Genomic DNA, 114,128 nt, shown 5'->3' with positions numbered 1-114,128 from the left:
ATCTAGGATTTATATTTATATATAACCTTTAAAGTGCTCCCAACTTTTCACCCTAGAGAAAAGAAAAACATGACAGTAATCTTACTTAGGGCTGGAAGTCTAGAGAGACATCAGCTCTAACTGATGGGAACTCACAGCCAGGGACATGGCTCTGGGTCTCACTTATTAAATGGAGTGCTTCTGTGGTCCCAGCTCAATTGCAAATCACGTTTAAAAACATTTCTTCATGGATTTTTAAGAGTACTATTTGTTTTTAAACATTGCTCTTTCACAGCCCAAAGCTACTTCCTCATGTTGTTATCGCTCGTGGCAAACCCATTTCAGTTCTCCGAAAACCACTTTTCGGTGTTTTTCTATTTGCACGGTTTCCACTCGGGGGCTGGCATGTGGCTTGCTCATCCTGTTCGCCCTCCACCCCCACCCACCCTCTGCCCCAAGGAGACAAATGTGGAAATGAATCGGAAGCACACAATGTCAGCACCGGAAGGCTTCCTGGGTTTCATCTAAATGAATTTCAACCTTTGCCCTCTCTTACTAGGGATGCTGAAACTGAGGTGTGAGGATGGGGAGGGTGCCATGAAGCAAGTCACAGCAAATTAAGCTGGGACCCAAGCGCCTTCAAGTCATAACTGACTCTCTGATTTGGCTTCCCCAGAAGCAGTACATGCAACCAGGTGCAAGTTCAGTGGTTTATTTGGGAGGCAATCCTAGGTAACCCCAGCAGGAGATGGGGTGGTGGGCATGAGACAGGGAAGGGAAGGCAGCTGGTTGGGATGTGGTGAGAAACAGGCTAACTGGGCAACTGAGGCTCAATCCCCCAAGAACCTCTGGAGATGGTTTAGAACAAGCCTCTGAGTTGTCCCCCAAGATGGATATGGGACCAGCGGTGCGCATCCACCAGCTCTTTGTCACCGGTTGAGGGCTGCTCCCAGGCACTGAATTCCCCGCACTTCCAGACTGTTCCATGGCAGGAATGCTTCTACAGCCAGAGGAAGCCCCCAGGGGAGCGTGGCAGGGGCTTTCAGAATTGGTGAGTGTGTAGTGGGCACGGGTAGGGCGGCGAGACCTCTGCTGCAGGGGCGGAATGCTGCTCCTCCTCTATCCCTGCTCAGTGCGCATCACTGCCTTAGAGATGCAGGGCTAATGAAACTCAGTTTATGAGGGGAAAGTAAGGCATCTGCAAATGAGTAAATATCCCTCTTTTGTGGGGCCCCTGAGTGCACTTTTGCCCCTTAGCACACCCTGTCCCTCTACCTTGTATGACTCCTGGAAAACTCCCGTTCATCCTCCAATATGAACTTTCTGATGCCTCAAGAAAAACCAGTCGCTCCCCCATCCCCTTTGCTCTGACAGCACGTGTGCTGGCCGTGCCTCCTTGGGTGCTGGTCTTGCCTGCTGTGCACGGTCGTAACACAGCTCATGTCTACTGAGTGCTTTAAAACAGGTACTGTGTTAATTAAATATGTTGTGTGAATAACTCATTCAATCCTCTCAACTCTATGACGTAGCTTCAGTTGCCAGCTCCACTGTGCAGGATGGAAACAGAGAGGTTAAGCTGCAGTTAGCAAGTGGCAGAGCTAAGACCGGGTTCTGGAGGTTCAGGTTTCCAAGTCCCTGCTCTTAACCGCCTCACAGAACAGCCTGTCTTTGGCTGCAGTACAGAAGCGGGCCCATTTCTCACAGGGCCTCATGCCAGGCTGGGAAACAGCCTCTGCAGGGAACCTTAAACGGGTAGATGACCCAAGGTGTGCATTTACAAAGATCACTCTTGCCGTAGGGCATGGGGTGAACTGGAAGAGGAGAACTGAGAACGGAGATAACAGCCAAGAGACTGGAGCACCAATCCAGGTACAAGATGAGGATGTCCCAAGTTTAGCATGGAGCCTCGTCCCTGAGCTATAACCCCTGCTGACCTCCCAGCCCCGGTGGCAGCCACTCCCCAACACAGCCGGGCTGCAGCTCCCAGCATGCCGGTGGTTCCCTGCAAAAACGCACCTGAGCTCTGGCTGCCAGCTGTGTGCCCTGCTGAGGAGTGCCACGCACCAAGAAGGAAGGGCGCCTTTTGCTCGCTCCCACAAAGAAGACAGAGGGACCGGCCACGGCCCTCCCCACATGTCCTCTAATCCAGATGTTTTAAACTACTCGCTTCCTGATGGCGTTATGATTTTCCCTCCGGGTTTTCTCTCCACTAAGAACTCCCTCGCACTCATTCACTTACTCATTCTTTTGCTTATTCGTACATACTTCTTAGCACCCACTGTGTGTCAGGTACTGTTCTAGGTGATGGGGACTCGGTAGGGGAGCTTCCGACCTAGGAGACAAGCTGAGTATTAATGAAATAAGTATACAGCTACACTATTCTGACACTGAAGGTAGGTTCAGGGGACCACGAGGTTACATGTTGGGTGCTGGGACTTACCTGCTCTGGGGGCAGGTGGCCGTGGTAAGGTCGTCACAGAAACGATAAAGATGCACGTGACTTTTGTGCTAAGGCATGAGGAATAAGCAGGAATTAACCAGGCAAAGAGGGGAGAGAAGAGGAGCGGCCACCCTTGCGACAGTCCGTCCAGCTGTGGTTCGCAGCGTGCTCCTGCGTTTTTGGGTTGGAGGAAGTAAGTATGGAGCCCAGAGCAGAACACGACAAGGGGAGTGGGAAATGGGGGAGGGGGCCCCCAAATGGGGGACTGGGGAGCAGTGAGAGGCTCTGCAGGGGGAAGGGACTCAGAACCACGGCAGGAGGTTGGAGGCAGAGAAGACCTGTGGGAATTCTCCTAGCAGCTACTGAAGAGCTTTTGAAAACAGGGATATTCAATATTTAATTCTAAATTGGGCTTCTGTGGTTTAGAATTCTCCCTCCCCAAACCTTCAGTATAATCACAAAAACCTGTGGTTTGGGGGATGTGGGGGGAGAGAGTGAGTTCCCAGGCAGGTCAGGAGGGCAAGCGCAGCTACATGAAGTGACGCAGGTGAGGTCGGAGGGTCCGTGGACACGAGTTTGGAGGCAGCAGCGACAGCAGGTAGTCATAGAATCAATCAGCTGTATTGAAGCCTCGAAGAACTAGAATTTTATTTGTATTCAGTTATGATGATTGATTAGTATAAATGGTGATCAGAGGCAGCATTATAGTGGATCTGGCGAGAGCAGGGGCGGCCCAGACAGGGAGCTAATAAAGGAAGGGACACCTCATCTGCATCAGGCCAGAGGGCGGGGCAGTGGTCCCCTCTAGCCACCTGAGATTCAGTGTGTAAACTCCCGCTGAAGGAGAGTCCTCCCTGCCAGCAGGCTCCCCAGGTCGCAACCCAGCCTGCCACAGAGCACAGCCTACATGACCTTGGAGAATTGCTAATTCAACATTTATCAAGCACCTGCTACTCTCTGGGTACAAAGTCACTTGGGACTTGGTCCTTGATTCCTGCCCCTTGGAGGACTCAGTCTAGCCAGGAGATAAACATCACAGTACAGTGATCAGCACTGCCACAGAAGCAAGAACAGAGGGCGTGGGAGCAGGAGTGGGACCTTGACCCAGTTTGGGGCATCAGGCAGCTTCTTGGAGGAGGGATGGCTAAGCAGGGGCGTGGTGTTTTCCAGGGTAGCAGCTCCCTGCAGGTGAAGGGAGAGGGCGGGGCACAGGCCCAGCTGCAGCGGCTCCTCGGCTGCCTGCCCGTGCGGACCTTCTGCAGGGCTTACCAAGAAGCACAAAGCAGCCTGTCTCAGTCCCTCCTGTTTTCAACAAGTCTTGTCTGTCCAGCTGGACTCCCAGCTCCTCAAGGCTATGGAGACCAGCCCGTGTTTGGATGTGAGAGAAGAAAGAGACAGATTTAAGTAGTGCCAAGGAGAGTCCCTTATCCCTGTGCTCCCGGCCCCAAACAAATCTGTCACCATGCCAACATTCCTCCCTGGTCCCTTCTTTGGGTGTGACGGTCACCATGAGGTCCTTTGGGTAGATGCCTGCTAAAAATAGTTGACTGGGGATTGGAAATGAGGGCTATAGAGGGAGGAGAAAAAGGGGAGAAGGGAGGGATATGGGTGAGCAAAGATGCACGTGGATTTCTGCAACTTGCTATTCCCTTGTTTGTATCATCCACTTTTTAATCTCAAGACACACGTTGAGTAAATGCTCCTGAGCAGACTCACCAAGAAGGTGAAAACGGCACTTTTGAGGTAGGACTTTACGGCAATGTAATGGGAGGAGAGCTGGAGTCAGGAGGCCAGTGTGAATCCTGCTGTGTGGCCCTGGGCAGGCTCAGCGCACTCTCTGGGCCCCCACTTCACCACCAGTCAAGAGCGCAGGCTGGATGAGGGGCTCTGCTGGCACTCTCGCAGCCTCAGCCTCTGTGGTCTCCAGTTTGGACAGCAAGGTGGGAGGAAAGCCAGTGTCTGTGACTGGCCAGACTGGGGCTGCATTTTGTCTGCCTCAGCTGCAGCCAGGTCCGCGGAGTCATGCGAAATAGCCCCAGAGGAAGACATTGATGGCCAGCAGGAGGACGGCATTGACGTTGCAGACGCTTCTCCAGAGCGGCTCCTCCTCGATGCTGGTCAGCTTCTGCTCTCGCGCGGCCTCCTCTGCTGGGCTCAGGGCTTGCTGTGGGGCCCCGGAGAGCCCGCACAGCCAGCCCCACAGCAGCTTTCCCCAGGATCTTCGTGGGGCTGGGAATAAAAAGCCAGAAGGAGGAGGGAAGCAGGAGGGGAGTGGCAAGGCAAGGTCCGAAAGGAGAGTGATGAGGGAGCAGGGGAGGGAGAGAGATGGTGAGAAGTCAAAGAAAGGGGGGAGGTGCACGGAGAGAGGGGGGATGTGGGACAGTCAGCTTAGCCCTTTCTCTCAGCCACGGACTGGGTGGGGAGCTGGGCCTCTACCCTGAACTCTGACCCCGGCCACAGCATCCAAACAGTCATGGAGCAGACACTTCTGCATCGTGCAGGTGAGCAGGTGTGTATAATGCAGCTCAACTCAATTCAGATCACACGGCCCCATGAGGACACAGTGAGCTGCATTATCCCCCTCAGGAGGGCGGCAGCAGCCGGGACAGGCAGACTGATGCGATCTCTGCTGTGGGAAGGGCATTGGGCCGGAAGCTGCATGCCAGGGCCAGCTCTGCCATCTGGCCAAGCCAGCGCCTGAGGAGGCCATATGCAAATCATGCAACCTCTCTGAGCTGCAGGGTCTTTTTCCCTCCCAAATAAATTAATGGAGTATGTCCTGTCTGCGGGTTGTTTGTTCATCAAATGAGGATGCAGATTTGACAGCACTTTGCAAAGAAAGGGACAGCACTGGAGCGGTGGGGAGAGGTGCATGGGACTGCAGTGGGGACACAGGTCCCCAGAGTGGAGAAGGGGCTGCTCACCCTGAGGTTAAAAAGGAGCACGATTCACTAAAAACTAAGTTTAAAAGAACTAATAAAGAAAGTAAATATTCTTAAAGTTTTTTTGGATTACCAGTTACTATGTTAAAATAAAATTCCCATAAAAATCCTTTCACTGAGGTTGAATACAGCCCGTTGGAAATGCTTCATTATCTCAATGGCTTTGGGACTTGGCACTTGGTGAGTTCAGTGTGACTGTCGAGTCTCAGGGATGCAGACACCCCGGGTGCCCCTGGTCTGGCTCCCTCACTGTGCAGAGGAGGGAAAAGGCTCAGAGCGGAAGCGACTTGCTTAAGGTCACAGAGCCGCAGACCTGCCTGGAGAGCAGGAAGATGACTTCAGGTCTTCGATTGCGTGAGCTTTATCTTTCCACAAGCAGTCCCAGCTCTCTCTTTTGAGTCACTTCGGCAGTTATTGGTGAGCGATGACTCAATAAACCTAAACCGATCTACAGCCCGGGATGTATACACTTCTTCCAGAGCTGCTCTGTGGCCCTTCAATTCGTTGTTAACTTCCTGTTTCTGGGACTCGAAAACACACTGCCAGTTTGCTTTTTAACAGTACAGCACAAATGAGGCTTCGTCTGCCTGCAGCCTTTTGAGAGCTGGGTGCTTCTACCCAATTCCCCATGTTCCCCTTGGCAGAGGAGGGGCTCTCCCATATTATAGCACTTGCCTCTCCCTGCCCTTTCCGTGTCCTAGTGGTTGGGAGGGATTTCTCTCATTGAATTTTGCTGACTTAGTCCCTTTTAGTCCTCCCATGTCCCTTTTGGGTGCAAGCCACCCATAGGAAGCAGTTGCTTCTCAGATTCTCCAGAGACAGGCTCTGCCCTTGACATAGGGGCCACCAGGAAGGGCTGCCTGTGACCCTGTAAGTCTGCCTGGTCCTGAGGCTTCGCTGTGGAGAGTACAGGCCGTGCCCTCCCTGCTGCAGTTTGGGAGCTGTCTTTGCTGCTTCATCCCTTGCTCTTTCCTCTCTCTTGGTAGCTGCCTCGCCTGCAAAGACCTGTGCTCTCAGATTGCTTCTTCCACCCCATAAGTTTTTACAGGGACCAGGCCCAGGTCCTTGCTGTCATTGGGTAAGAAGCAGTTTTGAGACCCAGAGTCTGGTGTATGGACCACAAAGTTCAAACAAGAGGTAAGGAGTTACATTTTGCAAAGCAAAATTGGGACAACCGAGTAGACTAAGGCTGGTGACTTTGAGATTTGTTGGTGCTTTCTTTTCTTAAAAAATATATTTTATTCATTATGCTATTATAGTTGTTCCATTTTTTTCTCCACTTTATTCCCCTCTGCCCTGTACCTACCCTCCCACCATCATTCCCCTACCTTAGTTCATGTTCATGGGTCATATATATAAGTTCTTTGGCTTCTCCACTTCCCATACTATTCTTAACTTCCCCCTGTCTATTTTGTACCTACCATTTATGCTACTTATTCCCTGTACCTTTCCCCCTATTCTCCCTCTCCCCCTCTCTGCTGATAACCCTCCATGTGATCTCCATTTCTGTGATTCTGTTCCTGGTCTAGTTGTTTGCTTATCTGGGAAGCACTTTATCTGCCCTTCCATTCTAAATGATAGCTTTGCTGGATAGAGTAATATTGGATGTAGGTCCTTGCCTTTCATGACTTTGAGTACTTCTTTCCAATCCCTTCTTGCCTGCAAGGTTTCTTTTGAGAAATCAGCTGATAGTCTTATGGGAACTCCTTTGTAGGTAACTGTCTCCTTTTCTCTTTCTGTTTTTAAGATTCTCTCCTCATTTGCAATCTTGGGTAATGTAATTAGGATGTGCCTTACTGTGAGCTTCCTTGGGTCCAACTTCTTTGGGACTCTCTGAGCTTCCTGGACTTCCTGCAAATCTATTTCCTTTGCCAGTTTAGGGAAGTTCTCCTTCATTATGTTTTCAAATAAGTTTTAAATTTCTTGCTCTTCCTCTTCTCCTTCTGGCATCCCTGTGATTTGGAAGTTGGAACGTTTAAAGTTGTCCCGGAGGTTCCTAAGCCTCTCCTCATTTTTCTGAATTCTTGTTTCTTCATTCTGTTCTGGTTGAATGTTTCTTTCTTCCTTCTGCTCCAAACCAGTGATTTGAGTCCCGGTTTCCTTCCTTTCATTGTTGGTTCCCTGTACATTTTCATTTATTTCACCTTTCATAGCCTTTACTTTTTCTTCTATTTTGTGACCATATTCAACCATTTCTGCGAGCATCCTGATTACCAGTGTTTTGAACTGTGCATCTGATAGGTAGGCTATCTCTTCATCATTTAGTTGTGTTTTTTTCTAGAGCTTTGATCTGTTCTTTCATTTGGGCCATATTTCTTTGTCTTGGCACACCTGTTATGTAGTAAGGGGTGGAGCCTTAGGTATTTGCCAGGGTGGAGCAACCCAGGTCACTGTGCTCTGGCACCGTATGTGGGGGAGGGGTCCTGGAGGGAACACTGCCTCTTGCTCAGCTCTCTGTTGGCTTTCAGTCACTTCTTCCACTACCCACAAGCAAATTGGTCCCTTCTTGGTGCTAATTCTCAGGTGGGTGGTTTTATGTACGTTCTAGGAGGTCTCTCCAATGAACTCTCCTGTGAGGCTGGGAGTTTCTCCTGCCGACTCAAACCCCACAGGTTTTTTCAGTCAGAGATTTTGAGGCTTTATTTCCCCGAGCTGGAGCTGGAACTCTGGGTTGCAGCACAGTCTGTCTTTCTCCCCAGTTGTTCCTCCCAGCTTACCTGCACACAAATGTGGGACCGCCTGCTCTGCCAGCTGCTGCCTTGCCATGAGTCCTCTCCACCCTAGTTGCCCATCCCTGCCCCTCCTACTGGTCTGGATGAATGTTTCTTCTTTAACTCCTTGACTGTTGGACTTCCATACAGTTCAATTTTCTGGCAGCTCTGGTTATTTCTTGTTTTCAAATTTGTTGTTGTCCTTCTTTTGGTTGTGAGAGGAGGCAAAGTGTACCTACACCTCCATCTTGGCCAGAAGTCCTGTTGGTGCTTTCTGAAGTGAGTCTTGGAACTTTATAAAAGATTATATTCCCCATTATGGATTTGTGTGTGTGTGTGTGTGTGTGTGTGTGTAGTAGACTACTGGCTTCTCCCTGTGCAAACAGGCCAAGAAGCTTGGAGTCTTAAATATTGGTAGAGCTCATATTCTGGAGTTTATGGTGTCATTACCTCTAGGCAAGTGGTTGTTTCTCTGGAGTCAGGGCCCTAAGCAAAGGTGAAAGGCTCAAGAAAGGTGGGAAGCATCTCAGCCTCGGGGAAGCACTGGGCTGCCTGCACCTGGCAAAGACGTGGAGCTGAGTGGTGTAGCTGCCAGCCATACAGGTCCAATAACCGGTGCTTGGTAACCTCATCTAAGGTTTACACTTGCTGGAGTTATTAGAGGTTTGGCCCACAGATGATGGAGATGGAACTAAGATACTTTCTGAGGCCCCGATGGAGCTCTGTCCAACCCAATGGGAGGAGGCAATGTCCGAAGGCACCCCAACTCCACCTGGGCACTGGGGCTCCTTCTACCAGAGCCAGGAAGTAAACTTAGGACTTAGATTTCATTAAATTTTTAACTCACAAGGGCAAGAGAAATGGATTTGGGGCATTAAATTGCAAACTGATTTACTATTTTTAACATCAATCTTTCCTTGAGAATTTCATACTTTGGGAAGTCTCTATGATGTTAAGAAAGCAGAATATCTTAACATTATTTAATCACATACAGGAAGGTTATAACTGCATTACATCTAAAACAGCTACATTATGTCTGTGTCAACTTTAGATACCATGTGGTCTTGGAGTACATTTAACTCACACACTACTCTTAACGCATTTAGGAACCTCCAGGAGGCAACATTCATATGGCCCCTGAGCAGCAGCCCCCGGGGGTTCTCCTGGGAAGGGTGGTGGCTCCGGAGGAACCTCATGAACACAGACAGCACTGTATGGACACACCTGCTCTCTTCCTGGGAAGGATGGCCTGGCAGATTATTAAACCCAGTGGAGAATAAATGATAAAATGTGTGTGTGGGTGTGGGGCTGTTTCTTTGCCATAGCCGATGTTTCCTGACATGTGGATAGAGCTCAATTAGTGTAACACCCTTTGATGTTCTGCCCTTAGGTTCATCCAACCCAGGAGAGGTGAGGGGACTTCCCAGTTGTGGATCTGAGGAGGATGAAGAGAGCATGCTTGGCTCAGTCCCTCCCTCCTCCTCGGCAGTGCAGTGCTCACAGGGGGAGGTGACTGATGGGTCAGGATTAACCCAACTAACGCTGGGGTTCAGGATTAGGAAGTGTACCTCCCCATGGATCTAAACCACATCTTTCCACCTACACTTTACTGGTAATGAGGGCAATATTTTGGCCCCCCTCTGCCTTATTGTCTTATTCCTCAAACAGTTCATAGATACGTGGGAAGGGAGGAAGGATATTTTCTGGACTTGTATAGAGACTCCATTCCCAATGATCCCCAAAAGGGGTCTTTGGGGACCTACGACCCAGTGTCTGTCCCCATCAGTCCCCAATGATACACACCCCGAGAACACCCTCAGCCTACCTCCATGCTGCTGCTGCTGGCCCTGGCTGCAGTTGCCTGCCCCTCCGTCTCCTGCAGGGGGCTCCCCAGGTGGCATCTCGGCTCTCCCTGTTGAGTCCTCACTGGCTTCCTTCTCCAGCTCAGCGGGGGGACGGTTCCGTGTCCACCACGTCAGGCGAGCGAGCTAGAGGGAAAGAAAAGCAACACTGTCTTGTTCAGTTACCTCTGGAGGGAAGTCATGCTGTAGAGGCAAGCAGGCCAATCGTGGGAGGCCTTGAGGGCGGTGAGGATCCGGGGATGGGAGGCAGGGTGCCTGCCTATTAGCCTGCGCGCACTCCCTGAGCTGAGCGCAACGCAGGGGCTGGAAAACACCGGGAGGCAGGACAGCCCCTGACCTCATGAGCTCACAGACGGGGAGAAAAGAAGCCATCAGGGCGGCAGGCACCCATGAGAAAGGGCTGCCATGGTCAGGCTGAGGCGTCGATATCTCTTACAGAAACAATGCAGTGGAGAGTCACTGCAGACTTTGGAAACTGGGAAGAAGGGCTAAGTCATGGGATTTAGAAAGACCCCTCAGAGTGAATCGAAGGGATCCAGCTGGGAGGCTGTTGCAAAAGTGAAGCGAGAAGTAAAGTGTGCCTGAGGCCGCAGAGGGAGCAGTCGTGTGGAATGTTCAGGAGTCAGGTCTCCAGGCCATGGTGACCGACCGAGTGAGCTGGGCGAGGGAGACAGAAATGATAACGTGGTCTCAGGCTCCTGCCTTGGACCATCAGGTGGGTAGTGGTGCCCCCCCAGACACAGAGTGGGCAGGAGCAGGATTGAATTTGTGTGTGTGCACAAGTGTGTGCGTGTGTGTGAGAGAGAGATGAGCTCATACACACACGATGATGAGCTTGAAGAGTCTGTAGGGCCTCCAAGTGCAGACTTGCAGGTGAGGAGGAGCACACCTGTGTATCTGGGCGGCCCTCTCCAGCTTTCCTGCTACTCCCTTCGTGGTGACTCAGGAGAGAAGAAGTGGCAGGTTCTCTGGCTGACATCAGCTGGGCCTGACCTCAACTACCTGAGCTCCTTCCCAACGAGGCTCTCCTCCTGGCCAGGCAGTTCTCTGTTACATATTGAACCGGGAACCGCTGCCCTGACGCCGACCTCCTACAAACGTGCACAGCAGGGCAGGGCTGGCCCCTCTCCTGAGACACTGTCCGGGGGGCACCCAGCTGTGCTGGCCCCACTGAGCCCCTTGTGGGAACAGCAGAGCCCAGGCTGTTCCTGGGCTTGGATCCCGCAGGCACCTTCACTTTGTACTTACGTGTGGATCGCTAGCAGCATATGGATGGCGCCTCTTTAATTCTTGAAGAGACAGCTGGATTTGGGGTTTGAATCTTGGAAGAGGGGCATTGGCTGGAGATAAAGAATTGAGTTTCCTCTATATCTAGAAGGTTGTTGAATTAACGGCCATGAACAGGATAGCTCGAGGACAGTATGGGGTGAGAAAGGGCACAGGCCACCGGTGGGTGTCTGAGAAGCTATGATATGTAAGGGGCCTGAAGAAAGCCCCGTGAAGAAGGAGGAAGAGTGATCAGAAGGGTAGGAAAAATACTGGAGGGAAACATGTCGCGGAAGTGAGTAGGTGAGAGGGCTTCGGGAAGCAGGAGCTGGTCAGCAGTATCTGCCTCTCAGATTTCACTTCACATAAAGAAGTGGAAGGGGCCATTGATTTTAGCAACACGAAGGTTATTGGGGATCTTGGGGAGAGCGGTTTCTGTGGGAGGTGGGACACCAGCCAGGCTGCAGCGCGTTAAGAAGTAGAGGAGAGGTGGGAGATGGGGGCTGGGAACGGAGACCATTCTTTGCAAAAGTTTGTTTTTGAGGCAGGGAGGGAGGAAGCATTCCCTGGAGGAGAACAGGACCCAGGGAGGGATATTTAACCGGGAAACACTTCGGCATGGGAGTGAGACAGCAGACAGACAGTGGAGAAGGTGGAAGCTTCCAGAAGTGAGCACAGTGAGCCCTGGAGACGTCCACCTCTCCTGGCTCACCTGTGAGTGGCCTGCTTATGTGGAGGACTCGGTGTCACTCTGGAGTGCTGTGAACTCCGATGCTCCATAGGGGTGAGGGGTGTTACCACTGATTTCCACTCGGTGTTTCAGGGACCAGCTTCTGGCAGGGGCTCTGTTATGCCCTCCCCCCCCCCCCCCCCCCCCCCCCGCCCCGTAAGTCCTACCCCCAGGACTCCGGAAAATGACAGGGTGTGGAGACAGGGCTTCAAAGCGGCAGTGCGGGTTGAGCGAGGCGTTTAGAGTGGCCCTCACCCGATAGTCAGGGGTGTTGTTGTAAGAAGAGGAGGTGAGGGGAAGACTGTTGAAGACAGAGCGGGGAAGGAGGCCTACAAGCCCAGGTGAGAGGCCGCACAGGAAACTGTCCAGAACACCTGGATCTCCGACTTCCAGCCTCCAGATTGTGAGAAAGTAACTTCCTGTTGTTTAAGTCTCTTTCTGTGCTAGCTCATTACCACAGCTGGAGCAAGTGAGTGCTCTTTTCCTCTACAGAAAGAACGATTTCAAAACACAGGGCCCCATTTCCAAAGACTGGCAAATCGTCGGCATGGGAGAGGTGAGCACTCCTGGTTAACGTCCTACTCTTGTTGCTAAAAGTCAACACTCCCGGCCCCTAGGGGGGACTGCCTGCCCTCTGTGCCCAGCCTGCCCTTTGAGGCTGGCCCTCCTGCACCTTCTCTTGGTAGAACAACTGTTTGTGCAGGTGTCTGTTCCCCCTCCACACCCCCTGTGGGCAGTTGCTGGCAGAGACCTCATCTCTGTAACCCCAGCACAGGGCCTGGCACATAGTAGGTGCTCACTGAGTGATTTTCCAATGGAATGAATTACTCTTCAGTTGGGAATTAATAACCCAGTGAGGTCCCCTCCCTGGGACATCTGTGTGGCCACAGGCGGGACCATAACTCAGTGGAGCGGAACTCAGTGGTGGGATTCCAGGCCTGGGAGGAGGGGCATCCTGGGGTCCCCTTGGCCTGAGCAGTCCACTTGCCTTTTCCTCAGGGATGGGGGTTGTACAGAGGCTGACAGCGACGATGACGATGGCAGTGAGCCCGCAGAGGACGAGGGCAAAGTAGAGGTAGTGGAAGTCCTTGAGCACTGCTGGCCTCCGGTCCACCTCCCCACAGGCTGGGGCGGGGTAGGAGAACTCCAGGATCATGCGCACGAGCCCCACCACCAGGCCAGACATGAGCCCCCAGAAGGCCCCCTGTGGAGAGAGAACAGACCAGGCAGGGGTGAAATCCAGGTGGGAGACCTCGGAAGCTAAAAGCCACTCTGCCTTCAAATCTCTCTTCCCCTGGCTGGTTACAGTGTTTGCAAGTCCATCGGAGTGAATTCCCCATTGCTGCTCAGGCTTTGTCTTAACGTAAAGGCAGGCAGAGCAGGGTACTGGAAAGAACACAGGCTCCAGAGTCAGACAGACCAGGGTTTGGACCCTGGCTCCACTCCAGAGTAACTGACGCAGTGACCCGACCTCGCTGACTCACACTTTTCTCGTGTGCCCTGATGGGAGAAATTCAGAAGTAGAGGAGTTTAATATTCAACTTGAATGGAATATGATCTTGTATAAGCACCAGGATCCCCATTCCCAACTTCCTGTTATGATAAATCAGAAGTCAGTGTAGACATCTCCCTTTTGCTACTTCTATTTTTCCCATCTTTTGTCTTTTTTAACAAAACACAAGCCCTGGCACCTTTTGTATCTTCTTTATAGCACTGTTCAACCCGAACGATGCCTGCTTCCTATCTGTAAGTCAGATGACTTGTATTTTTTTTAATTGAGATGCTAATCCCAATTTCAAAAATTCTGCAATGAGCAGAAACATCCAGAGTTCAATGGAGTTTTGCTGTGACCGTGATTACCAGCAGGGAGAGCAGACCTCTGCAAACAGCAGGCAACAGTGGGCACCTGGCTTCGAAGTCCACTGGGAGAGGGGTTCCTATAATCTCCTTTGCGGTTACTTTAAGCTCTCCGTGGCCCCTCTGGAGTACAGTCCATGACGTCCCTTACCTCCTGAAAGTACAGCTAACAGATATGAGCCTTTTCTAGCCTGTTCTGGGGAGTTACCATGGTAACAATGGTCCTGCCTTGACTCCTCCCAGGCTCCTGTTAGATTTCAGTGCAGTTTCACAAATGACACATGCAAGTGCCTCTGTGAGTTCACACTTCATTTCAGCATCATCCTTGCTATTGTTTTTTGCTTTCATATAAAATCTTACATTGTTAGATATTAAACAAACCCTAGAGATCTCCTAGTCTGTCTTGAGTTTTCACATACTCTTCCTCATGTCTGAAATACTCTTCCCTTCCCATTAATCCTTTGTGTCTCAGCTCAGATGCTGCTTCCTCCAGGAAGCCTTCCCTGACCCCCTCCCAGGTATCCCATAAGTTTAGCCTGTTCTTTACTCTCCTAGCAGCCATTCTTCTTTCTTTTTATCGCTTATTGAATTATCATTCCTGCCAGCTGGCCCCGTGATGGCAGACCTGTGGGCACCTTGTAAACCACACATCCCAGCACCTTCCTAATAAGATGGATGGATGTCTGTTGAGCAGGTGAATGACTCTAGACCTGAGGCTATGGATGGGGAGAGGGGTAGTCAGCTTGCCAAGGTCACGGAGAGAGACCAGGTTATGCCAGACCAGCTCTCCCGACCCTGTGGTGACCTGCTGTACTCACAGGCTCTGTGACCCTCTTGCAGAAGATGGCCAGCAGGAACAGTGCAGTGATAGGCGGGGCGAGGTAGCTGGTGACGGACTGGATGTAGTCGAAGAGCTGGCCGCTGTTGGAGCTTTGGATGATGGGGATCCAGAGGATGCTGACGACGACCAGGAGCACCACAAACACTCTGCCAGGAGGGCACAGGGTGCCGTGAGGTGCACTCGGGGTGGCGGGGCACGGGGTGGGGTGCAGGGGATGCTTGGGAACCGGGGAGAGGGAGTGGATGCATGGTTGCTGCACCAGAGAATGTCAGGACCAGAATCCCAAATGCTAAAATCCAGAATTTTGAACTCTTAAAATCCCAGAATACTGAACTCCAGAATCTAAGAGACCAAGGATTTTTTGATCAGATGCCTTTGAGGTCATAGAGCCCACCTGCTCTTCAGAAGAGAATCCATACCTCCCACCCCACCACCCACCCAGGTAGATGGCCTCTGGTCTCTGTTTGGGATGCCTTTCTTTCTCTTTTTCACCCAAACCCGGTGCTGGGCAGCCCCCTTCTCCACCATGGCTCCAGGCTCCAGGGACTCTCCCTTCTCTAGGCTTCTCCAGCTGTAAGCCTCTTTCCCTTACGTTGTCATTTAGCTCAGAGAAGAGACTGTATCTTCATATCCTGACTCCCCCTCAATGGATCCTGGCTCAGGCCCAGGTCCCCAAAACTGCTTTCTATGTATATAATTTTGCAGGTGTGCGATCAGGATGATCAAAAAGTTTTTTGGGATGTGCTGGATGCAATAATGCCTTTGGCCAGCAGATGGCACCAAAACTCCACTGGTATAGGGGTGTTCAACCTGCAGCCCAACACAAAATGGTAAATTTACTTAAAACATTAAGAGACTTTTTTTTGTGCGTGATTACGTGTTGCAATGTATTTAATGTGTGGCCCAAGACAACCTTTCTTCTTCCAATGTGGCCTAGAGATGCCAAAAGGTTGGACACCCCTGGTCGGCAGTTCAGTATGCAAATGTCGAAGGACACTCTTAGAAATGTCTCTGCACACCTGGCCTCTCCTCTCCTTTCCCTCCCACTTTCTCTCAGGCCCCACTAAAGCAGCAGCTACCCAAGTGGCCTCCCTCCCGCTTATCCTCGCCTCTTTGCACACTCGGTCCCTGTGCACAGGGCTGGGTGCCCCTGTGAGCAGGCAGTGGGAGGGAGTCTCCTGGGCAGCAGGCTCTGTGGTGGAAGGAACAGTGCATGCAAAGGCAGGGAGATGGGAAAAAGCAAGTCATCTAAACTCAAGTACCATCTACCCAAAGGGGAGAATGAACACGTTAGTCCAGAAACCTGAGTTACAGAGCCTTAAATTATGAAGCAAAGATTTCAGAAAGGGCCCCGTAAGCCTATGAAAACTACAAACCCCCCAGCCTCAGGGAGAAAAAGAATGATTAGCCACCCACTTATACTCTGAAAAGCATAAAACTGGCACCTACAAGGTAAAGTTCAAATTCTTCAGCCTGGTGTTCCTTTGGAGACAAACTCCCTAAAACACCTTTTCAGGCCCCTCACTGTGTCACCTGTGCTTCCGCCTCTCTCATTAAACCCTGCACACCCTCAAGGCAGGGCCTGTAAGTCGACCCTGTGTCCCCAGCACAAACATGTGATGCCAGGAGGACCTCAGAGTAAGAGTGATGGAGTCAGTTAATAGCTTCTGCTATCCTGGGGTGACAGCTGGTCTGAAAGACAATGGGGTGCGCAGGTTGCTAACTCCTGCCCACTGACACGGTTCTCGTTCCATTGCTTAAATGCTTTGTCAGCTGCTCTCATTAACCCCGCTGATCAATTTCAAGAGAAAGCAGAACAGGTGGGGAAGGGTTTTTTTTCTCCTTTTGTGGAGCAGGAGGAGTGGTGCGGAGCTGCGGAGGGGTGGCGTGGGATACTTACCTGAGGTCGAGTCGGAAGGTGGCGCCAGAACCAGGAGCTCTGCGGGCCAGGCGGGGCCCAGTCCCAGCCACATCTCCCCAGGGCAACCCAGGCAGGGAGGAGGGGGAGAAGGGTCTGCCTACAGGAAGGTGGCCCCGAGGAGGGCAGGCTAACACACCTGCCCACCACCATCAGCTCCTGCTCCGTCGCCTTCCTGCGGAAGCGCAGCCACACGTCAATGGCGAACAGGGTGCTGCTGCTGTTGAAGATGGAGGTCAGCGAGCTCATGAGGGCGGCCATGATCACAGCGATCATCAGGCCCCGCAGACCTGGGGAGAGACGAGGTCTCCGTAGACAACCAGCTGGCCATTCAGGCTCTGCCAGGAGCCACGGAGGCTGCAGTGCCCAGCAGGGTAGTGAGTGTGGGGTGGAACTGGGATGGGGAAGGTGCTGCATGAGGTTCCCGACCCGCTAAGGAACCCAGGGCCTGCCGCTCTGTTCTGACCACACTTTGCCTTCCTTGCACGGTGGCCCTGGGGAGTCTTCTGCCCTCCCTGAGCCTAAGCTACACCATTAAGGGCTGTCAGACTAGCTGATCTTTAAGATTCTCCGCGGCCCTGACATCTCAGTCTGGGTCTCAGAGCTTGTAGACACTTAGCTAGCGGGTCACTGGTGTGGGGGAGGATGGTTGGTAATAATTGTTTCCACTGTGTTCCTTTTTCACTGACATTCGTGCCAGGCAAAGCCCCGGCCTGGGGAGCAGAAAGCCCAGATTTGTTTCCTGGTTCTGCAAGTACGTAACTAGCTGTGTGGTCTGTTAACTGAGCCCTTCCTTTGGGGGACAGTTTTTCCTCCTGTAGCAAGAAAGGACGGGCCCCACTGACCCCTGAAGTCTCTGACTCCAATGACTGAGCCCCTAGAAGAGCGACTCCTCGCCCTGGTGGTGGGGGGTGGGGTGGGGGGGACTCTCTACCAGCCCCACCTCCATCGTTTGCCTCCTCTAGTCCAAATCTTTTTGTAATTTAAAAAAGTTACTTACTGACTTGAGAGAGAGACAGAGAGAGAGACAGAGAGAGACAGAGAGAGAGAGGAAGGAAGGGAGAGAGAAACACTGATTTGTTGTTCCACTGTTTGCGCGTTCACTGGTTGATTCTTGCCTGTGCCCTGACTGGAGATCGACCCTCATCCTTGGTGTGTGGGGACAACCCTCTAACCATTGTGCCACCTGGCCAGGGCCCCAGTCCACTCTCTAACCACCCCCTGCATGTCTCCCTGGAATACTCTAGGGGTTCCCAACCCAGGCCGGCATCTTCCCCCAGGGCCTTCTCTGTCCTTTTTTGGTTAATAATGTCTTTCTAGTCTCCGTACCAGTGTTCTCAGAGGTGCCCTAGACCTCCCCTCAGCTGCCCTCCCCCCACCTCCCTCTGTGGCTGCTCTGTCATAGCTGGACCTCCCCTCCCCCACCTGTTTCTTCTATTCATTTCCTATTCTACTGGGGTGGGGGGTGGGTGGGGGGACAACTCAAGGCATCAACTTCCCTTCATAAACCTGCCTTTCTTTCTTTGTTCAAATTCAGTAGCATTGTAAACCCAAGACCCAGAGTTCTCTTTGGATACCTCGGTCTTTCTCGTCCCTCAAATATAATGTCATCAAGTCCTGTCGATCTACCTCATTAATACCTTTTAAACTGCTTTTCTCCATCTCTAAAGCCACTGACCTGGTCTGAGCCACCATCACCACCCTCTGACCACTGCCCGTCCCTTGTCACTCACCTGCCTGCCTGCCCCTGAGCTGAGCCCTCCAGGCAGATGGGTCCTTCAGAAGCTCAAGCCCACTCATGCACCCTGGCCTCAAACCCCCAGCGCCCCTCCATGGCCCTCAGGGTAAAGGTGACCCTCCCTCCGGGACAAGGTGTGGCTACCACCCCTTCTCCACAGTGGCTGTCCTCAGGCCTGCTGCATAGGAGCCCTCATGGGGCCCACTTCAGCTCAGACTTCATGGTCTCCCAGCCCTGGGCCTCTGCACCAGCAGCCCCTCCTGCCTGGGTGACATTTCCCACACCCTCCAGCTTTGTCTGCTTAAGATGCTCCTCAGGGCTCAGCTCCATTCCCTGTCCCCTGAGGAACCGTCCCCAACATTCCCCCAGAGTGGGTCAGGTACCTCCTCAGGGCTCCCTCAGCCCCACTGTGTTCCCACACTGGTCACCTTGTATGGTGGCCTCTGCCAGCCTGAGTACCTGGAGTCCGCCCGGAGCCGGGGCACGGGGGTCTGTCCTCTATCCTGTGTCTGCAGAGCCAGGGCACAAAGTGGCACTTTATACACGCCTGTGAATGTGTGTGTGTGTGTGTGTGCGTGCGTGCACTGGGAGGGGAACGGAGGTGAATGTTTTTATTCCCTCCTCCCCCCCATGTCTGTCTTTAACGCAGCCCTTCCTGGACAGTGGGATTGGAGGCAGCTGGGAGGTAGGAGGGGCAGGGGGGTGAGGGACACAGGACTCACCAACGGGCATGAGCGCTATGACCAGCTTGGGGTAGGCAATGTTGGAACATCCCACGCGGGCCCCACAGATTCTTTGGCAGATGTCGGGGTCCACGCAGCCCACCTCATCTGCAGAAGAAGTGGTGGCAGTTAGAGCAGAACCGTCCTCTGCCTTCTCAGGTTGGCCCGGTATTTGCTTTCTGACCTGCAGGAGCGTGCTCACTGCTGTCTCTGTCAGGGCCGGCCGTCGGGGCCAGGCGCTGTCTGGGCACATGGTGTAGCTCTGGCTGGGACATTTCTCTACCGTATACTACCCGGCCCAGGTGAGAGCCTGGTTTGAGCCGGGCGTTATATCCTGAGAAAGGCAGATATCCTTGGAAGGCACCAAGAATGCCTTAACTGCTCCTTCCCTTGTAGAGGGAAAGTCAGGTTTTTTTAAATTTTTATTTTTATTTATTAACTTTAGAAAGAGAAGAAGAAGAAGGGAGAGAACAAGAAACATCAATCCACTTCCTGATGCATTCATTGGTTGATTTTAGTATGTGCCCTGACCTGGATTGAACCCACAAGTTTGGCGTATGGGGACAATACTCGAACCAAATGAGCTACCTGGTCAGGGCCAAAGCAGGATTTTAAAACGTCGCTCAGATACATTTGTGTGGCCCACAAAGGTTAACATACCACAGTATGTTCTTATGAAAAGCTGTGCCACCCCTGCCTGCTCTAGTCCAACATTGCCAGGAGGGAGCCCAGCTCTCACCTGGGTACAGGGCGCGGCTGATCATGCCGGGCATGACGATGAAGAACATGGGCAGGATCTTCAGGTAGCCCCCCAGCACCGAGCCTCCCTTGGCATGGGACAGACTCTTGGCAGAGAGCGACCTCTGCACAATGACCTGAAAAGGCACCAGTGGAGGCAAGATGCTGGGGCCGGGCCAGGCTCGGCTCAGCCACAGGTGAGCTCTGACGGGGTCGCTGCCTGCGCCCCTGCAGTGGTCCCTGAGCAGGCCCCGCCCTCTGTGCATGCAGATGCCCAGTTTTCCCACAGGGAGCCCCCCGCACCGCCTCCCAACCCCAGTTCATGGTGGGTGGGGCCAAGCCTGGGGGTCTCACCTGGTCCGTGCACCAGCACCAGGTGGCCAGCACCGTGAGTCCGAAAATGAGGCCTGGCCAAGGGATGTCCCCGCTCACAGGGTCCCGAAGCATGTGGAAGGCGTCAGGCCGGGGGAGGTGGCAGGTGGTGTTGGGGACTGTGGCGTTAGGGATGGCCTGCCTGTACCGCTGCTCCAGCCCTGTGTACCAGCCCACCTCCTCGAAGCCTGTGGGGAGAGACCGTAGGGAGTGAGACAGCCCTCAGACCCCAGTGGGCCTGCCACGTGCCCCACCAGCTCCCAGTTCTGTGTGGGGTCCCTGGGCTCCAGACTGGTATGGGACACAGAAATGCGGGGGTGGGGGGTAGGTGGGGCTCCCCTGGTTTGGCATAGAGAGAAGCGGCCCCTGGCCTGGAGTGGGGTGTGGTTCTGTGCTCTGGGAAGTTCCGACCAAACCACAGAGGTGACAGGCAAAGGCAGATGGATTTTGGGGCAAAGCTGGGGTGTGTGCAGCTCCCCTCCTTACCCAGAAACATGAGGACCAGGGCTCCCCCCACCATGATGACCGTCTGCAGAGCATCTGTGTAGATCACGGCCGTGAGGCCCCCTGGGGACCCAAGGAGAGGGCCCATCAGTCAGCTCTAACAGGGCTTCCTCTCTGGGTGCCCGCCCTGTGCGTGGCCACCCTGGGGAGACCAGAGAAGACACAGAGCCCTCTTAACAGGTGGACTGTGCTTGCCTGCCTTTTCCTGCACTGTGTGCTCACCTGCAAGATAGAGGCTGGTCCCAGTTAGGTGCTCAGGCCCAGCCCTTTCCACCTGGCAGCCTCTGCCCTAACTTGCTGTTTCATTCCCCAAGTCTGTTCCTTTGTGAGCTGTTAGCTCCACCAGGAGCACCCACTGCCCCTACCTGAACACCCACTTAAATCCCTGGTCCTCCCAGGCCAACCGAGCCACCAGTAAGCCTGCCCTGGCCCCGCGTCCCAGGATGCGCAGGCCTGTGTGGGCTGCTCTGGAGCAGGCAGAGGAAGGCAGGTTGGTGGCCTTTGTCTGAAGAGGCCCACAGTGACCCTGGTCCAGATGACGGTCCCCAATCACCACCCTGCTTCCTGTTACAATAGGCCTTTCTCAGGATCTCTCCTTCCCTGTCTTTCTCTGGCTGGCTCTGTTTCCCCTGTTTCTGCCCTTTATGTCTCCCCTTTCTCTGCTACATTGTGTCTCTCAGTCTTTTCCTCTGTGTTTTCCTTTGATCCTCTATCTCCACCTTCAGCTCCTCCTTTTTCTCATCCTCTCTGAAGGGCAGTTTTCTCCCTGCCCCTCCCTCTGGACGTCCCTCTCCTCCAGCCCTTCCCTCTGTGTCTCTACAGGCAGAAGCTCCCCTCTCCCCCTCTCCCTGTCACTGGTCTCCATTCCTGGCACCTGCACCCCAACCTGGCCTGCCCTCGACCCTACCTGCAATGGTGTAGATAGCCGTCACCACCAGCAAGATCACTGTGGAGAGGTAAAGGTTCCAGCCCAAGGCCATCTGGATGAAGAGGGCTCCAGAGAAGATGTCAGTCTACAGAGACCAGACCAGGGAGTCACCTGGTGTGGCCACCAGGGTGTGTCCCCTCCCTGCTCCGCAGTGCCAGCTGCTGTCAGCCCTCGTCACATGACAAGGACCAGCCTTAAGTGCTGTGCTGAGGAGGATGGGTTTGATCTTGCTGAGCCGCCATGAGACTTTAAAGCAGAAGAGGACCCCATGCAACTCAGAGACTGAGAGCAATGAGACCTAGTGCACTGACAGGGCAGCCTGTTGGCCGAGAAGGGTGTGGTGAGGGGTGAAGTGGACAACTGAGGAAGTGAAGCAGGGGGCTGGGGTCAGAGAAGAAGAGGCCACTGAGAGGAGATGAGGGCCCCGGCAGCTCCCTGACAGAGCAGAGCCCACTCAGCTGCTGGACAGGCCTGGGGCTGCCCTGGCAGGTGGAGATGACTGCAAGGCCTGCGCATCCCACATGTTTGGGTTTATTAGAGGAGGTGGGGTTGTATCCTTTGCCTAAGCTGACTTCGGTTGCTTACAGGCACCGGTGGAACAAGATGCAGTATCATTGTACCCAGCCCTGGGCCTGGCAACTGAATGAGCCAGTTCCCCTCAGTACCTGCTTGCCAGTCCCATCCTGCACTGTTTTATGGACCTGCTACAGGGCTGCAATGTGGCAAAGGGCAGGGGGCCTGGACTGGTCATAGGACCCCAGCTTTAGTTTTGGTCCCTGAGCTGGCCCTCTGGGCACATCATGTGACACAGGCTTATTTTCTAAGGTTAGGTCATAGAGAAAGAATAAGGACCTTTTTAACTGTTACATTCTAGGCATTTAATGCATGGCACAGAATGAAGGATCAGTTGATGGAAAGAGGAATGAATGAATGAGTGAATGAATGAACTCTAGATTATTTGGTCTTTGGGTAAAGGGACTGTCATTCACTGTACAAACATTTCTCGTTCATCTCTGATTACCCTCTGCTGAGGGAAAGCATGCATTGAAGGTACATGGAGTCATCCTTCCCTCTGTCTATCTACCCATCCCCATACTCAGCATTTCCAGGGAGACAAGACGGCCACACTGGCGTGGGTCCTCACTGAAATCTTGGTGAAGATGTAGAGGATGAGAGACAGCACAGACATGTACACCTGGATCCTCTGGCCCCCGAACCGCTTCTGCAGGTACTGTGGCATTGTGACCACACCGGCTGCGATGTACACAGGGACAAAGATCCAGCCCAGGGCCAGAAGCAGCCAGGTTGCCTGGGAGGGTGGGGAGAAAAGGGTGTCCACGTCCTGGATGCATAGGGAGGGGTGGCCCCCTATGGAGAGGTGGTGCCTTACAAAGATAGCCCTGAGCAGGGAAGTAAGGGACCTGGGACCTGATCCCAGTCCTGTGTGACCTCTGATGGTCCCTCTATCTCCTCCAGGTCTTGGTTTCTTCATCTGTAAAATGGGTTCTCCATTCACCATGTGGCCTCCCCAAGTACATCTGAGGTTCCTCTCAGGGCTAAGGCCAGGGGTGAGGTGGCTTGGGTTCAGAACCACAGTGTCCCTGAGAAGCCCCCAGGCCAGCTTTCTTACATTCCATTCAAAGCCACCCACGGCAAGGCCTCCGGCAGCCCCTGTCCCAGCCAGGCCGATGAACAAGCCGCTGCCCACGTTGCTGGACATCAGAGATGCTCCAATCTGCAAGGCACAAGGCGCCAGTTTTAACCAGAACCAATCTGGCAGGGAGCAGGGATGAGGTGGGGAGAGCAGCACCAGGACTCAGGAAATCTGGGATCGGGAGGAGGAGAGGAAGTGGGGCAGCAAAGACAAAGAGGGATGGAACTGACATTTATTGGGTGCCTACTGTATGCCAGGCACTGTGCTAGGCATTCGTGTGTTCTAATACACTTAACAGCCACAAAGGTTTGGGGGTATGAGATTAATCGTTGCAATTTACAAAGAAAAGAATTAATGTTAGGGAAAATAATGATGCTGGCAGCAGGCTCCCCCGTGAGTGAGTAGCTAAGCGGGAAAGAAGGAAGGCCATGGGGGGCCCACAGATCTATAGTCCCCCAGGGAGTAGGAAGTTCAGAATGGAGGAGGAGAGAAACGAGGGGGGTGGCCTAATGGGAGAAACTGGGTCACAAAGGTCTCAGGTTCAACTCCTTGAGGTTGTTGGGGGTTTTGCCTGTAGGATTTCCCTACTGAGCTGCTCTTCTATATCAAGCTGATGTGTCACCCTCCCGAGAAAATCTTCACTGACCCCACGTGCACTGGCTGGAGGCTGGAGGCTTCCTGCAAACACCCACAAGCCCCTCTGCTCCCCTCTAGCTCAGCAGTGGTCCTGTTGGTTATGAGCCTGTCTGCTCGGCACAGCTTCTCTGGGACAGGAACATTCTGGGTCATCTCTACAGGTTCAGCCTGCGGCCCGTTAGAAGGCGCCCCATGGACACTGGTCCGCGGAGTCTGTTAGCAAGATCGCTCAGGTGGCAGGTGCGTGTGCACTAGAGAGAAGGCACCCAGAGCCGGGAGACCCACAGGCAGGAGAAGCTGAGACAAGGACCTGGATGTGGGAGGAGAGGAGGAAGGAAGGCAACTCACCGGCCACCAGCTCATGGACCTCCCTGCCAGGAAATAGCCACCAATGGTCCCTCGGCTGGCACGGATGGATGACTGGAAAGGAAGTGGTCAGAGGTGAGGCTTTCCCAAAATTCCCTCAACCCCTGCCCACACGCAGATTCTCTGCTCCTTGGCCCAGGAACTGCAGGGACACAGAGGGTGAGGACAGGGCAGGGAGGAGGGAAGGGCAAACTCAAAGCCATCATTAAGATGCTGAGGCCAAAGGGTCTCTGACTGGGTCTGGATACAGGAGAAATGCCTGGGGGAGAAGGAGGAAAAGGGAAAATTTTAAGAAGCTTCTCTTCTCCAGGGAAGAGTAATTGATTAGTCACTGGGCCGAGACCAGTGTGGGGAGTGCCTGGTGCTTATTAAACCTCTCCTTGAACTTCCCAGTGTCACCTCTAGTCTTTGGGGAGGCCCGATGGGTAGAAAGAGTTAATTTCATAGATGAAGAACTCGAGGCCCAAAGACGGAGAGCAACTTGTCCAAAGCCACCTGCGAGTCAGTGCCCCTCATAGTGCCCCGCCTCCCAGGAGCCAAGGAGCACCTGTTTGTCCATTTCCTCCTCCCACCGGCTCTGGGAGCAGGGACTGTTCACCCCACTTTACAGATGGGGAAACCAAGGCCCAGGGAGGGTTCCTGCCCAGCCACAGCCTAGTAAGTGCCGGGCTGGGACTCCAGTGGCTGTGGCCTCGCAGCAGAGCCTACAGGTGCTGGCATTTCCCCTGAATAGTTCCGTGCTAGTCGCAGCCACTCACTGCTGCCAGCTACATGCCGGGCACTGTGCCAGGTGCTTAAACACGCATGTCCCTGACTGGCCATGACCACACTGCAGTGTGCTCCTTATTCCCGTTGTCCAGGTGAAAACACTGGGGCTCAGCAAAGTGATGCCTGCTCCCAGGGCCACGCCGCCCTAGCTGTTGGAATCAGGGCTTGCTGACCTTGGAGCCTGGCCCCATCCGTGGCACCGAGGCTTTGGTGAACAGTGGGGAACAGAAGGACCTTGGGACCCGCATGGCTCCCTTCCCATGAACAGAGGAGCCCCAGCTCCTTTAGGAGCACTGCTTCCTGCCAGGACGCTGACTAATGGGGGTGGGGTAGGGCCAGAGTCAAGCATCAACAGAGCTGGGGGTCTCTGCATGGTGAAGAAGGAATGGATGGGGCAGGGAGTCAGGAGACGGCTCAGGTCTGGCCTGCTCTGGCTCACTGTGTGACCTCAGGCAAGTCACGCCCCTCTCTGGGCTTCTGTCTGCCAGACTATGAAAGGAGGGTTTCGTGCAGGTATTTCCTGAAGGCCCTTTCACCCCAACCCCTGTGCTTCCCTGCCCCTCCCTGCTCTGCCCATCCCTGCCCCCAGCTCAGCAGCCAGAGATGAGAGTGTGACTCTGCCTCCCCTGCCAGCCTCAGCCTCCGGAAGGACTCACCCAGACCCCCACGCCAATGACGAAGACAAAGTAGATGGCTAGCACCCCGATGTCATAGGCGTGCAGGCTGACCCCCGGGCCCAGGGCTGAGTGTGGAGCTGTTGCTGTCCTGGCCCCATTTCCAGCAGCTCCAGGCCCCATCGCCGCCAGCTCTGTGCTCATCTGTGAATCGCTCACCACTGGGCTGGACTTTGAGGCGCTCCTGGATCCATTCCTTTCCTTTAATGATTAAACAGCCCCAAGTGCCATTAGCTGCCAAGGAAGCTCTGAGCCCCACGGGCAGGTAAAGGCCTGGCCACCCTTTCCCCCGACTGCCACCCTCATCTTCTGCAGGACTCTCTCCCTGGCCCTGCCCCAGCTACACTCACACAGGCACACACAGGCGCACATACACTCTCACCCACCCAGGGGAGGTGCGGAGGGAGAAGGAGAAGGGGGAGGAGGAAAGGAGTAGAGTGTGGAATCCTGTAGCTGAGAAGAACTTCAGAAGTCAGGGTGTTCAAACTTGTGCTTGTGTGGAGGGGAAACCGAAGCCCAGGCAGGAAAGGGTCACACAGGGAAGTAAGAGCAGAGCTGGGCCTTGATCCAGGTTTCTCCTAGTCACTTCTATGCATTTTCCTCTGCCCGGAGGGAGGAGACCGGGGCAGAGGGAGCCTGCTGTTACCCTTGCAAAGTATCCACCCCTCACATGCTCCTGCCTCCAGCCCACCAGGTGCCATCTTCCCTCTTTTTACGGTGCAGGAAACTGAGGCCCGGGAAGAGACATGCTTATAGGAAACCACGGAGTGGGGCCAGAATTCCTATCTTCTCGGTCACACTCCTGCCCTGGGCTGCCACAAATGAACACTCCTGGAAAGAACACGGAGCACCCTGGGACCAGGGAAGACGATCCAACGTGCGACCCAGGCGGCCTGCTTTCTAGTCCCAGCCAATGTCTTAGTGAGCTGCAGGGTGACCCTGGGCAGGTGGGTAAGTGACTCCGAGCTTGGTGTCCTCAGTCAGCATGGCCTGCACCCTGCCTGCCCCTCAGTGCCAGTGAGTGACTTCCTCCTATGACCCCCTTCCCAAGGAGAGGCCCACCTGGCCTTCAGGGTTCTACTGCCCAGACATCCCATCCCCCAATCCCCTCCGCACAGACGCCAGAGGCTGAGCCCTACCCCCACACATTTACCTCACCCTGAGCCAGCAGGTTGAGCCCACAGCAGCTACGCCTACCGGTTAGCTAGCCAGACGATTTAGCATCCAGAGCCCAGAAAGTGCCAGGAGGGTGCAGAAAAGGCTTTGGCATCGCTGGAATACATATTGGAAAGCCTATGCCCAGAGCCCTAGCCTTCCCTGTATCCTCGAGCCCCGAGTCCCCACTCAGGGCCTATCCGTTGTCGCTTTACCTTGAGCTCTGATGTTTACCCTGAGCTCCAGCCCACAGCAAACTAGAAACAGCTCAGCAGCAGCAAGGAGGCTGCCAGAGGTAGGCCTGGCTGTGCAGGGAAAGTGGTCGGCCAGATGGTGCATGAAACATCATTAAAGCAGGTAACACAGAAAGAATGATGCAAAGGACAGGCTGGACGGGGCGAACAGACCTGTAAATCAGGCTCCCTCCACTCTCAGCAAAGGGCGTCTTGAACTGCAGCTGAGGATGCAAATGCACTGGCCCAGAGTCACCGACGAAACACGGCAGTGTGACCACAGGGTTTCCAGTGAGAAGGTGCAGAGCCGGAAGTCCAGGCAGATGAGTTTCACACAGAATGGTCTAAGGTTTCATGCAGGTGTTGGCCTTCAAGAGTGAGGCCTCATTTACCCAGGAGACCCTCTCAGAAAACGCCTGAGACTGAAGGGTGTGGTCACGTTGTCATTGTCACCTGGGGTGAGCACCTGTGGTGCACCTGCTGGGTGAGGCGGAGGCACCAGCTCACGTGCAGTGGGGCCCCGCCCATCGGGAGCTAGGTGGCCCCACAGGACAGGCACCTTCGGCACAAAGTGGGTCAACATTCCTCCACCCCTTCCCTCTTAGCTGAGGAGCTGAGAGGAGGAAGCAACAAAGTCCATTTGAGGAGGGTGGGCAGGGGCTAGAGGGAGGGTGGGGTCATTTGAGCCAGGCCTTAAAGAAGAGTGTAACAAGCAAACAGGTGGGTAAAATGGAAGTTTCTACCAAGACACAGTACACATAAGAATTGCAAAATGAGGGGCAGATCTGCACAGGAAAAGCTAAGAGCTGGACAGGCAATTCTAGAGGCTCTGTAAGGAGGAGATAAAAGGGTTTTGTAAACATTTCTTTGGATAAATCCTTGTGTTTCTCCCAACAAAAAAGGGGAAGGGTGTGAGGGACGGTTGCCCAAGTTAGTTTTGCATAGAGGGGCTTTGGAGAGCTTGGTAGACGTCCCTCTCAGCTGCGGTCCCCGAGGACGGGGCTGCCTCTGCCTGGAGCACGGCGGGGTGGGAGCCTGGGGCGGACTCACGGCTTCCACTGTGGGGTGGACAGACGGGAGTAGTTGATTTGGGACTGGGCTGCACTCTGGGTTGGGTGAAAAATGTGTGGATGTTTTTTTTTTGGGGGGGGGGCGTGTATTAGATGTGGGCCACATGCATGGAAAAGACAGTGTGGGGATCTTCTCAGATCCTGTCCAATGGGCTGTTGAGAGGGGTCTCAGGAGGCAGAACAGGCGGTGAACCTTGGGATTCATGGGGGCTGTGGAAGAATGGATCGGGGGTGCCGTGCTGAGACGGGGTGGGCCAGGGAGCCTCCCCTGGCTGAGGGAACCCTGAGAGCCACACCAGAGCACCCACAGGGAAGGGTCAGCCGAGGCTTCGGACACCAGCATGCCAGAGCCATCTTAGGGGCAGCCTGGTCAAGTCGGAACATTCCTGTCTGACTCCCCCACCTTCCTCAGCCCCACAGCTCCTGGGCATCTGCCCGAGAAGGTGAGAGAGACAAAACAGGCTGACCACGTCCCCTTCGCCCAAGGCCAGCAGGCCTTGCAGCCAGCCCACCTGAGGGCCGGCACACAGGGAGAGGGAGACTGAGCTTTCAATAACGATAGAAATGTTGAATGATATGGCACTGGGAGATATAATTTTGGAATAATATCCGAGTTGAGACTGCATACTGAGACTGCATATGAGCCAGCATGGGGGGTGTGGATGGACTGAGGGAGCTGATGCAGTAGTTTAGGGGGGGACGGGCATCTAGCTGAAAAGATGGAAGGAGAGGGCCCTGGCCATTCTTACTGAACTAGCAGCATGCAGATGCTTGTAGCTTCCTCTCCCCTGGGGTCCCTGCCCTGCTCCTGGTCCCAGTGGCTGGTCTAGGGTTCTCCAGGCTGCGTTTCCTCACTCCTTGGGGGTCTCCCCCTCAGCTCCCCATGCCTGCAAGGGCTCTTCCCCCTCACAGAGCTGTAGTGAGGAGCAGCCTTGGGTTTGTTCCAATCCCAGAGGGACTGAAATTGTAACCAGGGTGGGAAGGCTTTGGCTAACGGAAGGAAGCACTGAGACCTTGAACATGAGGGATGAGATGCTGGTTATACAGAATGGGCCTCAGCCCTGGAGCCCACCAATCCTCAGCAGATCGGAGTTTTCCATGTGGAAGGACACCCCCCCACCCCACCCTCATGCTGTGGCTGGGCAATTGTTCAATATCCTGTGGCCTTCTGGAAGAATTCTGGGCTGGTTCTGCTGTATCTCTGGCTACTTGCAAGTTCTTCCTGAAAAACCACTCTACCAACCTCCCACGGAGAACTTCCTCTTCCAGAACAATGAAGGGTGAGGACTAATATTTATCAGTATGTGCCAGACTTCGAGTATTGGGTAGGTCACATCCCAAATACAACTGCAATTCTTATATTGAATGTGAGTTGGCCTCATTATTCCAATTTTGCAGGTGAGGAAGCTGAGACTCAAGGGTGATGTCCCATAACTGGCTTCTTTGGATTTTCAGTTCAAGCCTGACTCACTCTAAGAGCTGTGCTACACCACCTGCCCCTTTCTCATTAGTTTTATGTCCACTGGAGACAGCATGGGAGGTAGGGTAGAAATCAGCTCTACCCTACCACCTTCCAGTGGGGCACCAAGCTGGCTGGGCTGGGGACAGGAACCCCAATGGGGTCTGGGTTCAGGTAGCAGAGACCTTGTAAGCCCTCTCTCTTGCCGCCCCAGCCCTTGGCTGTCACTCCTTCACTGGCCACTGCTTAGCCCTCAGCCTGCATGGCCCGGTGACTCTAGTTTTTGCGACCTGCCTATGCTCCTCCCAATTCAGCACACATGCAGTTCAATGTAATTTATCGCAGTCACTCCCTGAGCTCACTGTGCCAGGCCCTTTGTCAGGGCTGCCCCACTGCACAACCCCGGGGGGTGCCCTTCCCCTGGCATTGTGGAAGGAGGTGGCTGTGCTCTTGCACTGGGGAGAGAAGTAAGAAGACCTGGTCCTGGAGGAGCTCTGCTGAAGGAGAAAACCACATTATCCCGGGGCAGGGGGGGCAGCCAGGAAAGGCACTGGCTTCTTCATGGTGCTGTGCCTCCTCTCCCCACCCTCCCCCAGCCACCAAAGGGCCAAGGCTTGGGAGTGCTCCCAGGTTCAGATCACACAATGGGGAAGGAGGAGGCTCCATATGGACAGGCTGCAAGCTTAATTCCAAGAGGAAAGGAGTATTATGTAGGAGAATAAGTGTGAGAGAGATGATGATAGAGACCTAAGGATGAAGAAAGGAAAGAAAAGCAAGAGAGTTGCATGCTCTCATTACTGAAAACTTATCCTTGCAAACCCAGATGACTCCTACCTGCAGGGCCGGGCCTGGACAAAACCTCCTGGGCCCAGTCTCAGCCTCCGGCTCCCGGCCAGCCGCTCCCCAGCCTGGTGTGTCTCAGGCCCAGCCTCTGACAGCTGGAGTCCAGGCAGAGCAGGAGCCCTGGCTCCTCCCCTGGGTGAGGGGGTAGGAGGCCCTGAACCCCCAACCCAGCCCAATGGGCCTTGGGTTCTGAGGGACAGTGCTGTCCTTCGGCCTGTCCTTGTTCTGGTGGGGAGAAGAGAACCTGTTCTGGCTGTAGCACTCTTCAGGACCCCAGGAGAGGTCCGACAAAGACCACAGCTCAGAGTTAGCTGCCATGGCAGCCCTGTCACCACACAGCTGGGCGAACAGGTTTCTCAAGACAGGACAAGGGGTAGGGCTGACCCTAGAAACTTAGCCATTGTCTACAGTTCAGAAGAAGGGCTTGGCCTTGGGCCACAGCTCCTGCAAGGCATGACTGGCACATGTGTGCGCCCACACGCTCGTATGTGTGACTAGTACTTATGTAGGAAATGCTGGGGAGTCGTGATGGATACATAGAATTTTGAGTCCGATGAGCCCAGGCTCCTGTAGTTTTCTCTGCTCACCAGCATCTGAGAGGCTGACAGCTGCTGTCTTCTCTGCAAACGTCCCTTTTAGGAAGGACCAGAGCTGAGTCCAGGAGGAAAGCTGAGCCCTTGGTGGCGGCAACAGAGCAGATGGGTCTGGCCAAGGAAAGTTCAGCCTTAGGAACACAGGAAAGAACGATGGCTTTGAAGTAAGACAAACACACGTTTGAATGACAATACTTCAGCTTCTTAGCTGTGTGACCTTAGGCAAGGTGCCTCGCCTTTTTTGAGCTCACTGTCTCCAGACACTGGGCCTGAAAGTTGTGAATATTAAAGGAGAGAATATAAAATTAGATAGGAATTCATAAAAGAGAGTGATACAGATAAGAACTCTTTCTCTTTTTTAAAAAAAATTTTTATTGTTATTCAATTACAGTTGTATGCCTTTTCTCCCCATAGAACTCTCTTTTAAGACCTTGCCTTGGAGAGCAGGGAATTCAGAGCCTTCTGTTTGCATCCCAGGACTCGGAAAGGTTGCACTTTTCAGAATGTGCAGTTCAAGAGATGGCCACTAGGGGGAGGACTAAGACAAGTTTTAGCACCTTTCGTCCCGCGGTCCCCCGGGCAGAGACGTGGAGGTGACTGTCCTGTCTTCACTTCCTCCCTGCCCTTTTCATGTTGTATTCTAGCTAAACTTCCACATACAATATCTACAGACAAATGAGGGACTCACTGGGCTTTATATTTTGAAGCGAAATGTCAAACACTCAGACATTCCTGGCAGGCAGGAGCCAGAGTGTCAGAAAAATCTCTGATTCCATTTCTCTCCTCTCAAACTTGAACTTTTAAAAAAATTCTGTGTCACTTACCTAATATATTTCTGAAAATATGCAAATGCATATAGTTTTCTGTACCTCTCTGAAACTTTTGCAAACTTTCCCTGGAACACTGTCGCTGTCTCTCAAATATGCTGAAAGTCCTTGAAATGCTGTGACTTTCTGTAAATCTCTGAAATTCTGAATCTCTACACAGATGGCTTTTTCTGAATTTATCCACTTTTTGAAACCACGCATTCTTTCTGAATCTCAGAGACTAGCTCCATCTGTCTACCACAGCTCGTTCTCATTTCACTGATGGGCACCAGGCCAAGACAGGTGCTGTTTTCCACAAAAGCTCCCTCCCTACTCACCACCCTCAGGATTTCACCCACTGCCTCGCACTGGAAGCCCCTCCCTTGCTTCAGAAGAAAGTGGAGATCAGATCCCTTCCCACAAAGGAGTTTCAGCTTGAATTCGAGCAAGAGAAGAGAGCCAGGCCCCTTGGAGCCAGTCAAACCCAAGTTTGAGTTTTCTTTCCCTCATCTTACCTTTTGTGTGACATTGAGCAAATTGCTTTTCCCCTCCTTGTCTCTCTTTCCCAGCCTAGGGGAACTAGTGTGAGATTGGAGGTCAGAGGCTGGAGACATTTGTGTGGGGGTTTCGCGAGCCTCTGGCAGAGAGAGAAAGTAATTCAGAGAGCCCATTGAATTTAAGAAATTGTCATTAAAACTGCCCACAACATTGCCTCCTCTGCAGACTCTGTGGGGCTGTGGACCTGCAAGAATTAGTCTTACTCCCTCCCCAGCTTTATTGAGGTATGATTAACCAATAAAATTGTAATATATTTAAAGTGTACAACGTAATGATTTCCTATACCCATACATTGTGAAATGATTCCCACAACTACGTAATTAGCACATCTATCAACTCACAAAATTACCTTTTCTCTTGGAGGAGAGTGTTTAATATCTACTTTCATAGCACATTGCAAGTGTACAACACAGTGTTGTGAACTGTAGTCACCCGTGCTGTGCACTAGACACTCAGCGCTCCTTTACCTTCTACTGCACATTTGGACCCTTTGACAAACCTCTTCCCAATGTCTCCATCCTCCGAAAATGACCTTCTACTCAATGTTTCTTTTGTTGTTGTTGTTGTTACACTTGGCATAGTGTCCTTCAGTTTCATCCATGTTGTTGCAAGTGGAAGTAGCAGGATTTTGATCTTTTTTAAAGCTAAATTATATATATATATATATATATATATATATATATATATATATAAAATATATGTTGTATATGTGATTATATATGTATTCTTTATTTTTTTACTATGTATTTTTAGACAGAGGGGAAGGGAGGGAGAAGAAGAGAGACAGAAACATCAATGAGTGTCTGCCTCTTGTGCACCTCTGACTGGGGACCTGGCCCACAACCCAGGCATGTGCCCAAGGCTGGGAATTGAACCGGACACCCTTTGGTTCACAGGCTGGTGCTCAATGCACTGAGCCACACCAGCCAGGGCTATATATTATCCATTAATCCATCAACAAACAGTTAGGTTGTTTACATGTCTTGACTCTTGTGAATAATGCTGCAGTGGACCTGGAGGTATCTTTCGCAACAGTCGGTTTTCTTTTCTGTTACACACCCAAAGTATAATTGCTAGATCATATGGTGATTCTGGTTTTAGGTTTTTGAGAATCTCTATATTGCTGTCCATCAGAGCCATGTCAAGTTACACTCCCAGCAACAATGTACAAATGTTTCTTTTTCTCCACATTCTTGCCAACACTTGTTTCTTTTGTCTTTGATAATAGCCATCCTAACAAATGTGGGGTGACATCTGACTGTGGTTTTGACTCGCATTCCCCTGATGATGAGTGATGTTGAGCATCTTTTTATGTATCTGTCAGTCATTTGTAGACACATAAATGTCTTCTTTGGGAAAACACCTACTCTGGTGTTTTGCCCATTTTTTAAATAAGATTACTTGGTTTTTGCTTTTGAGTTGTGAGAATTCCTTGTGTATTTTGGATATTAACCCCTTATCCACTATACAGTTTGCAAATATTTCCCCCCGTTCCATAGGTTGCCTTTTCATTGTGCTGCTGCCTTGCTGTGCAGAAACTTTTTGGTTTGATGTAGTTTCACTTGTTTATTTTTGCCATTGTTGCCTGTGGTTTTGGTGTCAGATTTAAAAAAATAATTGCCAAGAAAAATTTCAAGGAGCTTTTCTCCTATGTTTTATGGTTTGAGGTCTTACCTTTAAGTCTAATCGATTTTGAGTTGATTTTTAGGTATGTTGTAAGAAAGGGGTCCATTTCACTCTTTTGCCTGTGACTATCCAGTTTTTCCAACACCGTTTGTTGAAGAGACTATCTTTTCCTCCATTTTGTATTCTTGGCACCATTTTTAGTAATTAATTTACCATGTATGTGTGAGTTTATTTCCAGTCTCTCTATTCGGTCCCACTGATGTGTCTGCTTTTAGGCCAATATTATACTGCTTGGACTACTGTAGTTTTGTAATATGGTTTGAAACCAGTTAGTAAGATGCCTCCAAATTTGTTCTTCTCTCTCAAGATTGCTCTAATTATTTGAGATCTTTTGTGGTTTCACCTGAATTTTAGGGTTTTTTTTTTCTAATTCTGTGATATGATAGCAATTGCATTGAATCTATAGCTCACTTTGGGTAGTATGGCCATTTGAGTAATATTAATTTTTCAACCCCCTGAGTATGGTATAGCTTTCCAATTGTTTCTGCTTTTTTCAAGTTCTTCAATCAACGTTTTATAGTTTTCAGTGCACAGAGCTTTTACCTCCTTGGTGACATTTGTTCCTAAGTATTTTGTTGTTGTTACTGTTGTAAATGAGACTGTTTCCTTAATTTCTTTAATTATTAGGTTTTACTGTGTAGAAATGCATCTGATTTATGTATGTTGATTTGGGATCCTGAGAGTTTACTGAAGTTTAAGGTATTTATTTCACAGACACATCCCACCTATACCTTACTTGTTGAGACTATTTTAATTGTGAAAAAATAGTGAATATGGCCAAGTACTTTTCTGCATCATTGAAATAATTAAAATATTTTTATCCTTTATTCCATTAAAGTGGTGTATCACATTTATTGATTTACATGTTGGATCGTAATTGCATCCCAGGGATCACATCACTTGATCATGGTGTGTAACTCCTCTAATGTGCGGCTGGATTTGGTTTGCAGTATTTTGTTGGGGATTTCTGCATCTGTATTCATCAAAGATATCGGCCAATCATTTTTATTTTTATTAAACAAAATTTTTTTGTGGTGTCCTTGTTTGGCTTCAGGATCAGAGTATACACGTATCACAAAACTGGGTTGGAAGTGTTCCTTCAATTTTTGGAAGAGTTTGAGAAGTATTGGCATTAATTTTTAAATATTTGTTAGAATTCACTAGTGAAATTATCTGGTACTGGGCTTTTCATTACTGGAGGTTTTGGCTACTGATTCAATCTCCAATCAGTTTATTATTGATCTGTTTAGATTTTTTAATGTCTTCTTGATTCAGGCTTGGTATGTGTTTGTTTCATGAAATTTTTAAATTTCTTCTAGGTTATCCAATTTGTTGTTATAAAATTGCTCATAGTAATCTCTTATGATTCTTTATATTTCTGTGGTATCAATTGTAGCATCTCTTCTTTCATTTCTGATTTAATTTATTTGCATTTTCTCTTTATTTCTTGGTGAATCTAGCTAGAGGTGTGTTAATTTTGTTTATCTTTTCAGAAAACTAATTGTTAGTTTTATTAATCTTTTCTTTGGCTTTCCAATCTCTATTTTATTTATTTATGCTCTGATAATTATTTAAATCCCATAACTTTGATCTTAGTTTGTTCTTTTTCTAGTTACTTAAGGTATAAAATTAGACTGTTTATCTCTTTGTTTTTTCTTTTTTTAATGACTTTATTGTTGTTCAATTACAGTTGTCTGCAATTCCTCCCCTCCCCCCCAGCCAAACCCACCTCCTTCCCCTGCTTCCACCCTCCCCCTTGGTTTTGTCTATGTGTCCTTTGTAGTAGTTCCTGAAAACCCTTCTCCCCACTATCCCCTCCCCACTCCCCTCTGGCTGTTGTTAGATTGTTCTTAATTTCAATGTCTCTGGTTATATTTTGTTTGCTTTTTTCTTTTGTTGATTATGTTCCAGTTAAAGGTGAGATCATATGGTATTTGTCCCTCACCGCCTGGCTTATTTCACTTCTTGACCATAGGCATTTATTGCTATGAATTACTTACTTTGAATGTGCAGTATCAAGAGTTGGACAGAAGGTGGAGCAATGAAACAGGTTTCCGCACTGTCGGCGGCAGGCCGCATTTAATGAAGAGTAAAGTGGTGGCATTCCAGACAGGACAGGTTCTGTGCGACCTCTGCCTGCAGTGTTGCACACTGGGAGGGGGTCTCTGGGAATCGGAGCTGTTGTTGGGCAGCATGTCTCTGTGGTTAGCATTGCACCAGTGTGGCCCAATAGAACTTCCCACCGTGAATGAAATACTCCATACCCATGGGGTCCAAAAGTACAGCCATTACCACCTATGGATATTGAGGACTTGAAATATGGCTAGGGTAGTGAGGAGCAAAAATTATACTTTTATTTAATTAATTTAAACATAAATAACCACATATGAATAGCAGCCTCTAGACTGGACAGCACAGAATTCTACAAACTTCCGTTTTTCCAGTAATAACTGAGCACTCTCTCTGTCTCAGCCCCTTTTTGAGGTTGGGGTTTTAAAGATAATAAGTTAGGCCATCCCCCAAAAAGCTCACAGTAAAAGAGGGGTGTAGAGCGTGGAAGGAAACAAAGATAAATTAGAAGGCACCAAAGTGACACTGACTAGCTACAGTGAGATAAATCACACTGATGGCTGCTTTTATTTTTGAGGGCTGACCCTGAAGCAAAGCACCTTGCAGTGTGACTTCATCCCCACAGCATCCCTATGGAGTTTTGCAGGTGAGAAAGCCAAGGCTCAGCATGGGGTGGATAATTTAGATTCTAATCTAGGTGCTGTGGAAAAAGAAAAAGGTGGTTCTGTGAAACGTAACTTCACAGGGTGAGTTGATCGTAAACTCCTAACAGGACAGGTCTTGGTGGGTCGTCATGCCCCAGTCCTACCTAATGTCTTTAGTGAAAGGTTTTCGGCCAACCATCTCCATTGTTCTTGTGCATCCAGGTCGACAATCCTTCAAAATGTGGAAGCTGGACTCCTCCAAGGGGGTATTGACCCCCCAGAGAGCACTGCTCTTATTACCTATCCTGTAATTCAAGCCATCCCTTGCTTTCTCCAATCTTTCTGTCCCCACCTTCATTTCTTTTCTTCCTTTATTTTTTTATTGTTTATGCTATTTCCCCTCCTTAATTTCATGTGCATAAACAAAGCTGCAAAACTGCTCTTCTCTGGAGCGTTTGAGATCTCGCTCCCTGGCTATGTCCTCAGTTGGGCTTGAATAACTAACGTTAGAGAATACAAAAATTGTCTACAGGTTTGGATGTGTCCTACATTGACAGTGGGTCTCTTTCTCCAAAGTAACTATCTCATGCCGAGGAGGGGCTCAGAGGAGGACGCATCGCATCAAGTGGGATGTTATTCAGAGGTCTTCTAAAGAAGGTTGGATTGGAGCTGGCGGAAAGAAGAAGGGTTTCACTAGAAAAGGGGAGAAGGCAGAGCCCCAGCAGAAGGCTAGCATGAGCCATCCTCCGCAAGACATTCTAGTGGCATGTTTGACCATTAACCTTGTAATTAACCACAGTCTGGGTCTAAGAAAAGAGCATTGGCCCCTGACTCGAGGAGGTCTAGACTTGTGGGAGAATAGAGAAGTCCTGGCCCAAGGAAGAACATCACCTCATACCGCTGGTCTAGGAGAGAGACTATAGTGCCTGGAGCCCAGGGAGGAGGCGCGAGAGGGGCAGGAGGAAGGGCTGCCCCCTTCCAAGTGGATTAATGGAGAGCAAACATGTGCCCCATACACTTAAACATCGAAGGAGACAAACGGCTTCTGGAGGGAGCCCCGGGCGTACTGGGGGGAGACATGCGGAATGACGCTCAAGCCGCGTGAGACTTGCGGCGCTGCTGGTATCGTCAAGGGGAGTTGCCCGGCAGGTACCAGAGAATTTATTAATGCAACGATCAAGTAGTGCTTTGGCACCAGTTATGTGACGGAATGAGCAAAGGCAGTTTTTAAAGTTGGGGTTTCAAAAAGACATTTTCCGAAATCTCCAGGAAACACGACAGAGAAATGTGTTTGGTGGGCTTTCGTAGTCGGTGCCACCACGAGGACCTGAGGCAGGTGTCTAGAGAGGTGGCATTTAGCTGGGCTCTCGGCCATGTTATTAGCAGACATAGTGCATGATCTAAATACAGACGTTGGCTGAAGGGCCATCATATTTGCCAAAGAGAACTAATGTGTTATTCAGAGAATCAAAAGAAAAAAGTTATTACCTGTTAGGATTGATTTGACTCAATCGAGATTATACAGGGTGGGGAAAAGTAGGTTCACAGCTGTCAGTACACAAAACAGTTTATTCCTGTATTATTATTTATTAATCATTGTATTATTTTCTATGTGAACAACTGTAAGTCTACTTTTGCCCCACCCTGTCTTTAATTACAAAAACTACACAGTAAAGCATCTACTTTCTGGATGCTTTTATCAATCATTTTAAGCATGTAGTCTCAGTATTGATAGTATCAGCACAACCTGGAAACTTCTTAGAAACACAGATTATTGGACTCTATCTTGATCTTCTGAATCAGAAACTGTGGGTGGAACCCAGGTGGTTTGTGGTTCAACACGTTCTGTAATGATCGTCCTGCACACGGAAGTCTGAGAAGCACTCATTTTTAACACACACAATACTGGGTGGAGTTTTACCAAAACGATCATAGTAATTTTCTTTGAAAGGTGGGGCTACGGTTGTGTGAGTTTGGGTATGTTTCAGGATAAGTTAGTGTTCAAATAAATAATCCCATTTTCAGATGTTTTTGTGGCTTTCTTGGCTTATGTCCTATCAATAAATCTCATTAAGTGGATCATCAATTCTTCCTGTCAGTTGGTGAATTATCAGCCTTTATCAAAGTTGGGCAAGATTACAAATATTTATTTTAAAGAGAGTGGATAAATTTTTCCATTTAAGAATTTTTGTTTTTTAAACAATTACATAGTCACAGATAAATTGCAAATCTAGATCCAAAAGAAATGAACATTTGCATGTTAACAACGTATCCTACAACCTTGCTATAACTGCTTACCCATTCGAGGAGTTGGTTTTGTTTGGTTTTTGTGATTCCTTGGGACTTTCTTTCTTGAGAAGTTTTTCCTATCTGAGTAGCCTGCCATATTTTACTGCTGCTTCTGGCCGATGCTGAAAGACAAAACTCTCTCTAAGATTCCCCTAGTCAATATTTTCCTGGCTATGGCAATAGTCAGGGACATTTTAATGTGGTGTAGAGACAGTCGAACATCCCACAGAAAGGAAAGTTAGTGAGAGGTGGAAATTTTCCCATTCTGGGCCAACTCATTACCAACTAGTTTATTTCCCCCTAGGAAACGGAGATAATCAGTGGAATCATTTCTTTGTTTATAGTCAAGGTATAACTTAATACAGTGAAATAAGCAGGTACTAAGTGTACCGTTTAGTGAATGAAAAATGCACGTGCCTGTAAACCTGTGCATGTATAGCACATGTTCATTATCCTGGAGCATGTATAGCACATGTTCATTATCCTGGAGCATTCATTCTCTCCGATCCCTTGTCAGCCAGTGGTCCTTGGTGCCAGTTTGATGCCACCAGGACTCACAAACCTGAGGTGAGGTGCAGAAGGAAATTTTATTCAGTGCGAAACAGCTCAGTTGTGATATAAACCAACTGCGAAAACAGCCTGGCTGTGAGGCAGCCCTGGGGCCAGGTCCCCTCCAGCTAGACAGGCCTGCTCTACCTGATGGTCTGCTGTGTGCTGCTCCGTGCCAGTCCGCTTTGTGCTGCACCAGTCTACTCTGCTCTGCTCTGATAAGACATCTCCTCTTTCAGTTCAGCCAGAGAGATGCAGTCTTCAGTCCTAGTGGATTAGAAAAGCACACAACCAGAGCCAGAGGGGAGCTGACTGATACAGACAGAAGTCCCCAGCTACCCCTGGTCCCTGACTGGTTCCTCCTCAAGCGAGTGAGGACTCCAATCCTTGCAGTTTGATTGATCTAAAAGGCACTGTCTTGATTGGTCAGAATAGAGCCACTCCGATTGGCTGGAGTACACAGCTCTGATGGAATGAGGAAAGCCTCAGTCTTTTTGGTTGAAATTGGATTCCAGGATCTCCTTTGTAAGGGTTTGCTCAGAAGACAGAAACAGAGTGCAGGCAGGTAGTCCAGCACAGGTCTCCTGAAACGCAGTTTGCATGAGAGGCCAGTGTGTAGAAACCGCTGCTAGGCTCTATGTTTTTAAAATCTGAGCCCAGCTGGCCACCAGAAGCCCTTCCCATTAGGTCTTTGTTTCCCCTTAGGGCTCACACCCTTCTAGTCAATCCTTCACTCTTCCAGTGATGACCATTCTATTTGACAACTTAGAGTGGCTTCGCCTGTTCTAGAAGCTCACACACATGAAATCATACACTACAACTTTTCTTGTGGCTTCTTTTATTCAGCATAATGTTTTGATATTCATCCACATTGTTCCATGTATCATTAGTTTTTCTTTGTTGCTGCTATTACTTCAATGTCAGAATACAGTACAGTTTATTCATTTGCTTGTTGATGGGCACCAGGCAGGACTGTTTCTAGTTTTTAGCTATTGTGAATAAGACTGCTATGAGCATTATTATACAAAGAGATTTGTGGATATGTCTTCATTTTTCTTGCATTAGTTCCTGGGAGTAGAATTGTTGGTGCCAATTTGATGCCAACAATTAGGTAGATATATGCTTTACTTTATAAGAAACTACCAGTCTTTGACACAAAAGAATGTGGGGAGTTTCGGTAGTCATATCCTTGCCAACATTTTGTGTTGCTAGTGTTTCTCGTTTCAGCTCCTTATTATCTCTCCGTAGCTTTACTTTGCAATTCCCTAATAGAGAGTAATATTGAGCACATCTTAGTATACTTCTTGGCCATCTCATATATCTCCTTTTTAAACTGAGTTGTTTTAAAAATTATTATCGAGTTGTAAATGCTATTTATATATCCTGGATGCAAACCTTTTATCAGACATATATGTTACAAGTATTTCTTCTCGTCTACATTTTTATTTATTTTTTAATAATGGTTTTGATAAGAAGTGTTAAATTTTGATGAAATATAATTGATCAGTTTTATCAATGATGGAGTTGAGTTGCAGATGATAGTGGACTCCCAGTAACTATGGCTTAAACAGGATGACTTGTTTTCTCTCACTAACACAGGACATCCACCCCACACTCACTAGTAACTTAAATGTCTTCAAAAATGTTTTCTGCCCTCAGGATGTGGGTTCCACCATGTGGTCCATGACAGCATCCAAGCAAAAGGAGCAACACAAAGAGAAAGGAACACATCTTCCCTTTGTGATGCTTCATGGAGAAGGACCGCCATTCACACTTACAGTTAATTGGCCAGGACTTAGTCTCTTCAGGTTATAGGGCTGCAAGAAATGCTGAGCAATGTGATTTGTGTTCCATTTGGCTGTGTACTCACCTAAAAATCAAAGCTTGTAGAAAGAGTGAAGAAAAAGCAGATATTGTAGAAAATTTGCAGCCTTTGCCATAACTAGTTGATCTCTTTTTCTGTGATTTTCTTCATTTTGTCTGTTTCAAATATATTGGTATGCAATCATTCTTTTAATCTTATCACCTGTACTTTTTTCTGCTTTTGCAATTAAATTGTGATTTGCGATCTTAATATTGCGTATTCTTATATTTTTTATGATCAATATTGCTAAAGATTTGTCAATTGTGTCTTTCTTGAAGAAGTAACTTCTAGCTTAGTTTATATTTTCCAATGGAGCTTTAGAAATGGAACAATATTGCTAGTTTCTGGGAAACTCTAACCAGAATTTATATCTGTAAAAATACAATGAAAGATGCCAATCTCAGGTTTCCAAATGACCAACAGCGAGAAAAATGGCTAATCTAGCAAATAAAGCAAAGACATCTTTAGGATTTTAGGGCATGGGGTCAGCGATTTGAAGATGAATCTTTCCAGGAGCTGAACTGGTTAGGACTGAGCAGGACTCAGGAGGGATGGGAGCAGTAAGGTAAGAGTCTCAAAATCTTGATGAAAAAGTTGTTAGTCTATAAGTTAGCTATTTTAATTGGCTCACTGTCTTGATTTCGGGAGCAAATATTTCCCAGAGTACATACCTAATATATTTATTTATATCTGATCTTGGTATTTCTTAAAATAGGGATGCAAAAATATTCTAAATCCTTTTATCCTTTGGATCAGGGAAAGGGAGTATATTAATTTTAATTTTTGAAAATGTATTGGTTAGTTTCTCTCTCTCTCATGAATATATAAATAATAAATATATACAGGGTTTAAAAGTAGGTTATAGGTGTGAGTACATGAGGCAATTTATTCTTGTATTATTATTTATTAGTTACTGTATTATTACTGTATTTTCCATATGAACAACTGTAAAGCTCCTTTGCCCCACTCCGTATATATAATGAATATGAAATTGGCTCAAGTGATTGTTGCAGGAGCTGGCAAGTTCAAAATCTGCAGGGCAGACCAGCAGGCTAGAGATCCGGGTAAAAGTCGGTGGTGAAGTCTTGACTCCAAAATCTGTAGGGCAGGCCAGCGAACTGGGGAAACAGGCAGGGTTCTATATTATAATTTTTAGGCTGATTAGTTTCTTCTTTGGGAAACTTCAGTCTTTGTTCTCAAGGCCTTCAGCTGATTGGATGAGGACCATGAAGATTGTGGAAAATATTCTACTTTTTTTAAAGTCTAAAAAATACCTTCACAACAATATCTGTGAAGTTGTTTCACCAAAAAACTTAGTGTCAGAGCCTAGCCAAGCTTACACATAAGATTAACCATCACAGATAAGCACGGAATTGTTGCTAATCCTGTTTCATTATATCCATAATTAATATTCATCTAAGAATAAATTCACTTTTAAAAATAGTCCAGTCATCTTAAGAGGTTTGTCTCTAATGAAATTTTACTTTTTATCTTTAATAGTATTTATCAAAATTGATAATATATTTATAATGTCGTATCAGATGTGTTCTGATAGAAATTATAATAATAAATCAGTGAAGGAAAATTTTTAATCTTATGGTCACAAATATAAAACTAACTTATAATTTTATAGCAGAAATTTATGATGGGGTTATCAATAAACATTCTCAAGCTTATTATATTCATACTGATATAAAATCTGAGGAAGCTTTACTTTAAAGCATCAACACTTACACAAGTCTGGAACTACTTTAACTTGCATAGAAGTCTAGATATTAATATAAATATGTAAGGCAATATAGACTTGCTCAAATCCTTGTACAGGATACATGAGTTAAATATTGAAGACCACCGGGAAAAAGTCCCAAAGTATCTCCCCAAGGGAGCCGGCATGCTCCTGTTAAAGAAAAAATTATTTGAAGACATTTGTTAAAGACGGTAAAGCGGGCTTTATTCCGCATCACTGTAATAGGCATGTGGACCTCTACAATGGGACTTTACAGTGGGAGAGAGAGATTGGATTCAACTCTAAATGCAGCGTAGGCAAGTGAGAATTTATTGCCAAACAGCAGGGTGGAAATCAGTGAATGGAAAATTACTAAAAGGAAACCTCAGAAGTAAGGGGGGTTTTAGCTAAACCAACCTGACAGGATTCTTTGCTGAAGATGGGTCAGGGTGATTAGACGTCAAGTGGGAATGGTGGAGGAAGGCATTGGTCAGACATGCAGGGTGATCACATATTGTGGGCGGGGAGTTCTGGTTAAACTGATTTAGCAGGGTTCTTGCCGAAACTGGATTTTACAAGGAAGAATACCAATGGGCATAGGGGAAAGTTCAAACCCCCGAATAAACTATGATCAAGCAAAGAATCTTTGTTAGTGCCACTAGGCAACATTTCTGTCAGTAACTTTGGAGAGCAAGCACTTGTAATTTAACTATTAACTCTTTTTTGAAGAGCTGTGTTGAGGTATAATTGATACACAAAGAACTGCACATGTGTAATGTGTACAGTTTAATGAGTTTGGGCAAATGCAAACAGCTGTAATACTATCGTGGCAATCAAGGTAATAGGCGTGGCCAATACTATCAGAGTTTCCTTGTGCCCCTTTGTTGTGTGTGTGTGTGTGTGTGTGTGAGTGTGAGTGTGTGTTTTGTCATATGAACTCAACATGAGGCCTACACTTTTAATAAATTTTGAGGTGCACAATTCCACATTGTTTTTTTAAATTATTTTATTATTGTTCAATTACAGTTGTCCACATTTACCCCCCACCACTCCCTCCCCACCTCCCTCCCCTGCTTCTACCCACCTTGGTTTTGTCCATGTGTCCTTTATAGATTCCACATTGTTAACTATAGGCACTATATTGTACAACAGATCTCTAGAATCTGTTTATTTATCAAAATTTAAACACACCGAATAAAACTCAGTTCTCCCAGCCCCTCCCAAGCAGCCCCTGGCAACTGCTAGGTATTCTCTGCTTCTACCAGTTGAACTGTTTTGGACACCTCATTTGGTGGAATCAGGCAGTGTTTGTCCTTCCACGACTACCTTTATTCACTTAGAATAATGTCCTCCAGGTTCATCCATGCCATCGGAAATGGAAGTATTTCCTTAACGGTTGTGGAGAAATCGAAACCTTTGTACACTGTTGGTGGGAATGTCAAATGTTGCAACGACTATGAAAAACAATGTAGTTATCTCTCAAAACATTAAAAATAGAACTATCTGTGATTCACCAATTCCATCCCGAGGTCCATATCAAAAAAGAATTGAAGTCAGGATCTGGAGGAGGTATCTCTACTCCCATGCTCATTGCAGCATTATTCGCCACGACCACGACATGCAAACAACCCAAGTTTCCATCAACAGATACATGGATAAAGACAATGTGGTATATATATACATTCAATGAAATATTATAACTCTTTAATTATATCATGTGGGTGGTACTTTGTGCAGTCATCTTCTTGTGTTGCCATATTTTTCTGTTCCTGGGAATTGTATATGTTTATCCATTGTCCTAGGGAGTCTTGTTTACTGAGAAAATATTTCACTGTCATGCACACAGAGGTCTAGCTGTAATATGTAATTATCTCTATTTCCCTACTCTAAAGATAATGAAATGGACTCAAAGATTTTATGATTTGCTCCCGATCTCATGGTGGGATTCCAAAACCAGATCCTCAGACTCTAAGCTCTGTACTCTTTCTCTTGGTCTGTATAGACCTTAGATTTACCTTCAATCTGCTCGTTAATGCTGTTCATTGTGAATGACACTTTCTGTACTTTTGTACCAATGGGTTTTGCAACTTTAGACTTAGAGTCTGTTTAGTCGGATGTGTTGTTTTCTCGGGTGCTGGATTGGCTCATTAAAATGAAGGGTGAATTCCTCTTCTCCTCAGTACATAAATAGCCGAGGTCTCAATTTCAAAGGAAACTCCTACACAAAAGTTACACATACTAAGTGGGAAGATGTTTGCTGAAAGGTGTGCATATGTTTTGCATGATTACTTACTGATTGTTGATGAACAGAAAATGAAAAGCCATGTGTACCATGTGGAAAATATACGCAATTTATGGGGAATTGAGGGAGAGATGTTTAAGTGTGATTTTTAAACAAGAGGAAGTCAGGGACTATGAAAAGAGCACGGATTTGAGAGCCACACAAATCTTGGGCTTTAATTCTGAGTTTACCGTTTACTGGCTGTGGGAACTTGGACACAACACCTGGCAACAGGACACACTGAGTACTTATTGTATATTGCTGTTTTTATTTTTCAAAGACCTTGTGGGATATTTATAAAATAACTGTAACATGGACTCTTCTATACTTTAAGTGTGCAATAACTTCTCAACGATATTACAGTAATAACCACCTAATATAGTATCTCTCACTAAAAATATTCAGTCTCATCATTTAATCCAATATCTACACAGCGGCAAGTGCACTATATCTACAATTCATACTGATTATTGTGAACATTTATTAACTTCATTTCTGATTCTTTGTTAATCCAGGAATAAAAAACTTTGCTAAATTCTCTGAAGAAAAAAATGATGAAGAACAAATTGGCTGATTAAATGCCATAAAAAGCGAAATTGTTAACAAAAATACAAATACACAAATCATAAAAACTTGAAAAAGTTAAAAGAAAAAAGTCAAGCCTTTTCCTATGTAAATTTTGACCCAAAGAGAAAATAAATCAAATAAAGTATTAAAAATATGAAGTACTAAAGACTCTGCATATTAATGACATACCCGAATTCAGAGGATAAATGATAAATTGAGACTAACGAGGATGAGAACTACAGGAAAGCATAAAAGCAATGGAGGATTACACTGATCTGAGCATCAGTTGTGCTGTTAGAACTTTCCATCATACAAATTGTATTTGTTCAACTAGAATGTTATCATTAAGAGCAAAGTAACTTTCTGGTAGGCTGATATTCAGATTGTCATATCATTGCACACACTGAATTAATTTAGGCTGCACTGAAGTCTTAGTCTCCATTTTTGAATGGAGTAATTTGTTGTTGTTGAGTTTTTGGAGTCACTACATAACTCTGGATATTAATCTTTATCAGTGTATGATTTGCAAATATTTCTTCTATTATATAAGTTGCCTTTTCACTCTGTCAGTTTTGTCCTTTGATTCACAGTTTAATTTTGATGTGGTCAAATATATCTCTTTTTGCTTTTTTTGCCTGTTGCTTTGGCATCATAACCAAGAGATCATTATGAAGTGTAATATCATGAAATCTTCCCCCTATGTTTCCTTCTAAGAGTTTTGTAATTTTATCTATTCTATTTAAGCCTTTAATCCATTTTGTTAGTGTTTTGTATATGGTGTAAAACAAGGGTCAACTTCATTGTTTTGCATGTGGATATCCAGTTTTCCCAGCACTAACAGTTCAAAAGACTCCCTTTTCAACACTGAGTGATCTTTACTCTTTCCAAGATCATTTGGCCACATACATGAGCGTTTGTTTCCGAGGTCTATTCCATTCCATTGGCCCATCTTTCTTTCTTTATGCCAGTCTCACATTGCTTTGTCACTGTAAATTTGTAGTAAGTTTTGAAATCATAAAGTGTGATTCTTCCTATTTTGTTCTTTTTTTCAATATTATTTTGGCTATTTGAGGTCCTTTGATATTCCATGTGAATTTTAGGATGGGTTTTCCTATTTCTGTGAAAAGGTCATTGGGATTTTGAGAGAACTGCATTGAATCTGTAGATCACCGTGGGTATTACTGACATCTTCACAATATTAAGTCTTCTAATCCAGGTTCCCAGGACATGCTTCCATTTAATTGTGTCTTCTTTAGTTTCTTTTGGAATTTTTTTTGTTTTTTTATTGTACAAGTTTTTTACTCCCTTGATTAATTCCTGAGTATTTTATTCTTTTCAATGCTATTATAAATGGAATGTTCTTTTCATATTCTTCATAGTGTGTAGAAATGCAACTGATTTTTGTGTGCTGATTTTACATCCTACTACTTTGCTAAATTCATTTATTAGTTTAGATAGGTTTTTTTGTGGAGTCTTTAGGGTTTTCTATGTTTAAGATCATGTAATCTGTGAACAGAGATCATTTTATTTCTTTTCAATATGAATGCCTTTTATTTCTTCTGATTAGGATTTCCAATATTATGTCTAATAGAAGTGGGAAACGTGGTCATCTTTACCATATTCTTGATCTTAGAGAAAAGGCTTTTCATCTTTCACCACTGAATATAATGTTTACTGTGGATTTTTCAGATATAGCTTGTATTACATTGAAATAGTTTCTTTTTATTCCTAGTTCTTGAGTATTTTGTCATGCAAGGGTATTTCGTTCAGTCAAATGATTTTTCTCCATCAATTAAGATGACCGTGTGTTTTTTTCTCCTTCAGTTTTGTTCATGTGGTATATTACTTTGATCAGTTATTTTTATGTTGAGCGATCTTTGCAATCCAGGATTAACTCCCACTTCACCATGGTGTATAATCTTTTTAATATACTCTGAATTCTATTTAATAGTATTTTGTGCAGGATTTTTGTATGAATGTTCCTATGGGGCTATTAGCCTGTAGTTTCTTTTCTTGTCTTGTCTTTGTCTGGTGCTGGCATTAAGGCAACGTTGATCATTTTTTGCCCAGCTTATCAGTTTCACTTCACACATGTGCTGTTGAATAGTCAGAAAATTTTCAGGGGGTTTTATTTGAAGATGTCTGGGGCAGTTCACTTCCTTCTGAAACGCAGCCTCACATCTTTCTGCCACCTTAGCTTCCTTGAAATGTATTATGTCTTCTCAATTCAGCCAGGCCTTTTTGGGTTTTGTTTGTGTTCTCTATTCCTCTCCCCACAACTAAAAAATTACCTCCAGAAAGCTGAAGCAATTGTAGGACTTGCCTCATTGATTTTCTTGTCTCTGTTTCCTAAAATTAAAAAAACAGGTTTTTTTCACATATTTTTCTTGTTTTATCATTGTTTATTGATATTAGATTCCATCTTTGTTTTTTCATCATAGCTGGAATAAGAAGTCCCATTCAGTGTTTGGGTTTCTAATGTTAAGAGAAAAGCAGTTAAGGAAAATTGGTAGCCACCCCATTATCTTCATGGTGGTAATTTACGCTTATCATCAGAAAGAGGTAGAACTACTACTGCAGAATGAAGGTGGGAAAGAATATGTTTGTTTATAGCATTTGGTTAATTTCAACTGGTCTGGATCGACTGAATACTTACCTTCAGAGTTATTACCCTTGGTAAGTTATATAGAGTTTATTAACTAAAGATACATGGTTCTGTAAAAGCATGGATCTCTGAGTTGTTACAGATAAGAAGTATCAGCCTGTCTTCACTGCTCACTAATGATTATTTTATCTAAGGTTAACGCCACCCTCTGGTGGAGACTGGGAGTGGGGAATTTTAGGGTTCAAACATGAAGTCTGATCACATAGCTAGAATAGATCTATGTGAACAGTTCTGCATGAGCCCCCTATGATGGGAAGATTTGGGAATTCCTGGTACTGGGGTGCTTCGCAAAACACTGCTGGTGGTTTGAGATCTCGAGACAAGACATACCCTGTGTGATGTGACCCAGTGGTGGGTAGACCGAAAAGCTTGCTTCTGAGAATTCCAAATCCCTTTTAATGCATATTCTTCTGCTGTTACTGTTCTATGCTGTGTAGTAAAGCTGTTCTGTGAGTATAAACCATTAAGTTTTATGAGGCATTTCTACAGATACTTAAGTTTAGTTGTGTATAATTTGCATAGTTTGACACATAGATGATCTACTGGGGCTTCGTTTCTCAATTTAAAAAATAAACTTTATTAAAATATCATTTACATACAGTAAAATGTGGCCATTTAAGGTATAGTTTGAAGCATTTTTAAAAATGTGTAACATGTAGCCACTGCCACAATTAAGATATAGAACTTTTCCGTGACTTGGTTCCAAAAGCTCCCTCTTGCCCCTTTGAAATTCCCCTTGTCAAATATTAACAACAAATGGAAAAATGTAACATCTATGGCTTGAGAAGGTCATGGTGATGAGGTCTTTCACACTTCAGGAATAAGATCTCAGTCATTACACCCGTTGATCTACATAGGCTCACACAGATGCTGCTGTGAGGGTAAAAGCTGAAGGTGAGAGAACTCCAGAATGGGTAGGAGAAGGGGGAGATGCTAACTATTAGTTGTGCCCTTAAGATTGGCTATTATATTACCAGAAAAAAGACCGCATCTGGTCTCCTAGATTTACTCACTATACAATGTATGTGGATCAGCCTGTGCACAGGATGGTATACAGTAGACATTTTGGTGGGCCACCCAGATCTCCCTTCAAGACTGGGGCACCCGTTTCCCAAGTTGTTGGGAGCATGGGTGGTTAAAATTTCTCAGCTGAGTGCCTTCATGGGAGATGTCCTCAGCCAAAGCAAAGGTCATGCATCTTCTTTAGGTCCAAGGGCAGCCTGTACCAATGACTGTCCTCGTGGTGGTATAAAGGCCGATGCCATCCCGGCCTCACGGCGGTGAAACCCTCAAGAACCATCTTAGTTTCCTGCAGGACTGACCTTTGTTGTTGCTTCATTACAGTTCAACAACCCCTCCCACTAAATGCTGCTTCTTTCACTTGACCATTGGTGTTGATCCCAAGCGTATACCCTATAAATTCCCTGAATGTGATCTTAGAGTCAGTTTCCCCAAACCTAATCTAAGACAGCACTTAATTACGTGGTTTACAGAAAGGGGAACCTCCTAATGTCTAACAGAAAGTTACCAGAATTGCTAATAAGCAGATACATTAAAGATGAACTAAGTAGTTTGATCAATACCCATAGTCATAGATTAGAAGTCTCAATGTATCAATGGTGTTCAATAAAAATTCCAGCAAGTCTGCTTAAAACTACAGATTGTTGGGTAGTTCTAAAGTTTATATGAAGAAAGAATAGAAACTTCTGCATACCTGTTCAACTTTTTCCTCTGTCCAAGGATGGATTAATCCTGCTAAATTCTGGGGAAGGGAAGGATAATTGACAGAATTTGGTTAGCTTTCAGCAGTCCTATTTTTAGGGTGATTAACTGTCTTTTCTGATTACAAATATAGAGGACTGACCTCCACACAGCCTCCCACTATTCCCACAGGCGGCGAATTACAATGAGAAGAAATACGTACTGAACCTTCAAGTGTCACAGAGGTACTGAAGGAATCTAGATGGCCCTGGGGGCTCATTTCCAACCCTGCCCTTTCGGTAGTTCAGCAGAGAGATGGCTCAGTAGGTCTGAGTTAGCATAGCAAACAGTGTAAGACTAATCATCTCTTTGATTCTGGAGCCACTTTTGTTTTAGAGTCACATAAACGTTTCTTACTCTTCTTCCCTTAAAAGTAGAGCATTACAACGGCAAGGGGTTTCTCTCTGTAAAACACTGGCCCTGAACCTGCCGTCCAGCCATGCCTGGCCTAAGCAGAGCTTTCCATGGAATACAGAGAGTCCAGAGGCCTGCCCAGGGCCTTCTACTCATCAGCTTGTAAATTCTATCCTCAATAAGCCTCATTTTACACCTGTGCTTTGTGGTGCTAGTGGCCCGTCCAGGCCCCTTTTTAGAGCTGCTAATTTCCAGCACAGGCTACCTAAACTTCATCCAGGCTCCTCTTAGTTTAAAAACTCCATTGTTTGGTTAATTTAAAAAAGCTTGGAATATTACTTCCCAGGTTCTTGTTCTGTGCTCTTCTCTAAATTGAATGGAATATGGTTCTCAGGAGGCAAACAGCACCAGTGTGGGACGTAGAAAAGAGTGTTCAGCAGGGGTGGATGGGTGAGGTGAAACTGAGCTGTGTTTACAAAGATAACATAAAGGACCTATCACTGTTAATAATTCCCCTTAGGTTTGTCCCAGCATTCGCACGACGCCAGGGAAAGAACCAGGGAAAATACATATAGAGAGACTCCGGAGCTCAGATATCATCTTAGACTAAGGCATGTCTTGTTGGGACATGTCTCAGGCAAACATAGCACGGAGTCCTTCTGGATGACGCAAGGTATAGCTGCAAATGAATTTTATCATATGTGAAACAGACACCCTGTGTTTTTCCATGAAGGGATTTTGATTTCAGGTCTGCCAGAAAAAGTGTTCCACTGGCAGGCAATAGATGGAAGCTCTGGTTAGCAGCGCCCACCTTGACCGTAGCTCACCTGTTACTGACTGTTGGTGGGAGAACACAGCTGAAGCACCTTCAGACACGGAGACAACTTTCTGAAGAACCGGAAGGAAATTTTCTCTGGATCCTGGAGCTCAAGTAAGTTTGATCCAGTTGTGAATGATGATTAAGGACGAGGCTATCTCCTGCCTCCTAAAGCCTGGTGTTAGTGGTCCTTTCAGTTCTAATTCCGTAAGGCCTCCCCAGTTTGTTCATCACACAGAAGTGATGTCTGCAATGTAGAAAGTTAACAGGCAGTGAGGTGTTTCAAAGGAGAAGATCTGCTTTCACATTTTAGTATTGGACTGCTAATACTTAAAAACTTGGCCTGTCTGCCGAGTCCCAGAAATGGTGCCCCTGCCCCAGTCTCTTTTGTAAAGAACTCACAGAAAGCTTACAGCGATGCCAGTGTTTTAGACCTGATGTAAATTGTACAGTTGTTAAATATCACTACCTCCCAAAAGGTTATTAGTAAGATATTAATGTAGTTTAAAAGTAGACATTACAAAAAGCAGATTTGTTGAAGTATAATTCACATGCAACAAACTATGTATGTTTAAGGTGAATAATTTAAGTTTTATCTATATATATATACCTGTGAACTTATCACTAATCAATATAATAAACATATCCATCACATCTAAAAGTGATGAAAAATTCAAGTACTTTTGTAATTGTTCCCTTCTCTCCATTTTCCTTCCTTCGGCAACCACTGACCTACTTTTATAGAGATCATTTGCAATTTCTAGAATTTCATATTCATGAAGTCACCCAGTATGGACCATTTTTTCTGTCTGACTTGTTTAACACAGCACAATCCTTTTGAGATTCACAGATCTATAAAAATAGTTCATTCCTTTTTATTATTTCACATAGATGTAGCACAGCTTGTTTGACCATTCGTCATAAATAAAATTTTGGATTATTTCCAGGTGTTGACAAATAAAGCTATTATTAACACTTGGATACCAGTTGTAATACAGACACGTCCTTTTACTTCTTATAGTTGGCTTTTAAAAATAAATATTTGTCTTTCGCAGATTCAAGGTTTGCGTTGCTCATTCTGAGTAGGAGTGGGAAAGGATGGAGATGCCAGAGCAACTACAAATCATCTAGAGATTACTACATCCTAATCTTTTTTCTGGATGCTGTGCCAACCCACCTCCACATATGTGAGTAGTCTGTTGGGCCAGTGTTGCTGATAATCATTTGTCTTATTTGTCAGATACGTAAAATATTGAAATATAAAGCCCTATAACTTTAATTTTTTCACATTGGCTTTATATAGGCCACATAGACCTCTCTCTTTTTTCAATAGTAGGTAGATTCAGTTAGTGTCTAGGACCATGGGAATTTCTTCCTTCATATCTTGACTCATTTCTTTAGCACCTGGCTATGATTTTAATAAAGTCCTTTATCTCCCTTTAAGATATACATTGCCTGAACCACTTTTTGGTTGTTGGTTTTAAGTTTTTTGTTTTTTTTTTACTTATTGACCCTGTGAATCAACTCATGTTTGTGACTATGAATTAGAGTAGGTTGTACATAAAACACAGGATGTCTAATTAATATTTCAGCAGCGTTTCCTTTTCAATAAATAATATATAAAATTATTAACAAGCTTTTTCAGTTCCACCACAGCTTGGTCTTGTCTTAATTGTTCAAAAAAATGAACTCAAACTTTTCCCTCCCCCAGTTCATTCACTAGAATATTTTTTCTGCTCCACTTGTTACGCCTACTAGAGAAAATGTTCACTTAGCAGGTGAGGTTACAAAGTGAGGGATAAAAAGTGAAGTGTGAGTTAGTGGGAGAAAGGGACTGAAAAGACCTTTCCTGATCAGAACAGTTCGGGGAGACACGTCATTTTGTTGAACACTGAGAGGTTGTCCCCTTTAATGTCCTTGATTTAATTTCATGTATCTTGACAGTTCCTACTAATATCTCATAGTCTATGACTTTCTCCTTGTCTTTTTTCCAGGCATGATGAAGCCTAAACACTCTTATTTTTCTGGGTATTATGTGGGCTTTCTTTTCCTACAAGTGATGACATCAACACCAGGTGAGAGCATCTCTTTTTTTCTTACTGATCACAGCCATGGAAAGAACCTAGGGCAGACGTCCAGTGCCCAGTTCAGCATGTAAAGAGCTTGGAAGTCATCATTGCCTCCTAACATCAAGTTAAAAAGCTGGGAAACCCCCCCCCCCAAAAATCAACAAGCCTTTTTAGGTCCAACAGGGGAGTGAGGACCTAGGACAAATTGCTGTCCCCCAAATGGGCGAGTTAGACAAGTGGCAGAGTTAGAAACTCACAGCTGTCAGAGCAGAACTCTCCGTGGGAACCAGAAGCAGGGGGGAAGATCTAAGCTGTGATCACTGAATTGCTGGGGGCTCACTGTGCACACGTCTGAGTTACAGACTCTGAGAAGGCCCATATCAGTAGGAGAACTCACTTTTGTGAATTTTACCTCCAGGATTTTTACCAGGATCTCACAGTGAATATTGGAGAAAATATCCCCTTATGATTTAGGCAGAGAGAGGTGAAGAGTAACCATTTTTTGAAATATGACCTTCTTAACAGGGCCTGTCTTCAACAAAGACTACTTTACCAGAGACTAACCTATTCATGTTTCATCAGTCTGACTGACTTGGAGATAGAGGAATATCCAACCTCAGCCCAGCTAAGGGTGAGGAGGAGACTGAAATGCACTTACGAAGTTCACAGCCAACGACATGGGCTCAATAAAAGACTGAGGTCTAATCGCTGGACTTGAGGATACTATCCTCCCCCTACACTGTTTCCATCACTAAAAGCCTTTAACCAGAGTTCCTTTTACCCATTCTATCATGTTCAGTATTCAACACAAAGTTGCAAGGCATACTAAAAGGCAAAAAATACAGTTTAAAGGGACAGAGCAAATATCAAAACCAGACTTTGATATAGTAACATTTTGGAATTTTCAAATTTGGAATTTAATATAATAATTATATTTACTATGCTAAAGGCTCTAATGGAAAAAGCAGACAACATGCAAGACCAGATGGGAAATGTAAGCAGAGAAATGTAAATTCTAAGAAAGAATTTAAAAAATTATAGAGATCAAAAGTATTGTAACAGAAATGAAGAATGCCTTTCATGGACTCATAGGAGACTAGATGCAAATGAGGAAAGAATCTCTTGAGTTTGAAGATACATCAATGGAAACTTTCAAAACTGAAAAACAAATAGATAAAAAAGTTTTAAGAGGAAGAGAAAATCCAATAACTGTGAGACAATATAAAAAGTGTGCTATACATGTAATGGGAATAGCAGAAGAGAAGGAAAGGTGAAAGGAATAGAAGAAATATTTGAACCAATGACAGAGAATTTCCCTAAATTAATGTCAGGCACCAAACCATACATCCAGGAAGCTTAGAGTACACCAAGCAGGGTAAATACTAGAACCCACCCACCCAACCAACCAAGAAACAACAATGACAACAAAATTACATTAAGGTGTATCATATTAAAACTGCAGAAAATGAAAGAAAAAGTCTTGAAAGAAGCAAGGGTAGGGACCAGCTCACTTACAGACCTTACAAGAAATGTTAAAAGAAGTTCCATATCTCTGCCCCTCCTATCAGTCTGAATGGATGTGGTTTACTTAATTCTGTAGTTATCAGACTTCCATTCAACTTGATTTCTGACAGTTCTGAGTGATGGTTGTCCTAGTGTAGTTGTAATTTTGATATGGTTGTGTGAGGTGGCAAGCCATGTTTAGTTATGCCTTCATCTTGATTGGAAGTCCTAAAAATTCTTAGTTATTATAAGGTTACCCATAAAACAGTATAGTGTGGTTTTTCAAAACACCTATTGAGAAACAATTCTCCATTTTTTCCCTCCTTTCAGTCACAAAGAACTATCATTCTTACTCTCTGCTGCTGTGAGTTTGACTATATTAGATACCTCATATAAGTGGAATTATGCAGTATTTGTCCTCCTGTAACTGGCATATTTAATTTGATTTATTACCTTCCAGGTTCATTCATGTTGTAGCACAGGAACCAATTTTATTTTTTAGGTCTGAATAACGTCCCAGTTTTGTATCTGTCACTCTTTGCCTCTTGTAAAGCTGAAACTGTATATTAAACGTGGGTTTCTTGCAGACAACATATCATTGGGTTTTGTTTCTTTTTAATCACTCTGACAATCTCTGTCTTTTAATTGGTGTACAGAGACCACTGATATTTAAAGTGATTATTGATATAATTGGATTAATGTCTAACATATTTGTTACTGTTTTCTATTTTTTACCCTTTTTCTTGGCTGCTATTCTTTTTTGACATATGTGGTTTTACTTTCTATCAAGTATAAATTTTCATTGTGGTAAAATATACATAAAATTACATTAGCTATCAACTGATTTTGATTGCACAGTTCACTAATATTAAATACATAACGTTGTGCAATCATCGCCATGATTTCCTCTTGATGGATTATCTTTTTCCATCTCTTCACTTTCGATTCATTTGAGTCTGTGGATCTAAGTACGTTTTGCAGATAGCACATGGTTGTATGTTGTATTTTTGGAAGTAATGATTTACTTTTGTCATTTTGTTATTTATTTATGCCATTTAGCTTTATTATCTCTCATTTTCTTCACTACCTTCTTTTTTTAAAAAAAGATTTTATTTATTTATTTTTAGAGAGAGGGGAAAGGAGGGAGAAAGAGAGGGAGAGAAACATCAGTGTGCAAGAGATACATCTATTGGTTGATTCTTGCACACCTCCAACTGGGGACCTGGCCCACAACCCAGGCATGTGCCCTGACTGGGAATCAAACTGGTGACCTTTTGGTTTTCAGTCCAGCACTCAATCCACTGAGCCACACCACCCAGGGCAACCTTCTTTTTTTATGTTTAGTTGATTGTTTGTATTGAAACATTTAAATTCCTTCCTTATTTCCTTTTCTATTTATTCTTTAGGTATTTTGGGGAGGTTATTATGGGGATTACATTTAAAATCCTAAAATAACAACAATCTAATTTGAATATATAACCGCTTAACTTTAATAACATAAAAGACTCTTTTTCTTTAACTACTTTGTACCTATCCCTTTCACTTGATGATACAAAATTATATCTTCATACATTGTGTGTCCGTAGACATAAAATAATAATTCTTTTAATTGTATTAGTCTCTTATATTATGTAATATAAAATGTGGACTTACAAAGCAAAGTTACAATAATGCTAGCTTTTAGACTAATAACTTTTTAAAAAATATATTAGTCTCTTAAATGACATTGAAAACAAAAAGTGGAGCTTGACATCATTTTTACACCCTGGCCAGGTAGCTAAGTTGGTTAGAATATTGTTCTCATACAGCAAGGTTGTAGGTTCAATCCCCAGTCATATCTCTCTCTTTCAAAAAAAATGAATCAATAAAAAAGAAACCATTGTTACGGTAAAAATAGCTTATATAATTTCTCATGGATTTACCTTTGTTGGGTACTTCAGTTCTTTAGTGTCAGGTCACTGTTAATTCCCCTGAGCATTGTTTTTGTTGTTGTAGGGCAGCCCCAGTGGTTACAAACTCCCTCACATTTTTGGGAATGTCTTAACTTCTTACTCACCTCTGGACACTTTGCTGGACATATGATTCTTGGCTAACAGTGTTTTGTTTTGTTTTCCTTTCAGTACTTTGTATATATTTTTCCACTGCCTTCTGGTTTCCAAAGGTCTGACGAGAAATCTGCTTATACTCCCTCATATGTGATGAGTTGCTTCTTCTTTGCTGCTCTCAAGATTCTGTCTTTGTCTTTTGAAAGTCTGATTTGAAACTGTCTACTTGTGATTCTCTTTGAGTTCTTCTTAGTTAGATATTGTTGAACTCCATGGATGTTTAGAGTCATGTCTTTTATTACATTTGGGGAGTTTTCAGCTATTATTATACCAAATGTTCTCTCTGTCTCTTTCTCTCACTATTCTCCTTTTGGGACTCCCACAATAAATATATTGGTCTAGTCAATGATGTTCCACAAATCCCTTAAGCTCTGTTCATTCTTTTCAATCTTTTTTCTTTCTGTTCCCCAGACTTAATAATTTCCATTGTTCTGCTTTCGAGTACACTGATTCTTTTCTTTCTGTTTAAATCTGCCTTTGAATCCCACCAGTGAATTTTTCATTTCAGTTGTGTTTTTTAGCTCCAGAATTCCTTTTTGTTTTCTTTTAAGGTTTTTAGGTCATTATTTATATTTCCATTTTGTTCATACAGTTTTTTCTTGACTTTCTCACCTCTTCCTTTTTTTTTTTTTTTTTTTGAGCCTCTTAAGATACTTCTTTTAAAGTCTTTAATTGTAGATCTGCCATCAGGTCTTTTTTCAGAACAGTTTCTGTTTGATACTTTTGTCCTTGGAGTGTGCCATATTTTCTTGTTTCTTTGTATATTTTGTGAATTTTTTTAAATGGAAACTGGACATTAGAATTTAATGTGTTAACTCAAAACTTCATTCCCCTCTTTTTCCAGGATTTGTTGGCTTTTTGTTATTATTCGGTTTATTGTTTTTGTTTTGTTTTATTTTACTGGTGTAGGCTGTCTGTGTGCCAAGGATCACTATGAGGTGTAAACTTTAGGTCTCCTCAAGCTTTTATAAGCTTGTCCCTTTTTTTGGACATGTGTGGTCACTTTCTAATTTCCCCCATATATGCATTTGCTTTTGAATATTCTAATCTTTAATGTCTGGTTCCCAAAATGGGAAAAGAGAAAAATGAATTGTTACCAAACAGCAAGTGGGGACCTGCTGCTGGCTGCCACCCTCTAGGCAAAATTCCAGAGGCAAAAGCTTGGTGATAAAGGAAAGGGGTCTTTATTCACAAGCTACACAATTTTGGAATAACAGCTTTTGAGGGTAAAACCTTTAACTCTTTAGTTACAGCTTTAATCACTTAAGACTTTGAATAAAGGCTAAATTCTTTTAACTGCTGAGTTCCCCTACCATTCCTCCTGTTAGTTTCCAATTACCTTATTTCTATAGAATTAGTTTGTAAAAACTCAAACAACATAAAATAACAAAAGCTACACAAGTTTAGAAGAATGGCAGTCTTCTGCCTCAAAGCCCATCCCTTCTAGAGCACCCAAATTAGAATAACCCTGCCACCCTCTGCTAGGCCAGCCTAATCCTAGGCTGTGCCTGGAGTTTGTCTTCCCATCCAAAATCCATCCAAAATCCAGCTAAAATACTATCCTTTGGGAAAGGCAGGCAGCTACAGCACGATCATTCAGGCATCCTAAAGGGAGAGAGCCTGAGAGCCAGGCTCTGCCCTCTTTTTATTTTAAATCTTCTGGCCCACGATACCACACACTCTGGAAGTATACAGCTTCTCAGTCAATCTAGTCCTAGACTTTTACCATTGCAACCTCCTCCTACAGCCCCTCCCTAATCCTGCCCCGTGATCTGATCAGATCTCTCTGTATCAGAAGGAGTGAGTGAAAGGATGCTGACCCTTTAAACTCCCTGGGTGTCACTTCAGTTAGAGAGGACAGGCTTGAAAAATAGGGAGAAGGTACATCACAATGGCCACTTGCCTCTTTGTCTTCCAGTCTCTGTGGTTGGAAGCATCAATCAGTGATCACAGCACAGATCCCCAGTATTTGAAGGACAGGTGTTTGTTTGTTTATTTTGTTTTGTTTTTTTGCCTACTCTGGCTCCCATAATCTATGTGAAAGCTGCTCCAGGGAGAGTTGGACAGCTGCCTGCCATGAGGCTGAGGGTGGGCAATGGGTAGATGCTACTGTGATAGAAGCTGAAATTGACCAAAATTAATGCAATTTATCATCCAACCTTTCCCCTGGAAGTTGAAGGCCTCCAATAAACCCCAGGGTTCTAAAACAGTTGCCTCAGGCAGATTCTGCCAGTGCAATCATTGTCTAAGTAGAGAGTCATATTCCTGGTGCTTTCCATGCTGCCATCTTCCCAGAACCCAAGTGAGTATATTTTAAAGACAATAACTTAGTAACATTGATCTTTGCAGTAAATAAAATGTTGATTAAAACAGGAGGAGATATATTCAGAGCTGGACATTTAAAATGGCCAGGTGAGATGGGAAGAGTACAGTATGTCCTTGAATATATAGTAATAGTGATGCTGTTGGCCTCAAATTTATCCTAGTTTTTTTATCTTTCCCTACAGAAAAGTGGACAGTGATCACTCCCACGGGTCACTTGGTGGCTACGGTAGGAGGACAGGCTGAGCTTAGCTGCCAGTTGTCCCCACCACAAAGTGCAGAACACATGGAGGTGTCCTGGTTCAAGGGTAATCGTTCCAAGCTTGTTCACCTATACAGAGATGGCCATGCAGTGAATGGGAACGCTGCCCCAGAATATGTGGATCGCGTAGAGTTTGTGAAAGAGGCCATTGGGGATGGCAAAGTGACGCTCCGACTTCACAACATCAGCATTTCTGATAATGGACCATACCAGTGTTCATTCAAGGACGGCGAGTTCAGGGGTGTGGCTGGCCTGAACCTGAGTGTCGTGGGTAGGTTTACGGTGGAACATTGCATACCAATGGTCTTGCAGACCCATGAGCTGAAATATGTAGAAAATATGTGTTTTGTCTTTTTATTTCTTGCCTCTTTTACATTTTACACAATACTTCAAGTGTTATAAATAGTGAGAAAACCCCCCATATCTACTGCAAAAATATACTATGCAGTAAATAAACAGAGCTGGGTGACCAAGTATAGTCTAATTTGTAGCTTGGATGTGGATTTGAATATTACCCCATCTTATATTGCAGAATACAAGATTAATGAGACTTTTACTTTCAATTTTCTTTTTTTAATAATAGTTTATTTTTATTGTACTTTTCCCTCTTATACCTTCTTCCACCTCCACCCAACCCTGTCCACCCCCAGAATCACCACACTGTTGTCCATGCCCATAAGCCCTTGGTCTTTTAAGCTTGATCCCTCCACCCCCACCCCCACCCCCACGGCTGTCAGCCTGCTCTCTATCTGTGACTCAACCTCAATACAATAACCATCTTGATTTCTGTCTCATTTACCCAGCATTAGGCTTGGAGACACAGATCTATATTCAGGCTCCTAGCACTGATGGACTTATGGTGGAGTGTAACTCAGGAGGCTGGTTCCCACAGCCCCAGATGGAGTGGAGAGACAACCAGGGAGAGGTAGTTCCACATTTATCAAAATCCTATTCACAGGATGAAGCTGGATTATTCTACATGAAGATGGTTGTTTTGCTCAGAAACAAATCACAGGGCAATGTGATTTGCTACATTCGCAACCCTCTGTCAGGTGAAGAGAAGCAAATAAATATCTTCTTAGCTGGTGAGTGTTTGGTAGGGTTTGGTTGTCAATAAAGCAACATATAGAGGAAATACATGAGATAATTAATGTTAAAAACTTTGTACATTATCAAGCAGTATTTGAATGTGACGCTTTAAAATTGTTATGGGTTTTGGCACAGAGGTATTGTCAGGTGCTGAGAGGAGGGCGTTAGAGGAAAAAATGAGAAGGGTAAGGACAACCCATAACTGGAATACACATTACAGCTTTAAAGGGAAGCTCATTATCTCATTAGACCCTCACAATATGGTCAGTGCAAGAATGTCCAAACCTATAGAGAATTTTTATGAGTTTATTTGAGTCAAATTGATGGCACGCCCAGAAGCAAGATTTCAAATGCTCACAAGAATGACAGCTTTGCAGTTCTTTTTGTACATTTGGAATTAAGGAAGAAACATGAGGAAAATTACATGGAGATGGGAGAAAGCCACTGGGAGCAATCTCTATGATTAGGTTACGTGATACTTAACAAGATTATGTGATCCGCTGAGAGTGGTTATGCCTCCCAGGAGTCTGAACAAGATTACTCTGGCATTTCAAAGGTCTGTTAATCTAGATGTGCAAGAACAATGGATCTGGCTTGATTAAGGTGAAAATACATCTTTTGCTAAAGAAGTTATAGGCCTAAGGTATGATCACCCACCATAACCTGCCCAGCTAGGACTTTATGATCAAATCACCCTGTGAGGTTACTTTTGGTCACTGATTTATTACAGAGCCCCATTTTCATTCACGGTATTCATGTGCCAGCTGAACAAGTATTTAGCTCAGTGACTTAAAGGATGTCATTTACCTTCCTAAGTATAGTTTTCTCATCTTAGAAAGAAGTGTAGTCATACTTCATGAGTTTTTGTGACGTGTTGTAACACAAATGTATTGGTAGAAGCAAAAATCTTTGCTTACTATTATTTAATATTCTGTACTAACACTATCTTTAAAACTTCCTGACAATTCAGTAAGAAAGATTACAATGGCCATTTATAGGTAAATAGATGCTGAGAGAAGCCAGTCAAATCAACAGTAAGGAAAATGTAGAACTAAAACACGGGTTTCTGATTACTGGTCGATACCTCACCTTCAGAAGCATGGTGGCTGGACATCAAAGGCCAGAGAGGAAAAGGCTATGTCTTATGTGTGACAAAGGTACCCTTAGCTAACACCTATGCAGAGAAGTCTGGGCTGATACAGGAAGAGAGTGGTGGGTCCTCAGTGTCATTTCAGGGAGTCTCCTTCTAGTCAGAAGGCACAGCCTTTCATCTTACATATCCTTTCTAATCTTCTTGGAGGATTATGGACTGAAAAAACAAAGCGTTACCCTGACTAGATAGGAGTCCAAAACACAGATCTGGGAAATAGGTATGGCAGAAAAGGTAGGAACAGTAAGATTCTATGAATAGTTTACATGCAGTGCTGATGGGACGTAGTGATGCTCGAATGTATGATGAGAGAATGAATGGGATAAAACACAATTCTAAAGTTCAGGGCTGGAGTGACGAAAGACACGTTTTCACCTACCAAGGTGGGGAAGTTTGTGACAGGAGCGTATCTTGGAGACAAGACCATGCCGACAAGACATGAAATGAAAATGTTAACTAGGAAGTAGATATGCATTAAAATTCTGTGGAAGAGACGAGGCTTGAGGCATGATGTGAATGTCTTCAATCACAAAAGGAATGAGAACAGAAACAACAAAAATGCAGAACCCTAGAGCTGAATTTTGGAGCATACTTTTTAGATGACCTTTGGGAGAAGCGAATAAGAGAAACTTGCAAAGTATCTGAGAAGGAATAAAGAAAGATGGAAAAAACAAACAGTGAAGGCAAAGAGCAATATTTAGAAGTATTTGTTTTGAACTCATCCTTTTATCAATGAGAAAAATAATTTCCATTTTAACCTCTTTTTAATCTTCCTAATGCTTCTTACTGTTTCACTAAAGATACTTGTTTCCTATGTAAATTAATAAGAATTGTATATGATGGATAAATTCAAATATTAGTTTCAGATAGAATTCAAATTGGAATAGGATTTAAAATAAGCATAATATTTGAAAAAAGAGCCTTATCTGATGCAATTAAATGAATAACCCAAGTCAAATTATATAATAATTAATAAATTTTGAAGAAAAAGACTTTCCTGAGCCGTGTGAGCAATATTGTTATCATTTTTTACATTCTAGGTACTAAATAAAGCTCTCACACCTCTATGCAATTCACAAGTGTTAAACCGGTTAAAATTTAATGTAAACATGAAATCTACACAAACATTGCATAGTAAACTTTGCTTTTCCTGACAAGCTATCCAAAAATGTTATTGCTATCATTAAAAAGTACCAAATATATGGTACAGGCAAATATGCAACCAAAAGACAAATACATAAGATATTCTCTTAATTATGCACTAGAACAAAAATAATAATAAAAGGCAAAAACACCAGTGGAAATCTTGGAAAAAATAGCATATGTTTAACATTAGCCATAAAATGCATAGAGTCACAAGCCAGATACAGAACCTACTTGAAAACAATACATATTCTGCCTGAAAGACCTCAGAAAAACACACATATTTTCAGAGGAATACTGTGTTTTGAATGGGAATATTTATGTCCATAAAGACAAACACAACCCAGAATCAATATAATCACTTCATTATAGTCAGTTTAAAAATTATATCTATTTTATATTAAGTGTCATAAAGTATTAATTCATAATTTTAATTTTAGAATTAAAAATTATAAATATATGGTTTTGTTTTTTAATTATAATTCACATACAATATATTAGTTTCAGGTGAAAAACATAGTGATTGCACATTTGTATATCTTACCAAGTGGTCACCCTGATAAATCCAGTATCAACCTTGCACCATAACAGTTATTATAATATTATTTTCCTATGCTGTGGTTTACATCCCCATGTACTATATTCAGTTTTATACTCTGATAAAATAAATTCTACCTCATTTACTTAACCTTTTCTCTACCACTTACAGATATTCATTCTTCTATACTAACTTCAATATTACTTTATCCAACTTTTTTTAAAAAAAAAGATCTCCAAAGGATTTCTGTCTGAAATGTCTTTAAATGAAGAAAGTGATTTTGAACAAAGAACAGTTAACTAATTTGTGGTAATTTATGACCACGGACTATTGTTTACTGTCCCAGGAAAAGGCCATTGCACCAATAATGAAAGTTAAGGAGGGGAGAATGAGACCCAGGTCCTAAGGAAACGGTGCACACCAAATTGTAACGTATGAATGGTAACGCATTATTAACAAGATGGAACAGTTCTTATGTAATGTCGCAATAATTAACGATACCTCAGGAAGAAAAAGACTCCTGCATGTAACTCTATACAAAAATAAATTTCACACAGGTTAGGAGTTAAGTGCTGCAACTAAGACAAACACTTTTGGAGGAAAATACTGTATTAGAGAGAACTTAAGAATGCAAACCATAAAAGAAAAGAAAGATCTATTTGTCTTCATTATTGTTATACCTTAAGAGCTCCTAGAGGCAATTCGGAGGCTGTCTTAGGGCCATGGACCTTCTCAACTTCCAGCATGAGTCATGGCATCCAGGGTTCTGCTCGATTGTTTCCTTTATAATCAGGAAGCCTTTGCCCTGGAATATTAGAAGAGACTTCATTCCATTATGGCCTCAGTTTAAATTCTATCCCCAATACACTTAACCCCAGGCTCTGTACTTGCCAGTAAAATACTTCCACTGATCTTTAGCCCTGACTCAAATACAAAAGTAATAATAATTAAAGAAAATGCGGGATCTGAAAGGGAATGCTCCTTATCAGCAGTAAAATCCCTAATTCAATAGTGGTGCATGTCATGGGTTTATTGAACTTCTGATTGTTCTGCTCTTTCTTTCAGACACCCTGTTTCATCCAGTGCACATCTTGCTGATAGTTTTAATTTCAATTTTCTGTGTGATTCTACTTTTGATTGGCGTGCCCCTACTCTGTCAATGTTTCAAAATAACAGGTAACTGCTGCAACAAGGGTGTAATCACTCAGGGCACCTCTTTTAGTGTGATGCCCAAGTCACATTTCACGGGGTGCTTAAGCAAAGCTGTCTGACATTTGTCAGTACGTGCCAAGCCTTACATAGAATGACTTAGGACTTGTTTCTCACTTTAAATGTGTTACACGTCACACCTGTCAGTTATGAGCTTCTCCAGACAAGGATTGTTTGAGGACTGAGGTCAGTATGTCTCCTGAGCTGCTCAGGCCCTCAGTTACTTCTGTGCCCCCAAAGGAGTGTTTTCTCTCTTAGACAAGAGTGTATTCAATCGAAATGAAGTAGACCCAACCTCTGCTTCAGTCAAAATAACTTAGTGATGGCCAAATCCTGAGTTTTCTCTAGGATGCTCTTCATTCGATCGTAGTCTTTTTGCCTGCACGGATTGCCATTAATTTTTAAGATACTACCTGCATTCAAGGACTTGAACAAAACTAACATGGAAAAGAAATAGGTCTCCAAACTAAGAAGTCCTTTCTAGCCAGACTGTTTCTTTGGGTTTTATGGCTAAACTAAATGATGGTATCACTTTTCTTTATGAATATATCACTAAATACTGCAGTGGATATTGTGGCCCATCAGCTAGCTACAAGAACATTAAAAACAACTTTTTCCCCCAAAATGTGACCAAGCAAAATAGCTCATATACAGGTGAGTAAACTGCGAGAGAAAGGATGTGCATTTGGAGACTGAGTAGACCATTTAATGGAGATGAGTCAAAGGAGAAATATAATCCATTGTGCTCATTTTTCTACCAGATCCTTAAAACCCGGTACCACGTTTATTTAGTGTCTACTTCTGCTAGGCATTGTGATAGTCATTTTACAGAATTTATCTAAATTAACCGTAAAAGGCAGTGCTATTATTGTCAGCATTTTATAGATGAGATGTCATGGCTCACATAGCTCAAAAGTGGCAGAGCCGAGGTGGAAACGCAGATGTGTTTGGCTCCAGCTCTCAGGCTCCGATCAGTGTGCTTCTCTCCAGGGTTTAGTTTCAGGTTTCTGCCTGCACAGCCTAGTGGCTGAAGAGGTTATTGACTGGGGTGGCGGCCTGTTGCATAGTTGTTGTGGGAATTTTCTTCATTTTGAAACTCTAATCTACTGACTGATACATGGTATCTTCCAATTAGCTTACTCCCACTTCCCCATGAAAGTCTTTTAATGAACCAAGATCATAACTTTACTACAATTGAGTTTCTTTAGAAAGTACCTGATTGTACCATACTTTCCTCTGGAAGGTGATATAAACCAAAGAATAAATGGATACATATTTTAGTAATATATGGAAAAACATTTTAATCATCTTTATTTAGCTTGTAGAAATCAGCCCCTTGACAGCGGGATTGAAGCTGAAGGGTGTAAGTACGTTCAGAGTCTGTGGACACCACACAGTTTTTTTCTTAGAGCCAACTCAGTGTCACCACAGCGACATCTGGTCAGTCTCACAACTCTCGGGAGCCCCACACATCTGAGGAAGTCTCCTAGGGCCTCGTCCCAGGCCCCCAGACAGATTAGTCTTGTGCTAGGTTAGGTGCTGAGAACTAGGCAGGGAAACTCCTCTTAGCCCTATTAGAGCTACAAATCCAGTCCTCCTGGGCCCTGCCACCACCCACAAACTAAGTGCACATCCTGAGCCTTATCTAGGTCGAGTGCACGTCGGGCAATGACTATGCTTTTTCCGATAGTGCTCCTTAGGTCAGTGATACCCCCCGATGCCTGCAGTCCTCATTTATTAATTCTAACTCTCTCTGTTCTAGTGCTCCGGTGCAACCTCATTCATTTGTTGAACACAAGTTTTGCTCAGTTACTATGTTTTGGATGCTCTTGTATAATGCCCACTATATATCTGCTATTCCGGAAGAGAGGTAAATGGGGTCAGTAGTGGGGATCCTCTCTTTTCCTGGAAATCTGAGTTGGTTATCCAAAGCTGTGTGACTCTTTCATCATCCCCAAGAAGAACAGTGGTTTGGGTGACATTATAGAGGACCAAATTCCAACACTGGATTGTTGTGGGTGTCAAGGACTGAAGGTTCTATAACTGCTGCCCTCGTTCTCAACTGTGCTTAAGGACAGAGCGCCTCCTGCTGCAAGGAGGGAAAACCATTCTAGCTCCAGAAAATATGGTTGGGTGCACCCACTCATTCACTTCACTGGGGCCACTGACGGTGTCCATTCACGACTCTGGTCGCCGTTTCTTGTCTACTTGGGGCAGAGCGCCTATATAGAATACATGATGCCAGACATAAATGTTTTTCCGCCTGAGAGTGATGTTCACACATACCTCTTCAGTCTGCATGCAATTTCAGAAGGATTATGATATAAGAAAATCCTTCCTTGGACCTATTATTGTCTATGAAATGAGGCTATCACTTAGAGGTAAAGTTGGTACATTAATGTAATAATATTAAAAAATGTGATTTTGACACTTGGCAATTCTTTTTTTAAGCTAATATGTGTTTATATTTCTAATTTATTAACAACAAAAACATTTTTGTGAAAATTTTATTTTCTAAGAGATATAAAATATTTAAAATAACAATTGCTTAAAATCAGATTGTATTTAATTGTTACAATTCTTAATTGTCTAGAGGATTCTAAGGAAATGGATATATAGGTTACTTAGCATCAAACAAGGGGAAAAATACCTTCTGTTTTACCTGAGGCATTGCTTTCTTTTTTTTTTAATTTATTTTTTATTGTTATTCAATTACAGTTGTATGCCTTTTCTCCCCTTACCTCCCCCCACCCCAGCTGAACCCACCTCCCTCCCCCACCCCCACCATCCCCCCGATTTTGTCCATGTGTCCTTTATAATAGCTCCTGCAATTCCCTCTTCCCACTGTCCCCACCCCACTCCCCCCTGGCCACTGCTAGACTGTTCCCCCCCTCAATGTCTCTGGTTGTATTTTGCTTGCTCTTTTCCTTTGTTGATTATGTTCCAGTTAAAGGTGAGATCATATGGTATTTGTCCCTCACTGCCTGGCTTATTTCATTTAGCATAATGCTCTCCAGTTTCATCCATGCTGTTGCAAAGGGTATAAGCTCCTTCTTTCTCTCTGCTGCGTAGAATTCCATTGTGTAAATATACCATAGTTTTTGGATCCACTCGTTTGCTGATGGGCACTTAGGTTGCTTCCAGTACTTGGCTATTGTAAATTGTGCTGCTATGAACATTGGGGTGCACAGGTTCTTTTGGATTGGTGTTTCAGGGTTCTTAGGGTATAATCCCAGCAGCAGAATTGCTGGGTCAAAGGGCAGTTCCATTTTTAGTTTTCTGAGGAAATTCCATACTGTTTTCCACAGTGGCCTCACCAGTCTGCATTCCCACCAACAGCGCACTAGGGTTCCCTTTTCTCCGCATCCTCTCCAACATTTGTTTGTGGATTTGTTTATGCTGGCCACTCTGACTGGTGTGAGATGGTACCTCATTGTGGTTTTAATTTGCATCTCTCTGATGGCTAGTGATGCTGAGCATCTTTTCATATGTCTCTGGGCCCTCTGTATGTCTTCCTTGGAGAAGTGTCTGTTCAAGTCCTTTGCCCATTTTTTAATTGGGTTGTTTGTCTTCCTGGAGTGCAGTTGTGTGAGTTCTTTATATATTTTGGAGATCAGGCCCTTGTCTGAGGTATCATTGGCAAATATGTTTTCCCATACTGTTGGTTCTCTTTGTAATTTGGTGCTATTTTCTTTAGCCTTGCAGAAGCTTTTTATTTTGATGAGGTCCCATTTGTTTATTCTTTCCTTTATGTCCCTTGCTTTAGGGGACATGTCTGTGAGGATGTTGCTGCACGGAATGTCTGAGATTTTCCTGCCAATGTTTTCCTCGAGGACTTTTATGGTGTTACGACTTATATTTAAGTCTTTTATCCATCTTGAGTTTATTTTCATGTATGGCGTAAGTTGGTGATCGAGTTTCATTTTTTTTGCACGTAGCTGGCCAGATCTCCCAACACCATCTGTTGAAGAGGCTGTTTTTGCTCCATTTTATGCTCCTGCCTCCTTTGTCAAATATTAATCAAAACAGCCTGGTACTGGCATAAAAACAGGGACATAGACCAATGGAACAGAACAGAGAGCCCAGAAATAAACTCAAGTCTTTACGAGGCATTGCTTTCAAATGAAAGGGGAAGTTCAGAGAGTGAGGGAGGTCACGAGCAGGGCTCTCTCTGCGCCTCGGTTCCCACCCTTTTCCTCATGCTCAGTAGGCCTTGAACAGCAACATACATGGGCCTTCTTTTTTTCAACTCTTTCCACTGAAATTTGCCAAACCCTGCCTTCAAACTTACCAAACCGATGGATAAAAAGACCAATTTTTCAGTACGAAAGGAAAATTAGTGTTAGTGTAAACAAATCAAGTGCCTGGGTAAAATGGGGGGAAAACACAGGAAACACAAGTTGCATTTCCGCTGGACGTCTTAGTTCCAGCGAAGTCTCAGTTCTCGCTCCCAAAGGCAGCAAGCAGGACACATGCCAACCCAACCACTGCAAGAGATGTCTGGGGCAAATTAAGTTATTTCTGATCGTAAAGGGGTTTTCGTGTTTCATGACCACATAGCTGGGATCGGCATTTTTCAAAGTAAATATCTAGAAATTGACCTGGATCACGTGTTATGTGTATGTTTAATTTTATAACAAACAGCTCAAGTGTCTGTATCACTTTATACATCACCAGCAACAGGTAAGAGAACACTTATTCCCTCATGTTTTCAATATTTGGTTCCTGTAGTCTAACTTTAGATCAGTGTTTGTAGTGGTCTCTCATCTCGGTTTTAATTTGCTTTTTCTAAGCATTTCATATAAATGGAATTAGACAATATTTACTCTTTTGACTGACTTCTTTCACTTAGCATATTATTTTAAGTTTATTCATGTTTTAGTATGTATCAGTTCTTCATTCTTTTTTATTGCTGAATAATAATCCATTATATGAATACAGAACATTTTATTTAGCCATTCTTCAATTAATGTACCTTGAGTTGTTTTCAATTTTGGCTACTGTTAATAACTCTGTTATAAATATTGAGTAAAAAGGATGTGGATATCATTTCATCTATTTAGATCTTATATAATTACTTTCAACAATGTTTCATGCTTTACAGTGTACAACTCTATGTTGTCATTTTATCCCTAGGAATAAAATCCATAGGAACTCTATCCTTTTTTTTCATTCTGAAATATAAAGTTCTTTTTAAATATAGTAGACATATAATATTATATTAGTTTTAGGTATACAAAACAGTGACTTGGTATTTATATACCTTGTGAAGTGATCACCACGAGTAGTCTAGTAACCATCTATCCCCAAAGTTATTAATTAGATATTATTGACTGTATCCCCAATGTCGTATGTTACATCCCTGTGACTTTTTATGTTAGGAGTTTGCACCTCTGAACCTCCTTCCCCTTTTTGCCCATCTCCCCCATCTCTCAACCCTCTGGCAACTATAAGTTTGCACTGTGTGTCTATGAGCCTGTTTGTTTTGTTGTGTTTGTTCATTAGTTTAATTATTTAGATTCCACATGTAAGTGAAATACAATATTTGTCTTTCTCTGACTTATATCACGTAACATAATATAACGTGGGTCCATCCATGTTGTCTCAGATAGCAAGATTTCATTAGTTTTTCTGGCTGAGTAATATTACATTATTTATATAATTGTATATATATATAAAACAAACCAGGCACCTAAATATAGATATTTATAAACACACACACACACACACCTCACATCTTCTTTACCCACTCATCTATTGATGGGCCCTTAGGTTGCTTGCATATCCTGGCTATTGGAAATAATGCTGTAATGAACATAGGGCTGCGTATTATCTTTTCAAATTAGTGTTTTTGTTTTTTTCAAATAAATTCCCAGAGCTGAAATTGCTGAATTGTATGGTAGCCCTATTTTTAATTTTTTGTGGAACCTCGATACTGGTTTCCATGGTAGCTGTGGCAGTTTACTGCCCCGCAAATAACGCACAAGGGTTTCTTGCCCTATTATCCACGTTCTTGCCAACACTTGGTTCTTGTCTTTTTGATGACAGCCATCTGTACAAGTGTGAGATGACATCTTATTGTGGTTTTTCCTTGCATTTCCCTGATGATTAGTGATTTTGAGCATCTTTTCATATGTTTGTTCTTCACCTTCTCTGTGTTCTTTGGAGAAATGTCTATTCGGGTCTTCTGTCCAATTTTTTTAAATTGGATTATTTGGTGGAGTTTTTTATTCTGAGTTTTCTAAGTTCTTTACATATTTTGGATGTCAAAACATGGATACCCTCACCAATATGAGCAGAAACAGGGAATAAAGGTGACATTTTCCAGGAAAGATCTGTGGAGGAATCTCTCATCTACGGGCATCTGTCCCTGGGACATACACAGGCAAACTTTAAGGCCCTTGAGAATGTTCCATCAGCAGAAACACTGCCAACTTGTACTATAAGGGACAGAACGACAAAATGAAAGACTTGAACTTCCAAAATTTTCTGACAGGAAACAAGACAATAAAACTACTAAGCTGCAAAAACATTACTTTCCTATGGCCACTGTGACGACAAACTACCACACGCTTAGCATTTCAGAGCAAGAAAGGTATCATTCAGCTAAATCCAATGTTTCACAGACTCTGAATCATCCAGATGGTCTACCAAAAATCCGTTTCTTTGCCTTTTACAGCTTCTAGAGCTTCATCCTTGCATTTCTTGGTTCATGACCCATGCTTCCATTTTCAAAGCCTATTGTATAACATCTTTAAATCTCTCTCTGTTCTGTCTTTACATCCTCTTCTCGTCTGCACATAAAATAAACTGCCTCCCTCTTACAAGGGTACTAGTGATTGCACTGGGCCCAGCCAGAATATTCAGAATCATCTCCCCATCTAAGATCCTTAACGTAATCACACCTGCAAATACTCTTTTACCACATATGGTACCACACGTTAGATGTGGAATATCTTTGGAGTCTGTTATTCAACCTTCAGTCCATGACTCACAAAGGATTATCCTCAGGACTTGAGACCTAATGGGAAATTTGCCCGAATTTTGAAATTGCTTGAGAGTAGTAACTACTTTTTTCTTCTCATTTTCTCTGCCTTTCAATGGGAGTGTCTACGACTGTTTTCCTATGCTTATTGCACCATGATATCTGAAGGCAGGTAATTTTTTTTAGTTTCGCAGTTCGTGATGAAAAGGAATTTTATACCAGGATAGATTATACTCAAAGCCTCACTCATCTGCCTCCAAACTGATTTAGTTTGTTGGACAATATCAATTCCTTGCAGTTGTGGGGAATTTCCTCCCATTTCCTTGCTGATCGTCAGCAGGGGGCCAAGAGACTGCCTGCTTCGCGTCGCTGCTTTTCATCATGCTCTGCCAGCAACAACAGGTCAAGTCCCTGTCAGCATCTGAAATCTCTTACTTCTTCTGCCACATAACTCTGACTGCAGCCAGAGAGAGTCTCTGCTTTTCTGGGCTCACATGATTAATTTTCCTCACCTAAATATTCCTGATAATGTCCTTATTTTAAGCTTCGTAACCTTAATTTTATCTGCAAAGTCTCTTTTTTCATGCAATGCAACATATTTCCAGGTCCAAGAATTGGAGAATCGGTCTCTTTGGGGGATGTCCACGCTGCCCATGACAGTCTGTTTCCTCCCCAAACATTCACAGCTCTCCCAAAGTCAAGGTCCACTCTACTCATCCACATGTCATCTTGTTATAACATTAACTCAAAATTAATAAGATAACAAAAGAATATTAAAGGGTCTATTTTATATAGTTGTGATAGTTGAATTAGTATATTTTTAGTACTCAAATGATAACTGCTAAAGAATAATACCATATGATCTCACCAATAAGTGGAATCTAATCAACAAAACAAACAAGCAAGCAAAACATAACCAGAGACATTGAAATTAAGAACAAACTGACAGTGACCAGAGGGGAGGGGGAAGAAGATAATAGGGGGGAAAGGAGAAAGGGTTTTCAGGAGCATCTACAAAGGACACATGGACAAAACCAAGGGGGGTGGGATCAGGAGTGGGAGGTGGGGATGGCTGGGGTGGAGGGGAGTGGTGGGGAGAAAATGGAGACAACTGTACTTGAACAACAACAACAAAAAGAATAAGTTATCAGATCAAATGAGTTATATTAAATATTGGTTCCAGAGTATTCTCTTCTCCTAGTTCTCATTTTAACTAATTTTCTAATTTTTATACCTTTCTCAGTCTCTCTTTCAGATCCTTTGTTTTCCTTATACAATGACTGGATATGGGATATTACAATAATGACACTCGGGCTGATGATATTTTATGGTGCACTTATCTTTTATTTGTACCTGACAATAAAAGGTAAGTGGTCAGGGTTAGTCATGGCTCTAACCTATCATTTTTCCATTACATATTTATGTTCTATTTCTTGTAAGGCCCCACTTTCTGCCTGCTTATTAGCCCAAGGTTCATCCTCTTTTCAGAGGGGAAACAACACAAGTCCCCAAATCTGTTTTGTCAAGTTATACATTTATATACTAAGGTTAAGGTGTCTCGTCTCAAGTGCACAAAGAGTGACTCTTCTTCTGTCCTGACTTCAGACTTCTTCTGCTCTGTACTTCAGCTACCAACACACAGAACCACAGCTCTTCTCTCAGATTTGCCACTGTCCTCCTGCGGCATGCAGGTCAGTTCTTAGGTTGACATCTGGACCTCTGGCACCCTAAAAAGTGCGGTGCGGGTCTCCCCAAGTTCATGTTGTGACATTGCTGTACACATAGATGAAAGTATCCAGGACTCGTGTTATTCTATTCACCTAAAATCGCAAAGACTTGATTCAATTTTGACGTTAACTCTGTTCACTCTGCCTCCTTGAATGAATTTCACCATTTCTCCACTTTTGTTCAGCCAGGAATCCCAAGTAATAGGTAGGAAGCTAAAAATTCTTGATTTTTTATGCCAAAATTTTGATACGTATGAGGGCCAACAAATCTTCAGATATACAATTTTCCCCTAAAAATACTGTCAGTGAATTTAAATTCACAAAACTATGAGTAATTTTCATCGTTTTCTTGGTATAACTTTCTTAAATGAACATAGTATTAAATGAACAGTGAATATCTATGTGTATCACTAGATGTTAGAAGAAACAAAAACAATATATATGAGATTCTAGTGGGTAAGTGTGGTTTTCGCCCACAATTTTACCTGTTCTCAATACTTTCTTAGAAGAGCAAATAATAGTTAAGGCCATAAAGAATTCACCATTACCATGAACTATGAAAATTCAAATGGAAATGAGAATATATTAAAAATTAGATGAATAACTAATATATAGAATAAGTAAAACAATTTAATCAATAAAATATTAATTAAAAATGCACAGTGTTGTAATAGTTGCCAATATAATTATTTAAATAATGTAACAATACATTAATAATCTAGTCACTGAACACCAATGACAACTAATATCACAGAAAGAAAAAAAAGAATAACCTCGAATCTGACTAAACCTCTATTTTAACCTCTAATTTGTAGGACATGTAAGAAAAAGAATATTGGGAAAAAATCGGCAGATACGTGAACAGCAAAATGTAGAAATGGAAATGCTCCACCGGAAATGATCTGCCCTGACCAGCACGGCTCAGCTGGTTGGGCGTCACCCTGCAAAGCAGAAGGTTGCCGGTTTGATTCCTGGCCAGGGCACATGCCTGGGTTGCAGGTTTGATCCCAGGTTGGGGCACCTGCAAGAGGCAGCCAATCAATATTTTTCTCAATGTTTTTCTCCCTTTATTTCTCCCTCCCTTCCCCTCTCTCTAAAAATTAATAAATAAAATCTTGTCTTTTAAAAAGAAATGATCCAGGTTCTTCAAAAGATGTTGCTAGAAAATAGAATGAGAAAAACAGAAGATTAGCTCTATAGTTTCTTAAGTCAAAGGCATACCAACCAATTACAACTTGTCCATTTATTTAGATGTCTATTTAAACCAATACACTATTGAACAAAAGTGACAAAACTTTAGCCAAACTCATCGAGAAAAAATATTGAGAGCCCAACTAAATAAAACTAAAAATTAAAGAGGAAATTACAAACAACATCACAGAAAGACAAAGAATTATTAAAGAATACTAGGAGCAATTGTTTGCCAACAAGTGGACAACCTGAAAGAAAAGGATAAATTTCTGGAAGCATACAAGTTTCCAAGACTGAACTATGATGAATTAGAACAGCTAAACAGATTGATTGCTAGCAACGAAATTAAAGCAGTAATCAAAAAACTCCCAATGCCTATGAATAAATTTTACCACAGAGGTAAAATAGTTGTACTCAGAGAAGTATAGGACATTGAAGAAAGAAATTGAGGAAGATACAAATAAGTGGAAGCATATGGCATGTTGATGGGTTGGAAGAATTAACATCATTAAAATGTCTGTACCACCCAAAGCAATCTATAGATTCAGTGCAATTCGTATCAAAATATCAATGGCATATTTCACAGACCTAGAACAAATATTCCAATAATGTATATGGAACCCAAAAGACCCCGAATAGCCTCAGCAATCTTGAGAAAGAAGAATAAAGTTGGAGGTCTCACAATACCTGATATCAAAATGTATTCAAGGCCACTGTAATCAAAACAGCCTGGTACTGGCATAAGAACAGACACACAGATTAATGGAAGAGAACAGAGAGTCCAGAAATCAACCCACACCTTTATGGTCGATTAGTATTTGACAAATGAGGCAAAACCATACAATGGAGTAAAGACAGTCTCTTCAATAAATGATCTTGGGGAGATTGGACTGGTACATGCAAACAAATGAAACTACACCATACTTACACCATTCACAAGAATAAGCTCAAAATGCATAAAAGACTTAGATGTAAGTTGTGAAACAATAAAAATCCTAGAACAAAACATAGGCAGTAAAATCTCAGACATCTTTGGGAGCAATAACTTTACTGATATGTCTCCTAAGGCAAGGGAAATAAAGGGAAAAAAATAAACAAATGGGACTACAACAAATGAAAAAGCTTCTGCACAGCAAAAGAAGCTATCAACAAAATAAAAAGGGAACCCACTGTATGGGAGAACATATTTGCCAATGATACATCTGATAAGAGGTTAATTTCCAAAATATACAAAGAACTTCTACAACCCAACATCAGGAAAACAAACAGTCCAATTTTAAAAAATGGGCAAAGGACCTGAGTAGACACTTCTCCAAAGAGGACATACCGATGGCCAATAGATATATTTTTAAAATGCTGGCCCTGGCTGGTGTGGCTCAGTGGATTGAGCATTGGTCTGTGAACTGAGAGGTCACCGGCTCGATTCCCAGTCAGGGCACATGCCTGGGTGGCAGGCTGGTCCCTGGTTGGGGACCTGCAACCTGTAGGAGGCAGCTGGTTGATGTTTCTCTCCCTCTTTCTCCCTCCTTTCCCTTCTCTCCATCTCTCTAAAAATAAATAAATAAAAAAATTTTAAAAAATGCTGAGTGTCACTAATTGCCAGAGAGATGCAAATTAAAACCAAAATGAGATATCACCTCACACCTGTCAGAATGGCTATCATCAATAAATCAACAAACAATGAGTGCTGGCCAGGATGTGGAGAAAAGGGAACCCTATTGCACTACTGGTGGGAATGCAGATTGATGCATCCACTGTGGAAACCAATATGGAGTTTCCTCAAAAAATATTAAACATGGAGTTACTTTTTAACTGAGAGATTCCACTTCTTGGAAAATATCCTAAGAATCTTGAAACACCAATCAGAAAGAATAAATGCACCCCTATGTACATAGTAGCATTATTTACAATAGCCAAGATCTAGAAACAGCCCAAGTGCCCGTCAGTAGATGAGTGGATCAAAAAGCTGTGGTACATTTACACAAGGGAATACTATGCAGCTGTGAAAAAAGAACTCTTATCCTTTGTTGCAGCATGGATGGTCCTGGAGATTATTATGCTAAGTGAAATAAGTCAGTCAGAGAAAGACACATACCATATGATCTCACTTATACGTGGAATTGAATGAACAAAATAAACTGATGAACAAATTAAAACCAGAGGCATGGACACATGGAACAGACTGACAGATCTCAGAGGGGAGTGATACGGGGGGACTGGAACAGATAAGCCAAAGAATATATATGCATATACACATAGCCCATGGACATGGATAACAACGTGGTGAAGGCCAGAAGGGGGAACGGGGCAAAGGAGGGGAGAATGGGGACATCAGTAACAATGTCAACAATTTTTTAAAAGAAAAGAAAAAGAGAGAAAATATGCACATGAACAACAGTGTGGTGAGTACCCCCCCAGGGTGGGAGGTGCAGACAGCTACAGAGGGGATAATGGTGACGGACAGAGACTTGCTTTGGGGTAAACACACTATAGTGCACAAGTCGTGCACCTGAATTCTGTGTAATTTTGTTAACCAGTGTCACCCCAGTAATTTCAATAAAAAGGAAAAAAGAAAAGAAAAAGAAATCAATGCCCAAGGGAAAATTGGAAAGCTAAAAAAAAATGTGGAAATTAAACAACACATTCCTGAACAACCAATGTGTCAAATCTAAATATAAGTAAAAAAGTTTCTTGAAACAAATGAAAATAGAAACACAACATACAAAAATGTGTAAGATACAGTAAAATCTGTATTAAAGAGAAAGTGTATAGGGATAAATGCCTACATTAAGAAAGATTTCAAATAAACAACTTACCTCATAGGACTAGAATAAATACAAACAGAGCTTAAAGTTAGCTGAAGGAAGGAAATATAAAGTTTGGGGGAGAAGTAAATAAAATAGGGAATAGAAAAACAATAGAAAAAGTAGCAAAACTGAAATTAGGTTTTAGGACAGACCAACAATATTGTCAAAACTTAGGTAGGCTGAGAAAGAGGGAAGACTCAAATAAATAAAATTAGAAATGAAAGAGGAGACACTACACCTGATGCCACAGACCTGTAAAGTATCCTAAGAGAATATTAAGAACTTTTATACTCCAAAAAATTGAATGACCTAGAAGAAATGGATACCTTTCTGAAAATATACAATATACCAAGTCTGAATTATGCAAGATGTTAATAATTGAGGAATCTAGGGTAGGGTTTGAAGGGGCATTTGTCTATTTGTAGGTTCCTAATTAACAGCAGAACAAAAATAAGGAAGGAAAGCATTAGCCAATCAGAACACAGAGAAAAAAGGTTAATAAAAATAAACATAGTATCAGAAATCTGTATGACCGATTGCGTAACACGCATGAAACTGGAATTCTGAAAGTAGAAGAGACAGAATGGGATAAAATTATTTTTAATTCAGAAAAATATTTATAGTTGCAAATTTCAGAATCCATAAACACCTAACAGCAGAATATGAAGGAAATCACATCTAGGAACATTATAATCAAAATATTTACATACAAAGGGAATGATGAAAATAGCTAAAGTGGAAAGAACACATTTCAAATGGATAGACTGGAAAGATTACTGATTTGTCCTCAGAAACAAAGGACACCGGAAGACAAAGAGCGTAATTTTTAAAGTGTTAAAGAAAACCTGTCAACCAATAATTGTACTTTTTTTCAGATTATTTTGGCTTTTGTTTAATTATTATCCAGTGATATTTGCTTTTTTTTTTCTTTTTTGGCACAGTTATATCAAATTTAACGCATGTATAGACTGTATAACCGCCGCTACAGGCTGAATATTGAGAAGTTCCATCCATCCCCGAAACACCTTTATGTTGTCTCCCCACACACACCCTGACTCCTAACAACACTGTTTTGTTTATGAGAAAGCACCTAATGGGCTCGTGAAGTAGGCAACATTTGGAGAAAAGCTTCTTTCATTCAATATAAAGCTTTGAGGCTCATCCATATTGCCGTGTATTAATAGTGCATTCCTTTGTAATGCTGAGTACTAGTCCATTGGAAGGACCACATTTGCTTACTCATTCTCCCATTGAAGGGCATAGGATTGAAAGGGTATCTCATTTCTACAGTTTTCATTGATTTGATTCCAGCATCATTGAGGTATACTTGACAAGTAAAAATGGTAAATATTTAAGATGTATAATGTGATGTATGATATATACATACACTGTGAAATGATTACCAAAATCAAGCTAATTGACATAGCCATCACCTCACATAGTTACGTGTGTCTGTGTGTGTGTGTGTGTGTGTGTGAAAATTTCAAGTATACAACACAGTAATATTGACTATACCCACCATGCATACATTAGACCTCTGGAATTTATTCATCTGGCACATCCAAACCTTTGTACCATTTGACCAGATCTGTTGCCCCCGCACTGTCAGTCCCCCACAATGCTCCTTCTGCTCTTTACTATGGTGGGCTTGACTTCTTTAGATTTCACAGACACATGAGATCATACAGTATTTGGCTTTCTGTGTCTGGCTGAATTCACTTAGCACCGTGTCCTCCAGGTTTACCCATGTAGGGTTTTGCTTGTAAGATTGTTTGTGTAAGTTGCTTGCTACGACTTGGAAAAGTATTTGACAGTATCTAATGAAAGTGAACACACGTATAGCACATGAGCCAGCAGCACTCCATGTCTACATGTCCAAAAGACATGTACAAAACGTTCATGGCCATATTATTTATGTATGTAAATAAGAACATTTTATATATACTATATATCTGAACACTTTTATTCCACAAGGGAGGAGGAGCTGGGTGCAGCCAGCATCTTAACAAACACTTTCATTCCATAAGGGGACAGTAACTGGGTGTAACCTCTGCCTCTCCCACAAACAGGTGACTGCCCTCCCCGCCCGATCACAGAATGGCTTTCTCCAGTCTCCTACCCTGCCTCCAGTCTTTCTCACAGATAACCACTGTGAAGATCCAGCAGGTGGGTGCAAACTCCCTTTGTGTCTGCATCTCCGAGGGACCTATACCCTCACGGCAGCCCGCACTTGGCCCTTGTCTGCTCTTTAGAATTTTAGCTCCAGTCTTCATACCAGGTTCAGCGCCGGGTCATGGTGTCTTCTCTTCTTCCTATGCTCTGCCAGGTACGTCAATTCTCGCATCTCTGCTGTTCTTGGAAGTTTCAGGCTACTTTTTTCCTTGCAAACTCAGGAGGGTTCAAGAAAGAAAAGTGATGATTTTATTGATTATTCGGCTTTTCTTTGTTGTTAGGCTTGGAGCAATACTCTACCTTTATGGATCCTAAGCAGAAGCCAGAAATCTTTAACATTATCTTTGGATGAAAGGAAATTTTACATTTTTTTAAATTTAATTTTTATTGTTATTCAATTACAGTTGTCTGCCTCTTCTCCCCGTCCCTCCACCCCACCCCAGCTGAACCCACCTCAGAAATTTTACATTTTAATGAGGTCTTATTCATCATTCTTTTTCTTTTCTGGTTATTGCCTATGTGACAAATCTAAGAAATAATTGAAGGTCATACAAACCCTCCTACGTTGTGAGAGCAGAATTCTCCCTCCATCATGTTGAAACTCCGACTCTAAACAGAGAGTGAAAGCAAGTGTTCTCATTATCTTAGGCAACAGTTGGATAACAACACATGAAGTCACTTCTCTGCAAGATGAAGCTTGCCCTCCCATAACAGTATGGTCCCACGCTCAGAATGAGAGAATAAAGTTTGTCACTGAACAGCAGAGCTAATAGGATTGAGGAGATTCCCAGTACCCCCAACTGAGAAAACTTCATTACCCTGCCTCCCAAATGTTTCCCGTCTAAAGCCCTGAAAAATTGTAAGGACATGTCAGAAATACCCATTAGCTATAGAGGCATAGTTTTCAACCTATATGTTAGGTTGGGTTTGCCCAATGCAATCCCCTGGGGGACTTGACAACTTACCAATGGCATCTACAAAAACAGAACTTGTAGAGAAATAGAATAGAATGGTGGTTACCAGTGGCTGAGAGTTTGGGGAGCTGGGGAGATGTTGTCTAAGGGTACAGACTTGCAATGGTAGATAAACAAGTTCTGAAGCTCTAGTGCATAGCACAGCTATTGTGGCCAACTAAGAGACTGTATCTTAATTATTCTCACCACAAACACACACACAGACAGATAAAGGTGTTAGCTAATGCTACGGTGGTAGCCATATTGCAACGTATAAATGTATCAAATCAACATATTATATGTCTTAAATGTATACCATGTTATATGTTAATTATATCTCAAATTTTACAAAAGAACATCACTATAATGAGGGATGCAGAATTAAAATGAAAAAAGATGAAAACAATAAAATCTGTGAACTAGTTAACAGTTTGAGAATGTATATCCATAAATGGAATATTACTCAACCATGAAAAAGAGTAAAGTACTGCTACCTGCTGCAACATGGATGAACCCTGGAAACATTTTTGATGTGTGAAAGAAGCTAGTCACAAAAGCCACATGTTGTATGATCCCATTTATATGAAACATCCAGAATAGGGAGATAGCAGAGATGGAGTAGGCCAGTGATTGCCAGGGAATGGAGTGAGGGGGAAATGGGAAGCACGGGTTTCTTTTTGGGGTGATGACTCTTCAGCATTGTGAGTATACTAAAATACATTGACTTATGCACACGTAAATAGTAAATTTTATGTTATGTGACTTTATTCTCAATTAAAGGTAGATATGCAAAACCAAAAATAAATAAGTAAATAAATAAATTAATAAGCAAATAATGCCAATGGCATTCCCCACTCCAAAGCAGTTCTAAAATATTCCCTAGTTGATCCAAATGTGTGGTCTGGGAGAGCCGGATACAGCGATACGCGGGAAGTGCAAGGTGGGTGTTTTGGTGAAGCAAAGGAATTCCTGCCCCTCACCAAAGAGAGGAGCAAAGATAAACCATGAGCTCTAGACCCCAACAACCAAGTGCCTCTTGAAATTAACTTTCTTAGGATTCCAAAAGTACATTAAAACAAATCTGTTCCAGACCAAACTTATTCACAACCACCACATTTTACCCTCATGCATTGCTTCCCTTCCCTTAAGCCGTACCGCAAATAATATTCTCTCCACTCCTCTAGTCAGTTACACGCTGAGCTCTGGGAGACATCCTGAAAGTCTTCATTTCCCTCAGCTTCCTCATTCAGTCAACCCTGCCTTCCAATTCTATGTCCTGAATAGACCTCAGATCTTTCCAAAATGCATTGTCTGCTCTGCCACTACTTCACATTCTCATGGTATTTGTCCCTGATTATTGATTTACATGTGCATACACGTATGTTTTATTTAACACATGTCAGCATGTTCCATATAGTCCATGTTTGTGCACGCATCATTGTCATGTGTGTTTGTATAGACACATATATGCAAATGTCATCATGGATGTGTGCATTGTACATATATACACCATTACGGTAAGTATTCATGTGCATAAAATGCATAAATATGTATAACTCTTTATAAATATATACATACAATTGTGCACACATGTATATGCTTATATGTTTTAATACTCATGTATGTATATTATCTATATTATATGAGAATTAGGTATGTGCGTGTGCATATACATACTTAAGTGTATATTACATAATACTTCCTAAAATCCAAACCACAGTTTTACTTTGCTTCTCTATACAGCTCATCCACCTCATTCTCTGATCATATGCCCCATTCCAATGACAGTAAACTACTTGAAGTTTTCTGAATTGTCTCTCTCAGATGCCTTTCAAGCCCTCTCAGCCTGAAAAACCTGTTTTGCTCCTTCTACTCCTCTTCTTAAATGGGCTAACAGTTCATTTTATTTCGAGACTCTTCTCAGCCTTGATCACCTCGCAGCCTTCCTTGAATGCCTGATCTGAATTTAGTGCCTTTTATTTGTGCTTCCACAGCTCCCTTCCTTTCCTTTCTAAGTACAGTACAGCATTCAAAACAAATTTCTTTACCACAGCCCTTGTACTCAGCACAAGTTACTTAAAATACACGGATCAGGTTGTGTGTGGCTTCCTTTGAGAGGGAGGCACGTCTTGTCAGTACTCGTGACGTTAGCCTCGCGGCGCCAGGTACAGTCCCTGGAGCGGAACAGACTCCCACCCACAGCCTAGAGCTTCCAGTCTCCTTGGAATCTCCCTCCGAACTCCAAGATCGGGCTGGCGGAAGCAGGTGTCCAGAGGTAGAGGGCAGCCGTCAGAAGGAGCTTTGTTGAATAGTCTGCCTGGTTCTGGATCTGTCAGAACTTCACACTCACCTGGGATTCATTCTCTAGGGACAACAGTGAGCTGCCTCAGGATCACCGGTAAGTTAAAAAAAAAAAGACTTAGGACCAGTTCTCTCCTCATAGACACTCATCACTTCTTCCATCCCTTCCTCTTCCTGTGCCTTCTGGGAGACCTCTTTTCCCTGCATTTCCAGGGACTTAGATATATTTACAGACCAGTGACATGGTGTGAACAGAGAGGTCTCAGTCACCTCTAAGGGAAATCTTTTCTCAAAGTTTCTTTGTGGGTCATTTGAAGCTCACTCTGAAGTATTGTGGCACAGCAAATGTTGGGCTCAATTTCTGGGCTCTGCCTTGGTGAGGCATAGGGAAGGTGTTATTTTCACGCACGCTATTCCCCAGGCTCCTGGCGGTGCAACCAATCACCATTGTACGGTATTCTTTGCAACCAGATTCCGGTTCTTTGCTGTAGCCGGCTGAGGTTAACACAATTAGATAAGGAGAAATGCCTCATTGTGGTATTTTTGTGAAGAGTTTTAAAATATTAAATACCTATAAAATTATTGGCTATCAAAATATAACATGAATAAACTTCATAAAAAATATTTTAACTTACTCTCAATAGGCTAGGAAGGTATATCAAAAGCTCTTTAATCTTGCTTAAACTAAAAACAAAATTGACAGAAAAAGGGTGAATTAGATATTCCTGTTTCTATAAAAGGAAAATTGCTATGATAATACTAGTTTAAAGACAAGCATCTCTTCTTTTTAAGTTCATTCCTGAAGTTTAATTTTTATTTTTGAATTAAGTTAGCATATCAGATAAAAGAATATGATGAACTAATTAAGATGATTGTTTTTCCTTTTGATAAATCTTTTTATTATTGTTGACACTATTACAGATGTCCTTCATTTCCCCCACTTTTTATCCCCCTCCACCCAGCACCCCTCCCCCTCTGGCCTTCACCATGTTATTGTCCACTTCCATGAATATATGCATATATGTTCTTTGGCTAATCTCTTCCAGTCCCCCCATTCCCTCCCCTCCAAGATCTGTCAGTCTGTTCCACGTTTCCCTGCCTCCGGTCCTATTTGTTCATCAGTTTATTTTGTTCATTAGATTTCACATATAAGTGAGACCATATGGTATGTGTCTTTCTCTGACTGGCTTATTTCGCTTAGCATAATATTCTCCAAGTCCATTCATGCTGTCTCAAAGGGTAAGAGTTCTTTCTTCCTGCTGGGTAGTATTCCATTGTGTAAATGTACCACATCTTTGTTTGTCCACTCATCTACTGACGGGCACTTGGGCTGTTTCTAGATCTTGGCTGTTGTAAATAATGCTGCAGTGAACATAGGGGTGCATAATTCTTTCTGATTGGTGTGTGTGTGTGTGTGTGTGTGTGTGTATCTTCTTTTGTGATGTAAGACTTACTTGGCTGTCAGGTTGAATGTGATTTGTATTGATTTTTGTAGTTCCTTGTTGGCATATTTGCTTTTTGTTTAAATATTTAATTTTTTATATTTTCTTATAATATACAACACAACAAAATGTATTATTTTAACCATTTTAAGTGTACACTCAGTGGCATTAGAATCACACGGACGAGTGACCATCACTACCGCCCATGTTCCGAACTATTCCATCTTCCCACACTGAAACTCTGTACCCAGTAAACACCAAGACTGCACTTTTCAGACAGGTTTTTAAACTATTCTATGTGTGCATTGTGTGAAATAGGTACCTGACCAGGATTTTCATTTGAGCAAGATTAAAATTTGTGCCAAATTTCAAAGGACATTTCCTATTGCAAATTCACTTTGGTTAACCTCCGTTTCTAACATCCATATTAGCTTTCATCCCAATTTCCTTACAAATTCCCTTCAGAGAGGTGTAGAGGATGGATGTGGATGGGCTAAAAGAGCTACCCAATACAGTCCTCCACCTTCACCTCTTAGCAAGAGCCACGGCCACAATCTAGTCTTGTCTGTCAGCTTGGTGAGAAGTTGGCATTCTTACCAGAGAGGAGCCCAGTCCTCTGAGCTGCCTATAAACTATACGGATAAACTATACGGATATTGTTTTGGCCAGATTTCCTGCCTGGGATCCAGACCGTCACAGTTAATATTAATCTTATAAAGTATCTGGGCAAATGGGCAGAAGTCATGGTTAATAAGCACAAAACATTGCTGTTATAGACCCAGGTGGTCACAAAAGGCCAAACGAGACCATGGTAACTGCCTTCCTACACTGCTCATTCTGCATTCACCCTCCCTTCAGTCGGCACCTCAGCTACATGCAGTTCTTAACCTGATAGAGTCGGTCAAATCTTTCTTTCTATGGATCTTTGAGTTGCTTCAGTTTTGTATTGACTGGGACACCTCTCTGGCCCCTGGATTCATCTCTCCAGCCCTCCAGTGGCCCGCTTTCCTCATCTTTTTATTTATTTTTTTAAAGATTATGCTGGCCTGTGAACCAAAGTGTCACTGGTTTGATTCCCAGTCAGGGCACTCGCCTGGGTTGTGGGCCAGGCCCCCAGTAGGGGGCGCATGAGAGGCAACCACACATTGATGTTTCTCAGGCCAGCACTCAATTCACTGAACCACACCAGCCAGGACCCACTTTCCTGATCTTGGTTCTGTGGTATAAGAAGCCCCAAAGCGGCCAAGGGATAGTCTTAGCTTCCAAGTCTGAGGAGAATTAAATAAAGAGATTATTTACAAACATATGAGCATGGTGTAGAGAAACCCTTAGGAGTGGTGCAGTACCCCGGAGCTGAAATAGAGGGGTTAGGGTCACACCTAGGCCTGAAGGAGCAGGAACAGAAAGCAGTAATTAAAACCTGAGGACAGCGAGGGCTGCACAGAGAGGCTGTGTGTGTATGTGTGTGTGTGTGTGTGTAAATGATGACTTTTGGTAAGGACACAGCTCACCACAGCAACCCAGAAAGAAAGAGAGCAGAGGCAACAAACAATCCAGCCTCACTCTCCTTCATTCCTGCAATCTCCTGCTTGTTATTTGTTCTTACTAAAGCTGCCTAGCACCCAGAACCCAGAGGGAAGGGAGTCCATTGTTCTAATCCTTATAGGTCAGCTCTCTGGGAAACAGAGACGGGAGGAGCAGAACGCAGATTGGGTCGGCAAGAGCCAACTAGTCCAGAGCAGCCCGTGTGTGTGAGACACACTGCAGAATTCCATGACATACTTTGGGATGAGAAGACATACTTCCAACACACAAACACTTAAAGACCTAGTGGTGAAGTCATGTATATGTGACCTAAAAAGTATAATGGAGTATGACGTATGTAAAAAACTCAATACAGTAAATTTAAACAATTGCATAGAAAGCTAAAATTTGACCTGTTACAAGCGCAGTTGATTTTTTCCCGATTTCCTGTCAGGATGAATGACACCATTTATCCACATGACCACACGTTCTGAGAACCCAGGAGGCATGAAAATACATCTCTCTCATTCCTTCCGTTCAGACTCATTGAGGCCTAGCAGTTGCACAACTGCTGTGTCTCTTCCATTCTGATCTTTCATTCCTTACCCAGCTTCACCCACGCGGGCCAAAATACGTGTTGCAGCTTGCCATGTGGCATTCTTGCTCTGGCCTCTCCCTCTTCTCCAGAATCACATTTCAAATTTGTAAATCTGAATACACTGTCGCAAGTTTAAAATCTGCCTTAATAGCCAGAGGTGACATTCCTTGCGCTTCTGGTATGGTCCACTTTTTAATCTGAATATTTAACTATTTTAACCTGATGGAATATGTACTTTTATTATCTGTGTCTTCCAGATAGTAAACTGAGGCACAGGTCAGTTCCATCAGCAACCTGTGGTCACAGGACCCGTGAGTAACAGAGCCAGGACGAGTCTGGTTCCACACTCCCATTTTCATCACTCTAAAATACCAAACATGCGTGATACTAGAAATGCTAAAAAACCAGACAGTGTATGTACCTTACATACTTTGTGGTGCTTATGCTTTAGTACTTATCAGGCAGAATTCTGACCACCTTAGATACTGTAATTCCATTAACTTTAATAATAAATATAATGAGCAAGAAATTATTATCCCCTATTGACAGGTGAAAAAAACAGAATCAGGGAGAGTTTTAGTAACTACTCTAAGGTCATATAACTAAATAGGAAAGCCAGCATTTTAAACTGAGAACCTTGGTTGAACCACCATGCATACTGACTCCAGCTTCTTAGGAGTTCCCTGGCCTGCAGAACAGAGTCTAAATTCATTCCCTAGGCACATAAACCCCTTTGCAATCAGCTCTCTGCCTTCCTCTTGAATCTTACTGCACACGTATTTTCCTCCATCCCCTTGCTCAGTAGTGCTTCCCTGTGCTGAATCTGATGAGTGTCCTCATTGCCTTTATACTTTGTGAGAAAGCCACCTCATTTCTCAAAATGTAGACACCACCTCGCTAGCCAAGCCTTCATGGGTTTTCTTGCTGCCTTGAGGCTGCAGACTGAATTGCTCTCTCTGGGGCCTTAAGAGCTGCCACACGCATAGCATGGCATTTGCATATTATTGTAACCATTCACCTGTCTGTCACATCACCATAACCTTAGAGCTTTCCAAATCTCTTTATTTTGGGGGAGGGTGGGAGGAGGGGTAGGAAAGGATGATGGTCACATTTGTGTGCTGACTCAAAGCAGGAACCTAGTCAACAAAATGAACAAGCAAGCAAAATATAACCAAAGACACTGAAATTGAGAACAGGCTGCTGAAAGTGATGAGAGAGGAGAGGGGAGGGGATTACAGGGGAAAAGGGTGAAGGGTTTGCAGGAACAATTATAAAGGACACATGGACAATAACAAGGGGGGGTGGAAACAGGGGAGGGAGGTGGGAAGGGCTGGGGTGGTGGGAAAGGGTGGGAGGAAAGCCAGAAAACTGTACTTGAACCATAGAAAAATGTTTTTTTAAAAAAGCCAACCATTATGGAACTGACAAAAAGCCTTCTTCACATTTGACTGTGAAAGACAATTTCGTTCTTTCCTAGCTTTTCCTGTCCATTGGTCTTTTATTATGATTTCCCCTGAAGCAGAAAACTCACAGGGATTGTGCCCACTAAAGAGAGAAAGTCAACTTTCCTTCTAAAGTGGACATTAGGTTCATCCCTCCAGGAAAATGAGGCTGTCACTCTCTTTAAACTGCTCTAACTCAATATAACTAACTGTGGCATATGCTTGAACTACTGAGGCCTGGGGCTTGGGACCTAAGTCCTAGACCTGCTGCCACTTTCCCTGGGGCAACAGCTCACCTGATGGAGTTTATAGACCAGGAGACAATCAACAATCAGCCTCGGGAAAGCAATCCGTCAGTGGGAATGAAGCCGATGGCTAGATCTGGTCATGACAGTAGACATTCTGAAGAGTAGAGTTGCCAGATCTAGATAAATAAAAATTACAGGCTGCCATATATTACATGGGAAATATGTATACCCGAAAATTATACACTGTGCAGACCAATAAGAGGGAAGTTCTATGGGAAGTAACCTCACCAGGTGATCTGCTCATAAATTCTTAATTGGGCGGGTCATGGTGGGTAGTAACACCCCAGGCATATAACTTTCTAGTAAAAGGTTTGTCTTTGCTCCCAGGAAGCTCTGTTCATTGTTTCTGTACATTTAGGGTAACATACTTGAAATATGCTGCAAACATCAAGAGAGCCGATATTCTCTTTGGCTCTCCTATCATCCAATCCCCACCTTGCTTTTGCCCACCTTCATGTAATCTTCTTACATCTCCTCCTTAATTTCAGATGCACAAAAGAAGCTGAAAAACTGTTATTCTCCAGAACATTGAAAGTCTTGCTCCCTGGCATATGTCATCATGAGTTTGGCTCAAATACACTCATAAAAATTCTCTGCAGGTTTGGACATTTTTATATGAATAACTGTTTATTTGATATTCAAATTTAACTGGGACTCTTACAACATTTTTTGGCCACACTAGCTGAGAGTTCATTACTGCAGAAGAAAGACATGGAAATATGTGGTTTCTGGAACTTCTTGCTCCTGTTATCGCTGTTTCTGAACTCTCCTCACTTGTCACCACAGGTGCAATGGAATCTACAGGACCCCCTCTCCCCAGGCACTTCATTATCCTGCTCCTCCTTCAGATGATAACACCAAGTTCAGGTACGACTGTCTCCTCTCTGAATGTACTCGAAGGTAACATCAAATGTGCAGAAAGGGTGAGGACCAAACAAAAGGCTCAGGCTCTTTCGACTATTGTTCTTCAGGTTTCATAGCTAGTGATGTAATGAGGATGTGTAGTGTAGGATCCAGCTATGGTTGGGGAAAATTATTTCTAATCAGCAAGTCTTCCTTATCACATACCTGAGTTTGTGTTAAATTCCTGGGAGAAGAAACAAATGAAGAAGACCTAATACTTGCCCTTGAGAACCTAATATTCATACTGAGGAGGCGTAATTTATGTGTCACTTAAACAGTGAGTAAATGGTTCTAGATATGAACCCACATTGGAATCCACGTGACTTATCAGTACAGTCGGGCATCTGATGAGGAAGGATGGAATAGGCTGGTGGGAGCTTGACAGGTGATAAAATTTGCATGTGTAAAGGGATCTGTGCAAAGCAGGAATAAATAGAACATATTTGCACACAAATAAAAGAAAAGCCTGAGGCAATAAATGGCATGAAAGCTAGAATTTTCTAGCAAAAGTAGCTTGTTAAATGGCAGAAACTTATTGATGCACATTTTTTTTTGTATCTGTCTCTGGTTGAGAAAAGTAACATTGCCACAAATATCTTGCACGTGTATTTTGAGCAAACCTGTGAGCACACCTGTGAGCACATAGGTAGGAAATATCCCTATGAGTAGAACTGCTGGTCAAGGTTATGTGCTATTTTATTGCATTGAAAATGTTATTCTGAACTAGTTCCTAATATACATTTCCACCACCAGCATATGTGAGTTTGTCAGGTAGTAATACTATTTCAGATATTATAGGAATTACAGATATCAGAGCCCTTTGTCTTTCCCAAAGTTACAGATGAGAAATGAATCTCATAGTGACTATATTTTACCATTTTATTAATGAGTGAAAATGAGTATCTTTCAAAAAAATGTATTTTTTCCCCAGAACTGCCTGCATATGTCTCTTTTGCACTGTTGATCTTTCTTTTGTTGGTTTTTAAGGATTTTTCAGTATTAGGAATTAGTCTTTGATCTGTTATTTTTGTTCCACCCCCCAAAACCCCCCAGAATACTTTTCTAGAGGGCTTTTCCCTCTAGGTGAGTGTTCCAGGAACCCATCTGAATCAGTGTACCAGGTAGTGGTGTTGTGAGAAGCTGCATTCAGCTTTAGTGAATATTTTTTTAAGACTCTTTCAGTGTATTTGCCCATTTCATGATGGGTGAGTTATGAGTGCACCCGCCCACACTGCACTGAGTGTTTAGCAGTTTTGGTCCCAAACGGGAACGACCCCTGTGCCGCACCCTCCCTGTTCACCTGATCTTGCCCGAGAGAACTTTTTTGTTTTTCTGGATGAGAAAAGTCCTCAAAGGGAAGTATTTCACTGATGTGGAAGAGGTGAAACAAAAAACAGCAGAAGCACTAAAAGGCATCAAAATGGACAAGTTCAAAACTGTTTTGAGCAGTGCAAAAAAGTCACGATAGCTGTATTTCATCAAATGGAGAGTACTTTGAAGGTGATTGAAGTTTAAACATGTAAGAATAAATACACAATTTTTAATCAATAAGCTCCATGTTTTATTTTGGTCCCTCCTCATACCAAACTAGTATATAACTCAATTTATTGACTTGCTAATTATATCTTGGATATGCAGAATTTTGTTTTGTTTTGACTCTTTATTTTACTTTGTGGATTTAATATTCACCACAACCACCCCAAGTCCTCCTTCCTCTCCTCACTGACTTTTAAAATTTTACTAGACTTTATTTTCTGGAGCAGTTTTAGACTGATGGGAAAATTGTACCAAAAGTACATAGTTTCCCTATAACCCCATTCTCTTTCCTCACCCCCCAAATTTCCCCTCTTATTAACATCTTACATTAGTGTGGTGCATTTATTATAATTAATGCACCAGTGTTGATAGATTATTATTAATAAAGTCCAAGTTTACATGAGGGTCCATCTTTGTGTTTTACAGTTCTCTGATTTTTAACCAATTGTCATAAAAATGAACCCAAATGGCCTCTGGATATTGTTCCCATGCCGCTTACACCTTTCCAGCAGCCTAAGACCCATCAACCCCAAACTCTGCCAGAACAAAATTCAAATATTTACACATCCAATTGTTTTAAGTATATCTCACATAGACATATTTTTAGCAACTTAATGACTATCTGCTTTGTACACCCTATGAAGCTGCACCCAACACTCGCTAGCCACAGAGAAGCAACGCCCTGTAACTGTTGGGTTGGCCAAAAAGTCCATTTAGTTTTAGATGTAAAATAAAAGACACGCTTTTCATTTTCACCAGTAACTTTATTGATTTGGATATTTTGAGTATGTCGGCCACCTCCTGCTATTGGCTTCTAGTGGGTAGAGGCCAGGGGTGCTGCTGAACATCTTCCAATGCATAAGACAGCCCCACAGCAAAGAATTATTTGGCCAAAATGTCAGTAGTACCAAGAAACTTCGCAAACCACTTTTGACACATTTGATCAGTCACAGAACCTTCTCCATACACTGCACAAATACTTTTTGTGTGTGTTTGTTGCATTTTTACCTTTCTTGTAATAATAAAGCATAATATACCAAAAATGTTGCATATCTTCTTCCATCTTCAATATTAAAATGGCTGCATAAAATTCACCAATTTTGTTAAGACTTTTTAATGATTGCTGATATGACAGCTGTCACAATACAATCTAACAAAATGGTTTCAAATGAAGTTAAAGCAACTAAGTGTTACTAGAGCCATCTTACAGAAAAAACTAAAGGAACTGTTTGGCCACCCAATATAAAGGCCCTGAGCCACTGGGTTTCTTCAGAGCTCCCCACTCCCCACTGTGCTATGGATGACGTTATCTAGACACAGCGCCCCTCTCCAGCCCATTTCTCCCTGGGAGTTCCCTTGCCCCCCTCCCTGCGGGCTGGTGTTCCTGGTGCCCCTGGAGGTCCTCCTGCTGGGAGGACTGCCGCCTGTGCAACCCCGCGGTGCTGCTCAAATCCAAGCTCACTGTGTGCTACTGCCACCCTGTGGTTGTGGCTTTTCCCCTTATCAGCCCTGACATGATCCAGTTTACCGCCTACATGCATGTTACATATCCACCATGACAGTATCACACAGAATTATTTACCACGTGAAAAATGCCTCGGGCTTCACTGGCTCATCTCTTCCTCCCCCTGAAGCCCTGACAGACACTTCTGTCTTTTCTGCCTACATATTTTTTTGCTTTCTCCAGAATGTCACATAGTTGGAATTGTACAGTGTCTTTGTCAGACTGGTATGTGGCGTTCTATTGTAGGAAACAAAAAGATAACAAACTCATTTAGAAGAGATACACAATGACTTAGTAAACCTTTACCCTCCTTTGAGTCCGAGGATTAAAAAACCCTCCACCAACAGTGGGGAACAGCATAGCCTGGATGGTGCGGAAGTCTCCCCTGCACAGTCTGTCAGAGTGAGGTATTATCCTCGGAAAGATACACAGAAAATCTCTTTTGAATAAAAAAAACTTATCTACAGAGCAATTTTTGTGTTCAAAAGAGTGAAAAGGGGTAATCTGTCAAGAGTCGGGGTCAGTGTAGACCTCTGCAGTCTAAGCAGGAATGGTTGGTGGTTGGCCTGAGGGTAAGAGAAAGAGCAAGAGTAACGATCACAAATATCTTTTGGAGAAGACTTCACTTGCCTGTGCGGGTCAGTCCGACCACAGTGTTTGATTAACCACTTAGTACAGAGCCCTTCGCTGAGGACTGGTGGGACGCTCCTTTTAACTGGTCTTTGTTCTTCTATTTGCTTGAAACTTTCACCTTATGCTTAAAGAGAAGTAAATCGGGGGTCTCTGACAAGATACTGAAACAGTAAGGAGGTCCTATAGGTGGTATTTGTAGGAGGTGTTTAGAACCCATTGTTACCGAGAATGGTAGAAACACAGATTGTCGTTACGAGTCACAAAATTACAAAACTAATATGGAATTATTAAGAACAGAAATGTGAATGTGTATATATATGCATATTTGTACAATATATAAATAGAAGGGCCTCCCACACCTCACTGAAACGTGTGGAATGCCATTTATGTGTATGCATGTGTGTGTGGTTACATATATGTATACAGTGATTCGAATACAAAGTATGGCCTGGCTCACACTCTCACTGTTTGGTTACCATCTCCCTTCCCAGCACAGTTTACAGTGACTGGCTTACAGGGGCTGATCGTGGCTCCATTGGGTGGAGTAGTTGAGCTCAGCTGCCAGCTGTCCCCACCAAAAAGTGCAGAGCACATGGAGATACGCTGGTTCCGGGACCGCTACACTCAACCTGTTCACCTATACAGGAATGGTAGAGACCTGTATAGAGAAACTATCTCCAGGTACGTGGAGCGGACAGAGCTCCTGAAAGGAGCTATCAGAGAAGGTAAAGTGACCCTCAGGATCTTCAATGTCAGTGTTGATGACCATGGGCAGTACCACTGCTACTTCAGGGATGGTGATTTCTATGATGAAGCCATCGAAGAAGTGAAGGTTACAGGTGAGGATGAAACTCTTTGAGGCTTCTGTGCATCTGTGACTCTTAAACCATCTGAAGCTGAATATTAGGAAAATTTTCAATGTTTCTGACTGTTTTTATATTACATGGTTTGATTAGCAGGTTCAAATCCATGCATTTAGTGTCAGAACTGAGGAGAGTGTAGGATTAAGAATGTAAATTGTGTTTGCACATATTACCTTTATCAGCCAGAACAGTATTCCTGGGTCTACATGCACTGTCAGGTCATAAAGTATCAACAGAACCCTTTCAGGACTTGTTAGTATCCTTCTAATTATTCCTGACAACACTTTAGTGAAACCTGTCTTGGGAAACGACCTAAATATACCGTCTTTACAACGGTATACTTAATGATAATTTTATTCCCATTTCTCCCTTACTCAAGTATCTGACTACTTAGTTTCAGACTAATTTTCTTAAAGTTATTTCAAGAAGCCTTCATCTACAATCTTTAGTGTTCTCTAATACATGTGCCATATGCCGTATTGTATGCAAAAATATTGCATTTAAACCAGCCACCTCACCCGGGAAGTATTCTGAAAGACGAAACAGTGGTGAGATGGAGGACTTGAAGTGACCTGAAAGGGCTCACAAATGTGAGGGCACTAGTGTAGGGCATTAGGCACACTCACACTTACGGCTTTCATCGGACAATATGACACTCAGTTCTACTGCTTACAGATGAGCTACCCAACATGACAGCCATTAGCCACATGTGGCTATTGACATTTATATTTAAATTAGGTAAAAAAAAATCAGTTCTCAGTCTCACTGGCCAAATCTCAGGTGCTTAACAGTGTCGTATAGGAAATAGCTACCGGATTGGACAGCACTGAGTATTCCCATCATTGCAGAAACTTTCATGGGGCAGAGCTGCTGTTATGTTACACTTTAAACCGTTATTATTCTTTTTTTGCCCACACATTTAGTCAAGTTCTTATGTCCCAGACAATGTCCTGAAATTTCTCAAACACTAGTTTATTTTCTCTAAACTGATATGTCCTGCTTTATTTTCATAACAGTAGTTTATCACATATTTGTGAATTAATAAATGGAACTGACAGGCACTTTCTCCTCTGAGTTTTTATTTGTACATCAGACCCATCAGTCCGACTCATCCCATTTCCCTTGTGATCAGTTTGCAGTGGCAAAGCCCCACAGTGCGTGGCTATCAGTATATCTACAGGAACAGGAATTAGAGTGGGGGTGGGAGCTTTTCTTCCTCTGTTCTGTTTTCCCTTCTCTGCACCTAAAAATACTATTTTCCCCCCTTTCTTTCCAACCAGCTACAAGCTTAGAAGTACAGATTCATGTGCATCCTCCTAATATCAAAGGTCTTTTGGTGGAGTGTAATTCAAGAGGCTGGTTCCCACAGCCTCAAATGGAATGGAGGGACAGCAGAGGAGGGGTCATTCCAGCTACATCTGAATCCCACTCACAGGATGTGGACAAATTGTTCCACATGAAGATGACCCTTTTCCTTACACAGAGCTCTAGTAAGAATATCACTTGCTACCTTCGAAACCCTGTAACTGGTCAAGAGGAAAGGACCAGCATTGCCCTATCAGGTGAGGTCTGTGTGTCTGTTCTTCAAAAAATGACCATTGTTGTAAAATTTAAAAACTAAAGAGAAAAATTCATACACTTTCTTCACTTGGCTTCTAGAATATTACATTTTCTTGGCTTTATTTATCATCTCACTCATTTTCTTTCTTATTTTCTTCTGCTACGTTATCTTTTATCTCTGCCTGTTTGATAGAGCAGTTGCCCGAGGCTTAGTCTTTGGGCATTTTCTCTTGTCCCTGAGTCCCATGTCATGGCTTTGTGTGCCTTCGGTATGACAGTAGGTCTGCAGTGGTCCCTCCTGCCCAGACCTCTCTCCCACGTGTTAGAGAGGGGGGTAGATAAGGGACAGTGAGAGTAATAAACAAGTATAAGTTATTCTTTATTAATACTCATTGATAAATAAATCCAGCATCTCCATGTGGAAGTGTAGTAAATATCCCAGATCACACCCTCAAACACTATACTCCTAATCACCTTCTGACTTGTGTAATTTATGGCCTTTCCAATCATGCTTCATATTCTCCATTTCAAAGGATAAAATCCTTGAAGTCATTCTTGTCTCCCATATTTTCTCATATTCCATATCATATCTGTCAAAAATATAATACTAGTTCTACCTTTAAAATAAGTCCAGGGTCTCCCCACATCTCCCCACTTAATTTCTGCCATCCAAGTCCAAGACGCCATTGCCCATGGTCTTGGTATTGGCAATAGAATCTGAAAAGTTCTCTCTATTTCTACTCTTGGCCACTACGCTATCTCTTCAACATACAGATAGGAGAACCCACTTAAAACCTGAGGCATACAACATCACCTTTTGTTCAAAACCCTCCAGTGGTTCCCCGTTTTATTCCGAGTAAAATGCCCCACAATGCCTGCATTATCTGTGCCCCCATTTTCTATCTGACCTCATCCCCAAATATTCTCCTTTTCCACTCTAGTCACCCTGGCCCCCTTGCTGTCTCACAGCCGTGCCAGACTAGCTCCTGACGTGGGGCGTCTTTGCTCTAGTTGCTCCCTCTCCCCAGTCACCGTAATGCCACTGAAATTCCTTATCTCCTTCAAGTCCATGTTCAACTCTCACCTTTTTCATAAGGACCAGCTTGACAAGCCAATTTAAAAACTGCAACCTTCCCCGCTACCTGGGATTTCGTATCTTCTTACCCTGCTTTAATTTTTTAACATAGTATTGTATCCTTTAATTTACTCTGTAACTGATTTATTATTTTTATCGTCCCTTATCTATCTCCCTCTCTAACACATGAAGATAGACATCTTTGTTGGTTTTATATACTTGATAAACTTCAACTGCTTCAAGTATGGCATGGCCCATAGTAGGTAAGCAATATATATTTGATACTCAAAAGATTGGAATAAAACAAAATGAGTGCCTTCTAAACCACCAGGGGTGTGTGTGTGTGTGTGTGTGTGTGTGTGTGTCAGTATTTGTGTATGTCCATGAAATTAATGTTGGAACCAGGCGCTGAGAGGAATCTTCTAATTCAAGAATATTATAATAGGAAAAAGTGCTCTAACAGGCTTAACAATTTGCTACTTTTAGATGATTTTTGTGTTTATCAGCTCACTTGATCTTCCAGAAAACAACCTGAGCTTCACAGTATGGGTGTGTCAGGAACAACGAGACGCTTCTGTAAGACAAGCAGTCACGCGGGATAAAGAAAGTCCAAACACTTACCCTCTGCCCCCAGAGTTCATAGCAGGATATATATGTAGAAAACAAAGAAAATACAATGGATAAAATCTTCGTTAAGTTATTTACAACTTCAGTAAATAATAGGAGGCCTATTTTCTGAGTTAATACATTCCTAAAGTAGATATTAACTTTAAAAACATGTATTAAAGTAAGTATAATTAACACAGACTTTAGGGATCAAGTTAAAGTTCTGGGAAACAGAGACATCTGAGGGAGACCTTATTTTCCATTCACTGAACATCACAAAACATAAATAAGAATCAAAACTTATGATAAAGAAAAGGTCGTAATCAAAATTCAGTCTCACTTAGGACTCTGGCCCGTCTGCCTTGTGAGCAGACAGAGCTCTTTCTCAGCCCCCCGGGCTGCAGTGTGGGGAAGCTCATCCGGACGTAAGTTTGGGTCCAAAGTCATGGGGCTCTGGGTCCCATAAATTGCACCAGCTCCATCCAGGTTCCTGCCCACCAAACATACCTGAAACTGTGAGTGGCAGAATTTGTAATTAGCTCTCTAGCAACCTCTCAGGTTTACTTCCTTGTACATAACGGGGCGTTGTAGGTAGACGAGAGAGTTTTCTCTGGGAAGAAAGAATTGATTACCAAACAAAACGACAAGTGCCCATGCCTCTTGTGTGCGAGCCAGAGGGCCAAAAATATTTGTGCATGCAATAGAAAAGGAGAGAAGTTTATATAAACACGTCTCTAAATGTATTCGGAAGCATAATGCCAGACCCTGTGAATATATTGGAGAATTCAGGGCTGCCCTTACACTGATGGCTTAGACAAAAGGACGGAGTTGGGTCTGAGACTTGGTGGGGGAAAACCAGCCCTGCCAGTTCCCCTTTAGTCAGGGAGAACACGAGACAGAATGGATGGGAAGAAATGGGGTTGGTGGGGGGAGGCGTTCCTCCGCTCACCTTCGCTCACATCTGGCTCCGCCCCACGCAGACCCTTTCTCACTTTTCAACCAGCCAGTTAGAACTGTCTTCCCAAACTGGCTTAGGGCGGATATCCCTGGGCCCTGGGGTCTTGAATGGAAACACGCTTTGGGTAAATTATCATTCCTGGTCTGACGGGGCCAAACACTCCAAGTTTCCTAAGTGGTAAGACTTGTGGCTCTCCGTTTCAGATCAGTTGTTTCCATGGAACAGTGTTTGGATAATGATTCTGAGCATGATTCTGGCTCTGCTGCTGATTTTTGTCACGGTGCCCTGTGTCGATCTACATTACAGGTTGCAAAGTAAGTTTGAAGGGTGGGGGACCCCCAAGGGGGTGGGGAGCTAAAGCTGTAAGCAATTTAGTTAACATCCACTACTATAGTTACATTTGTGTGTGTGTGTACAGAACTTCTAAGTTCTACTCGCTCAGCAACTTTCAAATGTGCAATACAGTATTATTAACTGCGATTGCTACGCTGTATATTACATTCCCATGGCGTTTATTTTCTAATTGAAATGGAAGTTGGTGTCTTTTGACTCATTTCACCCATTTTGCCCACCCCGCATGCCCTGTCTCTGGCAAGGAACCCTCTATTCTCTGTATCTGTAAGCTTGTTTCTTTAAATTCTTGTGTTTTTTAGATTCCACATGTAAGTGGCATCATACAGTATTCGTCTTTCTCTTTCTGACTTCACTTAGCATAGTGCCCATGTTGACGCAAATGGCAAGATTCTGTTTCATTGTGTGTGTGTGACCTTTTCTTTATCCATTCATTCATTGACAGACTCTTAGGTTGTTTCTGTATCTTGGTTATTGTAAATAATCCTGCAATGAACATGGGGATGCATATACTTTTAAGTTAGTATTTTTGTTTTCTTTAAAGAAGTACAAAGTGCCACTTAATGACAGGGATACGTTCTGAGAAATGCACCATTAGGCAATTTCATCATTGTGCACTTACACAAACTCGATGGTATAACCTACCACACACCTTGGCTATATGGTAGCTTATTGCTCTGTCAGGAAGAGAAAAATAATTTCCCCCTTACGTTTCTGGGTTCTTAGCTGAGACATCATCACTGTAATTAAAAAACAAACAAACAGTTTAACAGGAGAAAAACAAACCACAGTTAAATTGTGGGGAACTGTTCCAAGCATGGGAAATGTGGCTCAGCCCCTACTTGCAAAAGCCAGTGGGGAGCGAGGTTGGTGGGCAGGACCCACGTCCTTGGATAGGTTCTCCAGTGGCAAATCAGGCCTGCATTGTACCTAGACTGCTAGGAGACTTGCTCTTGCTAAAACTCCCTCACCCTGAGGCAGCAAATGTTTGCTGAGTATCTTTATCTTCCCAGAATCCGGGCTAGACCTTCCAGGTATGGAACCTAGCCGTTTGGACCACTTCTCCCTTTACATTGCAAATATCCTCCTTTGACGTATTCAGTGACACCCTCTCCTTTGTCTGGAAAAGATAACCACCCAAAACAAACCTATGCATAGTAAAAGAGGACCTTCTTTGATGTAAGGGGCCTAGAAAAACAATAAAGGCCTGTCAAGGCAAGGGTCGGAGTGCTCTGCTGTTGAGAGAGTGGGCGCTGTCCCTTTTCCCCCACAGGACCTCTGTAGTCCGTGTGTATGTGTATTGGAATACTGCAACCACAACAACAGATCTTGCGGGCCAAGATCTGCGTCATTAAATATCCTGTATTCTTCTTATATTCATGGGTGAGACCCAGGAAAACTAAGTAACTCAACAAGATGGTTGGAGCCAGCACCTTAAATACTGTCTTCAGCTGAAGACTACGGAGATGCTGGAGTTGGGGGAGTCAGTTATGTGGGATCACCAGAATGGCACAGCCAACAAGTGGAAGGTGGTTATGCACTGTTAAGTCATCCCCTTCTGCACTGATAAAAGTTCGCCGAGGTAAGACCATCCCCTCTTCTTGGTAAAATTAGGAAGCCCCCCTTACAAAGGTACACGCATTTACAAAGGCTGTCTCCAACTTGGTCTGCAGAGCTTCTCCCATGTCTGCTCGGTAAAATTAACAAAACTAAAATAATTCCTATGCCAAATAGATCTATTTTGGGGGTGACAAATTCTGTTCCCCTACAGCTCCTGGCTAGAAATCTGTACAGCATGTTACCCTGCTGAGTACAGCTGGCACCTGTAACGCGATGGTGCGTGTTCCCACCATGTGAAGCACGGCACCAGCACATTATGATGGCTAAGACATCACTAGGACGTAAAAATTTTCAGCTTCATGTTAATCTCATGGGACCACAATCACGTATGTGGTCTGTTGTTGATATAAATGTCCATGGCACAGGACTGTACCCAGAAGCTGAATTGCTGGACCATATGGGATTCCTAGTTTTCATGTTTGAGGAAGCTCCCTACTCTTTTCAATACTGGCTGCACCAATTTACATTCCCACAACACTGCACAAGGCTCCCCCTCTCTCCACATTCTGGCCGATACCTTTCAGTTCTTGTTTTAACAACAGCCATTCTAACAGGTATGACGTGATAACTCACTGTGGTTTTGATTTGCATTTCCCTGTTGATTAGTGATGTTGAGCATCTTTTCATGTACCCGTGGACCATTTGTATATCTTCTTCGGAAAAAAAATGTTTATTCAGATTCTCTGTCCATTTTTAAAATTGATTTTTTATATTGACTTGTATGAATTTCTTGTATACTTGGGATGGAAAAACCCCTTATCAGATACATGATTGCAACCGCTATAGATTCTGAGGCGGTCTCAGGCTTGAATGGATACACCTGCCCCACACTTACACCCTTTGTGGCAGAATTCTTTAGCTTGTGTATCTTTTCTTGATTTTACAATACACAGTGCTGGCTGCTCTCAGTCTCTTTTGTTTCCCGGTTTCCCTCAGTGGGAAACAAAACAGTTCTCCTTGTCCCACACACCCTGGCCTGCTTTCTGCTCCTGATCCCTATCTACCAGTGCGGGCTCTCACTGCTCCCAGAAGGAAGTGGGAGCCAGCCACAACGTGCGGGAGGTATGGATTTGGCACGTGGTATGCTGGGTGTGCCAGCAGGCCAGTTTGGAAGATCCTTGGGTTATGTTTATCCTATAGCTCACAGGCAGGCTTCTTGATGGAATCCAGAATGCAGTCAGCAAGAACCATATCCCATTAATGCCCTCCTTAAAACGTATAAGCACTTTCTTGATCTGTTCACTCATGGAGCTTCCAATTGAATACACTGGATACTCTGAGAGATGAATGGGTCTTCTGGAAGCCTCCTGCACAGCTGGGGAAGCCAGGCATTTACTCACTGGCTCTCCCATCACCCGCGGGAGAAACCACAGCCATCTCATTTAGCCCTAAGATGTTCCTACTTGGGGAGGGGTCAAGCTGATCCTCTTATGCACTCCAATGCATCCACACTCTCCTCTCTCTCTCTGTTTGTTGTTGTTGTTTTCCTCCTCTGAAGTGCAGGAACCCCTCCTTGGGAAATATGAACTTCAACAGGACTCTTAGGTAGTAGGTCATTGCTTAAGTCAATGTCTTCATGTGTTTTAGATCAGCAGAAAGAAGCCAGACGCAGTTCACCGTCTTCTGTATGTTCCAGAGTCTGCACCGGAGGCTGTCTGCCTGCTACCCCATGCACAGGTGGGCAAGACCCCTCCTAGGCCCCTTGATATAGGGCCCTGTGTCCCACAACTCCCGCAGAAACACTTCTTCTTGTAGATGGGTGCCAAATTTTGTTGTTGATGGGGGGGAAAAAAGAGGGACCTCTTATGCCACTATAATGCTCATGACCTTTTTATGCCATAATTTAACCACTAAGTAAAACTGTGCTCATAATTCTCCAGCCAAAAAAAAATTGCACCACCTGTGGCAGTAAACCCCGACACCATAGAATATTTTCATGGAAAAAGTAGGCAGCCACATGACAATATAATGACATGTGCTGAACAAAATTTTAAATAATATGTTGTCTGAACCCCTTTGATTCATGAGATTCGTAGGCAGTAAGAGGTCTCCAAAGCTATACTTCTCCTGGCCTCTTTTAAAACTCGACAAAATGGTAATGACCAGTGCATAACCCTTGTCTTATGCGCTCTAATGAGGCACATTGATCGATGGGCTAGATGGAGGGGAAAAAAATAAGATGAGTTGTTTTTCTCCAGGTCTATTTAGCCTCAGTCAAAAACCTGTCCCACTCTAGAAAGAGCTCTGCTTCCTGTGTCCTGGTCACCACCAGCTCTAGACCCAACCCTTTAGAACCTTTACACCCTTTAGCTAGCTCCTTTAGACTACACCTTAGTCCCATTCTTTTTTTTTCTTTATTCCTATTCTAAATTAATACAGAGGGATGGTATTATAATATAGCTCTTGCATGCTTGGTGCATTTTTCCCAATCCAAAGTACCTCCCAACCAATAACCAGTGATTATTATATCTCTGTTTCTTCAGATTGCTGCAGCAAAAGGAGAAGTCCTTTTGCAGTGGGCACAGGAATAATACTGTCTTCGATATGTGTAATCAGCATACTCATCTGCCATTTGCGTTTCAAAAGCAGAGGTATGTGGGATCAAAAAGGTCGATGCTTCTTGAAAATATTTCCTTTCCCAGTGTCCAATCTCTGGTAAAAACATTTAGCGAAAGAAGAGTGATATTTGTTTAAATTATAGGACAAAAAAAATTGGGCTTCATGTCATAGGGTTTGGATTTCAGCCTCCTGGATTTTGGGGGTTTCATGAAATCACCTATTAATTCATTGAACAAATATGAATTGCCGGAAAGTTCCACAATCACTGCATACTTTAATTCTGTAACATTCTTATGCAATGTCTATCATCTCTGCAACTTGAAGATGCAGATACAGAAGAACATAAAATTTGATTAACTTATATCAATTGATCCAGCAAGCAATAAGATTGACTATTCTGGCATTCAAACCATGTGTCTCTTATTCTCAATATTTTACAATGAATCGGATTGCTTTCCTAAATGCAGGTAATTGTTTCTTCTCAAAAGAGATAGCCAGCATCGGTATCTCCAGCAAACACCTTCCGCTGTGCCTGTTCTCTGTGGAGTTTATGCACAGAGAAACCTTCAAGAGATGCACACCATTTATTTCCAAGAATCAGTGCCAGACGAGAGACAGACTTCCTTGGTTATACTATTAACTGTGTGAACTTGGGGAAGTTATTTAGTTTCTGAACTACAGTGTCTTCATCTGTGAAATATTAATAAAATATACATACTTTATAATGTTATTCTAGATTAAATTTGTCATATCAAAATCACTCAGCTTGGCTTTGCACATGGTACAAGCAATATTATTGCTTGCTATTATTATCATTAGCATTAGCATAAGCATTAGCATCAGTTAGGAGTTCTATCCTGAATCCCTTTCTGGTGACCTCATCTGGCAGGAAAACTGGACCACATGTGTTTGCCGTCCTCCTTCCCCTCCCTCCCCAGCTCATGCCATGTCTTTCTTTACTTGCGTTCCCTCCATGACCTTAACTTGCCTTCTAAGCGTAGGATAGCTCTAGTCATGGGAAGAGGAGAGGAAATAAAAACTCAGCTTAGACAAAATATAACCAGAGGCACTAAAATAAAGAACAAACTGACAGTGACCAGAAGGGAGGGGAGAAAAGATAACAGGGAAAAAAGGGGAATGGTAACCAAGGAACATAAATAAAGGACACATGGACAAAACCAAAGGAGGGGTAGGATTGAGGGTGGGAGGTGGGGATGGGTGGGGCGCAGGGGAGTGGTGCAGGGAAAATGGAGACAACTGTACTTGAATAATAATAAAAAAAAAGAAAAAAACAAAGAAACATAATCTCAAAGTGAAAAAAAAAAGGAAAAACCTCAGCTTAGCTTAAACACATACACATACTACTCTGAGTTAATATTCTTAGCATCTTTGGACTATTTATTTCCAGGTTTTTTCTTTGATTTGTTTTAAATTACTTTCTATGCCTTATGAAAAGAAGCTTGAAGTTCTCCTAACTGTTAATGTTGGAAAATAGGTAAGTGTGACCAAGAGAGAGAGACGTGCTGACTCTTCACTGCTTCCTTTTGCACACCGACCCAGAGCAATTTTGTTTTTTTTTTAAATTTATTCTATTAATATTATAAAAGGAAGAATCTCTGATCTCATCAAGGGCAAATAATTTATCTCAAATTTCAGGGGCAAGTAGATATTAATTAGGTGAATGCTTTAACCCCCGTTTGTACAGTCTAAGACCTCATGGAATATTTTGGGTCCTCTGTCTCCACGACACGAGAGTTGAGGCCAGCAGTCATAATGCCTTAATAAGTCTTCTCTTGTCTAACAACAATATCATCAGTTATTTCAACTGCTGTTTCAATGACATGGATTTAAGACACTCTGACCCCAGTTTCCCATCCTCACCACCTTGGTTGTCTTTCTCTACAAGATAGAAATGTTTGAGGAGGAAGAAATTTTACTCTACCTTTCTAGGCTCTTTCAGTTGGTCTAACAATGAAACCAACATGAGACAGATCAACAAAAGAAACTAACCAAGTATAGCGTATGTGCGTACAAGAACCCCACATGTATAAGAGTCAGAGACTTCGCATCCTTGGGAGGTTTAGAGACAGAAGGGTGGAATGAGGTGTATATGACATACTGAGCTAAGGAATAAGTTAATACGCCTGGGGCTTCAGAGGGAAGAAGGGCAATTCACAGAACAATAAGAAGAACAAACTGTAAGGAACTAGACATTTGCCCAGCCCTATAGACAGGCCCTAAAAGGTTATCTCTGGTAGTAACTCGTATAATGGGCAAGGCCTTACTTAAATTGCTTAAGGCAGAGGTAAAAATGTCTCTTGCACTCACACAGACTTGATTGCCTTCAGCTCAAAGTAATCCACGTGCCAAAGCAGCACATCTTGGGGAGGCATGTTCTGAACCCATTCAGTATGAATCGATGAACAATCTTTGTCAATGAGGCAAACTCCGCTGACATAGGAAAGCAGGCATAGCTGCCCAGTGATAAAACAGATACCCTAACCGTTGGCAACGGTGCTCCCATCACAGCATATATTAACCAATATGATGAGATGGGGATGTTTTCTACTTTAGAATCACCCAAAAAAGACATTTTAAAGGAGACTTCTGCTCTAGATAAGAGGATGACTTTTGAGAATTTTAAGATCTCCTCCATCTCAGAGATCCTGCTCATTCTAGACTGTTCTTGAAGGCCTACAGCACCAAATTGAAACAACAAAGACACAATGTGTCTGTCTCTGCTGCAAATACTGGCCAAACAGAAAGCAGGTGTCACGCTGCTCGAGTGGAAGAATGTGTATCTGCCTGGACACAGCCCTCCTCCAGACTCAGCCCTAACATGCTCATCACGATGGTCACCTTCATAGCCCAGCCTGCTTCCTCCCCACCGTCCTATCAGCCCAGAAGGGTAGAGGAATAAGCATTTGAAAAGTAAATCTCTTATAAATCTGTGACCCTGTTAATTCTCGCACCTTTCAGTCCCTGCTGCAGACCCACATTTCCAGTTGGATACCATCTGGTTGGAGGACATTACTGTGATCCTGTGTGTTCTGACTGTCTTCATCACCATGATCATTTCCTTTATCTACTTCAGATTCAGAGGTAAGTGGAAGGGGAAGGGGAAGGGTGGGAACTCAGAAGGTCTCAACCATCTGACTGATCTCCAGGTGTTGCAGAGGTGACCTTCCTGGCCTTGTGCCTTAATAGCAAGGAAAGGGAAAAACCCTGCGCCGCATGTAAGCGTTTCCCACCTGGAGACTTCTTGAAGCCCTCGGGGTTTCTACAGGCGCCAGTGTTAGTGCCTCATATTCCAATGGCAGTCTCAGTTCAAGCTTCACAACTGTGACAACTCTCTCAACTCTCTCACAACTAGGAGGCCCAGTTTTTTAATCCACAGGCATTCACTGAAGCCTTCTGCATTCTGAGCTCTTTGCAAGGCTTGTTTTCTCCTATTTCGATCTCAGAGGCAGAATCGAAAACTTAATATTATAGTTTCTCTTTCAGAGACTCTGTGTCCACAGAGGCTAGACCAGGAACACTTCTAAACCTGTATTCACAGGAGGGCACATAACTTTGAAATGCCCCTAACTGATGCCCAAAGATGAAAGTCCTGGTTTTATTGTGCTAATATAGTCTCCTTATGAAAATGGAAAGAAATGCAGATGTATTCATCCAGGAAGAAAAAAAAATGTAATTCTTGGTACTTGTGTTCCCTCAGTAATCTACAATCCTAAAAAGTTACATTTAAAATGGTAGGCAAAGTAATGCAAATATGTACTCTTGATTACCAGCAGTTTCTCCCCTCCCATATACAATGCAAACCCATGGCAAGTTATTATGTACAACATAGAATGTCGATAGTAAAAAAAAAAAATGATGAGCTACCTGCAAGCTTCCAGATGAGGCTTGAAAACCACAGCATTATACTATGCTAAGTACCTCATGCTAAATAATTTCACCACCTTCTTCTACAGGCCTTCCTGATTCTTGTCTGAGTTAAGGTCTGTGTCATAAATTTTTACATGAGAAATTATATTTACTTAGGAAAAAAAAGGCCCTAACCTAGAACCACCAAGAATGGGTACTTTTTAAAATAATCTTTGCATCCATTGACTCTTGGTTTTCCTTATACTACCTGTGGAAAGCTGCTAGATGTTAAGGTGGTCAGTTAGGACAAGCCAAACGGATTGTTCACAGCCTAGTTTTTCCCTACTGTTGTGGTATAAGCCAAAAAGGAAGGTAGCCTGGCTCTCACAGTTCCCTTTGCCCCATACAATAGCCCTGGGCCCACCCAGGTCAGGTGACAGGCGGCGCTGTTGGGAAAACTTTGTCTCACTACAAAGCAGCACTGAAATAAAAGGCTTTGCAGTTTTATGGCCTGAGGGATGGGTGGGACTAGTGAGAGGAAAGAGAGGCAGAGAAGGACAAGGAGTGGAAAAGTACTGAGTCAGAGTGGAGAACGGTATTTTATTACAGATAACTGCCATCTCCCTCCCCCAAAAAAGGGTCTCCCCAGAGGTGACTGGAAAGCATCTCAGCTGAGGCCCCCAACAAGAATGTCTCAAAAAGGAGGTTCTGGGCTAGGGTTGCAGATATGCAATCAGCATGGCCGCTGGGGATGGGGGACTGTGTCCTTGACAGCAACTCCCTCCAGAAACTTGCAAAGCACGGATCGGATCGGCAATGCACCAAGCCTGATGCGGAGAGGACCTCTCTCCCACAAGGGCTGCTAGGCAAAGCCGTTGCAATTTCCCATAGTCAGACAAGGGATCACACAGAGGATTTTGGCCTGGAGTCAGAGTCCTCATTACCTCTGCAATGTTGAGAATCAGTCTTCCAGTTGAGATTAAACCAATGCAAGGAATGAGTGTGTGCTTCCTATAATACAGATTTATGCTTCCCATTTCTAGTTTCTGACACCAAGAACAACCACCCAATCATTATCCCCACTTCCATAGGCACAGATTACTGACGGGGGAAGTAGTAAGAAGCCTGTGGCCAATTTATTTGATTCAAGTCACGTTTATCTGTTGATTTAGTGGGATTAAAAGCAGCGTTAGAGTCAAGGAGAAGTTTTACTGTCTCTCACAACAGAGGTGACCAGAGTTGCTAAAAACAGGCCCTGCTTTGAGGTTCATGGGGCTGCAAGACCATTTGTTTCTTTTTTTTTTTTTTTTTAATTTTATTTATTTAGACAGAGGGGAAGGGAGGGGGAGAAACATCAGTGTGTGGTTGCCTCTTGCACACCTCCTGCTGGGGACCTGGCCTGCAACTCAGGCTTGTTCCCTAGACCTGGAATCAAACAGGGCAACCCTGTAACCCAGGCATGTGCCCTAGACCTGGCATCGAACCAGCGTCCCTTTGATTTACAGGTTGGCGCTCAATCCACTGAGCCACACCAGCCAAGGCTTCAAGGCCCTTTCTTGATGCTGCTCTTCACCTTCCATTGAGACCGATGGAAAAGGTGCTTTAGCCACTGAATGATTTTACCAAGTATCATTTTTATTTTCCCCAGAATTTGATGGGAGAAAACATCAAGACAGTACATTAATACATTAATTGATTTGAACTAAAGATCATACAGTGCAGTGAACTGGAAAGACCCAATTTATTCTATTTGTTATCATATGCTCACATTGTTACTTTTACAGACTTTTATGGCAGCAAATTCATGAAAACATAGCCAAATTAAAAATGCTCAAACTTCAAATAGAAATGTTCTAAATTAGTGGTGAGATTTTTAAATTAAAAAATAATCAACCACCTCTCACAATTAAATCAATTTTATTTTACAAAAGCACAAAATTTCCCCCAATATGTTTCCCACATTTTTTAATGTTTAATTCTATCAAGCTGGTGTTGGGGTTTTAGGATTGTTTCCATTGGTTTTCTAGTAGCTGTTTTCTTTGTTCTTTTATTGAATGAGTTCAGCATTTTTTACATGTTGAAAGTTAATTATTCCAATTCCATGTCTCTTATGTTTCACAAGTTTCCAAGTTCCAAGAGGTTAAGAGGATGCATAAGAGTATTTAGAAAAATGTCAGAAGCAAATCCACAGACCCACTGCCGCTTCTGATGTGTCTTGTGACATATACATCAATTTTATTGTGCACAAGCCTTTTCCAAGCAAATACTGATTTGCTATTTGAGTTATGAGAGAGAGAGAGGTAGATAGAGAGAGAGAATTCTTGATTAAAGTTTCACCAAGGTATCATTTACTTCAGTTGTGTATTTACTTCAATACGCAAATTATATGACTCCTTTCTAGAATGCCTTTATCCCTTGCAGGCTTCCACCCTGCAAAAATTTCTCTCTCATTGATTTAAGCTAGAGAATTCAAATTCATGACTTCTAAATAACACTTATTTCTCACGGGTTTTCCAAAGATGTCTTTGGCATCTCAAAGAAGAGCAATATGTTCTCAAACACATTTTCATTTGAACTACTTGTCTTTATTAAGATGTGAATTTACAATGCTTTACAATTTTATTAACAATGTAAATTTTATTTCCTTGATAGGTTTCCTACAAAGTTAAGGGATTAAAAAAGCATCAAACAACTTATTTGGAACTATGAGTGAAGAGAAGATGGTGGAACAACATGCTAAGAGCTCAGAAGCAAATACCTGTGGCCCTACAATATTATATATAACCAAGTAATTCTAGGTGGAGGGCAAATAAAATATATTTCTATATTCAAATTTGCATTTAATTTTGTAGCTTTTGTACAAACTATGTTAACACACAAAAAAGAATAAAAGAAAGCAAGAAAGCAAGAAAGAGGAAAGCAAGCAAGAAAGAAGGAAGGAAGGAAGGAAGGAAGGAAGGAAGGAAGGAAGGAAGGAAGGAAGGAAGAAAGAAAGAAAGAAAGAAAGAAAGAAAGAAAGAAAGAAAGAAAGAAAGAAAGAAAGAGAAAAAAAGAAAAAAGGAAAAAAGGAAGAAAGAAAGGAAGAAAGGGAAAGAAAGGTAGAAAGAGAAAGAGACCATGGAAATGTAATCAGAGGATAACAAATTAGGGGAATAACTGGAATAAAACAATTAATCTAGATGGCAAAATGGAAGTACTCTCTGAAGGTAGAAATAAATCTATATCAGTAATTAAATGTCATATCTAGCATTAATTAAACAATTAAAAGAAAACTACTCTCCAATCTATAATAATATTTACAAGAGACTTAACCAAAGCATAATGACAGAGAAAAGTGGAAAATACAAGGATGCAAAAACCAAAACTATGCAACTTGTACTAAAAAAAATATATATGGAAATGATGTGGGCTCCGGCCAGCCAGTGCCCATGGTGTTGTGCGTGCGATGAACAAATTCACATGGACTGTGGAAGTCCTGTGGAGAAAAAGGGACAGCATGGCCACTCTGAGTGAGAGAGCGCCTCAGCCCTTGCCTGGACAGGCTTTTATTGCTTTCTGGGAGCATTACATCAAGGAAGGCCCTCATTCATTATTGTCAAGCAGTAATGATCAAACAATAGATAACATTCAAAAAACTATGAGGGCTTATTCTGAGTCAGAGTCAGTTAACTAAAGGGTCATAAACCTTTGGGAAACAAAGTCATTTCATTCATGGACCCTTATGAGAAAACTGAGGGCATTCTTAGCAAAGCAGGTTTCACAGGATTTTGTGCATTCTTTCTTAGGCCTGATCTCCCCAGGGAACCTCCTTTTTCTGCCCAGGGCTGCACCGCCCTCTGGCATTGTTTCAGGCTTAAGTCAGGCAGGGGAAGTAAGGCAGCCAAGAGATCAGGAGACTTCTTGCAGACAGAATGAGGACTCAGGCTATGTCAAAGCTAAGGGGTGAGGGTCCATCACCCCCTTTTTCTATAGCCCCTCAAGTCCTTCCCTGAGGGTCCCTTTGCAACCATGCCTGTCTTAGGTCATCCCTTCCTTGAGGAATCTGGCATTGGCTAACCAGTCATCCACTCAGGGCCAAGCAGGGTGAAGTAAAAGGGGGCAGAGGTGGCACCCCTGCCAGGAAGATAAGCTTTGTCTCCTGAGTGGCTTATGGTCCCAAGGTCCTTTACTCAGGCTTAGCCATGGGAAATTACAGCTTCTGAAAGCAGGCAGGGCGGTTCCCTACATGGAAAGATATATTAATATTGGGAAATATATAATTAAAAAGAAATTAGTAGGAATAAAAAGGTCACTCACAAAGATAAGACCTTATACCAAAACTTTCTAAATATAATTGCACAATCCATATATACTAACTGTTGGGGACCACTTCGTGTGGTTTTGGAGACTGTAGCCCCATGTGAGCCAGGCTTTGAAAGAGGCCAATAAGTCCCAACCAGAGCGCTGGAATGCAGGTGGCAGGCATGACCTGATACTAACACTGAGGGTTCCCATGGGAAATTAGGCCTAAAGAATACATTGTATCTCTTGAAGCTTGCTTTTCATTGCTATAGCCCTGTTGGTGTAAACCAGATGTTTAAGTTCAAAGCATAAGGAGTGAACTCCTTGTCTCATGAAATACACCTTAACAACCATCTGGCATCAGCATGTCTAACAGACCCTGACCTGAGGCAGATCTTTGTGCTTCTTCAATTGTTATCTATAGATAATATTTGTTTTCTATAACTATAGCCTTTGGACATTGACTGATGAGCTATGCATGTATGCTGCACATAATGATCCCAATAAAAGCCATTTTGGAGAAGGGCTTGGGGCATTCTCCACTAGAGGGAATCACCACCCCCTTTCCCGCTGGAACAACAGATTGTGTTTGGGACAACTTATTCTCATTTGAGGTGGCCGGAAGAATGGGGCCTCCGACAACTAACAACGCACTCTTAAATCTATAAAGGAAATAGTTACAGAAATGCAAGTAAAAATATGCAATTCTATAAACACTAAGATTTTTATGTGCCTCTGGGCTTGAGGAACTGGCAGATCGAATAATAGTACTTGCTTCATAGGTTCTTAATGATGATAACCTGATTTAATATTTGTGTAGCATTGTTCTCGAGATCTGGCACTAAAGACACTTTATTTATAAAATAAAGTAAAATAAAACAATATGTGAAAAGATTCTTAAAAATCACCATTCAGGGGAATTAAATCAAATACAATGAGACTTCATCTTATCACTATCAGACTAGCTAACATTTAAAAGCATCAGGTTGTGTGATTGTTTGTGGAAATGGGAAATCATACATAAATTTCTGCTTTGAAAATAATTAGTAAAAACAACTGGGAGAAAAACTCCCAGTTGTCGATAATTAGTAAAAATTAGTATAGCATAAAAACAAATTAAATTTTTACATTTCCACTTAGACTATGTGTTTATTGTGGTTTTGAATGAAATTATAAAAAGAAAGAGCAAGGCAGAGAAAACACTTATTTTTCAAGGTAGAAATAAAATTCAGTAAATAAATACATTTTCTTTCAATAACTTGAATATATCTTAAGCTGATGCCATTGTCCAATCAGGATGCTATAATAAAATATCATAGACCGGGTGGCTTATAAACAACAGAAATTTGTTTCCTCCAGTTCTAGAGGCTGGGAAGTTCAAGATTAAGCCTCCAACAGATTCTGTCTAAGGGCCCACTTCCTGGCTCATAGACAGCTGTCTTTTCACATGTTCTCATGTGACTCACTTTTCTCAGATGGTGATATAATCATCTCTGCTTAACCTACATTTTTAAAGACACTGTCACTTAAATAAATATTAATTGGAACTTCCCCCCCCAAGGTGTTCAATAATTTTTTTGTTTTGCAACTTTTTTATTGTATTATATGTTGAAAAGTCAGTGACGTATTTTATTATTACTTCTATGAAAACAATGTGTCTTTAGCAGATTGCTTTAAATATTTTTGCTTCAATTTGGTTTCCATAATCTGTTTATAATCTGTTTATAAATGTATATTTATCTTGCTTGAGTTTCACATTCCTCTTTGAATACACGAATTTAAAAATAAAATTCCAACCATTATTTCTTCAAATATTACTTCTGCATTATGCTCTTTTTCTTTTGGATGTCTAACTACATGTATGTCAGATCTTTTCAGTGTGTCTCTTATCTCCCTATGCTTTTTTATTCATATTCTATTCTTTCTTCTTTCTGATCTTCAGTTTGGATATTTATAATAATAGAGTCTCCCAGTTCACAAATCCTGTATTCTCCTTGCCTAATATGCAACTAAACTCTTTTAATGAGTCTTTCTTTATTTCAGAAGTTTTATTTTCTTCTTCTAGAAATCCCAAGTATTTTTCTTAGATTCCACTTTTATGGTAATGCTATGTAACTCTTCCTCTACATCCTTGAATAAATCAATTATAGTCATTTTAAACTTATCAGCTAATTTTACTGTCTCAGTCAACTGTGTTGCTGTTAGGTATGTTTCTGTTGTCTGTTTTTTCTCTTAGTTTATATTCAGGTGATTGTGTCCTTTCCCAGATATGAAAAATTTGATTTGAGGACCTTGTGATCACTTTATATTTATTCAATTTGTCTAGACTGAACTATGCTTTCCAGAATGCCCTTTCTTTCATGTTTCCAGATTCAGTGAGTCACAAGGGAAATGTGCAGAGAGACCTGGAATTGCTCTACTTTTCCATGAATTCTCCTTCAACTTCTCTGACTCCTCAGCCAAACGAGTGTGTTAACTCTGTGATGAAGGGCCCTGGATTCATAGTCTCCTCAACAAGGTCAGAAGCAATAGTCCTGAAGTAATCAGAAGCAATAAGAATAGATATGGATTTTACTCCATCTTTGTGAGGTTCTAGCTCATCCAGGTGGGTTCTAACCTATACATTTCTTTGCTCATGAGGTCCATTTTACTCCCTCTTCCAATATTCACAAGGGACTGACTATAGGCTGTTATTTGCAAGGTAACCACTGAGCTGAGAAAGAGAATATAAGAGGTTAAGTTAAAATGTTGAAAAGCTAACTATTCTTACCTAAATTCAGCTCTTTTTTCTAGTTATTGTTTCCCTGGTTGTTGCAAGCTTTTGGTTAGTTTCCAGAGTTCTGAAAAAAGTTGATTGCTGACACATTTTTTCCCAGTTTATTCATTGTTTTATAGAAGAAATGTATCAATTAGCTTGGAAGGCCATAACAAAATACCATAGACTAGGTAACTTAGACAACAGACATTTATTTTCTCACAGTTCTGGAAGCCAAAGGCCCAGGTCAGGGTGACAACATGGTCAATGTGTGTTGAGGCCTCTCTTCCTGGCTTGTAGGTAACCACTATCTCACTGTGTTCTTGCATGGCCTCTTCTTTGTGCACAGAGAGAGAGAGAGAGACAGACAGAAGGAGAGAGAGTGCAAGTTCTCTTGTCTGTTCTTATACTAAAATTAATCCTATTGAATTAGGCTAAATCAGCACTTCAAACTCCACAACACATTTAACTCTGTCATTCAGTGTACTACACATTAAGTGTTCATAGCTCTGATCCAGCCATACAGATCTCACAGAGAATCTTTCCTTTTTTTTTTTAAATTTTTATTGTTATTCAATTAC

At 43.2% G+C, this 114,128-nt stretch overlaps 3 protein-coding genes across 9 annotated transcripts; 2 read left to right on the top strand and 1 right to left on the bottom strand.

The window, feature by feature from the left end:
* Positions 1 to 4,069: 4,069 nt before the first annotated feature.
* SLC5A9 (solute carrier family 5 member 9) lies at positions 4,070 to 30,724 on the bottom strand. 4 transcript variants are annotated; one of them, XM_045204264.2, is made up of 16 exons: positions 30,398 to 30,724; positions 27,209 to 27,402; positions 25,629 to 25,847; positions 24,187 to 24,258; positions 23,179 to 23,283; positions 22,693 to 22,857; positions 21,528 to 21,633; positions 20,603 to 20,683; positions 20,099 to 20,304; positions 19,746 to 19,881; positions 19,007 to 19,114; positions 16,686 to 16,836; positions 14,606 to 14,774; positions 12,919 to 13,134; positions 9,898 to 10,060; positions 4,070 to 4,648 (listed from the first exon to the last, which is right to left on the bottom strand). In XM_045204264.2, exons 3-16 carry the CDS (start codon positions 25,788 to 25,790, stop codon positions 4,440 to 4,442), a joined length of 2,049 nt encoding a protein of 682 aa, XP_045060199.2. In that variant the 5' UTR covers positions 25,791 to 25,847; positions 27,209 to 27,402; positions 30,398 to 30,724; the 3' UTR covers positions 4,070 to 4,439. The 4 variants fall into 4 exon arrangements, with proteins under 4 accessions (XP_045060199.2, XP_045060202.2, XP_045060198.2 ...); XM_045204267.2 differs by lacking the exon at positions 27,209 to 27,402; XM_045204263.3 differs by lacking the exon at positions 30,398 to 30,724 and having other exon boundaries at positions 27,209 to 28,709.
* Positions 30,725 to 51,557: 20,833 nt separating this feature from the next.
* LOC112314648 (selection and upkeep of intraepithelial T-cells protein 7) lies at positions 51,558 to 74,739 on the top strand. Its single transcript, XM_024571248.3, has 9 exons — positions 51,558 to 51,750; positions 52,692 to 52,823; positions 53,631 to 53,711; positions 59,821 to 60,168; positions 60,701 to 60,982; positions 64,883 to 64,993; positions 66,789 to 66,896; positions 73,255 to 73,377; positions 74,554 to 74,739. The coding sequence occupies exons 3-9, from the start codon at positions 53,633 to 53,635 to the stop codon at positions 74,637 to 74,639; spliced, it is 1,137 nt and encodes a 378-aa protein (XP_024427016.2). The 5' UTR covers positions 51,558 to 51,750; positions 52,692 to 52,823; positions 53,631 to 53,632; the 3' UTR covers positions 74,640 to 74,739.
* A 5,075-nt stretch (positions 74,740 to 79,814) lies between these two features.
* On the top strand, positions 79,815 to 109,310 carry LOC112314603 (putative selection and upkeep of intraepithelial T-cells protein 1 homolog). Of its 4 annotated transcripts, XM_053919505.2 has the most exons (10): positions 83,083 to 83,259; positions 88,965 to 89,075; positions 89,263 to 89,343; positions 93,544 to 93,891; positions 95,196 to 95,477; positions 98,318 to 98,428; positions 101,673 to 101,762; positions 102,569 to 102,676; positions 105,624 to 105,746; positions 109,164 to 109,310. In XM_053919505.2, the coding sequence occupies exons 3-10, from the start codon at positions 89,268 to 89,270 to the stop codon at positions 109,178 to 109,180; spliced, it is 1,155 nt and encodes a 384-aa protein (XP_053775480.1). In that variant the 5' UTR covers positions 83,083 to 83,259; positions 88,965 to 89,075; positions 89,263 to 89,267; the 3' UTR covers positions 109,181 to 109,310. The 4 variants fall into 4 exon arrangements, with proteins under 4 accessions (XP_045060209.2, XP_053775481.1, XP_053775480.1 ...); XM_045204274.3 differs by lacking the exons at positions 83,083 to 83,259; positions 88,965 to 89,075 and adding an exon at positions 79,815 to 79,902; XM_053919506.2 differs by lacking the exons at positions 83,083 to 83,259; positions 88,965 to 89,075 and adding an exon at positions 79,993 to 80,062.
* The last annotated feature ends 4,818 nt before the right edge of the window (positions 109,311 to 114,128 follow it).

This window comes from Desmodus rotundus, chromosome 3 (assembly GCF_022682495.2).
Source record: "Desmodus rotundus isolate HL8 chromosome 3, HLdesRot8A.1, whole genome shotgun sequence".
In the NCBI taxonomy this organism is placed as follows: Eukaryota; Metazoa; Chordata; class Mammalia; order Chiroptera; family Phyllostomidae; genus Desmodus; species Desmodus rotundus.
The sequence above is the reverse complement of the archived record's forward strand: the minus strand, read 5'-3'. Positions and strand labels throughout refer to the sequence as shown.

Coding starts and splice junctions, on each gene's coding strand:
- SLC5A9 (XM_045204264.2), bottom strand. CDS start 25,790: ATGAGCACAGAGCTGGCGGCGATGGGGCCTGGAGCTGCTGGAAATGGG. Junction 23,284..24,186: donor GGTCCATGAGCTGGTGGCCG/GTGAGTTGCCTT, acceptor TGTGCCTTGCAG/ATTGGAGCATCTCTGATGTC. Junction 22,858..23,178: donor TGGGTGGCTTTGAATGGAAT/GTAAGAAAGCTG, acceptor CCACCCTCCCAG/GCAACCTGGCTGCTTCTGGC.
- LOC112314648 (XM_024571248.3), top strand. CDS start 53,633: ATGATGAAGCCTAAACACTCTTATTTTTCTGGGTATTATGTGGGCTTT. Junction 60,983..64,882: donor AATAAATATCTTCTTAGCTG/GTGAGTGTTTGG, acceptor TCTTTCTTTCAG/ACACCCTGTTTCATCCAGTG. Junction 73,378..74,553: donor TTTGTACCTGACAATAAAAG/GTAAGTGGTCAG, acceptor TCTAATTTGTAG/GACATGTAAGAAAAAGAATA.
- LOC112314603 (XM_045204274.3), top strand. CDS start 89,268: ATGGAATCTACAGGACCCCCTCTCCCCAGGCACTTCATTATCCTGCTC. Junction 93,892..95,195: donor CGAAGAAGTGAAGGTTACAG/GTGAGGATGAAA, acceptor CTTTCCAACCAG/CTACAAGCTTAGAAGTACAG. Junction 102,677..105,623: donor TTTGCGTTTCAAAAGCAGAG/GTATGTGGGATC, acceptor CGCACCTTTCAG/TCCCTGCTGCAGACCCACAT.